Source organism: Amblyomma maculatum, chromosome 1 (genome assembly GCF_055883805.1).
Source record: "Amblyomma maculatum isolate TAMU_Amacu chromosome 1, ASM5588380v1, whole genome shotgun sequence".
NCBI lineage: Eukaryota > Metazoa > Arthropoda > Arachnida > Ixodida > Ixodidae > Amblyomma > Amblyomma maculatum.
The window spans coordinates 404,211,296-404,355,474 of record NC_139344.1 but is presented as its reverse complement, the minus strand read 5'-3'; the positions used below and the strand labels follow the sequence as shown (position 1 = coordinate 404,355,474).

Here is a 144,179-nt window from a genome sequence, read left to right as displayed (position 1 = left end):
AAGTAGGCGTAAAAAGAAATCTCATTCGGCAAGCATTACAGAATAGTCTTAGTGCAGGTGGTTTGGCTGTTCCTTCATACCGCACTGAGTCCACTGAGCTTCCTCAGTATTCTGTTGTATTGGATTTTATGGTGCATAAGTTGCTAAGGCTATATGCGCCAATAACGATGCGTATTATGTTTATGTCATGAATACAAACTACGAACACCAGAGATATTACAATTTGTTTAGAAGCATTGCAACTTCTAAAGAGTTAAAACAACACACATCAGGGACTGCAACACGATTCCTATGTTGCTCAGTCCTCAGCAGAACTTTATTTCCTGTCCTTGTGTTTCAGCTGCTGTTATGTAATGTATTAACTACTAAGGGCTCCTACTAAGGGCTCGACTGCGTTTCTGGAATATAGAGGTGTGATTGCACTGAGGAAATCAGGAAGATTGTGCTTTCGATTATATTTTTCACTGCTACAAATATAGCATAACATTCAGCAGTGAAAAATTTGGAGGACGCTTAAGCTTCGCCTTCAAGAGTGGAACGCGATAGCGTTATTGCACCTCGTTTGCACCGCCCACTCATTCGCTCGGTATGCTCTTGAGTCCCGAAGGGGAGAAGCGGGGGAGCGAAGATAGTGATCTAAAGAAAGGAAAGACGCTTGATTCTACAACCCGTGAGTGTGCAGGGCGAAACGTCAGGGGCGAGTGGCGCGCCACGTGTCGGGGCAGCGCCGCACATTTCGAGGAAGGGTTCTTCTGTGTTTGCCGCAAGATGGCTCTGCATGTGCGCTGAGCGCAGAAGAAATCTAGCGGAAACGTACTTCGCTACTCGTGTAACTGCGACTTCTGTAAGTATCATGCTCATAATTACCGATATACACCGCAGTATAACGTTCTACGGCACGTTTCTAAGGCAACACCGCATTCACTAAAAGCGCTTTTGTACCGCTTTCAAGCACCGAACTCGTGGCTGAGTAACTTCTGTACGTTTACGCGCGAACTGAAGTTACTCAGCCACGAGTTCGATGCTTGAAAGCGGTACAAAAGCGCTTCTGGTGAATGCGGTGTTGCCTTAGAAACGTGCCGTAGAACGTTTCACACACAGGATTTTCGCCGTTTTTGTTTGGGCAGGTAAATGGGAACGCTGCAGCAGGACGAATTTGTTCCGTCGGGTAAAAGACGGCGGTTTGGGACTCGACCATCTGTTTTTACGGCAGGTGGTCAACCGGTTTTTGTTTTTTCGGGATGCTTCGGACCCTTTCTTACGCACCGTCTGCCAAGTTAGGCTACGGCGCCTACTGCCGGAGTTTGTTGTCTCCACCGAAGAAGCTACGGGTGGGATTTTTGGTTATTACACGGAGGTCGTCGCTAGTGTAAGATTTCTTTCAGTGCGTTTTTCTAATGAATATTTGTCCACTGTAAAACGAAAAAAGCTGTATCGCGATTTATGTGACATTGTTTTGCCACAACCCTTGTACAGAACCTTATACAGTGGAGGTCCGGGCAGAGATGTCTTGAAAAGAGTAAAGAAAATGCAGGTGTCGCCAGGAGCTAAGACATTTTTCTTTAAATTACACACCGGAACATTATCAGTAAAGAAGTTTTCGGAGGAAAGGGATTTTTTTTTACCGTGGGGGGCGCACTGTTTAATCTGCAAGCAGCCGGAAACAATAGACCATGTTTTTTTGCATTGTTGGGAAGGGGTTTATTTCTGGGATGTTTTGCAACGTACGATAAAGAAAGAATTTCCACTAGACTCCCACGGCATCCGGTATTTAAGCATTGATAATGATGATGGCGTTCCGTATGATTTAATCATGCTCATGGGCCTCCACTCTATATGGCGCTCCAGAATGGCGGGCTATCACTGCGACAGGGATGCTCGACCCGCTAGAATATACTTTCGAGAAAGTGTGAATTGGTTTATTGCCATACAGAAAGTGGCGGCTGAACCTCCCGAATGGCTCTCAAGGGTAGAGCCTTTGCTGTCGTTGCGGGAGTTTTAATGTACTGAGACGAAGCCAGCCTGCCATTGGCTGATGATGACCTTCCAATATGTACTTTGTTTTGTGTTATTCGTGTTGTGTTCTTGTGAAATTGTATGAACCAAAGCCAGGAAATAAAGAAAAAAAAAGAACTCGTGGCTGAGTGGTAGCGTCTCCGTCTCACACTCCGGAGACCCTGGTTCGATTCCCACCCAGCCCATCTTGGAAGTTGCTTTTTATTTATGAAGTGCATGCCGGGATTTATCGCTCACGGCCAACGCCGCCGACGACACCGGCTTTTCTGCGACACGAGCTCCTTAACGCTACCGCGTTAAAACACGCGCACCAATCTTGTTCTTTTTTCCCATTTAGGTTGCCCTACAGCGCTTCCCACTTGATGTGCCGTCTTAGAACCATCGGTACAGTTCCTGAATATTTATATTACTCCTTCAATGTTATGAAAAAGAACTGAACAAGGGTGAATGGGGTACGCCTCAGTTCGCAGATGAGCCAACGTTTCGACAAGTGGACTTGTCCAAGGACCATCTTCCTTTCGTTCTACCTGAATCCTTCAATGTTAAGAACTCTTGTAACATGTGTTACGTGGAGTGAAGTTGCACACAAAGGGAGATTGTACCAGGGGAGTAATAAACTTGCCTTAAAACAATGTCTGGACGGCTGTCCAGTATTCCCGATTCTACGCACGTTTCCTCAAAATGGAGAGATAAGTCTAATTTACTGTGGCTTATTTTGGAACAGTACTCTGGAGGAACATTTTGTAACCGCGGGGTAGCATATATGTTTTGACAGGGACTGTATTTTAAAGACATACGAGCCTGTAAGCATGGATCTTCTGCTTTCAAGGGAAGCCTCATTTGTTTCAAAGTAGAGGCTGTTTATGAGAGATGTTCGGTAAGCACCAGTTGAGAAAGGCGAGCCTAGGTTATGCACTGGGTCTAATCGTTTCAAGTAGGATGGTATTGCCGCTACATTTACTAGAGAACCATAGTCTAAACAAGACCACATTACGGAGCGTTAAATGTGTTATGTCGGTTCCTCAGCATTTTCGTTGATATGAAGTAGAAGTATGGGCTTTTTGTCAAAAGTTATCCCTAGAAACTTCTGTTCATTTTTGACTGGTAGTTCAGTCTCATAAGTAAGGTTGACCTGTATGCCCTGTTTGACTAAGACAGACTAAGTACATAATAGAATGAGGCATTCAGTTACTGAAATTTTACAATAAAAAGTGCGGGGCTCAAAGTACAGCCTTGAGTGACACCGTTTCCCTGTGTAAAGGTTTTTGACAGGACTGAGCCAAGACGAACTTTAAATGTGTGGTTGGACAACAAATCGCTCAAAACTGTCAGCAGCATCCTTCCAAGTATTAGTAAGCCTCCTAACTCACACAAGAGTTCCGTATCTTCAAGTGGTGTCGTACGCCTTCTCTAAGTCGAGGACAGCAATGCAGTGCCATGCGTGTATGAATGCATCTCTGACTGAAGCTTCAAGTCGAATTAAGTGATCTGTAGTAGCATCATGTTCTTTTAGAAGCGCATTGATGAATATCGAATAATTGGCGAGATTCTAAAATGTAGGTCATTCTGAATTTTAAACCTTTTGAAAACATTTTGTCAGATAGCTAGTGAAAAACTATGCGTCTGTAACTATTATGAGGCTGATCGTTTTCCGGGTTTCAGGAAAGGTAAAAGTTTTCCAGGCTTCTGGCATTTTTCTAAATACCGCCATCTACCTGTTTGTCAATATTTCTTGCAAATCTGTTACAAGGACTACTGAGTGAACACTTACGCGATGCAGTTTTTGAATCGCTTTCATCCGATGCCATCAGGAAACCGCCGAGGGCCTACGGCGATTCCGGAACTGAAGCGTATGGGCTGCCGCAAACAAAAAGTCAATAAGATAAAAAAACGTGCATAGTTCTGTTTTATCAGACGCGTACAAGTCAAAGTTGGCAACTCATTTTACCCCCACTATCTCTATCACTTCTTATAGAGATCCTATCTCGTAGAGTTCCTATGTCGTAGAGATTTCTTCCGCATCAGCAGCATTAGTCCTGGAGCCTTTCAGAGTAAATCCGGTGTAGCTTATCCGGTGTAGACAGGCAACTAGAAAATATTCTTGATAGTGAAATACCCAATTGAATGTTCGGATTTGTAGACTTCTTAGTAGTCCTTGGTAAGAGCCATGGTGATATTTGTACCTCTACAGAGCATCTGTGCACTCTGAAAATAATTCGTCAGTTTCCTGCTGAGGGCGCTATAAGCCGTTTTCATGTGAAGCTAGTTTCTGAGAAGAGCGTTTGCTGTATGCATTGAGGGCCTAGATCTGAGAAGTCCCTCTTACACTTTTTGTCACTACATACAAAGCTAGTCAAGAGAAGAATTGCGAATAAATGTCTTTCAAATGCCATTAGCAGGCCTTGCGCATGCCTGATGAAAATACGTTTTGAAAAGCAGGTTGACCGCGAGCCTGCACCAGCGGGGCGAGGCCGCGAAGAGTGAAACTGGAGGTGAAGGGGGCAAGAAGATAGTGGTGTTGTTGTATCCGCCAGTCTTCACACCCCTACAAAATGATCATCCAAAAGTGGGAGCAAAGGTATGTTTGCACGGGAAAAATATATGCAGGGTTCGGAATAATGGCACAATTCGGACTAGAACTCGCTTTGTGCCATGCCCCACTGAGAGCCTTATATACGTTCTTGCCGCAAGGCGTCCATCGGAGAGTTAGGCCGTTATCTTAATAAGCGCTTACGAGGGCACAACGGGGAAGTTAGGGATGGGGGAACCCGCAATTTGACACGGCCGTGTCGTGTTCATAGAACGTTCACCTAGTTTTTAAGAGCGCCAGAATTTGAAATGCATATAGACTTATCAGGCCTCGTCAATCGAAAAACCCGGACTCAGAAGCTGTGCCCGCTGCCCTTCATTGTCTGCTTGGTTGGTTACAGCATAAAATGTTACAGCATAAAAAATGTTACAGACATAAACTAGCAATATCGCACACCATCGAAACAAATTTTATTTGCTTTAATGTTTGTTTTAACGTTACCGCAATACCCCCTCCCTTACAAGCACAGAACAATAAACATTGTATGATCTTTGTCTGCAGTAGTATTTTGACCGCTATAATTTCCAGACACTATGTTCATGGCTCAAGAATGCGCTACGAGCCACACGCCAGATTTCACCACGCCAGCTGCTACTGAGTGTACGGAGTTTAGAAAGCAATCTATACAGCGCAAAACGAAACCTCGGTGACGGCCGTGCTCATGCCGACAAGCTCTATATGCGAATGTTTCCCGTGAATTCATCAAGTACCTTCTACACAAAATGCGCTGCTACCACCCAGCTTCGAAATTTGCTAGTATTAGAACTGTCTCATCTAGAAGAACTGTATATTTCGAAATTTGAAATGTTCATCGCGCGGTAGCCAATGGCGCATGCAACCTTATCTGAACAACGCTGAAACCAAACACTCCAATGAAGTTGATATATCAAGTCCAGAGTTGCGTGTATACAATCCTTCTCCCCTTCTTCTCTGGATCAGAAGTGTGGAATTTCCAACATGGATCCCCAAAAGCAGCTCTTCGCTCAAACAGAGTTACTGTGCAAGTGTTGACAGCGGTTTTAGATGGTTTTAGATTAGGCCTTTTAGCAAAGCCATAACCAGCGGTCGAAAAATTCCGACTGCGCAACTGATTGCGGAGCACCCCGCTACACTGAGAGAACCCATGGTGAAAAACAGTGCCTCGCGACCAGCTAACCCCCTGGGTAACGCAAATTAACTCTATCATTGCCTAATTTCTACACTTACAGCCATATTGAGAATGTCTGTTTACGGGCTTGTGTAAGTGAGCATCTTTGCTTATTTTGTTGTTGTCCACATATCAAAGAGAAGTTACCAGCGGTGGCCGTCAGCGTGTCGACACGTCGCGTCGCTCATTTTTTTTTCCTTTTCGTTGTGCACGCTCAAATCCTGTTAAGGATTCGGCATCCATCACTTCATGCTACAGTTTGTGTAAGCAGTGGTGCAACTCACGTCATTTGAATGGACATCGATCTTTCATCATTTTCCTAACGTCATACGGACCCGTCTGCCGATAAGATTGGCAGGAACCGTGGCCCCTGTGTGGTGGCCGGGTCGGCAGTATGGTGTCCAAATATAGTAGCATCAGCACCGCGTTCACCCTTTTACGAGTGCAAACTGCATCTGATCGCGAGGGATATGCCCATCTATTTGGTTTAACTAGCTAACAGGCTCGGGTCAATGCTATTCAGGAGAGAAACGAAAGAGTTGAAGTGGACAGAGGTGCTTCCTGCCGAACGACTCTGTGGAAACATTTCCTACACCTACGTGTGCGCTCTTAAATGAAAAGCGGCATCTTATTCTCTACTTCTGACTATTCCTGTCCCCATCTGCGACATCTACCTTATGAGGAAAAGCAATGTTAAAAGTCTCGCAGTGTTCGAGTGTCAAGGGTTTTCAAAACTGCAGGCGAAGCGAACAGCAGCATCTCTACTCAGCCACTGCATCATTCCCCTTGGACTGACAAGTATCTTGCGCTGAGTTGACGATGCCAGTGCTGACAATCTCTGCTTCTCTCAGCTTATCAGCAGAGAAAACGATCGCGCCCGACAATGGCTTCCAAGGAAGACATCTAAAAAGCAGGATAGAAGTAACGGTACTATTGTTGAAAAGCAAATTGTAACACTTGGCCCATTAAGGCTATATTGTACTAAATGGAGACAACGAAACCAGGGCATTGTTGTACGGATTATCGTTTTTCACCAACGATACCGGCATATGGGCTGCAACAGGCGCCAAGGTGGAGGCCCTAAAGATGAATTAAGACACAGTGGGGTTCTCGTTCACATCTACTTCGCGCTACAGCATACGACCTGTTATGCACTTTCGCCTCCTCAAAGCCCAGTCCAACTTTCGGAATTGATTCCGCGACCATTGGACACCGCGTTGATGCCGAAGACACTCAAGCACTGTCGAGGCTCCTGTCCGCTTTAAACCGCTGAGATATATTTATAGCATTTTCTGAGTATGTTGCAGCTCCGAAATTCAAGACTGTTACTCTTACTTTTAGGTGTGAAAATATACTAGGCAAATACGCTCCAGGAGCTGGAATGGAATAAACACAAAGTGTTATAGAAAACATTACAATTTCTGGAAACAGTCAGTACATCATTAAAAAGGCTATTTTTCAGGAAGTTCAGACGCATTTTTTCTTCCCTTGACCGTTTATAAGCGACTTTACTGTACTTTATTATGTTTTTATAGAACGCAATACTGCCATTAGTTTAAAAGTGATGAGAAATTTCGCAGCTCTCCTCTGAGGTGAAAACGTTAGCTTCAAGTGACGTGTATAGTCAATTCATTTAAAGCGGTAGCTGTAATACTGTGCAATTTTGAATTTCACCCCATAATCCTCTCCTACCTTTACGGCACGGTTAGGTTCTCCATCGAGAAGTGAGATTCCTTCCCGCAAAAGCTAACGTTATAAAAATAGTAGCGAAAGAACCCCGAATGGCAATGCGATTTTAATTTCTCTACTGCCTATGCTCGTGGTCAAACAGCGTGCAACTCGGCTGAACCATGGCAAAACACGTTTCACAAACCTTATATATATGCATGTATGCACGTTGGAAAAAAAAAAAAGTCAGACGTGGTCAGATCGACACATCGCATTAAAGTATATTGCTTGCCTGCCGTGTGTCATCTCGTCTACTTGTGTATATGTACAACGCGCCGATCGGCCCGTTCTTTTTCCTTTCGCTTTGCATTTAATCTTCTTTATTCAGTTAATCAACATAAGACTAATTCATATCAAATACCAACAATATAACAACAAAAAAATGCCCAGTGTTTGCCTTGGACTCGTAGACTGTCAGCTCCTTTAAACTAATAGATTATTAATATATATGCTCTGCTGAATGTTCCAGTTCTACACCTATTTTTGTATTCTCACAGCATTGGGAATTCGGCTTTGACCAATGAAAGTAACGTCTATGACAATCAAAACGCTATAAATTCAAATACGAGCTACTTCTACATAAGGCTGTAATGAAACCATCGACCATGAGTATCGCCATCTTGCATATATCATATCACACAAGAACCTTTAAGAGTCTTTATGTTGAGCTCAGCATGAAAACTAGACACCATTGAAAAACTAATTGGATGGACATATAAGGATCTAATTGGCGAGAATTTGGCTTTTCCCTCACGGCAAAAGTCCATCAAGATTATTACGCAAGTTTATTATATATAGTATTGACAGCGCACTCAGCCGAAGTGCAAGCATGGAACTGCAATGCGAGGCCATAAGCATACCGCCGAGGGCCTAGGGAGATCGCGAACTGCAAACGTACTGGCTGGCGCTGTGCCTCATCTTGCCAAGCAAATGAGTACATTATGTCCACCACATGTGGCCGCTTATTGCATGGTCTGATTCTACGTAGTACCGTATAACTTCTAAATAACAGAGATAGCAAAAGGCACGCTTGCAGTGCCTTTGCTGTGCTTTTAACGTGCATGCATGCAGTGTCTTTAACACACGCCCGATGCCAGTCATCTGCCATATATCGCACAGCCCAATGTCACTCGCACTGTCAAATCAGGGTCTGATCAAGTCAACCTGTCTTTACAGAGGTGCAGCCAACGTGTCTTAACTGCAAAGACGCGGCTTTTAAATATCGAGCGCATCCGCCATTTTAGGAGTGGCTAAGGGAGAAAATGAGAACTGGCACGCGTACTGGGTGCACGCGAAAATGAGACACTGGCACGCCTACTTAATGAGCATATCAGAATGGGTGTGGTGCGACATATCAACATTTATAGCACAAGTTTCGAAAACATTGATTTCTGTGCGATAAACGATGTAATCGCAAGGGCTCTGCTGTCCAAAACACTAAGAAATTACATAACTGCTTGTTGCGTGGTTTACAAAGGTGAACTCTCCTAAAACGATTCGAGTAGATCTTATATAGGTCGCAGGTCTGGATAATGTGTCATATCTGCATGTGGCGTTCCGTAACCGCTGGGAACCAGATTGAATACGCACATACTAACACAACAAAATACCGAGTGCCGCAGGTTGCGCTCTTTGCCCGAAAACACCTTGTGAGCAACTTCGCGTTAGGCGACATGCGGAGTACCACAACAGAGCTTTTACGGCCCGCAGCGCAGCGCAAGATGAGAGATGCATTGCAGATGGTTCAGGAACATGCGTTGACTAGAGACACCTAAAAATTACTGCTTCCTCCAGAAGAGGCAGTGAATCCACTACCAGTATACACTTACTTTCGGCTGCTGTCGTCTGCCCCGCCACTGAGATGCATCTACATTTCGGAGCATCGTTACGTCATACACACACACTTAACCTAAGGCTGGGCTGCAAAGCAAACCCGCGACGCCAGCACTCACCAGCCACACAGCAAGCAGCAAACAGTGGCGACAGGCCCATCGTCCCTCGGCAAAAGGTCATGTCGTCCGCCATTGAGAAATCTGCGTGAATGGAGGTGGTGCTTAGCTCAGTCGATTTATTAGAAGCTAGGGCAAAATTTGTGCTATGAGTGCTCGGTGTGCACTGATTCGGAAGCTTTTCGGGACGCACAGATATGGATATGTAGTGACATGAAAATCTTTTGAATGCAATAAAGGTTTCGTAAACACCAAACGTATAAGCACAAGAGCATAGTCGTCGAGGGTTCTTGTAATCGCCGCAGCTAGCTAAGAACTGAAACCCGAAGTTTCTCTACGACAGCAGCTGAATTCTGGAACTCTTAGTGGGATCACTCTGCAATCGGACATTCACCTGCATGTTACGTGTAGCCGCCACCTCGAACACGTGCAAAGCATTGCCGACCATGGTGCGATAAATGAGAGAAGAAAGGTCACGGTGATAAATAATAAAATACATTAGGAATTACGTTCTGTTCGACGTTATAACTTACTGAAGTTTAGTTTCGCGTAGACGCAAATCTTAGAAGTAACACCAGCACCAGCCTCGTGCACAGTGGTGGACGCGAGACATCTCACATCACCGCGAGTGTAACGTAGAACGTTGTCGACAGGAAGAAATGGGGCTGTGTAAGAACACTCACATAGCACCTATGGCTTCAGGACTGCCATACATCCCGCATACATCCCGCATACATCCAAAAATAGGTGCAGGAAGAATCTTTTAGCCGCGGCGGATACAATACGCTACAATATTGTTGTAATTATCTAGTAATTAACAAAATTTTAATAATGAACACTTATTATCCCAGTTGTGCGGCTAGTCGTGATGGTGAGTTTCAGACCTCAGAACAAGAAGATACCATGTCAGTTTTCAAAACAAATATAGGCCCGTTTACTAGTGCGAGGAATCAAGACGTATTTTTTTCGTGAGAAACCGAAGCTGAGCACGTGGGATCACATGGCTCCGCTTACTCCTGCTAAAGCAGGCGCTGACATTTTAAAAACTAAATATCGTGGTTTTCTCTGCAATTTAGCTTTTGGCCAAGTGCGAGTATCAAGCACTTTCATTTTGCGTCGTCATTGTTGTTGCTTTAGTTTATTTAGGCTGTTTACTTCGCCACTTACTTCTCTGAAGATGCAATGGAGTCCAGCGCAACTCCCAATTCTACCCGAAAAATTACCGTAAGAAATTTGATTGCTGACGCTATAGAAAATATAGTGGCATCTTCCCCAGTATACCCACCCAGAGCAAGAAATGTTCGTCAAAAAATGGGGAGGTGTCAAATATCTCACTGGAAACACTGATGCTCGACGCGCAGTAGTACGCGTTGTGATTCGCCTTAGACCACTTTAGCAGTAATTTCAAATCACCGAGAAAGCAAATAATCATGCATATCATCAACCTAATTAGCAAGGGTCAACAAAAGTATGCGGAAAAACACCCACCAGAAGCTCTAGTGGCAGTGATCGCAGTCAGTGTACAATAACAACAAAACTCTTCACAGTTTTTTTTTAATGATTTATTCGCTTCAACTCCGCTTGAAAATTCAAAAATAATTCAAATGGCGCTGCTTCTGCCGACACTGTAAGTGCCCCGCCAATATCACCACCCAAGAGCTCTGTTCCTCTAGCAGAAAAATATGATTACCGAGCAAAGCAGCGATGTAGAAGTGGGGTACGTAATTTTCTCCAATTGATTACCGTGATTTTTTACCGGTTATTTCTGAACAGAGTTCTCACATGTTCACAACAATGCTGCAGAGGTGTGTGACGTGCCGCAGTAGTTCAAACTCGCCTGGCTACGTTTTGGCAACTTCAACAGCCGAATAGAGTTGGTCTAATATCTCAAATATATTTCGACTAGCCTAGATCTAAGTCTATATGCAATAAATGAATTCAGAATTAATGCGCAATGAAACCACCTAGAAAAGCGCCGCACAGCAGTAGTTCAACGCGCGTTATCCCACTTACTCCGTGACGCGGCGCTGCGTTGAGATGGCGCCACGGTATGTTATCGCACCCAATACAGGATAACAAAGCAGTTGCTCCTCACCTCATGTGCAGGGGCCGACCATAGATCACATCAGGTTCGCTGCGCAGATGATCCGCCGACGAGAAGGCTGCCAAGCACATCATTGGCTTCCAAGGAGGGCACACGGGCTGACCAGAAAAAGGGGACATGCTCGTTGAGAAACATGTTGCGTTTGCGGTAGAACACATCGAGCGATGCTAAAGCGGCCGTAGCTCCAAGGCTTCTAGTACCCGAAAAGGAAAATGAACGGCATCCATATTCACTTCGAAAAAACCGAAGGCACAAAAGGTTAGATGCAGAAAAGATAGCCATTGCAATTATACATGTATGAGGCGATTAGCAGGGGGGATATCAAGAGAAAATTTAAAATATATGGGCTTTACATTTGAGACGAAAGAATTACCGCGAATACAATTTTCTCGTCCACTTATATCCGATTCTTTCGCTATATTCCCGTTTTGTCATGTGCCAGATTTGTGTTGCACAAAAGTATTCATTTATGTCCCACCCATTGATTATACAATGGTCTGAAGTTGGATCCAAGCGTTCCTTATATTCACTCTCACAAAATTTTCTTTTCGCACAGGCAGAATTTTCTATAATTTGCAATACCATCCAGGGGGACCGTGTAGAGGCATTGTAAAACGCCGTTACTGTTCTAAATAACGAAGTGGAATATCTCTGAAGCATTGGTGAGTTGTTTCTATATAGGCCCCTAGCGAAAAATACAAATTTGAAAACGTGACCTGACCCGATTTTATGACAGGATGTCAGACATTAGATTATAGCTCAGCGACTCATCTATTGTTTTATTGTCTCGAGAATCCTTGAGAGTCCTTGTTATAGGAGTACAGCGCCGACATCCCTCTAGTTAATAGCAAGAAACTATTCTTTCATAGCTTGTTGCTTACAACCAAATCAACATTTCCATTAGGAAATGCTTTACTCACGCGGAAGGCCCAGACATCAAACTGCTGTTCACCTCACAATTGTGCGTTGCCTCTCGCATCGCTTCTCTTGCGGGTACCAACTAAACAACGGAGCGAACGTTGATTTTTTTTACTTTACTTGAGTGATACGTACCGGCCTACGCATTCGTCTGGCTTCAAAGCGTAGCCAATGTATTGTATGCAGATGACTACACCTAGCATTGACCGCAAGGTTGCGGCCGTCCTTGTCCATTTTTTATCTGTAGCCTGTGACGTGGCTTGAGCAGCTGTTTAGTTAGCGCTGAAGGAGCGCTGAGCGATAGTCAGGAACTCGAAAGAGTTAAAGTGGACAGAGGTTCTGCTTACCAAAACCTAAGGTTTAGATTCGTTGCCCACTCACTTCTTTCTGCACTGCACTGCACTTCTGCTCCCGCTAAGACTAGAATTCAAGCAAATGATAGCGTCAGGCAGTGGCTTGCAAGGAATGCGCTCAAATGGTGGGAAATAAATGAAACACAGGTTGTGAAAAACCAACTAAGAGAAATTTACAATCAGGACAATATATACCAACGGCATCGCAGACATTTAATTCTTGTGGTACGTTGTATTATTGTGTGGTTCACATGCCAAAACTGCATATACCCTACAGTCGGCGTCGTATTCGAGGTGCGCGTATGAACTCGAACATAAAGTTTCTTAATAGGGGTTTCATCCGTACACAACATATGGTCTGTTTTACACTTCTCAATCTAAGGATGACTTTCACACCCAGGATTGACCCATGATCTTGTGACAGAGCATGTTTACCAAAGGCCAAATCATCGCCGAGCCCAAACCAGCATATTTGCATTACGTTTTTTGCATAGAGGCAGAGCAGGAAAATCGGCTATGGTTGACATTTCCCCGCCCACGTATACAATTAATGAGAGCTCAAGTACTCGACGTTGGAGTCTTTCATGGTTATGCAGATAATATTTATGAACACGAAAAGAAATCACTTCGCGCGGAGACTTTTTCGATGAATGCGACGTTTCTTCTAAGATTAGGTAAACATTTTTAAATGATTCAATCTCCTTTACGACACCTAAAGTTTCTGGAACAAGATACTGCCGGTATTTAGAGTTGTAATACAAACGACAGCGCCGTGGTGGCGCACTGGTTACGGCGCTCGACTACTGTTCCCAAGGATGCGGGATCGCGTCCCGGACTCGGCGGCCGCTTTTCGATGCAGACGAAAAGCAACGCGCCCGTGTGCTGTGCGATGTCAGTGCACGTTAAAGAACCCCGTTCCGGAGTCCCCCAATACGGCGTCTCTCATAGCCTGAGTTCAATTCAAAGCTATGAATCGCAGTTGCTGTCACGCTACTAATGCAGAGAAATTCCATTCAAGGGCGTCAGATACACGCACTGCCGGAGTGTGACGTAGACATAACAAAATAATTCAGGTTCACCCTCCTTTCCCGACACCATGCGCACAGTCGCCCGTCAAGTAAGACGTCAACTCCGACACGTCCGTCCCAGTATATACACGGTCTGGCACCTCACATCCCGCTACCCATTGGAATAGAAAGGAGCCCACACGACTTATTCAGTTCACAGTGATCTGCAGAATCTGCAACTTACATGTGCACCCTACCCTCAGCATGGATAGTTCTACCTCAAGAAATGAACAGACCTGTACTACACCTGTGTCCTTGTCCCAACATTTGCGGTAGCCCTTTCGCGTGTTCATGCCCGTGCGGAGGAGGTTGCGCCTAAGAGGTTGCATGTCGTGACTGTTCTCACAGTGCCCTCGACACATATCCCTGCCCGAGTGCACTGTTTGGCAGATATTCGTCAGATGTTATGGATTTCTCCGACACTGAAGTGAACGAGAATTCGGCATCTGGCAGCAGCGGGTCGCGCTCCGAACAATCCCTATTCATAAATTGCTAGGACAAAGGGGTCGTATCGTCTCTCCCTCCTCAACATCATATCGGCCAAAATTCATCATTTAACTCTCGCACCCCTTTAACGCGAAATGTATACAGCTCGTTCGCCAGAAAAGCCATCGTCATAGCCCAAAAGCATAAAAACAGTGTCGGTGCATCAAGCTTGGCGTCTAGTCTCGGCAATGCGTGAGATGCGGCTCCACATCAGGCAAAGTGGCCAACCACAAACGGATCTGAAAGTGGTGCCTTGAATGGCCTGTCACTTGACTATTATGCACGGCGAGGTCTTAAAGCATTGTCTCTCAAAATAGAGCGGCTCCCTGCACGCGTGTTTGCATCACGAGTGGATGACCCGTTACATTGGATCAAGCCGCACGTGAAATTCAGGTGACCGTTCTTTGCCTTTCACTTAAGCCCTTCGCCGAACGCCGCAACACGCTGGAAGTGTTTCGAACGCTTCAGTAGGCACCCTACAAGGCATCCCACCCGACAGCAGAGATGCGCAGTCAGATTCATTCAAATGCGTTTGGCCAGGGTGCATCAGCAGCGTATCCTAACAGATTTTAAATGTTTAAAAAATCAACGGCAGCTGTCGGGAATTCTGGAACACGACGCGATTTCGTGCGCCGTTAGGAATTCATGTTAAATATATAGTCTTCCTCTGAATTCTCATTTCAAGCTACTTTTGTGGTCTGCCTTTCAATGCCGATGTGTTTTGCTTTCCAAGTAATTTTGTTTGAGATGTTCAAGTGCACAAACACATGTATATCACTAGAATGAATACCAAGACTGGCAGTCTCAATTATGCAGCGCGTGAAAAATGGTAATAGAAAAAACATGCTCTGTTTACTTTTGTCCGCACCGGTACGTGCAGGATATAAAAAGATGCATTATGCTTGACATGCAGGAGCAACAGTTTGATAGGCGCTATAAAGTTCCAGGGATAAAACAAACCATTCCAATGCGGCAGTGTTCTTAAATAAAGTGCAACAAAATTTGCCTGCCGTTAGCTTGTCAAGTCAGTTGAACAAAAATTGATAATTTGTTGGTATGACTAGCACACACCACAAGAACGACAACACAGGCGAATTGCTGAGGTTTGAAATGGCTCGTAGGAAGGAACAAGTGAAATTATATGCGAGTCACACGAAAGAGTAATGTTTTCAGTTATTCACGAGCATTTTTATCGTCATTAAGGGACCAAAACAGCATTATTAAGCGCAGCATTATTAAGCGCACCAGCACAGTTAACAATCCTATAAATGACAAGTCGATTTTAGTTCTACAGCTTTGCAAATAAATTTGCTCCAACACAATCGTGCAGTGAAAACATTTTTGGCGATGTTCTCTAGCGCCCAAATTCTACCTAAACGCAGCTGCCGTGCAAGCGCGGTCGCGGCAATACAGTAGCTCCGCAGTCCCCAAGGAAGCGCCCGCGAAGCGGCGCGCTAGTCGGCAGAAAGTGGCCGCGGCCGGGAGCAGCTGAAAATTGCTGTCTATAGAAATCGCATTAGGAACAAACTGTCACGAAAATGCTTCGAGTAGAATGTTTCCTTTGGTCGGCTTTAATTTATCTCTCTTCTCAGCAATGCCGCATTGCGCCACGAGCTTTTAACACAACGGAATATAACGTCGCGACTACAGCTGTTCTTCCATCAGAACACATGCAGAGTTGTGTTGTATCAGGTGCACAACACTAAGTTGACGTTTCTGTACGTCCGCAACGCACGCAAGACGAGGAACGGCGCTCGCCGAAAGCCCCCCCCCCCCCCCCCCCCCCCCCCGTTGGCTCTGAATGCCGCCGGCTCCTTAGTGACGTCACGACGGACGGAGAAGCGAGGTTTCTTTCTCCGCTTTCCTTCTGTGTAGCAGTCGCGCGGACGCGGGAAATGGAATTGTGCGCTTTCAGTCGGCGATTGAGCAGGTGCCTTATGCATAATCGAAAAAGACATGATCAAATAATCATCTACTTCAAACATCTATACACATTTTAATACCGCTGCAGTGTCCCTTTAAGGGTAGATGCAGAGAAGATAGTCACTGCCATTATATAGGTATGAGTCGATTAGTGGGGTAGATACAAAGAAAAAATTTATGGGCAATATATTTGAGACGAAAGAGATACCGCGAATGCATCTTTTTTTTTCGATGTCACATATATCCGATTCTTTCGTTATATGGCTGTTTGTAACTTGTGTTACATCAAAGCCTTCACTTACCTCCCGCCCTTTGATTCTGAACTGATCTGATATATCCAAGCGTTCAATATAGTCAGTCACAAAGAATTTTCATTACCGTGAAAGGCACGGTTCTTATCTCTGCGCAGGCAGAATGTACATTAAGGCGGGCACTACTATAAAGGCTACCGGCAGTTAACAGACTTTTGGTATTGTAAATAAGTAATCATTTGTTTTTTGGACTCTGGGCAAAATATCAGAGTGGAATCCGCGGCCTTCAATACCATAGACGAGGACAGTTTCTAAGTGTTGTAAATATTAACTGTTCGAAATATCGAATGTGGAATTACGTGTGAAGCGTAAAACAGCAGAGCAGCTGACGTGAGGGACTCGGCAGTGAGCACCAAATTAAAAGATTTACAAACATGGCCCGATCCTGTTTTTATGGAAGAATCGCAGATATTCAAGAATATAGCTGAGCTATTCATACGTTGTTTTTAATGTCTAGAGGATGCTTACAGAGCTCTAGGTGGGAGGAGTGCAGCGAAGCCATCTTTCCCTCTAGTCAATAGCAAGAACTTAGATGCTTACATACCTTGTTGCTTACAACCAAATTAAATTCTCAGTTTGGGCACGTTATACTGACGCGAAATGGCCAGGCATCAAACCGCTGTTCATGCCAAAATTGTGCTTTGCATCTCGGCATCGCTTCCCTGGTGGTTATCAACTGAGCAACGGAGCGGATGAAAGCGCGGGTCGCGGCCTCGACTAGTTGCAGCGCCCTCTCTCGCACACGCGGAGCAGACACGTCATTGAACACATACGTATTTTAAGGAATCGGACTCCGACACTCTATTTTACCGATTTACGGTGTGGTGCAACTCTCTTCGTGCGTAGCGACGTCGATTGTTTCTCAATGATACGTACCGGTTTGCCGATTGGCCTGGCAGAGAGCCATAAGCATTGTACGGTAAGCAGTTGAGCACAGCTGGCATCGGCCACAAGGCTGCGGCCGTCCTCTTCCGTGTGCCGATCTGTAGCCTGTGACATGTTTGAGCAGCTGTTTAGTGTAGATACGCCAAAGCAGCGCTAAACGCTAGTCAAGAAAAACTAAGAGTTGGAATAAACAGAGCTTCTGATGACTTCTGGCGCTGCATTGTCCATCACAAACGAAGAGATTACAAGATTCCCACACCCATGATAATGCAGGCAGGTTCGACAGAGATAGTTCTTACCGAAACATAACGTGCAGATTCCATTCGACTACTACTTCTATAGTGCAAATATAAAATATAACATTTGCGTTCTGCCTGTTCCGCGCTCTACTCCTGTCCACATTTGTGTCATCTACCTTACAAGAAAAAAACAAATCTTCACAAATTTACCCAGCCTATCAGAGTACGGGTTTCCAGATAAAAAACGGGCGAATCTGGAAGATAAATGTTCTCACCTTCGGCACCGAATCCGCCTGGGACTCACTGAAGAATCTCGCGCCGAGTTGACGATGCTAGTGCAGACAACGCGCAATCTTCTACTCCAAGCAGATTCAAGCAGATGATATCGTCCGGCATTGGCTTCCAAGGAAGACACCAAGACTGTGGGACAGAAATGAAGCAAAGTTTCTGAAACCCCAACTTAGAGAACTTGACCCTCCGAGCATTATATACCAGCGGCTTCGCGGGCATTACATTCTCGTGTGGTACGTTATATTATCGTGGGATTCGCGTGCCAAAACGGCATTATGCCTTTCATCCGACGTGGTAATGGAGGGGTGCGCGTGAAAGTTTCTTCATAGGGGCCGCGCCATTAGAACACGTATGGCCTGTTTTATAATTGTAAAAGTAGCCTTCATGCCCGGGATTGACCCATGATCTTGGGATAGGGCATGAATACCAAAGACCGAATCATCGCAGAGGCCAAAACCCCACATATTTGCATAACCTTTTTCCTTTTGTGCATCGAGACATAGTTGGGACAGTGTTGATCGTTGACATATCTATGCCTACGTATAAAATTGATGATAGCTGGTTTCATTTGTGGGGTTTAACGTCCCAAAGCGACTCAAGCTATGAGAGACGCCGTAGTGGAGGACTCCGGAAATTTCGACCACCTGGGGTTCTTTAACGTGTACCGACATCGCACAGCACACGGGCGCCTTGCTTTTTGCCTCCACCGAAAAGCGGCCGCCGAGGCCGGGATTCGATCCCGCGTCCTTGGGAACAGTAGTCGAGCGCCGTACCACTGCGTCATCCCGGCGGGGTGATTATATTATTGGAGGCCATATTAATTTGCCTGACATTGCATGGATCGACAACAAACCTGTTATTTGGCCAGAACAGATGCAGAACAGAACAGAAATAAAGGAGCTCTGGATAATGTCTTACGGCAGCAATTGGTTTTCCAGCGTTTCACTGGGAACTGGACAATGAGACATCGAATACCGGTCTTGCACTCCACCGGAAAGAATATTTTTCAAACTTCGTGTAATGCGACGCGCGGGACACGTGCGTGCGTGCGTGTGCGTGTGTGTGGTAGGGGGGGGGGGGGGTGTTTGCGCGCCAATGTTTGTGGGGGTGGGATTAGAACACAGCATGACTTTTAGTCTCCCCATTAGAACTTTTCCATGTCATTTCCGGTTCTTTTTACTGACGAAGGTATTCATGATTCTTAAGTTTTTGATCTCTCCAAACCGAACTATACTCGGGGACAACTTTCTGTGGCAATGTGGTGGAAGCCAACGTTACTAGATACTAGTAACGTTGGTGGAAGCTACGGAGCCGAAACGCACCAGCTCGTTCCGCACAAGAATATAGTGCCTCCAGATATTTCGCAGGTGATGCTCTGGAATGTTATATCATTATTGAGCTATTAACCTTACTATTGTATCAGGCTTATTTATACTATAGTACTCGCCAGTACAGCCGAAGTTTAATACGCAGCGTTCATGTCGATAGCTGCGCGGCCTTTCGACAATCTCCCAAAGCGCAAGCAACGTACGCGGAGTCGGCTGAGATGCGTCTGCCGCTTTTCTCCGTCCTTTTCTGCGCGCGTTCGCAACGCGCGGCTGTTTTTGACAGCGTATACGTCGTACGCGTTGCAGAAACCGCAGCCGAGGCCAGGTACTCGGAAATACATGGCGTAGTAGTAGTAGCATAGTTAGGATAGCCCCGCCCTCGTAGCTTTGGCTTCAGTGTCACAGAAAGTTGTTCCCAAGTATAGCAACTCACCCCGGCAATTCCTAGAACGCCATAGTCACCCATTGCCCAGTCTCCTGCCTGCTTTTTTGCTACCTTGGCATTGACGTCGCCCATTCGTACAGTATACTGCGTTTTCCCTATCCGCATTGCCGATTCTATATCTTTGTAGAGGCTTTCAACTACCTGGTCATCATGACTACATATAGGTGCGTCGGCCTGTACAACAATCAGTTTATATCGCTTGGTAACCTTAATTACGATGCCTGCCACCCTCTCGTTATTGCTTTAGAATTAATATATATACACTTATTAACAAGGAAACCTACTTCTAGTTCTCGCCTCTCCGGTAGAGAGTGCATGCCCGTTCTTTAGTATAGTATATTCCTCACTCGGCATTCTAACCTCACTAAGCCCTATGAGATCCCATTTTATACCCTCTAGTTCATCTAACAGCACTGCTAAACTTGCCTCACTAGCTAGGGTTGTAGCTTTAAATATTGCCAGGATCAGTTTCCAATGGTGGCCTATTCAGCGGAGTTAGATTCTTAGCACCACCCGCTGAGTCACAGGTCTGACCGCAGCTGTGGTCACTTGCTCCACAGCTGCTGGTTACCGGGGGCCGGGGTTTTATAGGGCTAATCTTGGGAAGTTGCGACCAATTACTGCACCAGGGTAGCCAATACTTGTGACTAAATAGTGACGTACATAATGAAGCATAACATGGAGAAAATTAACCATGCTGTAAAGAACCGGGGAAATCTTAAAGCGGTGAAGAAGAAATTGGGCACAGCAAAAAGCAGATGTCTGCTCTAAAGGACAAGACGGGCAATGTCATCACGAATATGGACAAATAATCAAAGTTGCCGAGGAGTTCAATACTGTTCTCTACAGTAGCCAAAGTAGTCAAGGCAATAATGAGATTGGAGTAGGAAAAAGCAGTCAAAGTTCCGCCAGTGACGAAAAACTAGGTTAAGAACGTGTCAGAAGCTATGAAAATGGGGAAAGCAGCTAGAGAGGATCAGTTTACTGTAGATTTGATGAAGGATGGGGGGATATTGTACTAGGAAAAACTGGCACTGCACTGCACTGCATCATGTATATGCAGTGCCTGGTGTCATCGATGGTAACGGAACCATGGAAGAACGCAGACATCATAATTCAAAAGAAAGGGGCCGCTAAAAACATAAAAAATTACAGACCAATCAGATTACTGTCTGTGACGTATAAAGTATTTACGAAGGTAATCGCTATTAGAATGAGGACAACCTTAGACTACAATCAAGCAAAAGATCAAGCAGGTTTTCGGAAAGGGTACTCTACTATCGATCATATATCCATACCATAAACTAGGTTACTTGTGCTGGTTTTGTTGTGTTTGAAATAAAAATTGATTGATTTATCGATCGATCGACAAATACTCGGAATATAACCAGCTATTATACATACCATTCACTTATTACGAAAAAGCATTGTAGAAACCATGGCGGTCATCAAGGCATGCGAAATCAGGATGTAGACGAGACAATTTGAATGTACTGGAAGATATATAGTGGCTCCACAGCAACAATAGTTCTGCAATAAGAAAGTAACAAAATTCCTATAAAGAAAGGTGTTGGCAAGGAGACACGATCTCCCCAGTACTATTCACAGCTTGCTTAGAGGAAGTATTCAGACTTGGAATGGTAGCAATTAGGGATAAGGATAGATGGATAATACCTCAGGAATGTGCGATTTGCTGATGACATTGCCTTGCTAAGTAACTCTGCGGTTAAACTACAAAGAATGATTGATGACCTAGACGGGAAAAGTAGAAAGGCAGGCTTGAAAATCAATATGCAGAAGACTAAGGTAATGTTCAACAGCCTCGGAAAGGAACAGCAGTTTACATTAGGTAGCGAAATACTGGAAGTAGTAGGCGAATATGTCTACTTAGGACAGGTAGTAACCGCAGATCCCGACCATGAAAAGGAAATAACAAGAAGAATAAGATTGGCATGGTGCGCATTTGGCAAGCACTCGCAGATTATGACTAGCAGCTTACCGGTATCGCTCAAGAGGAAAGTATACAACAGTTGCATCTTGCCTGTACATTAGGTAGCGAAGTACTGGAAGTAGTAGGCGAATATGGCTACTTGGTACATGCAGTAACCGTATATCTGCACCATGAAAGATAAATGACAAGGAGAATAAGAAGGCGATGGAACGCATTTGGCAAGCACTCGTAGATTATTACTAGCAGCTTATCGGTACCTCTCAAGAGGAAAGTATACAGCATGTGCATCAATGTGGCTGAAACTTGGAGGCTACGGAGGAGGTTTAGGGACAATGTTATACTTAGGTTAAGGACAATGCAGAGGGCTATGGAAAGAAAAATGATAGGGGTAACGTTAACAGATAGGCCATCACAGTAGGTCACAAAAATAACTCAAGTTCCTAATATTCTAGTGGAAATCAAGAAGAAATGAGCATGGGCAGGACGTTTAATGCGGAGATAGGATAAATGATGGTCGCTTAGGGTAACGAACTGGGTTCCAAGGGAAGAAAGCGTTAGGTTGGCGGATGAGGTCAAGAAGTTCGCAGGGGTCACGTGGATGAAGCTAGTACAGGACCGGATTAATTGGAGGAATGCGCTAAAGGCCCTCGCCCTGCAGAGGGTATAGTCAGGCTAATGATGACATCGCTCAGCACACGGACGCCTCTCCGTTTCGCCTCCGTCGAAACGCAGCCGCCGGCCGGAAGGATCGAACGCGGGTACTCCGGCAGAATATTCAGGCAACTTAACCATTTCACCACCGCGGCGGGGCCCCGAGTAGTTCGGTACTTTAGATTTTGGGGAATGGGAGGCGCAGTATAGGTGGACACCACAAAATCGTGGACACCCACACTTAATTAGGTCAAGGTCACTTGAAGATTAATTTAGTGCCACGCGAAGACTGGCTGTACCGAGCATAGTGCACATTTAGATTCAAGTGTAAATTAGTTTATGAAAATGAAACGCGCAGTATCTGACAAGGTCAATTGAAGGTGAAATCCGGCGTCACGCTAACGACTCGAAAAGCTGGCGTGGTGAAGCTTTCGCTTCCAAAGCCGCATGTGGTTGAAATTATTGAAGCGGAAGCTTCATTACAACAGCCAAATGGAGCCTTCAGCACTTGTGTCGCTGGGTGCCTGAAATACCGCCAGCTCGGGCCTCTCCATATGTGAGAGGGTGACATTAGAATTGGCCTCCCATGAGATTTGAATTCACTGCACTGCAATGCCAAAGGCAGGAGCTGCTAACCCGGGTCACTGCTTTCATATGGGAAGGTCATATCATGATCAGCCTGCCGCAAACCTTTGCATTCACGTTACCAGTTGGACACGCAGGTACGTCAATGGGCTCGGTTGCAGCAGGATTTTATTTGGACTGGTAGAAAGATAGATGGATTTATTGAAATGAAAAGGCAGAGAGGTTGGCCGCTATTATTAAAATCTGGCCTGCTACTCTACACTGGGGAAGGGGAAGGGGAAAAGAAAGAGGATCATGATTGGTGACGATGTGGGAGAAGGCATATAAAAAATATACAGGCCCGGCAGTTTGCTATACGTTCTATCCAGACGCCAAGTCAAGGAACAGGAGGCTTTATTACGAGGTGCAAGCTCGCAGCCTCAAACCAACATGAAGAACGCGCACTCTCTTATACCTGCGTGAGCTGCCGGCGCACGCAACATGACGAACGCGATCAATCATAGCGAGCGTCCTTCTCGTGATGCAACGAACGCTATAACGCTTTACAAGCGCGAATGGAGTCCGGTGGCGCACATAAAGAGGCAAAGAGCCCGCACAGCCTGCAAACCCATCCCCTTGTCTTGCCAAGCGCCCAGCAGCAGTTCCTCCGACAGATATCTCTTGCCCAAACGCTTCAAGAAATCGGCTAGCACATTTCTATCACGCGCATACACTGGGCACACCAATAATATATGGTTCACATTCTCGCGTCATACTCTTAAAGGCTAAGCTTGCGTCTCCATTAATGTAGCGCCCTACACTAATAGGGCGTGACAGGGGAACAATGTAGTAGGCCAAAGAGGTTTCCGCTTCCATCCAGGAATAGCCAGCGCTAAACCACACCTAATCCTTTCTCTAACCCTCCACTATGGCCCCTTTTATTTCACTCGCACCTCTCTCCCTTAAGCTGCGATGCAGGTGTCCACCATGAAGTGTGACAGATAATGCGCCTCACCTTTCTGATGAATAAATTAGCATTTACATTATTTCGAGTCCAACCCGACGACAAATTCAAAGCGAAGAGTATGAAGTGGTTTGGTTTGGTTTGGTTTGTGGGGTTTAACATCTCAAAGCAACTCGGGCTACGAGCTACGCTGTAGTGGAGAACTCCGAAACTTTCGACCACCTGGGGTTTTCTTAACGAGCGGTAACACGGCGCGTCCAACGTGACTCAAACACAGACATGCTATGTCTCACTTTGAACAGAGCATATAAGAATAAGCCACATGAGATAGACGTTCACTTCGTAGTGGGCTGCCAACCGGGGTGGCATCGCACAGTACACCGATGGCGTTTTTTTTTTACAAAGAAGGCAAAAGGCAACGCACCCGTATACTGTACGATGTCAGTGCACGTTAAAGAGCCACGGGTGGTCGAAATCAAGTACTCACTACGGGGTCTCACAATTTGAATCGCGTTGGGACTAAGCTCTAAACCAACCAAACTGATGCACTTAGCGTCGCGCAGCCACAGAGCATGCTATGCAGCTTCGCCGTGTCCAGCACAATTGCAGGGAGTATGCGACACTGGAGAGGAACCAAATTCATCAGGCATGGTACGGCAGTGCCTACGGCGAGACAATGACCGAGACGAGCACTCTTACTCTTCATCATATTGGACATGATATACAAAAATTTAGGTAACTCCTCCGACAGACGGATCCCAGATCGAACAGGTGTTAATAGTCCTATTACCTGATGTTGCGTAGCCACCATGCGTTGTCTAAATCTAGCAGCGCGTCCCGTAAGATTACATATGTCCTCCGAGACGCACAGAGCTCGTGAGGCTCGTTACGCCATTGAGCCTCTCAAATACACATTCGTTTAAACTGACCAATGCGTCATTTCATCGTTTCGAGCATATCGAGATACCGGGCATCTCGATATGCTTTATGTCTCACTGCTCCTAAACCACGCTGTGTCCAACCAACACCCCTTAGATGGTGCTAGTCCGTGCACCTTCGACGCGAGACGCGCCAGATTCTCAAGGTGATAAGGCAAAATCACTGAGACGCGCACTCTGCATCTTTTTGTTTAACGCAATAGGGCTATTTTAACCTATGCCACCTACACTAGTGTAGCAAACCTGATTGGAGTCATTGGAGATTGCTACTCTGGTGTAGCTGGTGTAGATTAAAAAATTTCCCTAACTCTTAAAATAAACATCAGATACGCAGGCGCTGCGTTCAATAAAGCTACCAGCCAAGGGGCACTTGACGCGGCCATCAACGGTCACTCACTACGCGCATTTGAACGCGACGAAGTGTTCCAGGCGATATGAGACGCATGTTGCATTCACGAGGCTCTGTACCGCAGAGCACCAGCTCTCACTAGGGAGTCCACTGCGCCCCATTTTATAATTTCTGAAGCGATATAAAATTCTGTTAAGAGCAGACAAGCGCAGAGTTCGTATGGGGCTCCGTGCCGTGGAGTACCCGGTGTGGGGCCGCCGCTGAGACGCGCTAATGGTGTTCTTGTTCCCAAGTAGAACATGGTTAGAGATGCGACGCTTGGCTCGAAGGAATGTTATTCAGACATGGATTCACTTGTATCTCCTATCTGCTATATCACCTCTGAAAGGTATAACATTTGCTTCAAAATTGCAGCTCGACGCAGAAGGACAGCGCCGCAAAAACTTCTTTCGGACGCTTCTCGAGAACACGCGTTCTAAACCATTCCAAATAAATGTAACGCCTCACTATAGTCAGAATGTCAAACACAAGAATTTGTGGCAAAGATCTCACCTACCTCGCATCTGCAGCTTCCTGGCAGAGGCTCTCAGGCGTCGCAGGGTGGAACTCGCGAATGTCTGGAGGAATGTCAAGGACGCGACGTGATGTAGCGCGGCACGAAACTCCTGTGCTAGTGCGCTTTCTCACGCGCGGTGTTTCCTTTTATGCCGGCAGGGCTGCGTAAGCGCCCTCCTCTCCCAAGCAAAACTAAGAAGAAGAAGATGATGATGATGATTAAGCCTGTTTGTCGAACTCCTGGTGGCAAATTGGAGATTAGTCCAAACCGTTTGGTTCGGTAAATATAAGTTCCAAAGTGATTCAAGCCATGGGTGAGGACTGCAAATAGTTGGAGCACCTGGAGTTCATTAACGTGCACTGACATATCGCTACAGGCTTGTGTTTCGCCTACTTTGAACAGCCAGCGTTCGGACACGGTCAAACCTGAATCCTCAGCCAGTGATACAGCCAGAAGACCAGTTCCGGATAGGACGCTGGGCCATGGAGATCATCGAAGACCAAGAGATTTCGGCCCCCTAGAGCCGCCTTGTGCACCGTCTTCTTTCCCTAACCCCGAGCCCCCTCCTGCTTCACCTTAGCATGCTCTTCAAGTCAATAAAGTTGTTTCTTTCTCTTCGCATGCACAGTAGACGAGAGCTCTAACGGTGGTCGTTGAAATTCTTATTGCGAAATATACATATGGTGGGGGCGAATTGCCTCCATGGCCCTTGGATGCTCCCTCACTCTAAAGACATCTTTGTAATGAAAACATATCTTTTGGAACGCGATCCATCCCTTAGCACTGCTGTAGACCCGGCGCTGGTCTTCAGTTGAAGTGCAGGTCACAGAAGTCCTCCCCAAGTAAGGCTTCGACGTTCGGTGATGGGGTGAAGGAAGGTCGGGCATTTAGGAGGGTCTCTTAGTTGACTCCACTATTCATGAGGAGGAAAATAAGTCTAGGTATCGGACATACAGTAGTATGTGGTATGGATCAATCCTAGTTTGTAGCCGTCGACAGTGTGAGGCCTCGCTCTGGTGAGCTATGGGATTGGAGGAGCGTATTCCCTGCGTTTGTTCCGGTAGTAGGACAGAACATCACGGAAAGGGAGCATGCGCTCCCCGGCCTGTAGAGGGGACCAGACTATCTAGTCAGCAATGCGAGACCTCGGGCTACGGAGTGTTAGATGTGGCTCGAGGCCCCATCGGTACCGTTAGCCTGCGGCTCCGTGGCTCGGCGGAAGGCATCAGCCGTCGCGGCAAAGACGAGGCGTCGACTAGCAAAACAACGTTTAATACAGCTTCAGAAAAGCAAGCCGGGAGACAAAACTGACACGCTCGCGAATCAGGTGTCTGGCGTCAACACTCGAAGTCTCCCTGAAGTCTCTCTTCGCAGCGGTTGTTTTTGTTGTTATGGCTGTAGGAAAACGGAAAAGAATTCTTGAATTGGAAAACATTTATTGCCAGCAATGAGCCCACTCAGTAGCCCGAACTTGCGTTAACGGGTCTGAGCTGGACAGTATAGCCTCCCACCGCTCTAAAAGAGGGACTGGTAGTAGGTCCGCTAGTGGCGGCGCTTTTTTGCAGCTCCATAATATATGATCATATCCTGCTATTTCGCCGCAGTGCTTACAATTTGGATTGTATTGTGCTGGGTACATGTGCGGTAATTTCGATGGGCTGAAGAAGGCACGCGTCTGAAGCCGACGCCACATTACTTCCTGCCTTTTGTCTGGTTTCTGGTCTGGTGGAGGATATATCCGCCTTTCTATTTTGAAGTGAATAGTGCAGTCATGAAATAAGATAAGTGCATATCTCGAGAAATTAAGTGCACGGGCCTGCTACTAGCTCTGTAGCTGAGCCAACTCCGCTGCCTCGTGCGGACAGAAGAGAGAGTAGAGATGAAAGAAAAACTTGGAGGCTTATCACGGTTAAGCTGCAGTGGATGCGAAGCATGTTAAGCAGCTGCCTCAGTGTAGATGGGGCTAAGTAACGGAGACGTGGTTTTAGGTTAATCGTCGTACTTTATTCTTTGCAGCCCGACAAACACACTCTTATGGTCCGTAAATGCATGACTCTTGGTTTGCACTCTTGGCACAGAGACTGACGCGACGGCGGGCGCGCGCCGTTGTTGTTGAAAACCTTTTATTTCCACCGAGAAGAAGCTCCGTTTCGGACTCCCCGGCACGCAGGCCTGATGGAGCCTTACTCAGGAGCCTCGCGAACTAAGGTCTGGTGAAGATACATTGTTGCTTCACGGCCTCAGCCGCCAGGCGGATGGCTTGCTGCTGCTGAGCGGGGTCCTCGCTTCGCAGCAGGGCGTGACGTCACATATCACGTGATGCAGCGATGGTGGCGCCGCCGCCGCGTCGCGCGCGACGGCGCGAACCGAAGCGTGGAGGCCTCCGCCGGGCGACGTCCGACGGCGCGATATGAGGCCCCATCTGCAGCCGGTGTGACGTCATAACGTGACGTCACATCATGTGATCTCCCTTCAAGGTCAATGGTGGCCACCGCCGGCAGGCGACCGACGGCGCGATATGAGGCCCCAACTGCAGCTGGTGTGACGCAATCACGTCACGTCATGTCACGTGACCCCACTTCAGGGTCAATGGTGGTCACCGCCGGGCGTCGAGCGAGGGCCAAAACCTACGTTAATATGCTTCACATAAAAGAAGAGGGAAAGACGCGCGCCGCAACAGCCGTCGTCCACAACCCAAGCGGAGGCGGGTGCAAGGACGGCCTAAAACAGATAGAAATTCGGTGGCTGGCTAGCCCCCGCCGCAAACGGCGCTGACCTGCCATCCCAGCCCCGCAGGGTGCGGAACAGTCACCCTTCACCACCTCCTCTTCGCAGCGTTGTTGTTGCTGTGGCTGTAGGAAGAAGGAAAAGAAAATGCACGGGCCTGCTACTGGCTCGTGCGGACAGAAGAAAAAAAAGAGTAGAAAATGAAGTGCGAGAGAAAGACGCGCGCCCCAACAACAGCCGTCGCACACCACCGAAGCGGTGGCGGGTGCAATGACGGCCTTCAACAGATAGAACTTCGGCGGCTGGCTAGCCTCCACCGCAAGCGGCGTGGACCTACCGTCCCAGCCCCGTAGTTCCAGAGAGAGAAAGAGAGACAACTTTATTTGCCCCAGATGTTGTGAATTAGGGCAGATGGGTCCTGTGTGCCCCCCCCCCCCCCCCGTAGTTCCAGGAGCAGCCCTCTTCACGGCGGAAACAGCCACTGCTTTTTATGTTGTTGTTGTGGCTGTAGAAAGAAGGAAAAGAAAATGCACGGGCCTGCTACTGGCTCTGTAGCTGAGCCACTGATGTCAGGAGTGCCTTGCACCGGAACTGGGTCACTACGTATTCTTACTGATTCCTTTGAAGCTTACAAGGAAATCGCTACTCCGGGTTCACAAGATGCAACAGCTACGGCTATACAGCGCCTCCTTAAACGCCACCAACTCGCGACCAGAACTGTCGCTATTCACTGGACCCCAGGTCACTCGGACGAATCAGGGGGCAATGCGGCGGCACACGCCGCGGCTGCCTTGGCAGGTGGGATGTCCACATTTACTTCCCCACCCCCCTTGCTTCATCCTTATTCGACCTTGGGCGGGCAACTCACCCCTTCTCTTGCCCTTATGCACTATACTCGGACCAGTCTTCGTAGCCTCAGTCAGCATCGCATGCAGGTGGCCACACCAGACCCACCTTTTACGAGAAGAACCCACCTCACCCGAAGTTAAGAAGTATTTTTGAATAAGCTCATAGCCCATGCGGCTTACACGCCACGTATTATGGCTCGCTGGCGTCAGTATAAGGAGAAAATGATTACGTGCCCCCACTGTACGACTCTAACCTGCGGCGGCATATCTCATTTACTTTGGGAATGCCCTGCTTTTTCTACTGGACGCCCCGAGATCGAACCCTACCGCCTGAACTACCGTTCCCTTCTAGAAACTGATGCTAACACACAGATGATATTTGCCAAGTATGGCTCGCTTAGTGGCCTGGTTAGAGCAATGTGATTCGAGTGACGACCTAAACAATGAAGATTATGTCTACTCCCCTTTATCCCCATCCATGGCCATGAGCCTTCCCATTCAATAAAGGACATTCAATCAATCAATTTATAGGAAGGCAAAGACGCGGTAACGGTCTCAATTGTTTTCTGTGGACACCTCAACCGCGCTGTAAGGGAAGGGAGGAAGGTGGGAGTGAAAGTAGAAAGAAAGAGAGAGAGGAGTCGAAGTGGAGGGATACGGAGTAATTTCGAGCACCTGGGGATCTTTAACGTGCGCTGAAATCGCACAGCACACGGACGCCTCTTCGTTTCGCCTCCATCGAAACGGAGCCGCCGAGGTCGGGTTCGAACCCGGGTACTCCGGCACAGTAGTCGGGCGTCTTACCACTGCACCACCCCGGCGGGGCAGCTGAGCCACCTCCTCTGCCTCGTGCGGACAGAAGAGAGAAAGTAGAGAAGAAAGAAAAAGAGAAGGTGGAGAAAGACGCGCGCCGCAACAGCCGTCGTTCACCACCTAAGCGGTGGCAGGTGCAATGACGGCCTACAACAGATAAAAATTCGGTGGCTGGCTAGCCCCACCGCAAGCGGCGTTGACCTACTGTCCCAGACCCGTAGGGCCAGGCTGCTTTTTATGTTGTTGTTGTTGTTGTGGCTGTAGGAAGAAGGAAAAGAAAATGCATGGGCCTGCTACTGGCTCTGTAGCTGAGCTACCCGCTGCCTCGTGCGGACAGACGAAAAAATAGAGAAGAAAGGAAAAAGAAGAGGGAGAGAAAGACGCGCGCCGCAACAACAGTCGTCGTCTACCACCGAAGCAGTGGCGGGTGCAATGACAGCCTACAACAGATAAAATTTGTTGGCTGGCTAGCCCCCGCCGCAAGCGAGGGCTATCCAGCCACCCTGTCCGAGCCCCTTCAGGGCCAGTATCAGCCACCCTTCCTCTTCCCCTCACCAACCCCTTCAACAGCCGCTGTTTTTTATACGCTCGGCAGTTCAGAGGGAAAGGGAGAATAATTCATTTCAGAGAAAGCTCTGCTGACTCAGTCACGGTGGTGCGACAGAAACTACTCCACCTATTGCACTCACATTAGGAAAAGGAATCAAAGTTAGAAAACCCAAACCACCCAAAATCACGGAATGGGAAAGATTTAGGCAAATACGAGAGACCGAGGGAATTGAGAAAATTAACGACATCGACAAGTGGTCAGAAACGCTAAAGAAACACGTGGAGGAAGTAACAGTCTTTCTAGAAGATGAAGATGCACCGCCGAGTATCGATAACAAACTCCTAAACGTGTGGAACAAGAAACAGGACCTAGAGAAAAGCCTAAAAACACAAACATAGAACCGTAATATTAGGAGAGCACTAGCTCGACATAATAAAGAGATGGAGACATACGCCATCAAACTAAACGAACAAAACTGGTGTAGCAGATGTGATGAAATGGAACAAGGCACGAGCCTCTCCAAAACATGGAACATTCTACGACACATGCTCAATCCGGAAAAATATAAAGCACAAGCCAATGTAAATCAAACTAAAGTTAGGCATGCCTTCGAAGGCTCGGACGAAAAATTGATTAGTAAATTAATCGAAATCTACATCTGACAAACGGAAACCGAAACGTTACCAGCTTGAGGGGAAACCTAACCTAGACTTAGACGCCCCCATCACTAGGGCTGAAGTCCGAGTTGAGATTATTGGATTAAAGACAAGATCAGCCCCAGGACCTGACGGTATCACGACCACTATTATCAGAAATCTAGACGACGAGTCAATCACAGCCTTGACAGAATACATGAATAAGGTATGGGAGACTGGACAACTACCGCAGGCATGGAAAAATGCCAGTATAGTCCTCGTACCCAAACCGGGGAAGTCGCCAGAACTAGAAAACCTATGACCCATATCACTGACCTCGTGCGTGGGAAAGCTAATCGAACGCGTTATTCAGGCGAGACTTACCAAATACATGGAGCAAGACAACCTCTGGCCACACGAAATGGTGGGCTTCAGGCCGGGGCTAAGCACACAGGACGTGATGCTCAGACTTAGATACGATATCATAACACATGAATCTTCAGATACAAAGACTATTCTCGGACTTGACCTAACCAAAACCTTCGACAATGTCAAGCATAAGGCAGTGCTCGAAGGTCTCCAAGAAGTTAGGGTTGGAATCAGAAGCTATAACTATATCAAAGATTTTCTCACTAACAGAGAAGTCACCATGAGCTCAAAGTGCCAAATCACCCACAATCACCTTGGGTGATTGTGGGTGTGGGTGACAAGACAGAGCCACAAGGCTCTGTCTTGTCTCCCTTTCTATTTAACATTGCTATGAGGGGGCTACCAGCACAACTAAAGCAAATACCGGACTTAAAATTTAGCATGTACGCAGATGACATGAATCTCTGGATAAATAAAGGTAGCGACGCAGAAATAGAGAAAAAACTCCAGGCTGCCGCAAATAAGGTGGTTGAGTACGCTGCGGAACGCGGTCTATCCTGCTCGCCGCAAAAGTCAAAACTATTCATCTACAACCCCAAATATAAGAAAAATAAAGCAGACATAAAGATAAATGTTGAAAACTACCCGGTTCTAAAAGTAGAGGAAGTTAGAATCTCAGGATTGATCCTTCAAGCAAGAGGGCAAAACACAAACACCATCAAAAAATTGGAGAACTACGCAGCCCTAGTTACGGGCACATTCAGAAGAGTAGCGCTTAGAGGACACGGTATCAAGGAACGTAGTCTACTCAATATGACACAGGCCTACATCATCAGTCGCATATGTTATGCCACACCTTTTCTCAATCTCAAAACGACAGAACGCGAAAAAATCGACTTCATAATTCGAAAATGCGTCAAACGCGCACTAGGCCTCCCTGTCTCCGCATCAACAGAGAAGCTGGAGAAAATGGGGATTCATAATACATGGCAAGAGCTCACCGAAGCTGTCAGAATCTCTCAACTGGAAAGACTAAGTCAGACGGAGACAGGCAGAACCATCCTAGACTGGGTCGGACTCCAATCAGACAGAGGCCCACAGACGAAAACATCTATCCCACCCAACATAAGGGAACACATACTGGTACCACCCTTACCTCGAAACATGTACCCAGACTACAACAAAGAACGCAGAGAATACAGAGCCAAAGCCATCGCTAAAAGAATGAAACGCGAAGCAGTCGATGAAGTTGCTTATGTAGATGCATCACGCGGACGACACGGCGCAGCTGTCTCGGCAGTAGTAAATGGAGAAGGTGCACCTAAAATTGCAGCCTCAACACGCAACGGTGACATTAGTACAGCTGAAGAGGTCGCAATAGCGCTCGCATGCTACGGTACACAGGCCAAAACTATAATCAGCGACAGCAAAACGGCTGTCTGGAATTTTGCAAAAGGACGGATCTCAGAGAAGGCCAAAAAGATTATTCTCACAAATCCCATTACTAGAACCATATCCATCATATGGATACCAGAATCTTACAAATTAGATCGAAAAGTATACCCTCCCCCAGATCGGTCTCTCACTAACAATGAAGCACGCATCTGGAGGCGATTACAAGCCGATAACTACATCTGCCGTGTCTGGGTTTTCTTAACACAGACCGGGGAGGAAGAAGATTCTAAAAGTAAAAATTGCGGTCAAAAAGACACGCTAGATCATATAATATGGTAATGCGCCGATTCCCCAGGCGCCGGCATTAACATTGATAGTAGAGAAGCCTGGGAGGTTTGGCTGCGGAGCAGAGATCCCACCGTTCAGCGGCACGCGACCCGCCTGGCGGCTGAGGCCGTGAAGAGTGCTTGTAACCTCACCTGACCTCAGCCTGCGGGGCCCTCCTGACCCGCTCCCGAAGGGCTCCTTTTCGGTGGAAATAAAGTTTTCATTCATTCATTCATTCATACTGGCGTCGACAAAAGCTGTCCGTGCGAGGGCGGCACCTGATTGGTCGACAAAGAAGTGACGTCACTAGCCTCCACATTCGAAGCGACCAACCAGAAGTCTCAACGGATAATTTACGACTAATAATAAAATAGTTAAACAGATGCCCACAGGAGCCCATGCATTTGGAGCTCATCGTAACTGTCACTAATCATCACGTACTAGTTAAGGGATGCTTATCACTCACCAGACATTAACTAGTACTCAGAAAGTGCAAGTCATGGTTAACTATCACTATCCAATAGTTATGGTTAGACGTTTCGAGACTTCCATAGCCGTCACATGGTGATGTCATCGGCCGTTACGTCATCATGGCGTCGCATCCTGTCATGTACAGTAACCGAAAGAGGTAATGACGTCACATCTGGTCATGTCGTCATGACTGGCGATTACGTCAACAGGAGATTCACGCATATACGAAGCTGACCCGCTGGGCGTTCCATCCCGGCGTCCGTGCGCCGACAGAGGCATCAGCGGCGTTTATAATTGGTTGACAGCAAAGAAAAGGCGTAGTATCTGTCACAATACTAATAAATCACAAACGGTCTCGCAATCAATGCCTAAGCTGCGCGGCGGGGAAGGCTTCCGCCTTGAAGCACTTTAGTGAGCCAAAGTGCCCTTGAATTGTTTTGCACGATTGCCAATAGAGCCGGAATCGAATCGAAAGAAATATTAGTTATCCGCACGTAGAGCTGTTCAGCTGGGTAAACCTTCCCGTATTAGACAGGCGCTAGCATTTTCCACATCTTTCATTTGATCAAAATTTTGTTACAACAAAGACTGCACAACATATACAGTATATAGGTTGGACTGCACACTAAGGCGCAGTCACAATGAATTTTTTTTGAGCGGGCGCAAACCTCGATGACATCCCGTGCCCCAAATTCATGTAGTTCACTTTCACAACATGAAGTACTCTGTAAAACCTACATAGACATGTAAAGATATCAATTACGTATGCTGGAGACCCCAATATTGTATATTAGACCACTATTAGACGGCCACAAGAAGCTAAAGGTGTGGGTTGGAACGCACGTACCGTCCTGCTTGTGGGAAACGGTATCGCGAAGAGATGCCGCATGCCTCAGTCCTACTAGCTGGAACTGTTTTACTTGCTTTAGAACAGCGGAAACGCATGGCAAAACAACGATTGCTTCAAATGCACCGTCTGACATTCAAGTGGTGGCCACAGTATTTCAGCGCAGCCCGACCTCGCACCCAGCACACAACTGCGAAGGAAATGCGCGCGTGAGTAGTCCCGTTTACTTTATCGTTTTTCGTATTTTCGCAGAGCGTGCCATGAGTTGTGTATTTTCAAACAGCTTGCCATTATTACTGTTCCTCGCCTTGAACTGCTGAGCCAGTAGTGGTGAAATGCGAAAGCCTGACCGTTGCTGCTGCAATTGTGATTAGACACTTCTTTTGGACGAGTAGGCCTTCTTTGCATTCTTTTTCATATTTGCTCTCGTTTTAACTCTTTTTCAAGCACGTGACGAGACAATCAGTGAGTGCATAATACTCCCCTTTAGTAATTAGAAGTCATCCTTGTCCTGATTTTTTGTAATGACACTACTGATCTAATTTTTTCCAAGTCATCGTTTTCATGAGACTATGTCGCATGAAATGAGGTTATCAATTACCAAGTGCGACGTAAAATACATACATCGTTAGCTTCATTCTTTTTCTCAATCGCCTCTGATAGCCTGAGTCGCTTTGTGCCGTTAAATACTGTAAACCAAACGAATAATTTTCTAATCACGCCCCTTCTATCCGATTCTTGCGATCACGTAACTGAGACCACTTTTCGTGGACACATATTATGGACAGCTTCAGCAGACATTTTCCAGCCTGAGATTTCGCTTAACGTGAGCCATACAGGGCTTTCACCTTAAAAGTGCATGGACCCCGTCATAACAAAATTCTTAGAACTGCAGTAGCTCCTGACCCCGCGAGGCGCACTACGCCCACGGACTTGAGAAGCCCTTGAGCTCTTTTCACTGATTCCCCATAACTCCAATGTCGTCGGGAGAGGAAGAATATGACAGAACATACACAAAAGTAACAGCCATAGTGACAGCAACAACTTTGTTTGCCACAGGTATCAAGATTTAGGATAGAGGGTCCGTGTGTCCTCAGAAAGGGGGGGGGGGCGACATCTTGGTCCAGCGAAATAAGTTCGAGTGGTCTTGTCTGTCTGGGTGAAGAGTTGATGCAAGCTTTCCCACAAGGGGGCTGACACGTGGGTGGGTGATTTGCGCATCCGAGTAGCGGGTTTTCTTTGTCTAGTTATAGCCTGGAGTGGATAAGAATGAATCTTTCAAGTCATTTATCGTCCAACTAATTGACTGATCTGGTCTCTCACCTCGATGTCAGCACCGTCGTTCAATGGCGCCGCTACATATCAATGGTGTGTGAAATGTACCCTCATTTAACATCCCTAGTTGGCCTTCGAGATACCAATAGACTGCGTCTGCATTCTACAGAGCAGGGTGGTTTGGGCTCAGTCTAGGCCGGGATGGGGAGGCGGGAAACGTTGCCTCGTGTCAATAAAAATGGCTGGCTTTGGCGAAATCTGCGAGGACTTAAGCGTTGACGTTTAGATCCGTGGGGCCGGCGGGTTGCACTCTCAGTCCTCGGGCAACTCGGTCGGTCCCTTCGTTTCCAGAGTTGCTGCGTGGGCGGGTACCCAGATGAGGTTAATTTTGTGACCGGGAGAGCAGCCGCTCAGGATGGGTGCGCCGGAAGGCAAAGGTAGTCTGCCGAGTAAACTGGCTTGCTCGTTGTGGGTCACTGAGGGCTGTATGCACGCGGGTCAGTGTTATCGCTCTATATTTCTTTGCGGTGTGATAGGAGGCGCGCACCGTGGCCGCGGATAGAATAGTAGATTACAGTGATAGAGGTGTGAAATCGACGGTGGCGACCTTTGTCAAGCGCAATGTAGCGGTGACAGACACGATTTTAATTCGAGAGATATCGAGAACGTATTTCTCGAGATATTAACGGAACGAAAGAAGGATCTCAGTCTATTCCTTCTTACCATTTATAGCTCACCCAAGCAAAAGAAAATAAGATTTAGGGCCCTTATGCGCAAAGCCATCAAGGCGGCCGGGAATAATCCCTTGCTGATCGTTGGTGACTTTAACGTCAGACAACAAGAATGGGGCTATTCTATACAGGACACCAAAGGTAGGCAGCTATGGGAGGACACGCACGAGCTAGGTCTCACCCTTCATACGGATCCCGATCATCCAACGAGGACGGGTAACAGCGTATGCGCGGACACATTCCCAGACCTGACATTTTCAAAAAAACTTACAGAGTTTAGACTGGCAAAATTCTGAGCAAAATTTTGGCAGTGACCATTTCATTGTCGTTTCGGTCCTCAAAGAGGGCGTCAAGACGCACAGGGCGTGCCAAGCGGCCGTTACGGAATGGGATCAATTTAGAGAAATCAGGGCAACCGCGCAATTAGAACGGATTGAGAACATTGAGGAATGGACGGAGGCACTCAAACGCCACGTTGGTGAGGCGACAAAGACGCTGGCAGGAGACGATGCTCCTGGTATAGCAGATACCCGACTGCTCCACATGTGGGACGCTAAACAAAGCATGGAACGCAGGCTGAAGAAACAAAAGTGGAACAAGAATCTTAGAAGACGAATCGCGAGGCATAACAAGGAAATTGAAAGCTACGCGATCAGCTAGCTTTCGAAAGCTAGGCCTATGCCCAAGTAGAAACCACAAGATGCACCGCCGAGTATCAATAACAAACTCCTAAACATGTGGAACAAGAAACAGGACCTAGAGAAAGCTTAAAAACACAAAGATAGAACCATCATATTAGGAGAGCACTAGCTCGACATAGTAAAGAGATGGAGATATGCGCCATCAAACTAAATGAACAAAACTGGCTCAGCAGATGCGACGAAATGGAGGAAGGCATGAATCTCTCCAAAACGTGGGGCATGCTCCGGCATCTGCTGGACCCAACAAATTCAAAAGCTCAATCGGGAATAAGATTGGCAAAAGTCAGACACGCCTTTGAAGGAAACGATGCGGCGTTTATGAATAAGTTAGCAAAAATGTATGTTGCAGACAACCAGCGTTCCCCACTCCCGATCTACAGTGGCACGCCCAATGAGGTGCTTGATACCCCCATCACGGAGGCAGAGGTAAGGGCGGAAATTGTAAGACTAAACACTAAATCAGCCCCGGGCCCCGATGGGATCACCAATAAAATGCTAAGGAATCTGGACGCTGACTCTATTAGTCTTCTAACGGAATTCATTGGAAAAGTTTGGGAAACGAGCTAGTTGCCAGATCAGTGGAAAACGGCAAACATAATACTAATACCCAAACAGGGAAAAACCCCGCAATTGGAAAATTTGAGACCGATTTCCCTAACCTCATGCGTAGGGAAGTTGCTGAAGCACGTAATACAGACGAGTTTAACGGGCTTCATGGAGCAAAACAACCTGTGGCCGCACGAAATGGTCGGTTTCCGACCACACTTGTGCACGCAGGACGTAATGCTCCGACTAAAGCATGATATCATAGACTCGCGATCGAGAGACGCCAAAGTGATCCTGGGCCTAGACCTCACCAAGGCCTTCGACAATGTCAGGCACGAGGCTATCCTCGAAGGGCTCGAAGTGCTCGGAGTAGGGGAGAGAACGTACAACTACATAAAAGGCTTCTTATCGGGCAGAAAAGCCTGCATGATATTTCAAAATTTAGAATCTCCTACGATAGAGTTAGGAAGCAAAGGCACATCGCAGGGCTCAGTACTATCGCCTTTCGTATTCAACAGGGCAATGAGAGGCCTCCCGGGTAAACTTAACCAAATCAAGGGGCTAAATTTTAGCATGTATGCGGACGATATTAACCTCTGGATTACCCATGGGAGCGATGCGAGTACATCATTATCGATTACGCTGCTAAAAGGGGACTTTCGTGCTCCCCGCACAAATCTGAGTTGTTCGTTTATAACCCAAAGTACCTCCGCTGCAAGAATAGCGGGAATTTCATATTCAGGTGGAAGGCAAACCGGTGCCAAAAGTAGATCAGATCAGGATTTTGGGGATGGTCATTCAATCCCACGGCCATAACGGAGAGGTCCTGAAAAAATTAGAAAGTTACGCGATGCAAACCCTCGGGCTCCTCAGGAGGGTCGCCACTAAAGGAAGAGGCCTCAAGGAGAGAAATTTACTAAAACTAATCCAGGCATACGTAATAAGCAGAATCAGTTACGCCACGCCCTACCTGGACATCAAGGCCGGCGAAAAAGAGAAGTTAGACTGCCTGATTCGAAGATGCGTTAAGAAGGCGCTAGGACTGCCCATGGGTACCTCGAGCGAACGACTGCTCGAACTCGGGGTGCATAACACGTGGGCAGAATTGGCGGAGGCAGTGCGAGTCTCCCAATTAGAGAGACTAAGCATTACCGAGACGGGCAGGGTAATCCTTGCAAAAGTAGGCCTCAACCCAGACAGAGGAGTTGAAAAAAAGTCACGATTAATAGTGAAATCAGGAATGCCTTGGCAGTCCCCCCTTCCCTAGGAATATGCATCCAGAATTTAATGTCGAAAGAAGGGCCAAATGAGCTGAATTTCTAGAGCGACGGTTCAAGAACATGGGAGCCAATGAAGTAGTCTATATTGATGCGGCAAGTGGCAGAACAGGTGCGGCGGTAGCTTCGGTAGTCGATGGCCGAGGGGCACCGGTATCCGCGGCAGCCATCAGAGGCCGCAACATAGAGACTGCGGAGGAAGTTGCGATAGCGCTAGCTTGCGTAGGAACAGAAGCAAAGTTCATAATTAGCGACAGCAAAACTGCCATTCAAAATTTTGGGAAGGGGAGGATATCGCCGGAGGCGGCCAAAATCCCCACCCAAAGAACGATAAATGGGAAAATTCAGTTAATTTGGACACCCGCTCAAGCTGCCGTCCCTGGTAACGAGGCGGCTCACGAGCTAGCTCGAGCTCTCTACTTCTGGGTAGCCGTCGAGCCCCCTGAACCCTGGGCATACGACGAGCGTCTGCAAAATTACGGGGAAATCATCGACCATTATAAATTGGGACGTAGACTGGTACCCCCGCCAGATGTAACACTAAATAATAGAGAAGCTGTCGCGTGTAGGCGGCTACAAACTAATACGTTCATGAACCCGGTCTGGGCGTTTCACGCGCTACCAGACCTTAGGGACAATGATCACTGCAAACAATGTGGGGCGAGAGGGACCCTCGATCACATGATTTGGGAGTGCCCACAATCTCCACGGACAGAGCAAAACATTACAAGTAGACAAGCCTGGGATACCCTGCTGCGAAGCGCGGACCCTGCGATCCAGCACCGCCCCGTCCATCTGGCGGAAGATGCCGCAACAAGCCAAGGACTACCTGCCAGCCTCTAATCCGCGGGCGCACGACTCCCCGTTCCCGATGGAATTAAAAGTTGTACACCCAACCAATCAACTGCGTGGTTGCACATACCACGTAGGTTGTTGCATCTTGCCTTGCCGCGTCCGCTTAGGCTTTTGTTCGTCGGCACGATAGATGTCATCAAGTGCTCGGGATTTGTCCTGACGGTGCACGTTGTGTTGACCAAGCAGCATATTCTTTGGTAGTGCTTCGACAACAAGGAAGGTGTGTATGCCTGTTGGGAGGGGAGCTGTGGGATGGGGATTATCTATTTGGTTGACGTATCGCCAGTTCATGTTGAAACGACCGGGCTTGGTTCTGGAGAGGCGATGAATTTAGGCTGTCTCGTGTGCCCCTAAGTTCTGTAATGATTTTGTAAATGTCCAGTTGCAGAAGCCACTATGTGCTGGTGTATTGTGGCGACCCTATGGTAGCCTCGTGGACCGATTATGTCGTGAGCTGTGGCGCGGAGGTGCTGTACTGCTCCCGAATTCTCTGTATTGTTCTGTACTAGTTTGCCCAGGTGCCGAAAAGCCTGGATAGATGGTGGGGCTTGTGTCCATGTCGAGTGTGATGAGCTCGCGTACTCGGAGGCGGGTTTGCGCATCCTGCTGTCACGGTGGAAACAGGATATTAGGAGAGCCCCTATGCCGACACCTTTGCCTTACCCCGCCTGGTGTAGTCAGTTTTGAGACCTGGGAACGTTTTAGAACTCCTTCCAGAGAACATACGCCATATTTATTAGAAGAATCTGCAGGGTGCTATGAACATCGCCTGGTAATATAATATCCCGCATAGCACACGGACAGATTGGCATCTAGACTGACCTACTCCAGGAATAACAGGACACACAACATCCTCCCTTAAAATTTAAAACGCGCTTATCCACGAAACATCTTTTCTTGGCTAACTTGATAGTGCAGGGCGATTGGCTACGTGTGAGGCAATCATCAGTCACCTAAATGTATGAATTCATGCAACAAGACAAATTGAAGCTCGTCTAGAACAGAGTATCTACAGAAATTGCGAAATTATGTTCTATATGCTGACTTTAGTACCGCAAATAGTGTTTAGTGCTGCAAACTTTGGCATAAGGCGGAGAGAAAAATAGTTTTGAAGAGGGGGCATTTGCATAAAATGTCATTGCTATAACATGGCACGATATTTACTCAAATAATCAGTAATATATATATTTACAATTGTACACATTATCCACATGTACAAAGACTATATTTACATTTTGCTCATATTTTCCACATTTAAAACAGAAGGAAGCAGTTTTGTATATATCACACTTTTTCTGTGTTGAAAGAATAAATATCCCTTTTACGAAATAAATTATGCAGCTCATTTCACTGAGAAGCCGCCGCGGCCATAGTCGGCTGTCGGAAAAAAATAGGGTGGGCACTGAAAATAGTTTGGGCACTTATGCTCCATCTTTAAGTCTTATATGGAAATGCATTAATCGGTCCCGTTTGCCGGCTCCCTATTCGGACCCTCGTTCGCGTAAATGCGCTTTCCTTCAAAATGAGGTGACGCTTCAAAATGAGGTGGGCGTGCTATAGACTACAAGCCGAACAAGCTTAAGCATTGTCGTATTTGTTGCGTCGGCTGAGGCGGCACTCGAGAAGCGGAGACGGAGCTCACGCGTCATGAGTAAGGATGGAGATGACGGGAGGTGGTGAAGGGTGGCGATTCCTGGCACTGCGGGGCTGGGACGGTGGGTCGGCGCCGCTTGCGGCGGGGGCTAGCCAGCCACCAAATTTTTGTCTGTTGTGGGTCGTCATTGCGACCACCACCGCTTCGGTGGTGGTGGACGGCGGCTGTTGTTGCGGCGCGTGTCTTTCTCTCCCTCTTCTTTTTTCTTCTGAATTTTCTCTCCTGTCCGCACGAGGCAGCGGAGGTGGCTCAGCTACAGAGCCAGTAGCAGGCCCGTGCATTTTCTTTTCCATCTCCCTACAGCCACAACAACAACGTGTCATGAGTCCGTGTTGAAAAGCACGTCGCTCGTTATTCATACAGGTCGGTCTACGTCACCGATGACACAATGCAAAGACGAAGTCAAAAGTAGAACACTATCTATAGAAACCGAATCTAGAACAGAATAGAAGACACGATATGACACTACTATTTTACAGAAAAACTATAGGTTTACACAAATAAGCACATGTTTAAACACAGGAACTCAACTTTCAAATCGGATGTGTATTTAACCAGATCGCCTTTTTGATTTCACTTTTTGCGCAAGTGAAAAAGTTCATGTTTCAGTAGGCGTATTCGAGCCTTTTGCACGAAAGGTTTCTTGACAAGGTCTTTGACTCCCATCTCAGCAGCGGCAAGTATCTAAGATGACTATCAGCTATAAGCCGTCATAATCCTTTTAACTAATAATTTATTGCTCTTGTTACAGCTTTTACAGCTTACGCTCGGCATAACAAAATGCACTTCTGACCTCAGCAGCAGTAAAGATAGAGGTCAGTCTGTTTGCCATCTGTTAAGAGTTGACTTCGAATTGAAAGCCCGCTAGAACCTGTCGATTTCACTTGATTACCAACTAGGAGCTACCGACTGCAAGCTGGTAGGAATCTTGAACCATTTATTCATAGCTGAGTACAAACTGGGACCAGCTGAAAACAACTAAAACCAACTACAACCATTAGGATGGTTCATCTATGCTGGCTTTGAGATTAAGGGTACGATCCAATAGCTTCTGAAGCATTTGACAATTAAAATACATAAGCTCTAAATTTTAGTCATAAAAATATGGAAAAAGTGCGAGTATTTTTCGAGGTAAACATCTAAATGTGCCATTTTTCAGATTACGGGGGTCCCCGAGAACGGGGGCCCGGGCCATTTGAACATCCTGGATGATACAGCATTAGGCGGACAAGCAGTTCCTTTATTAGGGAGTATGTGAGGGCGTTCGCCTGTACGAAGGTGTGGAGGGTGTCGGTGGCTTTCTGGAAGGAGCCCTCGGCCAGAGTTGGTCCAGAAAGCGATTTCGTCGGCGTGTACGGCGCGACATTAGGTATGAAATTCAAATCTGGAGGAATGATCCTCATGGTGACGTAATACGGGAATGGAAAAGGAGAGCGCCTAGAAGGGTCCTTCTGGTATTTACGGGGATCTTGCCACTATGGAGCTCTCCAATGTGGAGTTTTTTCGGCGCGATTGTGTTAGGAACCTTGCGACGCAAGTTTAATCCCGGCTGTCTTGATCCACCTCAGCGAGATTTGGCAAAATGGATGCGTGAGATACACGGTGAAAAGCCCTGCCAATGCCGAGACCGAATGGGGCCTTGGTCGACTATGGCGTGCTGGTTATTCCACTTGACGTCTTGGGTAGAGAGTCCGGCTCTGAATTCGATCCTAGTCGGTGGGAGGAGGTCTCCTTTGTCCCCGTGGACTGAAATCTGCTGAGGCTGGCGTGCTCCATGACCTTACAGGACAATATATAAGGAAGATGAGTCGGACATTGTCGAGCTCATCTTTTTTGCCTGGTTTGGTTGGTTGGTTGGTTTGTGGGGTTTAACGTCCCAAAGCAACTCAGGCTATGAGAGACGCCGTAGTGGAGGACTCCGGAAGTTTCGACCACCTGGGGTTCTTTAACGTGCACTGACATCGCACAGCACACGGGTGCCTTGCTTTTCGCCTCCATCGAAAAGCTGCCGCCGAGGCCGGGATTTGATCCCGCGTCCTTGGGAACAGTAGTCGAGCGCCGTAACCACTGCGCCACCCAGGCACGAAGATCATTTGGCACATATGCCACAGGCTTTTTGTTTTGTTTAATGTTTTAGCCTACAAAGAATCTTTAACGTTTTTTGTGATTAAATGCAAATTAGAAGTGCTATTTGGCTCCATCCGCAATGAGAGCCATACCTCTATGCTTACTGCAGTTTTTAAGCCAACATTTTGGCAGCCACATTTGCTTGAGATTACCATGAATGTATTCATATTCCTTCCTCCTCACTGAGCCGCTGGGCCTCGGAGATACCCAAGCGTAGGTGTTGTAAAGCTGGACATCCCTATATGTATCGCTGAAAAGGCTTTAGGCTTGCCGATGCAGCGTATTTAGCCAACAAAATTGGAAGGGGTGTGGTCTTGTATTCAGAAAGACTGGAATTCTGTATGTCTAGACAGCTAGAGGGGACGAAATATGGTAGTTAGGGGTAAAATTTGGATTCAAAGGGAAGGAAAACGTAGCAGGGGGTGGCTTAAAGTTAGATGTGCGGTTGAGGTTGAGAAGCACGCAGGGGTCTAGTGGATGCAGTTAAATGGAGGAATATGGGAGAGGCCTTCGCCTTGCAATGTTTTTAGCCCGGCTGATGATGAGACTGCGAGCGGGATATCAAGCGTCACTTCAAGCTTTTAGATATTGCGTGGCAAAATGTTGTGCGTTTTCATGTTTTCCAACCTAATATTGCCCATTAGGGTCCAGCTGCTAACACTTTGTTTCCATGCAAATCGGCTTAGCTCTTCGTGTTCCTAAGGTGTGCAAGGTCATCATATGTGAAACTTCGAAGCGATGTGATTCTTATTCTAATTCTCAACTCCCCGTGTTCATGTTTGACCATTAAGGGTCTTTCTAGAGTTATTCATCGTCTCCTTCTAGAGTTTTTTGACACTGGGTTCTGTCTGGGCACTGGGCGAAGCGTGATGGGGTCCAGTTCCGCTCCAATTGAAGCTTCGTGAATGTGAGCATCCTACGGACCTACGAACGCGGAGAAGCACTTTGAGCCTGGAGACACCTGCACCGTGAACGTAGGTGGATACTCCGAGATCCACGTTAAGGTGCAGATCTAGCGTTATGCTTGCAATCTCTCATTCGCACAAGCGCATTTAAAACCGTTTCTCGTGTTTGCTGTTCTCAGTGAGGCTCGTTAATGATGCTAAGGCTGTGTGTGTGCCTTGGTGCATGGCATGGATCGGCCCTCCAGAGTTTGCCAACACGCTCTGTATTGTAAGCATAACGCGTTCTCAGTCTGATTCACAGGAAAGTATGCTGTTACTTTTAAGTTCGTAGCTTAGTAGGCAGCACGCATGTGCGTGTACCTAATTGGTCTTCTCTTGATCCCGCAGACAGCTTCACATATTCGCAGGCAGTAGCGAAGGAATAGCGCGCTGAAATCAGTCATTCAGCAGCGTTTCCTTGAAGTCCGTAGACAGCCATGGCCGAGTTAAGCCCAAACCGTGTCTGACCATGCTTAATCAACCTTCCACTCTGGAAGCTCAGCTCAGCTCTGTTAAATCCCAGCAATTTGTGTGCAAGTTTGCAATTACCCTGAGTTACTACTAAGGCCACTTAAACGATACGTCCCACAAGAAAAGGAGACGCCTTCACCTGCGACAGGCTTTGTACCGTATCAGAAAGCCACGATTAGTGCACTATGGCTGAAAAACAGTGAGTTAGAGCACGGACGGACGTGCTTGCACATGCGTCGCAGCCGATATGTCTTTAATGACACAAATCAATGGATATTTATTCAAAATAACGGTGCTCATATTCAGAACGCCCAAATAAATTGAAGAGACGTGTAGTAGAGCTTTTCTTGCGTCGGTGTGTCATTCGCCGTGCCTTGAGCATTGGGATGAAGTGTTTCTCCAAAAGCATCGCAGCACCAAAAACTGTAGTTGAGGTTCATGCTGTCAACATTACCCTGCAAAAAAAGCAAAGGAAGCACTTATTTACAATATTTCTTGGTTTCGATTGCAATAGAAAATCTGTATGCATTTATATCGAGTTCTCTGGCATTTTTATTTATTATTTAGAAACCCGCTTCACGCCTTCGGACAAAAGGAATCATGGTTTCGGGTAATCTAGCTTGTACTTATGTGCCGACTTCAAAGTATCTACAGATGGTGACAGACGAAGTGAATATATATCAAACCTATCAACCTTCACTTCCGGTTTTAAAAACTCTGTGGCCGATGGAGTATTCTGAAGAGAGTGCTTCACTACCCCACCTTGGCCAAGATTAGCAACGGCTAACATTTGATCAATGAGCGAGTGTACAATGTGTCGCTGTAAGCATAGACCATGTACCGCCAATACGGTCTCACCCCTTCTTTGGCCTCCTCTGATTAGGATGGACTCGTGAGAAACAGATCGTAATTCCCCTCGTCTAGCGTGAAGATGACAGTAGCGATGACAATGATATCGAAGTATTTGGTGATGATAGCGGCGATGTCAATGACTCAACAGTCTGTTTTAGGGGGGCTAATGTCCCAAAGCGACTCAGGCTATGCGAGACGGCGTAGTGGAGGGATGTGGAGATTTCGACCACCTGGGGTTCTTCATCGTGCACTAACATCACAGAGCATACGGGCACCTAGCGGCCGCCGCTGTCGAATTAGTGTCATAATATTGATTGTGTAAAGAAGAAGTTCAGATTAGGTGGGCATATCGCCGAGAAAGAGGAAGAGGAAGTGATTTTGCGTACCAGCTGACTGCAAGCTAGGCCACCCCCGCTCCGGTCCTGCTCGCTACCAGTGCCTGGATCCCCGCTTAACACTTGGCGGAGGTGCGGAATTTCTCTTCTATTTCCTCGCCCTGGAGCTTCGCAGCCGCCGAATTCCTACCTGAATGACAGACTCCAGCACTAACACCACCGGCCCCGCTACCTCGGCCCCTTCTATTCCATGCTCCGGGGTGCTTCGCCAGCGGGACCCGCCGGTCTTCAGCGGTACCGACGACCAGGACGTCGAGGACTGGCTTTCGTCGTATGAACGCGGAAGCACCCACAATAAGTGGGATGAAAACTTGAAGCTTAACAACGTGATATTCTACCTCACGCAAGTCGCAAAGTTGTTCACAAATCACGAGGCTGACATTCCAACTTGGGCCTCGTTCAAATCTCGCTTTGTGGATGTCTTCGGTCGCCCTGCGGTCCGCAAGCTTCGCGCGGAACACCGTTTACGCGAGCGGGTGCAGCAGACAGGCGAAACCTTCACAAGCTACATCGAAGACGTTTTAGATTTGTGCCATTGTGTAAATGCATCGATGACTGAAGCTCAGAAGATTCGCCACATCATGATGGGCATCCATGAAGGCGTATTCAACATCCTCATGGCCAAAGAGCCCCGCACTGTAAGTGATGTTGTCATGATGTGTCAAAGCTACGACGAACTTCGTCGCCAACGCATCGTCCCTCGACAACCTGAAGGCACGATCGCGGCTATGTCTGATGGCACTGTCAGCTCTGCACTTCGTACGGGAAGAAGTTGCCCGGCAATTATCATTAATTTCAAACGTATCGCAATCCAGCTCACACCTCGTTTCGAACATACGCCAGGTTATTCAGGAACAAGTTGCCGAAGCATTTCCGCCCCCTCTACAACCACCTCTTCATGCCGCTCCACTCACAGCTCCGCTCATTCATGCCGACGCTGTCCCGACGCCCGGACCCAGTCCACTGTCTTATGCTGCGGTTGCCGCAAGACCACCCCCTCCTGCGCCTTTTCCATCGTACGGTTCGCCTCAGCGGGCATTTTTCACTCAGCATCGTGCGCCACCTATTCTACACCCTTGGCGCACAGCTGACAATCGGCCGATTTGCTTTGCATGGGGCCTCACTGGCCATGTTGCACGCCTGTGCCGCCGTCGCTCGGCACCGCACGCTTTCGATCAGAGCCCGGTCAACTACGCGCAGCCGCCATCCCCTCTCCGTGCGCCCCCTCAGCCCTCGTCTCACTTTGACCACTTCTCGTATGACAACCGCTCAACCTCTCCGCACCGTCGTTCTCTGTCGCCGATGCGCCGCCGTTCTACCTCGCCAATGCCGGAAAACCACTAGACGCAGTTCCGCAGGCAAGAACTGCGCTTTCGTCGAACAGTGAAAGTCCTGCTTCGTCACCGAACAATTTAATGGAAGTTACCATTGAAAATGTTTGTACTCTTGCGCTTGTAGATACTGGTGCTGCTGTGTCGGTTATTGACGTTAGACTGTGCCGCTTGTTACGAAAAGTTGTTCTGCCGTATTCTGGGGTTTCTTTGCGCACCGCCACTGCTGAGCACATCAAACCGCTCCGTACCTGCACGGCTCGAGTCACCATTCAGGACGTTCTCGACGTCATCAGTTTTATCGTTCTTCGTGACTGCTCTTATGACATTATTTTAGGGTGGGACTTCTTGTGTCACAATCGCGCCGTAATGTATTGCGCTCGTGCCGAAGTAGAGCTTTCTCCGCTGTACACCGCGCCGACCACCGTTAACGTTGTTGGGGAAGCCAAATGCCACGTTGCGGATGCTACTGATATCCCGCCTTTATCTGCCGCTATTGTGCTTATAAACTGTGCCTCTCTTCAAGACTGTACAGTGCTATTCACCCCATCTTCCCTTTTCGTCTCACGACGCTGTCTTCCCCTCCCCTTCGCCGTCCTTAGTGCACGAAGCAGCCGCACCGAACTAGCCATTACTAATGATTCGTTCTACCCACTCACGTTGCAATGTGGCGAGTGCATGGGGCATGCCGACCCTGTTCGATCAGAAAATTTTGTTACCGTCCCGCCGCTTCTCTCCGCCTGTGCCGACACAATCTCCGACAGCATAAGTGCCCTTAGCCCACCTCGTTCCTCGTCACCTCCATCGCCTCTTGCTGCCTTTGACAAAGCCATCGACAGTGCTCTCGCTCCAGATCAACGCGCCAAGCTCTTCGACTTGCTGAACCGATTCCGAACTTCCTTCGACATCCAGCGGCCATCCTTGGGTCGGACATCAACTGTTACCCACCACATCTATACTGGTACGCACGCCCTGTTACACCAACGTCCTTATCGTGTATCAGCCTCAGAGCGACGCATTATTGATGAACAAGTCAATGAGATGCTCCGTAGAGGTGTTATTAAGCCTTCCAGTAGCGTCCCCGGTCGTTTTAATCAAGAAGAAAGACGGGTCTTTTCGATTCTGTGTGGACTACCGCCGACTTAATGCGATCACACGAAAGGACGTCTATCCGCTGCCACGCATAGACGACGCACTGGACACTTTGCATGGAGCGGAATTTTTCTCTTCAATCGATTTACGATCTGGCTACTGGCTAGTTCTAATGGCTGAAGACGATCGCCCCAAGACAGCTTTTGTCACTCCCGACGGGCTCTATGAGTTCAACGTCATGCCGTTTGGCCTGTGTAATGCGCCCGCCACCTTTGAACACATGATGGACAATATTCTCCGCGGTTTGAAGTGGCACACATGTCTCTGCTACTTGGATGACATCGTCGTATTTTCACCCGACTTCGCGACCCACCTAACTCGCCTTGAAACTGTCTTGCAATGTCTTAGCGACACTTGTCTGCAGCTCAATCTGAAAAAGTGCCATTTCGCCGCTCGCCAACTTACTATTTTAGGGCATTCAGTGTCCAAGGATGGGATCCTTCCTGATCCATCTAAACTCCGCGCTGTCGCTGAGTTCCCGAAGCCAACATCTATCAAGCAACTGCGCAGCTTCATAGGCTTATGCTCCTAATTTAGGCGTTTCGTTCGGAACTTTGCGACCATCATTGCTCCTCTGACGCGACTTCTCAGCGCCCACAAAGATCTTTCTGCCTGGTCGCCGGCTTGCGATACTGCTTTTACGAAATTGCGCACGATACTTACCTCACCCCCCGTATTGCGCCATTTTGATCCGGCTGCTCCTACCGAAGTGCACACCGATGCCAGCGACGCTGGCCACGGCGCTGTTCTTGCCCAACGAAAACCCGGTGTTGATGAATACGTTGTGGCGTACGCAAGTCGAACGCTGACCAAGGCCGAGACCAGCTACTCGTTGACAGAAAATAAATGCTTGGAAATTGTTTGGGCGCTTCAGAAATTTCGGCCATACTTGTATGGGCGCGCATTTAATGTTGTTACGGACCACCACGCTTTATGTTGGTTGTCTTCACTAAAAGACCCCACCGGCCGTCTCGCCCGCTGGTCGCTTAGACTACAAGGGTATGATATCCGAGTCATCTATCGTACAGGGCGTAAGCATTCTGACGCAGACGGTTTATCTCGCTCGCCAGTGTCGTCTGACGCTCCGTTGTCCCCAGCCTCCAGCTCCGCCTTGGCTTCCTTGTCCATCGACGACATGCCATCAGAACAGCGCAAGGATCCGTGGCTTACATCACTAATCGATCTTCTAACGAGCTCGTCACTTTCACCGGCTCCTCGCGCCCTTCGTCGTCAAGCGCAGCATTTCGCCCTTCGTGACCGTCTTCTCTATCGACGCAACTATATGCCAGATGGCCGTAAGTGGCTGCTCGTCGTACCTCGCCACCTCTGAAGTGATATCTGCGCATCTTACCAGAACGATCCGCAGTGTGGCCATGTGGGTGTATTTAAGACTTACGAACGGTTGCGACAGCGCTTTTACTGGTGCGGTATGTATACCTTCGTCAGTAAGTATGTGCGTTCGTGCATAGGTTGCCAACGTCGCAAGCCGCCTCCTCTCCATCAGCCGGCTCCACGACAGCACCTTCCGTGCCCATACCGACCATTCGATCGTGTTGGCATCGATTTGTATGGACCTCTGCCGTACACACCTGCAGGAAATCGTTGGATAATCGTGGCCGTCGATCACCTCCCTCGCTATGCGGAGACAGCAGCACTTCAGGATGCCACCGGATCCACTATCGCGTCCTTTCTTCTTCATAATTTCATTCTGCGGCACTCTGCAGCCATTCTGTCCACCAATTTTCTCCCGGTGCTCACGTGTGGCTCTGGGTGCCATCGACACCACCCGGTCTGACCAGCAAGTTTATTTCCAAATACTACGGACCCTATCTAGTGCTCCAACAGACTTCTCCCGTGAATTACCTAGTTAAACCGCTAGCCGCATCCACCGACCTTCGCCGCCGTGGGCGTGACATTGTTCACGTCGACCGTTTGAAGCCTTACTACGATCCCGCATTCCTTTCGTCTCCTTGAGTCGCCAGGATGGCTCCTCTTTTCTGCGGGGGCTAGATTGTAAAGAAGAAGTTCAGATTAGGTGGGCATATCGCCGAGAAAGAGAAAGAGGAAGTGATTTTGCGTACCAGCTGACTGCAAGCTGGGCCACCCCCGCTCCGGTCCCTCTCGCTACCAGTGCCCGCTACCAGTGCCTGGGTCCCCGCTTAACAATTGCAATAGTGGTGACAATGAAGGTGCATTTAGTTGATAAATACTGTAGTAGCGATAGTGATGACCGTAAGTAAAGCGCTTAACTTGGTAAGTAAAAGTTAGTTGCACTGTACAGGAGTCAATACTCTGATCAGAATGTTTTTTTGTCACCTAAAAGGTTTGCGTAGGAGCTGCATATTTTTTGTAGCCCTATGGCAGCGGTTATTAAAAGGGGCTCAGTACCGGAGGTTGCCACCCTTCGCGTATTGGGCCCGCCTATGGAGGCCGATGTTAAAAGCGCTACCACCCTCAAGAAAATCAAGCAGGCTACACGCTCAATACTGAACGATTTCGGGCTACCCAAAGGGCACGTAGGACAGCGACGTTTGTTGCCTTATCCATGTATTTCGATACTCATAGCCTGCAACTATTCAAACGCGACATAGGCTTTGGATATGCCTTGATGCGCAGGGCAAAGGTTCATTTCACCTTTTCCTCTACACATCCAAAATTAGATTACTCTACCTGGGCCTACAACAACAAATTTGGGGAGCTCGTAGAGGCCCATTGACAGCCACAATACATCGACGCACACAAACCTCAACTGGTCGGCGTATGCTAGGTATTCGTGAAATCAGGACAAAGGCTAACGAACCAAATTTTCTTGTCTTTCCTCAACACATTCACCGAGAAGTGTTCATAAAGCCAATCCCGCGAAAATAAGCACACATGCTACCATTACCAGTGCTGCAGAGCCCATGGAAAGGCATTCCACCTAAGACCTGAGGACCGTGCGGCGCTCAGGGGACGCGGACGTACAGACCAGGAGCGAGTTCAGGGAAGGAATGGGCCCCGATGCGCTTGAGGCCATGTATTTTGATACAAAATAAGAAGAAAAAGGGTTTGAGGTTCCACAGTCCGCTAGCTAGTCCTTTCGTAGGAATTTTGGCAAGTGGACTGAGGATCCGCGTAGATGACAGTGATAAACACGTTCATATTGGCCACGGGGCAGATAGAAGACCCATCTTCGAGATCCTAAACACTGATAACGATATTACTTGCGGCGCTTACAGATCTGCTATTCCGATCATACACATAACTGTAATGGCTAAAAAATTATTTATCCAATGTACCAGTCAACATGTTCCACGTGGTTTCGGATGCCCGCCAACGCTAGGTTTGCAAATGTCACCCGTTCCCGTCCAGAGCTTTTTACGGGTGCGTGACGAAAAATGAGACGCATACTATGGGAGCTAGAAATATTCTTTGTCGCAAACTACTGAAAACCGTACTTATTGCTGGCAACAGCCATCGGGATATGGCCTTGCTTTTGACGCGCAGAACAATATAGATAATTCCGCGAAGAGTTGTGTTGCTTGGTAGTTCACAATCAGTGTCGCTTAAACGTGTCTTTAGCACACTTTGGAGCGCAAGATGCGCTGCTATTTGGCTCGAATGATTGCAGCCATGCGCCTCTATTTCCACATTGTTCCAAATGGTTCTAGGTGCCTTTAGTGGTTTCCCGTTTCCTTCCTCGTTTTCAATTTCAGTGCTGCCGAGTGGAGCCTCTGTTCGTTTTTGAGACGCCCACTAGGCACGCTTACCTCTATCGCGGCTGCCAATTTATATAGTTCTTTTGTGGACGGAAGTTAGCCCAATAAAGAGTTGCAATAAAGGCACAAGCGCCGATAAGTCGCTGACCAACCGTTCAACTCTTCTTTCCCCGCATCAACGCGCATGGCGAGCGCTTCCTTTTTCACGCCGTAACATGTTTTCACCGGGGAGAGGGGAAGTCCTGAGTTCATTTAAAGTGTCAAAGTGGAAGGTGGCTGGTAGGCATGTAGGTGTCACGTAATGCCGTCCCATGGCAACGGCCGCTCAATGAAGTACAGCTGGGCGTAGCCATTGCGAGCAGGGCGCCCCATCTTGCTGGCGTCCAGCTTACCCAGCAGCATCTGCATGTCCCAGTGCTACAACGCGGTGGCCGTGAAGGCGTACTCAGATTCCATCTTCACGTATTGCTCCCACCAGTGTGGAAAGTTGATGAGCAGGTAGCGCATGTTGTTTACAACCGTGTCAAAGTTGGACGAGTTCAACTTGAAGACGTTTAGCTGGGCGATGATCCCCATGTCCGTAATTTCCACTTCGGTCAATCTGGACGCCGTGTCTCGCTCGAACCTTGGCTTTTTTAGCTGGTACTCATCCTCCTTTTTATCCTCTTTGTTCGACGAGCTGTCGCCAATCTTGGTCTCTACATTGGCGGACTCACCCTCGCCGCTGATGCCCTCATTAGTCTCCGCCGGATCAGTCTGTTTTTTGAGGGTTATTCTTGCTCAGGCGAAAGCTTGGACTTGTGTACGTTCAAAGTTGGTTCGGTCTGCCCGGCGTATCCGGTTGGCGTCTGGTCTATATCTTCGCATGAGGCCTTCCATGCAACATCATCATCATCACCACCAGCCTGACTATACCCACTGTAGGGCGAAGACCTCTTCCATATTTCTCCAATTAATCCGGTTCTGTGCTAGCTGCATTTACTTGAACCATGCGAACGTCTTAACCTCATCCGCCAACCTAACTTTCTGGCGCCCCTTGATATTTTGCTTCCCTTGAAATCCAGTTCGTTACCCTAAGCGACCATCGCTTATCCTCTTAGGCCATATTGGTGTTTTCTGGCTGTTTTTGTTGGTTCTACAAGCGTATTTATTTATTTATACTGCACGACATAAATTAGCCTAAAAAGGAGGGGAAATACAATACACATATGACAATGCCGAACAAAGCAGATGTCATGAAACGTATGGAGAATGTAGCAGCGTTACTAAAACAATGAAGTCTCAGATTAGCACATAACTAACAAAATAATAATAAAGAACCGCATATGGGAATTAAAAAAAAAATGGTGGAAAAATTGCTGTGCTAACCAGCAAAGTGAAAAAAAAAAAATCCCAGTATACTTGAATTGGAATACACACAATAACGTGGTTACAAAAACTGTCCTATTTGAATGGTTTATCTGAGATAAATGTTTCGAAGTTTTCTACAAAGTTGTGTGGGGTTAATATCTTCATAGGGATGAATTTTCATTCGTTTATTGTACGCGTTTATTTTCGTTCCTTTATTGTGAAAATATTCATGTGGGATTTTGTTTTGCAAAACATCGGCGTAAGGGACAGGTTATGTTTTTGCCGTATCTCGCTTGTGTTCAGGGGTTTTACGTAATCAGGTGGCTGAAGCCAGAATTTTTTATTTTATTTTAGGTCTCTGCATTAGTGTACGGATATGCTAAATTATGCTCATTTCTGTAAGGGCACATTATTGTAGGTGCACGGCTTCGGTGATGTCAAGGTGGCGAATATGGGAAGAATTCACGCGGTGTATTAATACAGTTGTCGAGTCTGCTGTTTCTAGGCGAGCAGTTCGGCAGACTGTGTGACCTGTCATGAATGCGTAGTTTAAGAAAGGGTGGCTGCAGGACCTAGCCTTCGAACCTGGGCACGGAAAATTTCAAAGCGAACACTATTTGTGTAGTTTAAGAGTCGTATATGCCCCTTATGAAAAAACACTGAACTAAGGCATAGGGGCGAGGGGGGGGGGGGAGGTGGCTTCAGTTTGCAAGTCGAACCAACGTTTCCAGAAGAGGGCTTGATTTCGTCTGGGCAGCGCGATCCTCCCTAGCAGGGGTTAAATACGCTTTTGCTTCTTAAGAAGAAAAGCTAGGGTGGGGCTGAAGAAATGTTTTTTCGGTATGTATCTTCCAGCCTGGAAGCAGTGATGCACCCCCCCTCCCCCCCCGTGCATTGAAAAAGAAAATAAAACGCGCCAACAGCAGGAAAGCCTAATGCGGTGTGGATGATTGTTCAGTACCTACAGCAGGTTTGAAGCTGACACACATGCTGCCGTCTGCCCCGTCAGGGAGATGAACGGATGAACTTTCACTTCGGAGCTTAGCCACGTCATCCACACGGACTTAACGTAGGGCTCGGCAGGAAAGAACAGCTGGGGCGCTAGCACTCACCAACCACGCGGCAAACAGCTACGGTAGGCCCATCCTCCCGCAGCTGGTTGTTTTGTTGTCCGCAGGTTGCAATCTGCGTGAACGGAGGTGGTCCTCAGATAAGTCGATGTGCCAGAAGCAGGGTCAAAATATGCACCTGTTATCCGGGCTCAATATCCTTTATTTGTAAATCTTTTGGGGAGGGGGGGGGGGGGCTGCAGACATGGGCAGGTCGTTGCATATAAATCTTTTAAACGACAATTCTTTTAAATGACTATATGGCGGCGTAGCCACATGCCGCCACCTCCCAAGACATCGAGTCTACGAACGATTTTGCTACAGACGCCACAATGCGCTAAAGTTAATAAAAAGGATACGCATTGCCGCAGCTCGACGACGACATCCTATGGCGCAGAGTCATTTGCGAAAAAAATAATAAAAATACCCTAACAGTATATTCAACTGCGCTGTCCCAAGCAGACAAATGACGGCGAGGGCTCGGAGCAAATGGTGTCATCCACAGAGACTCGCCCCCAACAAAACACAGCAGAATGAAATTACGCAAGGAAAACACATAAAACAATGCGTAATTTCAACATATTTACATTTAAATCCAAAGCAGGGAAACTTATTATTTCGCAGTTAACACTAACCAAAAAAAGTTCATAGAGCACTGAAGAATCTGAACTGGAGAAATGCAGAACCCCGAACGTCGCTGCTGCACATTGTATATAACGCGCTCTTTTGCCGAACAAAACCAGGGTTCCGCTGAACGCATCAAAGTTCACCGGCATTCTGTAATTGGTTTACAGGAAAGGAAAGGGGCAGTATATGTCACTCGAGGAACCCCGCTGACACATCTCGCTGACAAAGTTCCCTGACGCGTGATTTTCACAGTGAGCCCAGGAATGCTTTCGCAAAAAAAAAAAACAAAAAACAATAAAAGCATATATGCGCAGGTGGCTACACAATGTCGTCAACTACGCAGCTGCTATTATAATTTCCGCTGTGTGAAATCGCTACAAGGGGCGCGCGATATACCGTAGACAGCAGCAACGCTCAGGCTAGCGCATATTGCCAGTTCTGATTCTACAGTGCACTCAGAAAGTTATTGCCGATAAGCTGGGGTGTTTGGTGTCAGTCACCCGCCGTGTTAAAAACACGTGGATATTAGCGGAGTACTAACACCTCACCATCGACGCACGAAGATGTGCGCATGCGCCTTTTCTTCTCGCAAGCATTCACACCTATGCGTCAAGCCATGTATATGGCGCACACACGAACATTCTCCTCCGCGCCATGTTTGCGGCTGCAGTGGTCACGCTGAGAATTCGTCCTAAGGGTAGTGCGCGGCATAGAAGATTGAAAGCGGTTTCTCCTCACCTTGCGTGCACCGGGCAGCCATAGATCACACCAGATACTCTGTCCAGATCATTCGCCGACCAGGTGCTAAGGGAACTCGATCGAAGGCACATTTGGCTTCTAAGATGGGCACCCTCGACTGTGCTCGAGAAGGGGGAGAGGGTCGGTGAGAAGTTTGGGGCGGAAGAACACAGCTAGGGATGCTAGAGGGGCCACAGCTCAAAGGGGTAATGTATTAAAAGGGAGAAGAACGACATTTATATTCAATTGGAATAAAACGAAGAAACCCAGAAAACGTTTGGTACCGAAAAGCTAATAACTGATATTATAGGTATGATGAAAAAAAAAGCAGGGCGCATATGAGGTGTACAAATTAAACTGATGGCCGACCAATTTCAGACGGACAAGATACCGACAATACGCCCTTTCGGCTTCTCCTCATAGGAACTAACACTGCACAAAGCACGCTTTACAGGGTAGAGTGCCTGCACGTCAGTCATGCTCATAATCCTGATCTAGAAACTAAACATGGGCCTATGCGATTCACATCTAGTGCGTAATTTAGGAACTAATTCTAATTTTTTGATTGCTTATATCCGAATATTTCATATGCCATATTTACGGTACATTGTATTAAAACGGAAGTTTGGGCTAGTTAATTATGCATTTCCTATAAAACAGCACATTGACACAGGGCTGGGAGAGAGGACACACATAGCGGTGTACTTGCAACTGCGTGTATTGGAAAATCCACGCTGTCTAATAAAGGTAGGCATCAAGCATGCTCGAATGCGCCTGATCAGAAATGCACTTGTCATGTAATTAGAAATGTCCTACATCCGTACGTATGATCGTCGACGTTCACCATCATGTCCATTTCGTTAGAAGATAAGGTTACTGATTGCTACAGCACTGTAAAAACTCCACCGTTGTTTTTATGGTAAAAGTACTGACAGCTGATGCTGCGAAACGTTTACCGTAAAAAAAAAAAAAAACTGTGGTCCGTATTTCAAGTATACAGTAATCAAGTCGTTTATATAATGTTTACCTGTAGAAAAAAATTATGGCCCGTATTTCAAATATACGGTACTAACGCTGTATTTATAATGTTTACCTCTAGAAAGAGTTGTGGCCCGTATTTTAGGTATAAAGTACTTACGCTGTTTACATAATGTGTACCTTTAGAAACATTATAGAACGTTTAGAACGACGCTGCGAAAGAACATATGTACAGATGCCAAAGCGGTCACAGGTCAAAAGCGTAGAGCATCATAACGAAGAATAAAGCGAGGAAATGTGAGAGAATGGGCATTGCGACTTCGCTTATGAAAGGCTTTTTTATATGAAAGTCTTTGTCACATCATAGGCTTTTATTAGATTGACTTTTCTTATGACCGACATTTTCATTATAGTCTAGTCTGGAATTGAACGGCGGCGCAACACGGAAACGGACACAGACAAGAAGGGGACACCACAGGGGACACCACATGCAGTCTGGCCTTATATACAAAGGTTCCATTACATATAAGACGTAATGGTTAATGTTTAGAATGCTAAATGGTAGCACACTGCTTTCTGTGCACTCCTGATGCTTAAACTAACGCGGAATTTTACAGAAGATGCTTTAAGGAAAGCCCGACGAAGCGAATCACCCCGCGAGGGCAACTGTGATAAGCAAACATGGCAAACGACGAGACATGCCTTCGCGTGAAGCCTTTTGGAGGTTTACGTAGTTTCGCAATACGGTTTTGCAGCCGCAAAAAATTACACGAACAATCCTTTGGTCATTTCCTGCTTGTCACATAATTACCCCCCACCCCCCTCTTCTTTCTTACACTTTAGATCTGTCTTCGAATAAAAACACGAGTCATCTTGGTTATCGCCTCTGCTGTCACACAGCTGCTGTAGAAAATTTTTATTATATCTGGCTGAGTAAGTTATAGTGAGGCTGAAAGAGAAGAACCTCTCTGTGCCACTTTCGTATAAACTGGAGGCAACCCCACAGAGTTAAAGGTCTACTTGTCGGTAGCAGAGGGTTACCGATATTGGGAGCAGGATGTGAGTGACTGAGCTACGGGTCGAGAAGGGCGCCTAGACACTCTATTGAAGCTCTGCCCCAAGTGCCTCAGCGCTCCAGCTACGTGTGCAGAATTACTCGAAGCGCAAAATCGAATTCGCACACATCGCGCCTCTTACAGTTACACAGAAGGAATGCTAGCGCCAACACATATGCGTCGTCTTTCAAAGATCCACTTGAATTGGATCGAAGCATGTGCATTTTAAGAATCTCGAGGCGTCATGCTACCCACAGCAGAGCTATAAATGCTACCACAGAATATTGTCAAACGTACGGGGCTTTAGAATCACAAATTTTCTAACATATTATGATGCCCCTATATTGCGATAAACGAGCAAAAAAATATTTCAGATGGAAATAAATGCGATCAGAAGGAGAGACGGCCTTTTCATTTAGTGGCAAAATATAGAGCACCATTGAAACCAAGCTTGTTTCCTTAACAGGCATCGTTTATTAACAACTTTGCTTTATTGTTATCGTGTAGGCATACTGCAAACTCTTATTCCGATAGAACTGCGAAAAAGAACTTTCCATTGCTACTGCTGCTGCTTTCGCCGCTGTAATGTTCCAGCACTATGTTCACGTCTCCAGAGGTCGCTGTACGCGCAAAGCACCGGATCTGAGCACGCCGTCATTAAGCGTACGTACTTCGTAAAGCAAAATATAAAGCGTGAAAGTAAACTTCTCGTAAAGGAAGTGACGGCTTCATTTATGTCGACAAGCGCAGCAAGCGAACATTTCCTGTGATATTCCTGCGTGAACACCATCCGCTCGCGATATTTGCAGGTGAAAGAACTGTCGCGTCGCACCTCGCAGCACCTTGAATTCTAAAAATAAAATAATCATGCCCGTATAGCCAATGGCGCATGGAACCGTTTCCAACTCCGGATGGAATCAAATACTCCAATGAAAATCGAGAAATCAATCACACAATTTACAATATGAATCCCAAGAGATCGGCTTCTCACTCGAACGGTACTGTGCAAGAACGAAGAAGCAGCGGATTAAGAATGGACCCTTTCAGTAGTGCCATAACCATGTCGTAGAAAAATTGTGACAGCCGCGTAGAAGGCACCACTTCATGACACCGATAGAACCCATGGCAACAGCAATGCTGTACCGCCAGTCTGCCCTCCCTGAAACCCGCGGCCAGTTCAAAGGTGTTAGTTAACGGGTATATTGAGCCTTAGTCATACGTACCACGGTTGGGCCTGGGAACGGTTGGTGGTGATGGTGTTTAAAGAGCACAGCTGGCATTGGCCACGAGTCAACTGCAGCAGTCCTCTTCTTTGTGCTGAACACTAGCCGGAGACGAGGAATGCCCAGATGTTTAGTGTAACCATGCACAATGCGCAGATAAACGCTAGTCAGGGAATAAATGCTGAAGAGTTGGATTACATAGGGATTACATAGGGGGAAAACGGATTTTCACCATTATTAACAGCCTAGAAGTGTTGGTTTTGCCAGTAAAACAGTGGACGGAGCGAAGAGCTGCATGATCCTAGAAGTGTTGGTTTTGCCAGAAAAACAGTGGACGGAGCGAAGAGCTGCATGATCCTTACCTCCTGGGTTGCGGGTCCCGTGGTTTTGCTGAAGTAGCTTGCACTGAGTTGATGATGCCAGTGCAGGCAAAGCATAGCCTTCTACTCCGCTTAATAGGAGAGCAGATGATTGCATCCAACGTTGACTTCCCAGGAAGACACTCAGACTGCAGAGGACAAAAATGACAGCATGGTTGTGAAAAGCAGCTTGCAAGACATGACAATAAATGATATTACAAAAAGGCTGGTGACCTTGCACACATCACATTCTTGTGTGGTACGGTACACTGCCGAAGTGTTCACGTGCGATACCATCATACGAACTGCTACAGGTGTCGACTTCGAGAGTGCTGCGGATGAATGTGACAGCGTACGTACGGTTCTTGAATACAAGGTGTTTTACAGTTCTCTTCCACCTAAGTGCGGTCTTGTTGTCCCGGATTCAACCCGGGACATTGGAGATATCACATTGATGCCGAAGACACTAAAGCACCGGGTAAACGCAAGTCCGCTTTGAGGTTCTTCAGTATTGTCGCATCATTTTTTTTTCAAGGGGGGGGGGGAAGCGTAAGTATAGTTACTTTTCATGTTCGCCGATTCTCTCGGTCTGTTACCGGCTCCACATTCAAGGTGTTGGACCACCGTGGGGGAGCCATTTGGTTCGGAATAGGGTTGAATCGGTGGTCACCCGAGGTTCAGAGCGGCGTTAAACAGTTCGTTAAGTTAATGGAGACAGAACTGCTATTCGGCTCGGGTGAGGGAGTCGTACCGACGACCTCTGATTATCGAAACCGTAACGGGGGTATCAGGGGCTGTGGCGATAAATTGTTTGATTGGATTAGAGGAAAGGAAATGCGCATGTATCTTTCACACGTCTGGGTGGACACCCGCACCGCGCCGTAAGCAAGGGAGTCAGGTGGGAGTCGAATACGAAAGAAGGAGCCGTAGTGGAGTGCTTCGGAATAATTTAGCCACATGGGGATCTTTAACTAGCATTGACAACGCACAGCACACGGCCGCCTTTGCGTTTCGCCTCCATCAAAATGCGGCCACCGCGGTCGGGATCATACCCGGATCCTCTGGTTCAGCATCCGAGCATCTGAACCACTGAACAGCTTACGCTCTTGCATTTCAACGCGTATCGGAAGGGGGAGGTGAGTAACTGCTTCTGGCCCTACGGCACTCGGACTGGTATAGGTCACCGCCGCTTCCGGCGGTGCCTAGCCTGCCACTGGATTTGTATCTGCTGTAGGCCCTCATTGCACCCGCCACTGCCTCGGCGGTGGACCACAGCTGTTGCCGACGCGCGTCTTTCTCTCCCTCTTCATTCTATTTTTTTTCTCTATTTCCTCATCTGTCCGCATGAGGCAGCGGAGTTTTCTCAGCTATAGAGAGAGTAGCAGGCCCGTGCGTTTTGTTTTCCGTCTTCCTACAGTCGCAAAAACAGCATCACCGCGTAACGGCGCTGGATGCGTTTCTTTTATCGCTTTGTGCGTCGAGGTGCAACGCCAAAATTGATGACGGTTGGCTTTATGTTTTGGCACAAAGGTATCAGAAGTAAAATACCAGCAGGAACTGGACTTGCATAATCTCAAGTTGACATTTAATTATCACAACTGATAAACATAAGCTAAACACAACTTAAAGGACTATTTTTAGAAAGTTGAGATGCCGTTCTGTTTTGTCTGTAACCACTGATATAGCGGCTGTTATCGGCATTGTAACACCTGTTAAAGGTTTGGAAAACACAAACTACCAGTATATTTAGAACGATACTGCACTTCGCGGTGGTACTAAAATTAAAACTGTTAGCTTGCAACTGTGACAAATAGCATCAATCCTTTAGGGCGTAAGTTCTACTAGTCGGGGTGCGACTTCGGATGTCGCCCTAATTAATCCTTTGAGTTTGTCATTAGAGCCAAAATCCAACATTCACCCAAACAACCAGACCTAATCAAGCGAATAGCCAACAAGAGGAGGCGCATGGAAAAACGCGATACCTGTCGACTCATTCAGGATTTCGTCATCACCAGGCTATTCTACACCCTGGCCTATCTGCACCTTTACCAAGACGAAAAGCAAAAGGTTGAGTATCTTATCCGGCAAGCTTACAAGACAGCTCTAAGACTGTCGACAAACACCTCAACCTATAAGGCTTCTAGCTTTTGGGATGCACAACACAATGATCTCAAGGAAGCGCCTTTATTATCTCTGTACTCCAGACTGGCACGCACCAAAGCCGGGAGGCTTGTCTTGCTGAGGCTAGGCATCAGTGCCGAACACATGGCGGACGATCCCAGGCACTTACTTACAGCAATCAGGAAGGAGCTTGTTATCAAGACCCTCCCTAAGAATATGTAAGTCATTCACCACGAAAGCAGGCGACTAGCACGCGCACGTTCATTACTCACCAAATACAAAGGAAACCAGTCGGTTGCTTACGTAGATGCGGCCGAATATGAAGAGACGGAGCGACGTTTCGCGATTTGTGCGGTGACATGGGGCTCGTGCGTCCGCGCCTCCCAAAATCAGCTTCAGCTACTGTATGCACCGGAACCTCCGAGGCTGCAGAGGAAGCAGCAATTGCGCTGGCCGTCGCATCTACCGAAGCAGGTGTTAGTGACTCCAAAACAGCCGTACGGAATTTCGGGAGGAGCCGTCTGGCGGCTGCCGCCAGGAACATCCTTAATAGCTATCGTCCAGTCCCTGGTAGGAAGATAGGACTGGTATGGGTTCCGGTTCACTCGGGCCATCCCAGGAACGAGAAGGCTCACGAATATGCCCGAGGTTTCGGCGGCCGGGAGGTGAGTACCTCGTTTCCCGCGGGCTCGAGGGAGGGCTTACTCTCGTTCAATGACACAACTAGCCTTTTTAGCATCGGAAGGTGCACCTTTCCTCCCCCACATAATTAATTAGGCAAGGCCCAGGGGTAATCTGGCGTCAGCTGCAAACCAGGTCCTTCCGCTGCCCCAAAGTATATTCATATATATTCAAAGAGCAGGTTGACCCTAAACGCAAAGCGTGAAGCGTCGACGCTCTTTAGACCACATTACTTGGGGGTGCGCGGCCTATCCGCCACCCGCCGATTTGCTGCCATCTCCATCTCTGGAGGAGTGGAAGGCTGTGCTGCGCTGCTCGGACCCGGCCATCCAGGATTCAATCACTGAGTGGGTCGAAGAGATTGCCGACACGACGCAACTGGCGGCCATCTGGTGCGGCCAACAACCAAACTGAACACTCACCTCTTAAAGCCGATGATAAGTGTTTTCCCATACATCCATTACCTTATTGCTACGAAGATGACGAAGCGAGCAGTGGCGCAGGGCGGAGAGCTCACGCCAGGCCCGCTGGCCATTAACGCATATTTCATCGTCATGTCATCAGGTCGTTCTGCTTGTGTTGTATCGCCGTGTTCCATCGCTTCGTCATGCCATTACGTAACATTTGGTTGGAGGTGCGGTTCATCCCCATCCTTGCGTTGCACTGTCGAAGCCAACCGGACGCCGGGTCCATCTGCCGAAAGCCCGTAGAGACCGCCGCTCAGTTCTGCCCTTGCCCTTTTTGCTCAGACTCAACCAGCCGCTGTTCCCAGCCTCGTCCCCAGCCCTGACCACAACACACGACGACCAGGAAGAGCCCAAAGCCGACCTTACCGACACTACCGACTCCACGACGAAGCGACCTCACGACCACTCCAGCGAAGACAGCACCCCCCCCCCCCCCCAGCCGTTCGGTGTGTCCATGAGCCTTGGCCTTCTGCAAACGGTGAAGATTGGACTTGGTGCTCCGGTGCAAGCATTCTTTCCATCTTCGAATTCATTCTGGTGTCCAGCGTTTCATGTCCCAATCCTGTGTCTGTGTTCATCGTCACGTCATGCATTGAATTTCTAGCAATCGATCGGGACGCATCGCTCGGTGGCTCCGGGTAATGCTACGAAAATGACGAAGCGGGGAGTGGCGCAGGGCGGAGCGCTCGCGCCAGCCTGCTGGCCATTAAAGCATATTTCATCGTCATGTCATCAAGTCGTTTTTTTCTGTTGTATCGCTGTGTTCCATCGTTTCGTCCTGCCGTTACGTAACATTACGTAACTGAAGGAGTCGAAAGGATAGCGGGATCGTAATAAGGCTTCAAACGGTAGACGTGAAAACCTCATGCCCAAGGCAGAGAAGGTCGATGGAAGCGGCTAGCGGTTCAACTAGGTAACTGACGGGAGAAATCTGGTGGAGCACTATATAGGCTCCGTGGTACTTGGAAGTAAACTTGCTGGGCAGACCTGGTGGTGGTGTCGATGGGACCCAGAGCCACACGTGAGCAACGGGAAAAAATTGGTGGACACAGTGGCTGCTGTCGTTGTGCGTTTTCTTCTGGGCTTGTTCGTCTGAAGTAAGCTAGCGAGCCAGCTTGCGACATTCTTCAGCGTGCCTGGCAGCTGCTGAAAGCAACATATACTCAGATATCAGGATGGTAGGGAAGGATGGTGTCGAGTGGACACGAAGGTTCACACCCGTAAATCAGAAAAAATGGCGAGAATTTGTTAGTTGCTTGAACGGCATTGTTGTAAACATAGGTTACAAATGGGAGAATCTTGCCCCAATCGGAGTGATCGGAGGCGATTTACTTAGACTTCATGTCTCCCAGTGTGCGATTGGAGTGCTCTGTCAGCCCGTTGGTTTGAGGGTGGTACGCGCTGGCTGTCCGGTGGATGGTTTGACATTGGCATAAAAGCGCTTCAACAACCTCGGGGCACCCCGTGCCGCAGAATGAAATGAAGAAGAAAGGACGAGATAGTGCTGCTCTCTCCGCATAACGAGTAAGGTTATCGACGGCCACAATGATCCAACGATTCCCTGCATGTGTGCACGGCAGAGGGCCATACAAATCGATGCCAACACAATCGAATGGTCGGTATGGGTACGAAAGATGCTGTAGTGGATCCGGCTGATGGAGAGGAGGCGGCTTGCGACGCTGGCAATCGATGCACGAACGCACATACTTACTGACGAAGGTATACATACCGCGCCAGTTAAAGCGCTGTCGCAACCGTTCTTAAGTATTAAATATACCCACATGGCTACGCTGCGGATTGTTATGGCAAGATGCACAGATATCACTACGAAGGTAGGGAGGTACGAAGAGCAGCCATTTACGGCCATCTGGCATATAGTTGCGTCAATAGAGGAGATGGTCACGAAGGGCGAAATGCTGCGCTTGACCGCGAAGGGCGCGATGAGCCGGTGAAAGTGGCGAGTTCGTAAGAAAATCGAGCAGTGATGTTAGCAACGGACCCTTGCGCTGTTCTGATCGCATGTCGTCGATGGACAGGGAAGTTAAGTCGGAACTGGAGGCAGGGGAGAATGGATGGAGCGTCAGGCGGCACCGGCGAACGAGTTAAAGCGTCTGCGCCGGAGTGCTTGTGCCCTGTACGATAGATGTCTCGGATATCATACTCTTGTAGTCTAAGCGACCAGCGGGCGAGACAGCCGATGGGGTCTTTTAGTGAAGACAACCAGCACTTAGCGTGGTGGTCCGTAACAACATCGAACGGGCACCCGTACAAGTATGGCCGAAATTTCTGAAGTACCCAAACAATGGCCAAGCATTCCTTTTCTGTCACCGACTAGTTCGTCTCGGCCTTTGTCAACGTTGAGCTTGCGTACTCCACAACGCATTCTACGACACCGGGTTTTCATTGGGCCAGCGCCGAGGCCGGTGTCGGTGGGATCGTTGTTCACTTCGTTAGGGGCAGCCGGGTCAAAATGTCGCAATACGGGGGGTGAAGTATCGTGTGCAATTTCGTAAAAGCAGTATCGCAAGGCGGCGATCAGGCAGAAAGATCTTTGTGAGCGCTGAGAAGTCGCGTCAGAGGGACAATGGTGACCGCAAAGTTCCGAATGAAACGCCTAAAATAGGAGCATAAGCCTATAGAGCTGCTCAGTTGATTGATAGATGTTGGATTCGGGATCTCAGTGACCACGCGGAGTTTAGATTGATCAGGAAGGATGCCATCCTTAGACACCAAATGCCCTAAAATAATGATTGGCGAGCGGCGAAATGGTACTTTGTAGATTTAGCTACAGACCAGCGTTGCTAAGATATTGCAAGGTAGTTTCAAGGCGAGTTAGGTGGGTCGCGAAGTCGGATGAATATACGACAATATTATTCAAGTAGCAGATATATGTGTGCCACGTCAAACCGTGGAGAATATTGTCCATCATGCGTTCAAAGGTGGCGGGCGCGTTACACAGGCCAATCGGCATGACGTTGAACTCACAGAGCCAGTCGGGTGACAAAAGTTGTTGTGGGAGATCGTCCTCAGCCATTGGAACTTGGCAGTAGCCAGATCATTATTCGACTGAAGAGAAAAAATCCACCTCATGCAAAGTATCCAGCGCATCGCTTATGCGTGGTAGCGGATAGACGCCCTTTCGTGTGATCGCATTACGCGGCGGTAGTCCACACAGAATCAAATAGACCCGTCTTTCTGCTTGACTAAAACGACCGGTGACCCCCAAGGACTACTTGAAAGCTGAATGACACCTGTACTGAGCATCTTGACGTGCTCATCAATAATGCGGCGCTCTGAGGCTGATACAGGATAAGGACGTTGACGTAATGGGGCGTTCGTACCTGTATAGATGTGGTGGGAAACTGTTGATGGCGGACCAAAGGATGGCTGCTGGATGTCAAAGGAAGCTCAGAATCTGTTCAGCAAGTCGCGGAGCTTTTGATCTGGCGTGAGGGCATGGTCGATGGCGTTGTCAAGCCCGCATCTCCCATAAGTGTCAAGCGGGGATCAAGAAACTGGCAGCGGGCGCTAGTAGCGAGCAAGACCTTAGCGGAGGAGGCTTGACTTGTAGCCACTAGTTCTCAAAACCGCTTCCTCATTCTTGGCGATCTGCCCGCTCAATCGGGACTTCTTTACAACATTTTACAACATAGTTTGGTTTGAGTTTGGGGTTTGAAGTCTCAAAGCGACGGGCACGCTATGAGAGACGAAGTAGTGGAGGGCTCCGAAACTTTCTACCACCTGGGGTTCTTCAACCTGCACTGCCATCGCTCAGCACACGGGCGCCTAGCTTTTCGCGTCTATCGAAAAGCGGCCACCAAGGCCGTGTATTATATATATATATATATATATATATATATATATATATATATATATATATATATATATATATATATATATATATATATATATATATATATATATGTATATGGGAGTAATTACTGATTGACATCCACTCAAGCGCAGCCTTACGGCTACAAAGGAAAGCTATACAACTTTCTCAGAAACTTCGTAGTTACAGAAAAATTCTTCCTGGTCAGGGGATCGAACCTGGGACCACCGCCTTTCCTAGGCAGTCGCTCCACCAACTGAGCTAACCAGGACGATTAGCAGAACAGATGATAGGGAAAGGGCGAATGGATCAACAACTCGAAGTGGGAATGGTGGTGGTCGAATATTTTGGGGAACGCCCTAAAGTGGAGTAGATTTGTGATAAGGGAGTAATTACTCACTGACATCCACCCAAGCGCAGCCATATGCCCCCCTCCGCCCCCCCCCCCCCCCCCCCCCCAACACACACTATATGGGAAAGTCCCAGAAAGACACGACGGTGATGCGCTATTGCGTCTACTCTTACCCCATGTTGCAGATTCTGGCGGGAATCTGCAATCAGGACAAAGGAGGAAGAAGAGGTTTGGGACAGAGCAAGCGCGGGTTGGAGAGACTCGGCGCCATCTCTCTCCACGGAGCGTTGGCCTTTCAGCGACCTCCTAGTTAACACCATTAAACCATGTACAACCTTGCTAATCCATGGAAATCCATGGTTAACAGAGCATTCGCTCGTATAAATACGTTCAGGCAAAGCTTAAACCAACAACTTTTTTTTTCAACTGATGCGGAAGAATTCAAGCCAAAATGGAGGATGCTTCGTTTGTAAAAAAACTAAGCTTTAATCTACGGTTCCAGGGGGGTGATATCGAAAGTTGTATGATGATTATCGGAATGATACATGGTATATATCACACATAAAATTTCACAGCTCCTCTGCTGCTTCCAGTTAGAAAGTAGACACCAAGGGGAGAGAACTCATTGTAGCTCCCTGGTGAAGATTTTGATGTCCATTCAGTCTAAAAGTGCACAGCGTTCCTGACAGCGACTACTGACAGCGCACTCACGCGAGTCAGTGGAGGAATCACTGCCATCGTTTCTAGAAGGGAAGAAGGCAATAAGATGTATAGGTATTGCCACGTCTACTGCTTTTATTTCAAGCGTACAAAGAAAAAAAAATTTCTGACCACCTAATTATTTTTATTTCAAGCCGATGACATCACAGACTATATATAGAGCGGCATCTGGCCAAACCTACGAGCATGTTTTGATCGCCACGCGTGCACGGCTGAGTTATATGTTTTGCCACCACGTACACAGTGCAATACAGTATGAAAGGCGAAGTCGGTATAATAATAAAGAACACAAACCATACATTACGCAAGAATATGACAAACAAAAATTATTGCTTTTCGGTTACAATAAAATAATGGGAAATTCAAGGGATTCAAAATTATAGCTGATGTGCGCTTTTTAAATTTCCGTAATCGACATTATGGTTGAAGGTATTGTCGCCAAAATATGCGCTCAGAGTGAACCTACAGCGCAGTTAGTGGACGCAAATCGGCGGAATTGGTGTGAGGATGAGCGCATGAAGATGTGCGCATGCGCCTTTCCTTCTCGCAGGCATTCACTCCTATGCGTCAAGCCATGCATGGCGCACACACGAACACTCTCCTTCGCGCCATCTAAGCGGCTGCAGTGGTCACGCCGAGAATTCGTCCTAAGGTAGTGCGCGGCATAACAGATTGAAAGCGGTTCTCCTCACCTTGGGTGCACCGGACAGCAATAGATCACACCAGATCATCTGTCCAGATCATTCGGAGACGAGGTGCTGAGGGAACTCGATCGAAGGCACATTTGGCTTCCAAGGTGGGCACCTTCGACTGGGCTGGAGAAGGGAGAGAGGGTCGGTGAGAAGGTTATGGCGGAAAAACACAGCTTGGGATGCTAGAGTGGCCATAGTTAAAGGGGTAATGCATCAAAAGGGAGAAGAACGACATTTATATTCAATTGCAATAAAACGAAGAAAACCAGAAAACGTTTGGTACCGAAAAGCTAATAACTGATATTATAGGTATGATAAAAAAAAGCAGGGCGCATATGAGGTCAAAAAATTTAACTGATGGCCGACCAATTTTAGACGAACAAGATACCGACAATACGCATTTTCGGCTTCTCCTCATAGGAACTAACACTGCACAAAGCACGCATTACAGGGTAGAGTGCCTGCACGTTTGTCATGGTCATAATCCATATCTAGAAACTAAACATGGGCCTATGCGATTCACATCTAGTGCGTAATTTAAGGAACTAATTCTAATTTTTTCATTGTTTATATCCAATTATTTTCTAACATGTACGTTTTCTCATATGCCAGATTTACGTTACATTATATTAAAACGGAAGTTTGGGCTAGTTGATTATGCATTTCCTATAAAACAGCACATAGACACAGGCTAAGAGAGAGGACACGCATAGCTGTTTACTTTCATCTGCTTGTATTGGATAAAGGTAGGCATCAAGCATGCTCGAATGCGCCTGGTCAGAAATACACTTGTCATGTAATTAGAAACGTCCGACATCCGTACGTATGATCGTCGACGTTCACCCCTGTTTATCATGTCCATTTCGTTAGAAGATAAAGTTAAGCTGACACAGTGGTTTCTCTTGCTCACAATATGATATGCCTCTCCTACTTCCCTTGCTCTACGATCGTTATGAATGAACAAGAGTTGACGCAGTGCACAGACACTCTAGAGGGTGATTAGCTAAATTTGATGAGGGAAGCAGCCGAGGCGTATTGTACTGCGGGAGAGAGAGAAAGCAAACGGACGTTTCTTCTTTTCGCTTCCATCGAAACGCAGCAGCTGGCGGTCGTGATTCACCCTGCGTTCTCCGGCCCAGTATTCGGACTGGTTAACCACTGCGCCCACGCGGCGTTGCTCAACACTGGACATTTCTAATGTTTTCGCATTTCAACTATCACTTTGCCGGACGCGATTGTTGAGACGCTGCTATTTTATTCAGCCATTCAATTTGCCCGTGAATGTTTGAAATTCCTTCTGCATGTGCTCCGTGGTCATAGTGGTCGAGTCATTTACTCGCGATGCGCACTGAGAAAGCAAGGTCAAAATGCAACATTTAAAGGCATCACTAAATAAAAATTACTTCCTGGCCCATAATGATGACGGACATGCCACATTGGCTGTAGATGATACTAACCCCAATCGTGAAATCGTTTTAGTGTGTGTGTGGTGTAAATATTTTTGACCATTAAAAACGTGGGGGGGGGGGGGTGGAGGCAGAGCGCGCGCATGGCATATGGGATGGTCCCGCGCTGCAGGTCCTCTCTTACAAGTGGTGTGGCACAAGTTTTCTTCCAACTTGCAGCGTGCTGAGTGCCGTCTCTAGGCTTTTTGTGTTGCATCAAAAGCGATCGGCTGCAAGTGTAGGGCATTAGGTAAGCATTTGCGGTCCTTGGCAGCTTTGCCACCTATGTGAGCCGTGATACCATCAGGCGTTCTCGGCGAGCAGTCTTCGGCTTGAGGCGTGTTTGCTCCCCTCAATACACTTTCTGCCTCTCCTTTCATCACGGTCTAGTGGCGTTGGCAGCCCGAGTGTGCGGGTGCCATCTTTGGAGAGGATGCGGAAGAATGAGATAGATCCCGTCTCGCCTACAACAGGAGCTAAAAGCCTTTCATTCTTAAAACAACCAGACAGTTCAGAAGTCAAAGACAGCACATAATCACCAATTGGGATGTATGTTCAGCTCCGCGACCCTGCCAAATAGCACTGTGGAATGCATTATGTCAATTTGAGGGCAACACTGGGGGAACGCGGATGAGTTCAGCGAGGGTACGATAAAAACAGGAGCCCAAAATAGTTCACCTGCTCTTTTTGTCAGCCCGCTCCCGGAGAGTCGGTGGGGCTGTCAGCTGGCGGTCATGTGCGGAGCCAGAACTGGAGGCCGATAAGTTATGACAGCAATGTGGTGTCCTCGTCGCTGCTGGATCAATACACGCGTCCCCAGGGCCACTGCATTGAGCAAATACACGGGGTGCTGTATCGGTAAAACCCATCCTCTCAATTGCGGAGTAAAACAGCGTAGCAGGGTGTCACAGCAGCCTTACTTCATATGTTTAAAAAAAATGGGGCATTGCCGCTTGTGCCTTAAGTGCCCAAAATAAACATCCTGAATGCAAGATCAAGCTTTGGAGAGTAATATTATCAAGTGTGCTGCAGTACCAAATTTTACAGCTATGCAACGTGCTCTTTTCAATGATCACGTTATGCCTTCCTTGTATCTATCTGTTGAAGCTTTCTTTCTTTGTCACCGCCTGTTAAGCGCACACTTGTTTCGAAAACTGCGAGCTATCTAGCCCCACAAATAGTCGTATGTGTTGACGGGGCATGAACAGCACATCAGATAAATAAGACGTGTATTCCTGATTTCAAGATATTGATGAGAAACATCTCTAGTTTCATACGCTGCTTGGTCACAAAATTATTTCTTCACGCTCTTTGCCCTTTGTCCTCGAAGCATGCAACTACGCGACACTGCTGTTGCCACTATCCGGTAGCCCTCGCTGCTTTCGTTAGGGAATTGAATACGTGAGACAACTCGGTATACTGTAGCCGACCTGACTAGCAGGTACCTTCTGGTACAATTTGAAGCACGGAGATCCAGTCTGGCAAGGGAGAGAAGTTTGCGCCCGCCCTGTTTTCGTGTGGGGAAGAATCAAAGGTGATGAAGGCCACCAAACGGAGAAACCATTCCTGGTAAGGTATTCTGGGAGTATGGCATGGTATACAGGTGTTCAACTTCCAAAGCGACTAGTTACTACGAGCCGTAGTAGAGGTTCACAGAACTCGTTTAGATCCAAAGGTAATGTGCTCTGAGATCACTTAGTCCTCGTCAACATAAAGTAAAAAAATCCGAGAGCACTGCAGAATCTGCAGTGGAGAAGTGCGAAAACATAAGCAATGCTGCTGCACACGGTAGATCGTGCGCCCCCTGTCGAACTCGACCAGCGTCCCGTTGAACGTATCAATGTTTGCTGGCGTACTTTAGTTCGTTTACAGCAAAGAAAAGACGTACTACATCGCGGAATATCGCGGAAAATACAGCAATGCTCATGCTTACGCATTTTTCCAGCGCAGAGTTTGCAGTGATCTCGGAACGTTTTTAACTATCTTCCTCACGGCCGACAAAGTGAGCTGTAATGTGCGTTTAACGATCCCGGGCCTCATGACCGATGACGTCACCAGGTGATGACGTCACAATCTTACGGTGTCTCGTTGAACCTCGCGAGGAAGTATGACACTTTTTGTGTAAGTACTGACAGGGTCATGCATGCAATGAAGGATTGCATGCATTGGTACCGCATCGTACCCTCTTCGTGCGAAAATCGAGGCACGTGTCGGTCTTTTCGGAGCATCATTGCATCCGACGCGACCGCACATGAATCAATGTGGCGCAGGCACAAAGGAATCTGAAAGTGTACGGAATGGAGCTGTGAGGAGAGCGACGCCGTGCGCCACTGAACTGAGCCGCATGTGCGATTCTGCCTTCCGTTCTTCGGCTTTCACTTGGCCCTTCACCGAATGCGGCAGCACGATGTGTTTCGAACTCTTTGGCAGGTCGCCTACAAAGCATCCCACCAGACAGCACAGATGTGCAAAGAACGTCTGATTCGTTCAAACCTGTTTGAGAGGGTACAACGGCAGAGTGTCCGACTAGGAAAATCGTTTAGGGAATCAACAAGAGCAATAGGGAATTCAGGCGCAGGACACGATTTCGTGAGTCGATAGGATCACATTGGCTTCCATATATACGCTTCCTTTCAATTCTAATTTCTATCATTTTTTTACGATCAGCGTTTCGGTGTGACTGTTTTTTTGCTTTCCAAGCAATTTTCTATGCGACGTTCAAACGCACAAATACGTTTTGATCTCTAGAATGACATCACGAAAAACGTAAGAGACATCACCACGACGCGTAGCGAAGATTTTCAATGTGATGACATTAAGCGACGCGGTATGTGTTCTTTGGCTGCCGTAGTTGTCGACGGTGAAGTTTGAACTCAACCGACAGTCGACGTTTGCAGCCATGGGCGAACACTTCGAGCATCGGAAAGCTAGGTCGCATGACAATGCCTACCTGCTGCGCCGGTTGCCAGAGAATACCCAACCTCTTGAAGCATGCGGTCACAAGCAAAAACGGTCGTACGCATTGCTGTGGGATGACACTATAAGACGAGAGGATGTCGCTTTACACTTATATGCACGGGCTCTCGTCTTCTCTGGTGTCGCCGTCAGGATTCGCTAGTTTCGGCATATTGGCTTCAATGTAATACAGAATGTCAGAACAATCCAGGTAATATAGGCACCAGCCAACACCCAGCTCCAACAAAATGAGGGACCTCAAGAGCTCGTCCACGGTTTCACCTTCCGGATAGGCTGTGGCCGTCAGTTTGGGACACTTTGGGCAGGGGAAGGCTAGTAAGCTATACAGAATTACTCAGCATTATTGCCTAAACAGGATAAACAACCCCCCGGTAGGTACGACATCAGCGCCAAGAAAGCGCTTGAGGCGGTTACAAATAAGAACTTTTGCTAATCCAGCTAAACATAGCCAGTGGTACCAGGAACAAATATGAGTGATGAAAATCATATCAGGCAGTACGAATCTGGTATATATGGTAATGACGTCTTCGGAAATCTGATATTGATCAAGAGACAAACAAACGGATCTTGGGAGACTAGTGTAAAACACATCCTGGGATTCAGCTAGGTTTAATCCGACCAGCCGAACACGACGCCTGGCTGGAAGGATTCCTGGCCGCCGTCAGGGCGGATAGGTTGACGCCTACACTGCACGTGTTCGATAATAAGGTTTTAGCACTGGAGCAAAGACGTAGCTGTTCGTGCGTGCACAGTTAGTTGAGCGCCTTCAAGAGGTATTGAAAAACTTGTACAACGAAAGAAAGTGCTCTTTTTACTGCGCCAAATAAAGTACTATGCCTGAGTTATTCGTCATAACCCGTGCAGTGGACTTTTTATGATTATGAAGCTTTTTTTTTATGATCTGCTTTTTTCGGGCAACCTTCTCTCGCTCTCAGCTCCTAATGACAGCAGCCTTAGAATTTCGCTTGCTTCCTTGCTGCATCTGTACAATCATGACTATATACAATATACTGCCAAAAAATAAAAACGGCAGAAGTGGCAATTATCGACCTGCATTGTGATCTTACCATTGGCCATATATAAATACAATAAAAATAAAGCTTGGGGCATAGAGGCATCTGCAATCTTGTCCTGTTATAGCCAGCTGAATGACCACAGCAGTCCGCCTAGCTCTGAATAAATTAGGCGACAGAAACCACGGCCTCGATATCAAGGAGCAGTTACTAGGAAACGAAAACATTCTACGAAAAACATTTCCAAATAATTCCTGCCTTACCCGTAGTCGAGAGTAGATGTAAACATGCAATGGGGGGGGGGGGGGGGGGCAGTGGTTGTCGGTTGTACAATAACCACGATCTTCAAATGGGTATAGTGCACAGCACACCACGAGCTTTCCTTCTGCCGGCAAAGCAGTGCACTAAGAAGTTCTTGTCGGTTTTCTTCTCCGTTTATGCCTTGATGGTTGGTTTGTTGGTTTGTGGGGCTTAACGTCCCAAAGCGACTCAGGTTATGAGAAACTCGTTTATGCCTTGAGGGAATAAACATCGTTATCAGAAAAAAAAAACGTGGGTGTTGTTATTCGTTCTTCGCTGTCTTAACAGCAAGTGGCAAAGGTGTGAAACATTTAACGAGTGCCTATCGCTCTGTATTGAAATGCCGTCTCCACAGTTTTGAAGGGTCACAGAAGTATTCTCATTTGTGTTATTTTAACCCTCCAGTGGCTGCACAAAGAAGTCGTGCCATCACGCAGCACAGTATAAAAGACGTCAATTCGGTTTCTGCTCACCTTTTGTCCTCCCTCCAAATATAGATCATACAAGATTCGCTCTCTGGAGTCTTGTCAACGCGAAGAAGTCGCTGCAGGCTATCTCGCTGCTGGTCTCTCGCTGCTGGTCGAAGATGCTTAGGGAAGGCAGCCTGGCGCACCTTTGGCTTCCAGGAAGGGCACAGGGCCTGAGCTGGAGAATCCAGAAGGGATTATTTGGCATTTAGAACGACGCTGCCGAAGATCATATCTAATTATGATAAAGCGACCATAGCTAAAAGGCATAATCCACGATTGCCAAGAAACAACGGAGGTAATGCGAGAGCTTACAATTTTTTGATGTCGCTTATTTACAACGCTTTCTTTATATGAATTTCATCACATAAAAACTTTTATGAATCACAATCATATGCTACACCGTTGCCCGGCGTTATGAGTAAGCATTTCATTGTATTCAAGACTTACAGGCTTTTTTTTTAACATGGTAAAGGTAGGACACTTCTTTCTGTCGAATCATGATGCTTGAATTAAAGCTTAATGTGATAGCAGATGCTGTGAGGGAAAACGCATGAAGGGATCCTGTACATCCTGAGTGCATAGAAGAATAACAGAGTCTACGACGATTAAAGGCTGATCTCCATCTACGTGAAAGCTCCGCGAACGCGGAGGTGACAGTGGTAAGCGATGGCGGCGAGCTAAAGCGTCAAACTACTAGCCGCATCGTCGCGTGTTAGCAGTTTTTGAGGTTTACCTAGCTTCGTTGCTCGGTTCTGCAGCCGCCAAATATTTCAGCACTAAGACCTTCACTGACCGCTTCCTGCCTGTCGCATAAATCCCTTCCGAGATCTGTCTCGCTTAAACAGACCAGTCGTATCTTTCATGGGTGCTAGGGCACCACCGACGCCGTAGAGTTTTAGCATTAGCTATAAGTAAGCAAGCTGTGTGTTGTGTTGTGTTTTGTGGCACATAAGCAGCTAAGGCCATCATGCGCCAAACTCGGGGTTTACGTATCTGTTTGGTGAAAGGAAGTGAGCGATTATGCATATGAGCCGCACAATAAGAACACGAGTTCCTCTGCCTGTACCACGTTCGCAAAACAAATCAGAAGCCCACATATGTTCCACCTAAAAAAAACATCTGCTTGTCAGTAAGAGTGCTGCCGTGATGCGCTCTCAGCCGCGTTGCAAATGCAAAGTTCATCATCGTTCTTCGCATCACCCGAGTGTCGAGCTGTATCCTGTGATGAAGAGTGCCGATATGTACCCATGGAGTAGGCGCACCTATCGCATATCTGGGAAACAAACGCTAAACAGTTGCAGAGGAAAGACGTGCTTTCTATCGCCTCACGTGCGGAATTCGTTCTCATAAAACTCGCGTGCACTTCCAATAGAAAAAAGATTTGTTTTCCTCTGCTTTGCTTTCTATTCCCGCCGACATCTGCGTGTCCTACCTTAAAATAAAAGACGTTTTCGTTAATTTTAAGTCTCGCACTGTTCGCGTTTCTCGGTAAAAGCGGTGGGCGAAGCGAAGAGCTGATCTCTATTCATCCCTTGTACCGCACTCGCCTTGGACTCGCTAAGAAGCTCGCGCTGAGTTGACGATCGTAGTTCAGCCAGTGCACATTTGTTCACAGCCATTAGTTTAAAAGCATGGCAGACGATTGCGGTAACATAGCCTTCCAATGAAGGACAGGACAGAAATAGCGGCAAGGTTGTGAGAGAACAATTGCAAGCACTGGCCATTAAGGCCAAAAGCCTGGCGACAATGTAGGCGCAACATTTTGTAATGGATAGCATAATATTACGGTGCTGATTTGCGATGCCCTCATGATGGCTTCGAAAAGCGCCAAAGAGTGGGCTGCGGATGGATTCAGACAGCGTAAAATTCTTGATCGGAACCTATCATACAAGCTTTTTTCTTTCATAAATGTGCAGTCGTGTTGTCCAGGGTCGATCCCGCTACCTTGTGATACCACATAATGCCACATAATGCTGAGATTGAAACCGCATAGGTTAGCCAACATTGCGATCTGTATATGTGGATCAGAGTTTTTCACTTCCTGCACCGAGTTTGACCTCCGAAATACAGGACAGGTGACGCCATTTTTCGGTGCTACGTTTTCCAAGAGCTGACATGCGATAATCTCAAGGTGGGAGAAATAGTACAAGTTAAGAACCCAGACTGAACAAAATTTAAAGGGCGATTGTTTTAGAACGTTTGGCCGAATTTGCTTCCTGTCCGTAGCTGCCTATTCAGTGCCTTTAGTTTATGTTGCTACACCTACGAAAAGTTTTAGACTGCTATTAAGCTCAGAATAGCGGTATGATTCTCAGTGCTGCTTATGCTAAAGACTAGAGCATAATCTGCAGTATTCGGGGTAGAACTCCGTATTTCTCTTCGGTTTGTCTCTTTGACCTTTACGTTTGATCGTAAAACCTTCACTACTCTTACAGTGCAGTCAGGTGCCCTTAGGAGAGTGAGGCAGCTAATGTAGATTTCTTTCAGCAAAAGCCAACGTAAAACAAATGTAGCAAAATATCGTGGAATCACAAGGAGGCGTTACGTTCGGACCACGTATACTCTTACAGCACAGCCTGAGCATCTACCTATATTCGAACCCCCAAGCCTTGTAAATCATAGCAAAACTAAATAAAATCATAACAAACCTTTCGGTCGTATGTTTAAGACATACTTAAACCCCAGCCACTTATTTCTGCACCGAGGAGAGAGAAGTTAAGGCGATATGGCGGAAGCTTGTCTCCCAAATGATATTCAGCTTTAACGTACGATACTCATGAGGCCTCTTTGGTGTGGTTCTCGAACTTATTGCAGGTCAGGCAAAGGTCAATGATATCAGAATTCAAGGCACAAAATCTCGTCTGCAGGATAGTGACGTCCGCGTATTACAAAATCCAAATTTAATATTTTCCCTACACTACATTATTTTATAATAACATGTATTTACGTGATGTTACTCAACATGAAAATGTTTGCTTTGCGCAAAAAAATATACAATATGCAAATCACTGCGCCATCAATTAGGAGCCCCTTATACACCTGGCTGTATGATTGATTGATTGATTGAAAACTTTATTGAGTGCATGGGAGTTCTCAGAGTTGTGGGTGGTGCGCCTATTCCGGCAGGCCAGTGGCCGGCGTGCCGGTGGGCGGCGTCATTCCCTCCTGTGTGTTCCGTGTGTTCCGGAAACCATGTTGAGGCCCTATTAGGAGGGTGTTTTCCTAATAGTGTCAGACATGATTGATGGATGAGTCCGCTGGTAATATTCCTGCACGAATTTTGGGATTCGGTGAGTACAATAGCGCTTAGGTTGGTAGCCAGCGCTAGTGCAATGGCTGCCTCCTCAGCGTGAGTGGGGTTGGATGTGCGGACTGATGCGCACTTGACTAATTTGACTAATGTAGCCTGAGCTGTAGCATGTCAGCCAATACGAGAAGCTGTCGCCATTGTAAGAAGTAGCCAGTGGGTAACTTTTTTGTCAAACATACATCTGTTTTTACGTGCGCGTTTATCGAGGCACATTAAAAATTGATTGGCTTCACGTACTTTACCACACTTTTTCTTCAAAATATGCGGCGACATCAGCCATCTGTCATATTTAGTGGGGCGCTACGAGATCGGATAATTTTGGTAAGTTCTCTGCATGTGAAATTTCAGTTGTGCTTCCGACTTGTGCCCCCACATCTATCGCGTATCCAAGTTAGAATGGGAGAAAGAGGATGGTTGCACAGAATGAGCATTGAGCAAGGGTTGAGGCAGAGCCTCAGTTTGCAACCTGAGCCATAGCCTCGTCTATTTTTTCATGCCCGCGCAATGGCGCCGCGGAGACCGTCCGTTGCCCTCTCGTTTCCTCCTCGATTTACGCCTCGGCTCTCCGCGAGAGGCGCTCGCACCCCATACCCCGTTTACCCCGCACCCCGTTCGCACACCAGACACAGCTACGCGTTGATGGCCATCGAAGCACCCAAAACGATCCGTAAAGCAAGAGTTCTGTCCTTTTCCTCGTGTTGGTTGCAGGTAAGAGTGTGCGTTTTGCGACAGCAGCATGTTTATATTTTTTTCTTCAAATATCAGGGATGCATGACCGAATTGTGAGCAGTGTCAAATGAAGCGACCGTTTGTTTACTAGATTTTCGGGACCACGTGTTAGTTGTTGGCGTCGTTGCAACGTATACTGCTTTACTACTATAAAGTCAGTGATTTACGATGCACAGTTCTTATCGTTTCTTTGTGTTACTTTCTTTCTGTACCCAATCTGTTCTCTGTCTGCATGCAGTGTGGAATCGGTGGTGGTGCCCTGCGCCCGACAAGATGCCGTACTGCTGTGTGCCACGCTGCAACCCATCCAGTAAACAACGGACACCGGGCATATCGTTTCACGAAATACCAAGCGATCCAGAATAACGACGTCGCGCTATTCGACTGTATGCAGCCGACACTTCAGCCCCTCTGACTTCAAGGAAGGTTGCAAAATTCGAAAACTCAAGAACGACGCTATCCCCAGCATTTTTGAAGAGTATCCGGCGTACTTGCAGCCTCCTAGAAAAAGAGAGAGAAGCAACGCGTCAGTGAAAAAGCGCGAGGCTGCTGCGCTAGCCGACCCACCACCGCCGAAGCGACGAGCAGTCATTGATGACAAACAAACGGAGTCGAGTCTGCGTCCGCTCGACGAATTGCCGGCTGTCGACGTCGCCTTTGAAGATTTGTCACATGTGGACTGCACCGCTACCGAACCATTCCCACCCGTGAGAAATGGCGCTAGCGGTCGCAGCATCACCGCGACTGTGCAGATGGATAGAGCAGTGCAGGTGTCCTCACAATTCTCGGTTTCGGCAGTGGAGAAACGAAAGTGGCGACGCAAAGAACGAGATCTAAACGCGCGTATTCAGCGGCTCAAGAACACCGTCGCCAATTGCAAAAAAGAAATGCAAATGCTCAGGGAAAAGTGCTTTGTTCATGCATTCCTCCAAGTTGTGGAGAAATCGCAGGAGAAAGACTTGGCTGCATGAGTATTGGTGAAACAAGTTAAGAATTTCGGGAAAACGAAACCAACGTGGTCTGACCTGACAGTGCGTCATGCTGTGGTTCTACGGAACATCTCGACTCGCGCATACGAGCATATAAGGAGTACAGGCATTCTCCAGCTGCCCAGTCGAAGTATGGGCTGGCAGCACGATCTGGTGGCGAGCGCATGAACTAGGCGGTACGGACGGCGCGCTTTGTTCCTCCCCTCAGTGAGCGGGCATGAAAAAATAGAGGAGGCTATGCCTGAGTCAACTTCTCGGCAAAGGGAGTTGTCTTTGTGAGTGGCAAGACGAAGACAAGTGCCTTTGTGGAAACTCTTGCTCGGCTTGCAAGCTGAGGCTCCCCTCAAACCTTGTTCAGTGCTCCTTCATACGTATCGCAGTCCTTTATAAATACTAAGTTTCTGTAATGAGGTTTCATAATTGCACATTGCACTGAGTCACATCATAGGCGCACTGTGAAATCGGTAAACTATTTCGATTCCTTTTAGTTCCATGTATTCTATGGTCGCTAAACCTAATTTTCAGCTGCAGTCTGTCCAGCCTTGTTGCAGCAACGCCACCACAACTTGCTTACGTTATAGTGATCTATATGGCCTGCCGGGTGCTTACATCACCGGTAGGTTCGGATGCCGCGTTTTGATATTTGGTACATCCCAGTGCACGTTCAGCAGAACGCGCTGTTTCTTACGTTTCTTATTTTGCACCAGCAAGGATTTGCTCTTCATTCTCAGCATGTAACCCCTTTATTCCTTTTAAAATCTTTATTTTTACTGCGAAAGCAATACTACGTCAGGTCTAAGCGCTCGTCACTGTGTGCCGTGTCCGTAGAAGAAGAAGAAGAAGAAGAAAGAACGCTCGGCCACCCGCAGCTAATGCTTTCGCTCAATATTCGGTTCAGCAGCGTTGAACAACACTATTTTCATTATTTACCAATTTATTTATCAATTTAAGGTCTAAATATTTTCAAAAAGCATTTTTCCTTTTTTTGACTCTTTCAATTGCAGCAAATCACCCATCCTTCATCGAATATATCTGAAATAGCTTCACTAGCACTGTCTTTTCATTCCGACTGTTCTTATTCATTAATTCAGTTAATTAAAATGGTTTCATTACTCGTCATCGCATTCCACACAACAATCAACTAACGATCACTAGAACCCTGAATATCCATGATACGATTTTTAATCACTGATTATTTCCGACAAGCTGCGTCGACGACACAACGACGCCGACGGCTTTTCGATCGAAGGTGCTGTATAAGCTATCAACATGCGGCAAAGATCGGAGTATTGATACCCCACCTCCAACGCACCAAGAGGTCCGCATGCGCCTTACGTTCTCTATTCGCTTGTACACGTCCGCCATGCATGGTGCGCACACAAGCATTTTCATGCTAGCCATGTTTGTGGCTTCGTCACACGGAGAATTCGCACAAATGCGGTGCGTGGCATACAAGATATCAAAGAGGTTTCTTACCTTGTGTGCACCGGCCGGCCATAGATCGCAGCAGATCCTCTCTCTGGATCATCCACCGATGTGATGCTGCGGGAACTCGATCGAGAGAACCTTTGACTTTCATGAAGGACTGCAGAAGGGAAGAGGGTCGTTGAGAAGGCCGTTGCGGAAGAACATATTTAGGGATGCTATAAGAGCCATATGACTTAAAGGCGTCATGTATCCTAAAAGGGAAAAGGAACGCTGTTTATATTTACTTAGAAGAAAAGTAAGGAAGCGCGAAAATATTGGAGGTTAGAAAAATAATCACTGATATTCTAGGCATGAGTAACAATAGCAGGGTGGTTTTCGAGAGCAGAACTGATACTAAAAGGCTACCTCTTTCATGCCGACGAGATGCCGAGAATGCGCCATTTCTACTCCGCTTATACCAGATTGTTCGGTCACAAGTACTTTCTCAAATGCCAGACGTGCTTTTCTCAAATGCTAGACGTGCGTTTCGGCCTTTGGTTTAACCTTAGTCTGGCGATGTATCCAAGCCTTCCACTATAGGCACTCTGCTTACTTAACTCCGGAGCGATATGCCCGCCACTCGCGGCGGCGAGCGCGTCGTAGTCATGAAGGCAAGAGCAGACGACGACGCGCGTAGTGTTGTGCCGTGCTGAGCGCATCGTCACTAATAATCTCTGCGCCTCTTTCTCGATCTCAAATGCCGCATAAAACAGCCGGATACACTGCTGTGTTGTAGGCTGCAGTAATACTTACGGGAAACAGTTTTCGGCTTCCCAAAGACGCATTCAGAGACTGAACAACGGAAGCATTTGTTGAAGTCTTAAAATGTCCAAAAGGGACGTGTCATGGCATCCGCCGTAAATTCTGCGCATACAAGACGTTGGATAAAGGTGCCGTAGATCATTCAGTGCATGCGCGTAGCAGAGTATGTTGCCTATTTGCGTTTCCCGTCAGCAGCGAAGATGACATGGATTGGGTGCCTCCGGCGAAACCCGAGATATGCAGCAGATATTTCCTGGGAAGACATGCTGGAATCATAGTAGGCGCAAGGTACATAAACATGTACCCAAAACCCCTCTATGTCCCCCCCCCCTTCCCCCTCATGTTTTGTTACATCCACGGGCTACGCTCTGTGACCCGATGGATGACTAAACACGGGATCAAAAATAAAAACGATAAGCTACAACTCACCCGCATCCTGCCCCTTTTCTTTCCGCCATCCGCACCTCGGGTGCGGATATTACAGGCCAGTCGCTGCGGCCGGCAACATTCCTTTGGATCCCCTGGTTATTCAAAATTCTTACAATGCTTAACCAATTCCGATCCTCCGGCCAGTTATTGAACAGCCTTACGATGCTCTCTTATGCGGTCCTTCACGCACCTTCCACTTTGGCCAATATATACTTTGCCACAGGCAAGCCGAATTGTGTACATGACTCCTGTCACTGGCCGGAGGATCGGAATTATTGATGAGTTGCGAAGAACGTTGCTGAGTATATGATGCTACGCTCGTGACCCATGCATGGGCTCAGAAAAAAAGCGAAATTCTTGAAGCATTTAAAATTGACATAGCGGGCGACATGTGTGTTAGCACTCTTCCCTTGCATTGGCAGGAAATAAATTACTTATCGTCGTAATCGCAAGCCACGCAGGAATGACGGTGGGGGGGGGGGGGGGGGGGGGGGAGAGGGTGAAACCATGTGTGAATGACGAGCCACCAGCGTGTGCTCCTTGAAGCTCATATATATATATATATATATATATACATATATACATATATGTGTGTCCTTAATATGTACAGTAAAAACTAGTTGCAGTCTAGCGGGTGTCCCTTGTGTGTCGTTTCGCTTTCTTTGTGTCCACGTGTTTTTACCGCTAACAAAATAATTCCTACAAGGAATTGCCTACTAAACCAACTTGAGCCCCGCCGGGGTGGCGCAGTGGTTACGGCGCTCGACTACTGTTCCCAAGGACGCGGGATCGAATCCCAACCTCGGCGGTCGCTTTTCGATGGAGGCGAAAAGCAAGGCGCCCGTGTGCTGTGCGATATCAGCGCAGGGTAAAAAACCCCAGGTGGTTTAAAATATCCGGTGTCCTCCACTACGGCGTCTCGCATAGCCTGAGCCGTTTTGGGAAGTTAAACCCCACAAACCAAACCTAAACCAACTTGAAGTTTTAACGAAACACAACTTTGACCTTTGCAGAGACCAGCTGTGTCAAAATTTTTAAAAGTGCGTAGGTATTTTCTGCGACACGAACGAATGTAATAGCTACTAGATAGAACAATAACGAAACATTGTTAAAGGCATCTGACTTTTCTCGGCCACACTCATGATCACTCAAGGGGTATTGCTTTAGGACGTCTTTCATAGCCGGATTCCTTTGGGGCTTAAACCCTACAAACTAATCTAAACCTGTATCCAACTAGACACCCACGCGCTGCTTCGCACTTTGGATATCAAACGCGCGTCCACAAGGCATGAAACTGGGCTACTCCTCCACGGACTTCTTGCCTGGTTCGCAGTGTAGGCTTGCTTTGTGCGCATATTTCCATGTTAGGCATTTGGAGCTATGCTGCCCATTTAACAAGTCAACACATTTTAAAACGTGCCCTATATGCTGCCCATTTAACAATTCAACATATTTTAAAACGGTGCCCTATCATGTTTTATGGCTAAATCGGAAATATTCATAATCATGGGCGAACATTTCACATGTGATTTCAAATATCACAGGTGTTTGAAGCTGGGATGGCTTCAGCGTCGCCTTATTTCCCTCTAATTAATAGTAAAGAACTCGATGCTTTCATAGTTTGTTGCTTACAACCAGATCAACCTGTCAGTTTACGCGCATTGTTATTCAGCCAAAGTACACAGTCCCGAAACTTCTATGCACGTCATGTGGTGTCTGGGCTTAGCTTGCCTGGTGGTTGCGCACAAAGCGACCGAGCGGACAATGGCGGTCGTCGATACCTCGTCACTTCGCTCATTCCTACGCATACACCCTTTCGCGTGTTTAGCGTACATGAAGCCCACTCTTTACAGGGCACATTCATCATCATCAGCCGCACTATACCCACTGCAGAACTAAGGCCTTTGCAGTTAAACCGGCAATGTTTTAGCTGTATGCACTTAACTCTTGCAAACATATTAACCCCATCCAGCCGCCTAATGTTCTGCCATTCTCTTCCTTCTCTTTCCTTTTCAGGAGTTCAGTTTGTTACCATTAAAAACTATCGTCTTCATTTCGCATTACGTATTCCGCATATGGCCATTTCTTCCCGATTTCGAATACAATGACATTAATTCGAGGTAGTTCCATGACCATTCTACAGGCCTCATATCGCTCAACTCTACAACTGCCATTTTCCGCTCCATAGCTCTCTGGTACTATGCAGTAAACAAAGTTGTCAGTACAATAATAAACTAGCCAGCAGAGAACACCAATCAGAGTCCACCACTAACAAAACAACGATGTTAAGGCAGGTTTAGAAGCTGTGAAAAGCGGGAAAGCAGCTCAAAAGGATAAAGTTACTGCAGGTTTATCGAAAGATGGAGGCTTAAAATGAAAAAAAAAAAAAAACCGACCACCCTGTAAACGCAATGCCTGATTACAACGAAGGTATCGGTATCTTGGAATAACGCTAACATTACATTAGTCAATAGGGAAGGTGAAGGTACGGATCCGAAAAATTAGACCTCTCAGCTTACAACCAGTTACGTACAAGGTATATCTTAGCAACCACTAATAGAATCAGGGAGACCTTAAACCCAATGAACTAAAGCAAGAAGAGAGTTTTAAAAAAAAGCACACTACCATTAGTCGTATCCATGCTATCAAAAAGAAGATAGAACAATGATCGCTGTAGAAACGGCCCATATTTTGTGCTTGGTTTGAAGTGGGTTTAACGTCCCAAATCGACTAAGGCTATAAAAGAAAAAGTAGTGCAAAACTGAGAAAATTCTGACCACCTGAGGCTCTTTAACGCGCATTGACATCGCAAAGCACACAGATGCCACTCCGTTTCGCCTCCGCAGAAACGCAGCCGTCGGCAGTAGGGTTGAAATCCGGGTACCCCGGCACAGTAGTCGGGCATCTTAACCACAGCGGCACCACTGCGGGGCCACCTATGTGCATTCATTAAGAAAAATACATTAGGAAAAATAATTAGCAGAAACCGCAGCACTCATGAAGGCGCTGCGAAACACTAGCGTAAATGAACCATATGGGAAAGTACTGGAAGACATCTATAGTGGCTGTACAGCAACCATAGTTTCCATAAAGCTGTTGTTGTTGTGTTGTTTTTTTTTGGCACATAGGCAACTAAGGCCATAATGCGCCAAACACTAGGTTGCTAAGCTTCTATATGAGTGAAAATGAAAAGTGTTTAGAAAATTACAGCTGATTTTGAATCCCTAATTCTTTAAGAAAAATAAAAACAGATGAAATTTCAACAACTGGGTTGTCTCCTAAAAGTAAACAGGGGCCGAAATTGGCGGTTTGCCAGGCTTCAAAAATGGTACAACAAGAGCTTTTTTCCACGCCTCCTGTATCTATTCCACTACCCGTATCTTGTTGAAAAACTTTAGAAGGGCTTCTACAGATGGCTCAGAGAGGTGGGACAGCATGTCGTAATGTATCTCGTCGGGGCCTGGGGCAGTCTTTTTGCAAGCAGAACACTCTGCAGATATGCGCAGTGTATATCTGAGCATATGGCCTGAGCCATGGCCTGAGCATATGGCCTGAGCCATCTGAGCCATGGCCTGCTCCTCCAAGCTAGTTTGCACGCCTGGAGGTGTTAGGAGAGAGACTGTGTAGGGGGAGTAGCTACTATCTAGTTTGCGAACCTGTTCCCATACCTTTTTGGATGTGATGGAACTGTTTATAGATGAAACATAGTTTTTCCAAAATGTTTTCTCTGCGCTGCGACGAATATATCTTGCTTTTGCTCTTGCTTTCTTAACGTTTATTGGGTTTTCGTGCGTTGGGCACCTGCGAAAGACATCCTAGGCTTTATTTTGTTGGCTTTTTGCTTCCTTACATTCCTGTGTGTACCACAGTTTGATTTGGTTGTATTACGCCCGCGGACTGGGGGATAGCAAGGTGAGCAGCAGGAAGGATACGGGTCGTGAAAAGCTCATTTTAGTCTTCCACACTGAGGCTGTCTGGAAAAATGTTAGGTCAAAATAGGTAAATGCATTAGGTCAGACTAGGTGTTCCGTTATGAAGTGCACCAGCAAGCGTTACATTTGCTGCTAGTCTGTTCCAAGTTGTTGCTAATGTCAGCCTGTGTTATACCGGCTGTCCCAGCTAACTTGAACCAGGGGTTACCAAATAATATATTTGAGGTAGGTCAGTGAAACCAGTTGCATACAACTGCCAGCCTCCTTATGCACCACAGGCAATTGTTTGCAATTACTTAATTAGCTAATTACATTAATTTTTTAACTTCCTAAATATTCACCTTAGACCAAAATGAATTGGAAAGTTGTAGAGCACCTTCAGAAATCCCAATTCCATTAACTGCGATAAAGAAAGTCTCACATGTCTTTTTTTCGAGGCTCAAAATGAAGCCCACGAAATACAAATATTACCACGTGACTAGGGCATTTGAGCGCCATGATTGTGGTGCTCTCAGTCGTGGTTTGAGCAAACGAAATCAGCTGCGGCCGCTACCCGATGGACCCGTTGCAACGGCAGGCTGAAATGTTGGCGATGGTTGGAGCGAGCTCGAGCTCGCCCGTCACCACCGAGTTCTTGGCAAGGCCTGCGCACCCCAGCAGCTTACGTCATGACAGGCGGATGACGATAAGTACCAGTAAATAAGGTGCAAGTGCGAATCTGAGTCGGGTCACATGATGTCATCTCGCCCCTTTACCCTGTTTACCTCTGCCTACGTTGTCAAATGACACGTAGCCGCGGGCATTGCTTGCCAGGTAGGCAACAATTGCTGCACGGGAAACGCCAAAATCGGAGGTCTCTAACAGGGTCCCAGTTTCCTCTGCGTATACCTCCAGAAGCTCATCCACTGTCATGCCAAGTGCACCGCCTGACCTGCAGTGAAAAATAAAGTTGGCACACATTAACTACCAGCATCTTCATTTCATATCCACAAAGCCATTGGCTACAATTTCAAAGTACTGTCTGTTGCTTAGGCCCACACTTCCATTTTCTGCACTGCATAAAATTTAAAAACTACTGCAGCTGACTGACCATGTAGTGCTCTTCTTGAAAGTACCCTTCATGGCAACAAGACACAGATAACGCTACTGGCTACCGATATCTGCGTGTCAAAAGTAGCCATGGTGCCAGAATGGAGAGAAAACACAAGCTGAACCAAAGGGTGAACCTAAATGAACTTTGGCACAACTTTCTGTCTGCCCCCTGGGGTTTATGTGCTGCGCTACCCCCATGAAATTAAGAGACGCCTGCTTTTGCGAAAGAGCCATGGCTAGCCTTGACCGCCTAGTAAAGAGCAGAGACATCAGACTGCCAACCAAGATCCGTATAACTCGTGCTATGGTCTTTCCAGTTGTGATGTATGGATGCAAGTTTTTTTATTTACCGAGAATCGGCGCATAACTTGTGCAATTTTGGACTTGTCTGGAAGAGCTAGTGTTGACAGCAAATTTCTTAACGTAAAATTTCTCTTCATTTTACATATCTGCTGTGCTGAACCTGGAAATGTTTAATGCTGGACACCTATCCATTGAGTCTAGTCTAGCACTGCTATCTGAGGAAATAATGGGCATTAAATGGGATATCATAGGGCTTGTTGAGGTTAGGAGGTGAATGAGGCATATACTGTACTAAAGAATGGGCATGTACTGCGCTGTTAAGGTTTATTACAGCTACTCGGTGTAGGGTTTCTTGTTAAGAAACATAGCTATTTATTTAGATGAGTCCTATAGTATTCATGAGAGGGTGGTATGCATCATATACGTGACATATCAAGTGCCTGTGTTAAAGTTGACTCCAGGAGACGCCGTAGTGCCTGCGAAAGAATTTATTCGCCGCTCCATGAGTGCTTTATTCCCGCGCATGGATCAAACCTTCCCGACAGTCTAACTCGCCGTAAGGAGGTGGCGCTGAGAAGAATTCGCGTGAGTGCTGCGTTAACGCCTGCTGTAAATCCTCCTGGAACACCAAGACTAATCCCGATATGGAGGCGACTCTACACCATTTCCTTACAACTTGCCCTTGTTTCACTGGATCCTCAAGGTACGTCTTAGAAGCCACGCTTACCACCCTACCAGACCGCCTCACCCAAGAGTATGGACACATGGGCCTCACCACCGAGAGCTGTTGGCATTCACTGGGGCCACAGGCCTGCATCAATGTATTTAGACCCTTATGTCGCAGGGAATATTTTTTCTAAATTGGCTTCTAATTTGAACAATGACCAGTCGGCTAGGTGGAGCTTCCAGCGACGTGGTTTATAAGGAATGATTGATGGAGAAGATAAAAGCTCAATAACAACAGGTAGATGATCACTTTCATACGGGTTGTCTACAACGTCCCATTTAAAATAAGTAAAAATTGATGGCTAGCAGAGGGATAAATCTAAACAGCTCATTTTTCGAGAGCTTGGTGGGCAGTATGTTTTCTTTCCGGTGTTCAGCAAACAAATGTTGTTACATAATATAAAATCTTCTAAAATGAGGCCTCTAGTGTCCGTTAATTCACTGCCCCAAAAAGTTGTTGAATGGGCATTAAAATCACCACTATCAGATAAGGCTTTGGTAGCTGGTCTAAAAGCTCCCTAAAGTCATGGAGGTTTACTGGTAAATGTGGTTTATGCAGCATATCGTTATCATTTTAAAGAGCAAAGTAGTAACAGCTACGGCTTCGCATTTAGTTTTGAGGTTGATTTGTCTGGTTCTAACACAACTCTGGATAACAATAGCAACACCTCCTGATAGTCTATGAGACTGCTCCCGGTCCTGTGTGAGGCATTGCCTGGACAGGAGCCAGATTAAAGCGTGGCGTCTCGCCCCCAGCGCCACCTTGGAGTAGTCTGCCTTCGCTGTAAAAACGAATGGGTTTTTGTTTTTCACTTTTTCGCACGCTTCTTGAAGCTGATGTTTTCTGTTTTTATGGCTATGATTTCCTTTTCATTTTTCCAAGTTCGGCATGATCTTGAGTAGGCAGGGTGCTCCCCATCGCAGTTGGCGCAATGTAGTACAGCTGCACAGTTTTCAGAGGTGTGACCATTTCCAGCACATCTTGCACATTTTGGACGGCCACGGCAGCTCTGTGAGCTTTGACCGAAGCGTTGACAGTTGAAACAGCGTCTGGGATTGGGGATATAATGTCAAACAGTCACTTTGATATATCCTACTTCGATAGATTCGGGGAGTGTGGAGGTGGCAAAAGTTAGGACAAGGTGCTTAGTAGGTATTTCTTTGTCATCTTTTCTTTTTATTCTGTGGACGTTAGTTACATGCTATTCTTTAAGACCCTCAAGCATTTCTTTTTCTGTGAGGTTCAAGACGTCGCTCACAGATATTACGCCACGGACAGTATTTAATGATCTGTGCAACAAACACTACAATTGGGATGTCGCCAAACGACTAATTGAGTTTTGCCTTTGATTTCAAGCAGGAGGTCCCCACTGCCCAGCCTGGATACTTTGTATCCTGGACCCAGGGCTTGTGTAGAGACTTGGACACGAGGAATGGAGACACCATGCGGGCTGGCTTTTCTGGTTTTTCACTGTGGATAACGCGGAATTTGGGGAACACTTCTAGTTTTTCATTAAAGAATTGAGAGGTTACTTCGGTCCGCCTTTTCTTTGTTTGGCGATCATTTTGTCTTGAAGAAGAAATGAAGCAAGTATGCTGTTCGGTCACAGTGCTAGCCACCCACCATCCAGCCCAACAAGGGGACGGGGCAAGATGTAAATAAGTCCTACTCACGCCAGCTGTACACAGTAACTATAACCTAATATGGGTAACTTAGGGTAGTTACACCACACACGATTAACCCTAGCTGCTTGGAAGAAGGAAAAATCCAAGAAGAGAGAAGAAGACAAGACAGCTGTAGGATAGAAGATAGGAAAGTGAAAAATGGAGGGGAGGACAGGAAAAGGCGACTGCCGATTTCCCCCCGTCGGGTCAGGCCGGAGGTGCCGTCTATGGGAAGCATGGGCCAAAGTGGTGTGTTGCCTCCGCCGAGGGGCGTTTAAGGTCCAAACACTCGGCATCGGCTCAACCACCAAGATCCCCTTTTCCCCAGACACGGCGATGCCACGCACGGCTAAACATGTTGCTCGGGTTCTGTGGTGTCGCACAAAACACACAAACACCTGCTTTAACAGGTGCCCCCTGCGGGGAGTTTTCCATAAAGCAAGTGAAAAAAATTCCCACGAAGCTGGTAGGCAATAACACGATTTCCCCGGTACTTTTTACGGCTTGCTCTTTAAGGCGCCATTAAGAGGCTTTGAATGGAAGTAGTTAGGGATAAGTGTTGATAGAGAGTACCTCAGTAATTTACGAGTCACCTTGCTAAGTAACGCAGGGGACGAAATGCGAAGAATAAATACTGACCTAAGGAAAAAACAGAAATGTAGGTCCAAAGTAAAGTACGGAATAGGAGTTGAAGTGGACAGAGGTTCTCACTGCTGAAGCATAACGCGCGGAAACCTTTCCCGATCATATCTCTGCACTGCAATTATAAAATGTGATATTTGCTTTCTGTCTGCTTCCCGCTCTATCCTGTTCACATGTGGGGTATTCGCCTTAGAAGAAAAGGACAAGTTTTCACCAATTTAAACAGTCTGTCAGTTGTCGCCGTTTCAAGGCAAGACAGCAGGCGAAGCTGGAAGCTGCATGTTCTCCTCACCTCCAAAACCACAGCAGCCTGGGACCCGTTGACGAAGCTTGCGCTGAGTTGACGATGCTAGTACAGGCGAAGCGTACTCGTCTCCCGGCATTAGGCTAGCAATTGAGGCAGGTGATCGCGTCCAGCATTGGCTTCCAAGGAAGACACCCAGACTGAGGGACATAAATCAAACCAGTATGGTGAAAAAAGAACTTACAAGAGTTTCACCATTACAGTGTTATGTGTGATCGCAACATCGCAGGAATTACATTCCTGTGAGATAAGGTGCATTATCAAGTGTTTTACGTGCGAAAATGGAATGAGCACTGCAACGGCGGCGTAGTGGAAATCTGCGCATGAATACGGGAACGTAGTGTTTCTTCATCTCTGTTACGTCCCACCGCAATACACAACCCGTTAGATTTCACCTTTACACACATAGCAGAGAGCATGCCACTACACTTAGGCGCCTACAAAGAAACACGTACCCAAACAGAGCTCTGTACCACAAGATATGGTCAACACAATAGGAAAGCGAATTCGTCTTGTGCGGAGACACTGCTACACTTCACCACACAACATGGGGATGCAGGGCTAGCCACAGAATGCCTAAAATAGATATCCCTACTCCTGAGCAGGGGAAGGACCTTCTAGCCGAGAGCTGTAGTGTTTGTCATGGCAATCTTTCAAGCTCATGTAGAAATAACAATATTTATGAATACAAAACAAATTCATTGAGGGGTCCTTTTTTTAAAAAAAATCTTGAGGCGGAGTTCCTTCTGAGACCTTCCTTCCTGACCAATTCAGGTGTTTTAAACTGCTTTAGTGTACCGCATAAAATTTCTGAATAGAGATATATTACAGCTCTTCAAAGTAGTGGTACACATGGTGGCGGTGCTCCGATTAAAACAATTCCTGAAGAGCAGTGACCGGTCTCTCTTCACTTATAGGAAATATGCTTAACTGATAAGGGGCTTAACTGATTAACCGGCTTTTACACATTTAGGTATGATTTCCTTCTAACCTATACATCCTGAATAATTCATGCTACTTAGGCAAAACTCCTGTTTTTGTGTGTGAGACGCACGAGCACTGGATGAGTGTGACGTATTCATAACAAAGCAGTCACGTTCCAAACACACTACAGCATTTTCCAGCTCTAGAGCAAGGAAACTATTTGCTTGGGTATAAGAAGTGTGGAATGGCGTAATAGATAAGCACATTATTGGATTATTGAACCAGATGCAAGTAACTACTATGCTGCATTGTATTAAAAACTTTCGCTGTAATGACCGCAACAAAATATGACGAATAACATTTCGAACGAGCAGCACATACCATGGCCAGAAAATGTCAGCATTCGGCTGGTGATGGCTGCAAGAAAGTAGACAACAGACAGAAAACATTATTTGGCTGACAAAGGATAATCATCCTGGTTCAGCGTTTGGTGTTCCTTAAGTCCAAAATTGCGCCGGGCTCCTTTAATATATAGCTCTACAACAAGGTCCAGTGAATGCGCTCTTTTGCTATGCAGTGAACAAATCACTGCCATCCGAGGCCATCTGGAAATCACCCAGGCCCTACTGTGATTGTGGAACTTACGCGTTTGGGCGGCCGACAGCAGGAAGATGACAATAAGATTGGAAACATCCAGGCTTCTGTTTTTATCTTGTATCTTGTAATTTACGAGCGCGGTTCTGCAACCGTACCTAATGTGCCAAGAGTCATTTCACCGCATAAAGGGCACTTAGTGGGATCGTCTGAATGCCGTCTGTCGATTTGTTGAGTAGCCATGGCAACCATCTCTTGCTTTCCCATGTTAACACCAATCTTGGCACTTGAATAGAATTGCTCAGCTAAATCCACTAGATGAGCTGATGCAGCAGCGATGTGATACTGGTAGCCCTAATGTTGTTCTTCAGTACTGACTATGGTTATGCTACGTCGCACATTACAGGCCTGCCCCTCCAGCCCTGTTCCGTACCAGCCTTACCAAGAACCACGACCGTTTGCAGGAGAAGAAGGTGAGGACGTTGAGAAGTGGCTACTTCATTATCAACGAGTTAGTCGGTACAACCGGTGCGACTCTGTCACCATGCTAACAAATGTCGTTTTTTTTCTAACTCACACGGCGAAGACATGGTTAGAGAATAATGAGGACAATTTGACGACTTGGAAACGGTTTGTCACCGAGTTAAAATACCGTTTTGGTGACTCTGTTCCAAGCAAAAAGCGGACGGAGCAGACCCTTGCTCAAAGAGCGCAATTGCCACTTATACAGAAGAGATCCTAAGATTATGCAGGCGTGTCAATTCGAACATGCCCGAGGAAGAGAGTAGGCCACATTTTGAAGGGCATTGCAACTGACGTCTACAACTTCCTAATCGCCAAATACAGCCTTGACATTGTCTCCGATGTCAGAAATATCCGTGCGTTTCAAGCTCTCAAAATACGTCGTATTGCTCGTGCGGGAAGAACTTCTACGGCTCAACCCACTTCCCCGGCATGAATCTGCTGAAGTCTCTGCCCAGAGGGTCTCTAGACGGCCGGCTCCACCACCAAAAGCGGTTGCAGTGCAGATTGTCTTCCAAGCTCCTGAAGTTGCAGCTTAATTCAATTGACTACCCGCCTATGCATCTTGCCAACCCGAATACGTCAGTGCTCCCCAAGGTATGACTTTGCTGCAAGTACACCTAGATCCATTCGATCTACCAGGATTCCTGAGCAATACGTGCATTCAGCCAGACCTACGACGCGTCCAGTTGTTCCTGGCTTTTATCCACAACAGCATTTACTACCTTCCCCACCAATATGCTACCGCTGCGACGTCGAAGGTCACATTGCCAGGTGCGGCCGCAGTAGGTTCCCCCTACAGGTTCCCGCCAATAGTACGCAATAATCGGCAATACAGCAGGTTTGTGAGCAATCAAATACTCCGCGTTTGTATTACCGCAACATCCAGAACGAGAACCTCCGCGACTATTCCCCTGCATCTGATCAAGTCTTACTCCTCCACCCGCTTTCCGTGCGCGTCATTTTCCACCGCGGCGGCGCTCCATGTCGCCCCGTCAGGAAAACTAACCAGCGCGACCAATGGGGGTGAGGCCGCTGAAAATGTTGTGTGCCAACATCCCTCCAACTATAATCCTCAGAAACAAAATTCGTGTGTTAATTGATGGTGTGTGTACATTAGCTTTGGTGGGTACGGGTGCGATTGTGTCTGTGTTGAGTAATCAGTTTCGGCGCTTGTTGGGACCCAAAGTGATGGTTGAATGTGACCTTGCACCAATGTTATGTGATGGGAGGGGAGAGGCGTTGCGGCTTCTGGGTGTGTGCAGTGCCAACAACTGTTATTCGCAACGTGTAGTTTTGCCTGTGCATATGAAGATTGGGACGTGCAGCAAAGAAGACGCTCTATCGATGGCTTTGGTTACTGATGCACCTGGCGTAGTTGCTGCCGCTCCATCCCCTGACTCAACTGCATCGGACAATCAGCCGCTCTCTAACCAGTGAACAACGTGACGCTTTGGAGGCATTATACTGGTCACGTATTCTTTCAGCTTTGATTTTTTGGAACGCAGCGGTTCACGGTGCATTCCCGTGACACGTACCCGGCATCGCATTGACACAAGCTACTGTTAGGTTTGGGGTCGCGAGTGCCTGAATAGCGTACCGCTGCCACCAATTATTACGTTTGTGGCCCGCGTGCTCAGCTCACCGCTGACGCCAGTGGTTACATGCGGCGCGCGGCCCCTCCGTAGCGTTGGCCTGGCGGCTCCGTGGACGGCGGAAAGCATCAAAGGTGCCAGCAAAGACGAGGCGTCTTCTAACGAAACAAGCGTTACTGCAACATCATGAAGACACTCCCACACAGCTGGTGTCTAGCGTCGTGCCAACGGCGCGTCAAAGTATACTCAGCGGAGTCGGCCGCTGCTTTTTATAGGCTTTCCAGTTCACAGGGAAAGGGCATGATCAGACACGGCGATGACTCAATCGCAGGTGGTCCGAACGCATCTCCTCCACCTCCTGTAGACGGGCGAGGGCGGCGCACTCTCTCACGAGCTCCAGGCTTGGCCGGCGTTTGCACACACACGCACGCACACACATTTGGCGCGTGGCTCACGTTTAGACTTGTTGGCGGGAGGAAGCGTTGCGCGGCCGATGAACGGCGCCGAAATGGCCAATCCGCTCGCGGTTCTGCCTGTTGCTATGCGCTGGCCGCGTCAGCTGTCCCACTTCTCGGTGGAGAAACGTAAGAGACTGCCCCGCCGGGGGAGGGAGATCCCGAAGGGCAGGGGACTGCATCCGCTGTCCGGAGGGATCGGGATGTGGCTGCTAGCCGGAGTCGTCCGACTGCTTCTCTTGAGCCAGTCAGCCTGAAGAAGTCCTTGGCAAGTCCGGTTTCCAAGCAACTCTGCAACTTGTCTTCAGGAGAGATTTCTGACAACCCACAACGTCACAACCACGCTAAAAACTCAACTGGTCAGCCAGCAAGCACGGCACAAACTTCACTAAGCTTTGCCAGACTATTTCCCTCTTATCAGTTCAGTTCAGTCGTTCAGTCGTGTCCGACTCTTCGTGACCCTATGGACCATGTCACGCCACGCTTTCTGGTCTCTCACTATCTTCCTAACATCCCATAACTTCATCATTTCCCTCTTGTGCCCCCATCTATATTAAAGGGCAGCTTAGCAGCACTTGGATCGCGTCCACAAATTTGAAAAACGCATTTTCAAAACAGCACTTCAAACAAAGATAATACAATACAAATGTTCAAAATCCTTTGCCAGGACGAAAAACACCAACAAGTTAAAACTGAGGCTTCTTCTCACGTTATCGGCTCCGACGCAAGCCATCGGCATTACCGTTGAGATCACCCTTTTCACTAATGCTCCGGTTGTCCGTTTCACGGAGCAACCTTGCCTTCCTGTTTCTATGCAAAGAAACACATGAGCGCGAGTCGCTCACCTTTCTAAACAACCTATCCTTTTCCTTACGCTTGCGCACCAGTCACGCATTTTCTCGGCACGGGCGCATTTGTGCGTTTGTGATAGTCTCTTTCTTTTTCGCGATAGCTTCCACTTGCTCCATTCTTTCTCGCACCGGCTTTTCCACCTTTTTCTACGGCAGCAAGGGAACACACGCTTTCTGCCTTCTTTCTGCAACCGTATAAGTTTGCTCTCCTTACGATGGTAGCATTCTTTCTCGCTCCTGCCCTTCCGCGTTTTTCGTCGGCAGCACTGGAATACTAGCCTTCAGACAAGTCCGAAGAACAACTGCTCATGCCAGCCACCAAGTTAGGCATCTCCTCTGGCGGCGCCGCTGCTGCATCGCATGACTCACTTTCAGTCAAATCCGAACAATAACCGCTCATGTCAGTCGCGTCAGTCCCACTTCTAGGCATTTGCTCTGGCGGCTCGCCACTCAGTACGTCGCCCCCCTCAGAGCTAACCGGCGCACCATCAAGCTCCTTCGACAGCGGGGCAGCTTGGGATTGCGTGAGGGCCATGTGTGCCACGTCCGCGTTCGCACTGGGGTTGCTTTCGCGAATACAACCTAGCGTGGTATCGGGGCACGAACGATTCTGACTTTGGTCTGGTCGTTCACTGTCGCCTTCGCAAGTCTCGCTCTCTACAGCGGACGCGCACTCCTCGTCGGTCTGCCCTGGCTGATCACAACTCGCGGGCTGCGCAGTTTCCCTGATCGGCACTTCGTTTTTCTGCGTGCCCTGCTCTACGACACAGCTGATTTCGAAAACCGAAATTTTCTCATTTCCAAGCTGGCTTCCTTCTCCGCCACGCTCTACACAAGCTTCTGCTTTCAACTCGTTAGGCGGTTCAGTTAATACCAGTTCCCCACTCTCAATTGATGGAACGGTATCTCCTACAGCTACTTCGGTCGGCGTGCAGTTCACCTCGCTTAACGGCGTCACTTCGGATTTCTCGCCGATCAAGCCTGAGCTAACCGTCTCAGCTAGTGGCTCGACCAAGTTAACACGATGCTCTTCTGTTCGAGAATCGGCCGGCTCACTATTGCGGTCACGTTGCTCGGCCGCTTCCCCAAGCTGTGTCTCACACTCCGGTGCAAGTTCGATTTGCTCCGGAATTTCCGCACTGTCTAGCCATTCGCTTACAGCGGCTTTCAACTGATAGGCCAAATCAAAGTACGACTCGGCACAATGTTTCTCGCTCTCATACCTCTTCCGAAGATCATGAGGCGTTATCTGATATCGTATCAGCAATGACTCTTTTATTTCATCGTAATTTTTCAAGCGGTCGCCAACCAAGCGCTTGATTTCTTCCGACGCTTCAGCGGAGAGAAGACTACAAACTTCTGCGAACAACTATCTCGCTATAAGCGTTTACGTCTACAGACACTCTCGAAGTCTGCCAAATAATCTGGCATATCCTCGGCGATGAGGAACGGTGGTGGACCATCTCGCGGTATTGAACCGTTACAATTATTCTTTTCCACGCTCATTCCATGTGCTGAAATCTTCAGCTGCATCAGTTTCCTTACTCGGGCGTCCTCTTTCTCGTGACGTTCCCTACGCTCACGATCCTCTTTTTCGTGACGTTCACGTTCATCTTTCTCGTGACGTTCACGTTCCTCTTTCTCGTGACGTTCGTCAATGGTCTCAAGGCATTCCAAAAGCTCGTCACCTTCAGCTTCCAACGCAAGAATAGCCTTTAACACTTCCGGTTTTCTGAGTTTGTCTGACAAATTCAGACCCAACTCCTCCGCAAGCTCCAGCAATTTCGGTTTTGCAACCACTTCAAATCCAAATCCATGGCTGTTCCGAATGCTGCCTTCACTACTGCCCACTATTGCCTTGCTGCACTTAACCCAGCAACAATGACAACACAATTACCAGCTCTGTTCTCTGCTTAACAAAAAAAAAAAGCCCGGCAAAACTCCCGCACTCACCCAACCTCGCAGCCAAGAATCCAACGCAGTCATTCCGCTGCAGGCAACCAGTCATCACACAGGGCTCGTTGCACTGCTCCCGACTATCCACTGAGCTGCTTTGATTCACGGGTCACCTCTGGGACATCTCCATTCTTCCCACCAGATGTTGCACCTCGGTCAGGCCTGGCTCGTTTCACCGACCACGGTCACTGCTTGGTCGTCCTCGTACCTCCGCTGTTCACGTTGGACGACGGTATGACGGTATCGCCTGGCTCCTCCGACCACGGTTACGGCTTGGTCGTCGTCGTCCCACCGCTGTTCACCAGTTGTTAAGTTTGGGGTCGCGAGTGCCTGAGTAGCGTACCGCTGCCAGCAGTTATTACGTTTGTGGCCCGCGTGCTCAGCTCACCGCTGACGCCAGTGGTTACATGCGGCGCGCGGCCCCTCGGTAGCGTTGGCCTGGCGGCTCCGTGGACGGCGGACAGCATCAAACGTGCCAGCAAAGACGAGGCGCCTTGTAACGAAACAACCTTTACTGCAACATCATGAAGAAACGGGCAGTGAAGCTGACCCGGAGAGATTACAGACACTCTCACACAGCTGGTGTCTAGCGTCGTGCCAACGGCGCGTCAAAGTAGTCTCAGCGGAGTCGGCCGCTGCTTTTTATAGGCTTTCCAGTTCACAGGGAAAGGGCATAATCAAACACGGCGATGACTCAATCGCAGGTGGTCCGAACGCATCTCCTCTACCTCCTGCAGACGGGCGAGGGCGGCGCACTCTCTCACGAGCTCCAGGCTTGGCCAGCATTTGCACACACACGCACGCACACACATTTGGCGCGTGGCAGGATCGCGTTGAGACTTGTCGGCGGGAGGAAGCGTTGCGCGGCCGATGAACGGCGCCGAAATGGCCGATCCGCTCGCGGTTCTGCCTGTTGCTATGCGGTGGCCGCGTCAGCTGCCCCACTTCTCGGTGGAGAAACGTAACACTACTTACACCCAATTCGACAGAAGCCGTACAAATTGTCGCAAACAGAACCCCTGGTCATCAATGAGCAGGATAAGGATATGCTGGAAAAGGGTATTATTCAAGTCATGCAGACCCTGGGTCGCCCCTGTGTCAAGAAGAAAGATGACATGTGGCGCTTTTTCATCGACTATCGCCGCCAGAATGCTGCAACAAAGAAAGACGTGTATCCCTTTCCCCAGATCGATGACATTATAGATTGTCTGTTCCCCGCATCATACTTTGCATCCGTCGGTCTGCGATCGGGATATTGGCAGATCCCTATGGACCCTGACGACAAAGACAAAACGGCTTTTATCACACTAGATGGCCTGTTTGAATTTAGTGTAATGCCTTTAGGGCTCTGCAATGCTGCTGTAGCGTTCGAGAGATTTATGGACGCGATCCTAAGTGGGCTAAAATGGCAAATATGTATGTGCTACCTTGATGATGTTGTTTGTGGCCGAACATTCAATGAGCACAATTAACGCCTCGTTCTCTTGCTGCACTTCTTCAAAACGCCGGCCTAGTACTTAATCAGAAGAAGTGTCGCTTCGTTGAGCGTCAGACTTTGGTGCTGGGACATCTCGTCGATCGTGAAGGCGTCAGACCTGACCCTCAAAAGACCGCGGCCGTTTCATCGGTGCATAGCGCTAAAAAGACAAGGACACAGCGAGACACACAGGACGGGCGCTTTGTCTTTTTAGCGCTATGCACCAATCGAACCATCACCAACTCGCCCACGCTTCCACTCTTGCCGTTTCATCGTTTCAAACACCTCAGAACGTGAAAGAACTTCAGTTTCCTATAGATTGTGCTCGTGTTTTCGCCGCTTCATCCTCCGTTTTGCTGACATCGCTAACCCGCTCACGTGCATGCTTCACAAAGACGCTCCTTCGAGTGGACATCAAAGTGTGACTAGTCTTTTCTCCAGGTCGAGTTTTTACTAACATCACATCCGATTATCCGGCATTTCAACCCTTCCCTTCTGCTGCAACGGAACTGCACACAGACGCCAGTGGTCTTGGCATTGATGCTGTGCTTATTCAGTGTTACGGCGGTAAGGAACATGTTATTGCTTACGCCAGTCATTCCTTAAGCAAACCTGAACGTAAGTACACAATTACTGAACAGAAATGCTTCGCTGTAGTTTTCACCTTCCAACGGTTTCGCTGTTGACCCTTCAAAGTGGTTACTGATCATCAATCCCTTTGATGGCGGATAAACCCCCGTGACCCATTTGGCCGTCTTGCACGGTGGGCAATTCGCTAACAAGAGTTCAATTACACATTTCCGTACAAAAGTGTACGCCGGCACGCTGACGCGGACTGTCTCTCGTTTGCCGCTTCCCACGACGGAATGTGACGCCGCCAAGTTTGATCATTACATCGTTGCGGGTTTACCTCCATTCTCCGATACCCGTACGTTCCGCACGAGCAGAGGAATGACAAGAATCTCCAACTACTCTTTACCGCTGCAGGGGACCCTACAGCTTCCAGTCCCTATAGTATACGGGGTGGTATTTTGTACAAAAAGGACTATTCTGCCACTGGTTTCCGCTACCTTTCGGGGTTCCCGTCAGCCTACGCTAATCTGTTTTGCGCGTTATGCACAACGATCACACTTTGAGACACCTGGGATCTGCGCGGACGCTCTATCGCATCCAAAAACGGTGCTACTGGCCGCGGATGCGTCAAAGCACTGAGAAGTATGTGGCTAGCTGTGCTCAGTGTGCGAGTCACAAAGGCACCACCGGCACTCCTCCTGGTCTCCATCCTGTGACGACTCCAAGATCTCCTTTTGAGAAGATCGGGGTAGACCTCTTGGGACCCTTTCCAAAGTCTCATTCTTTCAACCGCTGGATCGTCATCTGCACTGATTACCACACACGTTACTGTGAGACGGCAGCCCATCCATCGGCTACTGCACACCAAGTCTCCCTCTCCCTGCTGCACTCTGTTATACTGCGCCATGGGCCTCCCCGGGTGTTCACCAGCGACCTAGGTCGTCAGTTCACCGCTGATGTTATCGAAGAACGCCTTTGTTTGTGCCAAACGCATTTCAGACATTCTACCCGTTATCATCCGCAAAAAATGGGTTGACCAAACGAACCAACCGGACACTCACCAACATACTTTCAATGTACGTCGCCACCGACCACAAGGACTGGGACTCTGTGCTGCCATTTATAACATACGCATAATATATCGTCCAAGAGGAAACAACAAATTTCTCCTCTACGCCCGGTCTCCTCGACACACCCTGGACATCATCCTCCCGTTCTCCACAAAAGACGATACTGGGATTGCTGAGATCCTCTGCCGGGCTGAAGAAGCCCGCCGGATAGCCCGCCTGACAACTCTCGCCTTACAAAAGCGCTCGAAATACCCTTGCGACGACCATTATCCCCACATCACTTACCTACCTGGCGAGATGGTCTGGCTTTAGCGTCCACTAAGGAAGCGTGGCTTAAATCAGAAACTGCTCGTGCACCATATCGGTCCCTATGTTATCCTCGAGAAAATTAGTGACCTCTCCTATCGGATTGCGCGCCTCACCAAAAGTGGCCGACGTTCTTCACGAACTGAGCTTGCTCACGTCGCGCGTCTGAAACCCTGGCATCTCTTGCTGGCGATTGAGTCGCTCGGAGGGCTTCGCCTGCGACGGGGGAGGTGTTACGAACTAGGTCTCAAGCAGAGCACGAAGGAGAGACGAAGGAAGAGGAAGAACCGTTGCTTTCTGGGGCTAGCAGGCATCACCTGCCTGGCTGCCACAGCACTGTAAATAAACACCCTCTTGCTTATTTTACCGTAACAATAATCGCCATTGCGTTCTTCCCTGCATGAATTTTGTCCTCCTGAACGGCATGCAACCTACTAATCTTCGCCGACTGACCATATCATATGAGGAATCGTTCCATTGCGAGTGAATAATTGAAAAAAATACCGACCGGCCACCGGTTCGATGACTGCATACGTAAATGCTAGCATTAAGGGCTGTAAGAATACAACAGCAGTTTATTGACCCTGTAACCCTAAAGTTGCATGAGTAGGTTTCAATTCGCCTAACCTCCTCTTTCCTTCTGTGCTCCGTTGGTTGCATTTCAAGACGCGTTTCGCTTTGTAGCGGCGGCTACCTTGCTTTCTACAGCCCTCACTGTCATCCGCACAGTCGCCCATCAATCAACACCACTTCTCCGACACGTCCGTCCTGGGCGAAAAAGGTTCCAGTACATTCATTATCTAGCACTTCGCATCCTGCTACACATTCGTATTGAGTGGGTGCCACGACAGTTCACAATGCACCGCAGATTCTTCCACTCACCTGGGCAGCCACCCTATCCTGTACGCATGGATTTCTAATTCTTCCCTCAAGAAAGGAACAAACCTCCGGTCCTTGCGTCTTCGTTCTTAAGTTTGCGGTAACTCTTTGTAACTCTTTCCCGCGCTCATGCCCATGCCGTGCTTGGCCTCACTCCTGCTGAAATTCCGTAGTGGCCTCGATGCATATCCTCGCCCAGAGTGGCCTGTTTGAAACTCTTAAAATACCGAGAAAGATATTCTCCAGATGTTTACCCGACGCTGAAGCGAACCAGAATTCGACATCTGGCGGCAATGGGTCTCCCTCCGAACAACCCGTCCTCATAAATTGCTTAAACACAGGGGCCGCACCTTCGCTTCCTCCTCGAGGTCATCAGATCGGCCCAAATAATTTGATTCACTTATCGCCCAGATTCATTTTATACGTATAGTATACAGCTCGTTCCGCTGAGAAGCCGTCGCCATAGTCCAAAATCAATGAAACCTGTAGGACGAACTAACGCCATTGTTTCTGATAAAACGTGTCTAGCAGCAGTACTCGACGCAGTTTTTACGGTGGCGTCATACCATTTCGGTTCCCATTTGGTATGAGTCGTGCAGTAAGTTGCAGGCTACGCATCTCTGAGATGTCTAGGTGTCCACCGTGGTTGGCGCGTGCTCGTACGTCACAGCTTCACGTCCACGTAAATGTCCCATTAACTGAGAAAGAAAATTCATACTAAAGTAAATTATAACCACATTTAGCTAGCAGAGAATCCTCGACCAGGCGTGCTTAGTTCATCCAGAAACTCGCACACACTTCGGCTCCTTACGCGAACAAAGTGAATTTAAGACCTAGCGAACGTTTTATGAATATCTCACCTCGGAACTTTCCAGTTTCGCTGCCTTAAGCTTCCTCTGGCACTCACGTGGTGACAGCACTTCGCACGCCTTCAATGCCTGCTGCCTTCGCACTGAGGATCTCATTATCCGCAAGGCTTTGCTGCTGACTGAAGATGAAAGGGAAATGGAAGTATGATTGGCCAACCTATCATCGCGACTTCAAAGAGGAAGGCGAAATAATCTAAACACGAGAAAGAAGCGAAACTGGCAGCACTATTTCGCCTTCTGGTGGCGCAGCACAATGCTGTCACTGGTCTCTCTGTCCTCCTGAATAGCCTCAAGCTGCCTAGGATACACGATATTGCATGCATACTTGTAAAATAGGCTTACACACGCTTCAAACACAAAGAGGTTTAAGTTTCGACTGGGAAAATGTTCATCAAAAAGTTACACGAATTTTCTCACGCGCGTAATAATAGTATCTGGAAAATAATGAGTGATCTTATAGTATTGTTATATATATTATATATATAAATTATAGACACACAATCGTACGAAGAAAAATACACAAACACGTGCGCTCCATACGCGTGAAAGTTTAATGTTCGCTCCATGGAATGGTTGATGGAATCAGGCCTCTGGTTCAAACTGACTTTCGGAGAGGAGCCCCTCACTGGTGTGGAAACAATGCCGCACAGACTGCGGTTGTGGGCGTACTGAATGCTGTCCACGAGCTCTGAAAGCAGAATATGCAGCTCTACAAGCCCGGAGGAATTTAAAGGCGTGAAAAGAGGCTGCTTTCTCGATAATCAGGTCCCGATTCACGCACAGACCGCCTCTGCGCGTACGTACGTCCCATCAAAATCAATTACCCCGCCACGTGTGAACAAAGCGTGCAGTGTTAAAACAATACATGCAACAGTGTTTGACAGGTGAAGAAAAACGGAGAAAAGTCACATTAATAGCAGGGAGAATAATTAAGATGGAGAAAAGGGGCTCGGCAGGAGAAAATGGTATAAGTGTGGAATCCTGCACCTGTTAGCCGAATTAAGGCTCTAGAACATGTTCAAAATAATTCCTCTCGCTTTAATATTTATGATTACTACCGAAAAGCTACTATGTCAGCCTTCTCATCACTCAGCCGTAAAATTCAAGCTTGATACTCAGGTTTTATTACCATCCTAACGTATTTATTACCGAATCACTGTATACTGCTTTCATCGCGTTGATCACATAAGAAAATTCTACATCGATCATTGAAACACATTTTTATTACGTGCATTATTTCTTTTACCTCTCCTGAATGAAACGCCTTTGCGCTGAAGTTGTGTTAATCATAACCAAGTATTTTGCAATCTTTCAGCTACATTTGTATAATTAAATTATTCATCTCTGTAAACTGCAATACTACGGCTTTACTGTTAATTTCTACTAACTTGTACCACTCCCCTCTAATTGCCCTAGACCCGAGATAAGTAAATTGTAATAAGCAAGAGCAATGGATTGAAAAGAAAAATGCTCTGGAGTTTTTTGTTACATATGACTTAAGAAACTGATTACTTAGTATTCGAGATTATTCTTTTAGTCAAGAAATTAATCTTCTATGGTTCTCATTCAGTCCAGAGAAAGCCATATTGAATTTATAGTATGATTCTCATTTTTTGTGGTGTGGGCGTTGAATAAAATACAGTATACAGTGTACCGGAATTCAGATATGATTTGGAACAATGTGCTAAGGCGTCAAAACTGTCCCAAGAGCAAATGCCAAAGTGTATTAACATCGTGTTGAGCTTTGGGTTGTGTTGTATTGGGGACGATGGCCCCAAGAGCGAGGTTGTTTGTCTTTACTTTCTGTAAAAGACTAATCCATTTTTAAATGCTTATAGCTTGCTAAGGAGCATTGCTTTCTATATGAACCCAAAAATGTTAGAAATGACAACCTGTGCATCCTTTCCCAAACTCAGGCTGGGGTGAAAAGGGATCTGTTCATTGTAAAATGGTGCAAAATATTTTTAAATTTCTCTAGCTTTGTGCATGACAGTAAAACACGATTTATTGTTACTTCACTTTCGCAGCCTTCACATAAAGGTTTCTTTTATAAGAGTTAAGCCTTGTGTTAGGTGCGTGTGTCAGGTGCGAAGCCAACATAAAATTACGACTGCAACAAAGCCTTTTGTTGGCTGCACGATGCCCATTCTTGTTATTGTTTATTAAGGCGAAAGCCTTTAATGGCTCATGCTGTCGTGGACCAAATGTGTCCCGCTTTCGTGGGGTTCTGATTGGCCTAGCGGGATGACGTCATAGAGGTCTCGGCCAACCACAGAGCACCACCACAATATGCTCGAATGCGTGCCATATATAGACCTATGTGAGTGATCAATTACTAATTATTGAATGAAATAAATGATTACCAATTGACTAAGTAAGTACACGTAAATATATAATGATTACTTAACTACGTACTGAACGGCTAATTATTTAATTACTAATTAAAAGCCAGTTGCGTAGCAGAATGCGGCACTCAGCCTTTCAATTTTCACTAGCATAGTTGCTAAAGTCCCTCGTAATGTTTTTCATTGTTCCATGAAGTTTGCTATTTCGATCTCAGTTTTCCCTTTACGATTTTCGTAACATTTCATCATTACGGGCTGCTGTGTCACGTTTGTCAGCTCTCTCGTTGCCGCGGATTCCAACATGTCTTAATATCCATCAGTAACTAATTGACTGTCCCTTTTCTCTGCATATATTATATATTAACTGGGCGGCAAGCCGATGATTACAAAGAACACAGAACATGCAGATGATGTCCGATGATCGTGAGATGAATTTAATGATTATCCCGGGGGCGTAGCGCGAACGCTCCTGCTCACGCCGTACCCCGTTTCTTTCTCTTCCGCAACATTACCCGGGGCATTGGAGCGATTGTCCCGATCGTGTACGAGGAAGTTTGTCGATGTCGATGAGATCAATGGCATGATGACGGGTGTTACTGGATGGCTGAAGAGGCTAGAGGAACCAGGAAGACGATAACGGCTTACCGCCACGATGATTCTCGGATGAAGCCTGGCCCAGGACGCTTTTGGCCACAGGTTGCCCGAATCCGCTGGGTGAGGCCCAGGCACGCACCACATGGCATTTGTGAGATCTCACCGCGGACTTTATATAGTTACCTATGGTGGGAGATGGACACTTGAACGTCCCGAAATGTCGATGTTCGCATGTTTGGGCACTTAGTGTTTGTCATTTAGCTCTAACACCATGTCACTGCTAACGAGTTCCGTAGCCTTTTTTAACAGGGGCCAGGACTTCTTTGAGGCACTTGGCAATAATGAATAAAAAAATTTTGCTGGCTGATTCTGCTTGCATTTCACTATAAATAATGTGGCATTTCGGAAGTATTTTTTTTTTGTTTTTGAGGGCGATCATGCTCGTTCAGAGAGCGATCATGCTCGGAAAATAAAGGAACCATAAAAAGTTTCTGTTCGGCCACGGTGACAGCCACCCACCACGGAGTCCAACTAGGCGGCGCGACAAGAACTTCGATATGAGTCATGATTACGACAGCCATACACTGAGACTATAACCATATGACAGAACTAGGGGTAGTTGGCACACAAGGTCAGCCCTTTTCCCCTGGAAAGAAAGAAACCACGAAAAAAGAAGACAGGACAGTTTTAGGAAGGAGAAAGGAAAGTGAAAGATGGAAGGGAGAATAGGAAAAGGAGTCTGCCGATTTACCCCGGGTGGGTCAGCGCGGAGGTGCCGTCTATGAGAAACGTGGGCCACAGCAGTAACAAAGGTTGTCAAAGCACTTTAGTGCCTATCGCTGTGTACTGAAATGCCGTCTCCACAGCGTCGAAACGTCACGGAATCACTTTCATCGCGATAGATATATTTTGAGCCTCGACTGACCGCAACAAGAAGTGTGCCATCGCGCTACGCAGCACAGAATGCTTCAAAGTAGTCTCTCCTCACCTTGTGTCCGCCTTTAGACCATAGATCACAGCAGATTCGCTCTGTAGAGTCGTGAGATGCTGCTGCAGGGCAACTCGCTGCTGATGGAAGATGCTTAGAGAAAGCGCTCTAGCGCACCTTTGACAGAGCGTCTGAGCTGGAGAATCAAGAAGGCAATGATTCACGTTCAGAACAACACTGCTGAATAACATATGCAAAGATGCTAAAACGGCCGCAGTTCCAATGGCGTAATGCATTAATACGAAGAAACAGCGGAGTAATGTGAGAGCACGTTTTTGTTCTCCGCTTAGTACAATTAATTCATTATGTCAAAGCTTTAGGGCCGTCGAAGAATTTCATTAAATTAAAACTTTTCCTATACTCGAACCTTCTGTTATCGCCTGACCTGGAGTTGTATACAAGTGTTCAATTATATTCAAGACTTGCAGGTTTTTTTACCATGCTGAACGGTAGGGCACGGTTTGCTGTGCAGTCGTAATGCTAAAATTAACGTTAAACGAGAATCAAATAGTGCAAAGAAAGACGGATGAATAGAAATATCCTAAACTCTGCAAAAGATAATTTAGAAAGAGTCTGCGAAGAATAAAGGCTGAGTTCAGTCTACGTGACAGCAACACAAATGCTAAAGTTACAGCGGTAAGAACGGCGGCAAGCCAAGGCGACAAACGTCAAGATGCGCCGTCGCGTGTTAGCGTTTTCGAGGTTTAGGCAGCTTTTCCGCTCGCTTCAGCAGCCGCAAAGTGTTTTGGCACTAAAAGCCTCACTGACCGCTTCATGCCTGTCGCGTAACACTGTCTCTCCTCAGCAAACGAGCTGTATTTTCTATGGGTTTTGCTGCACCCCCCATGTGTTAAATGTTTTGCAACAAAAATTCCTCTGTATGATCTACTTTCGCAAAAAAATCCACACCTCACACATTTTCAGTGAAAAGCAAGATCTGCTTGTCGGTAGCAGAGGGCTCCCGATATAGGGGCAGGAAACGAGTGTCCGCGCTACAGATCAAGATGCGCTCCCAGCCACGTGTACAGGAAATCAATCTCCAGTTGCATTTGGATGCAGCTGCAGGTGCATAATGGGAGGCGAATGGAAGGCGAAGTTCTGGAGGCGAATGCGCAGTACGCGGGCAAAAATGCTCGCGCACTAACTACCTTATTATGCTGCACCATTAATTGCTGCGTATGTGCGGGCGTGTGGGTGTGTGTTTTGGCAGTGGAGTAATTCAATGGCTTGGGAGAGATACAACGGAGTCAGCCGACTGCGCTCATTAAGTAGAGAGCTAGCTCCATTTGACTGTTCTTTACTAAATGGACACTTTACTGTCCCTTCATTACGAGGAACTGATGACTGCTATTTATCTAGGAATAGCTATATATAGTACGTGTCGCTTTGGTGTCTACTCTATTCATGCCTCTAGCATAGGCTGGTTTCTTATAAAAGTTTAAATCAATCAGACAAGCAATACTTGAGCTTTGGTCGTGTGCGTAGCCTTCTAGAATAATAACTGAAGTTGTCTGATATGCAACTAGACTTATACCTCTGTCACACGAGCAAATTTAATGTCATTCGAATCGAATGACATTCGATGCATCGAATGTCATTCGTTTTCATTTGGTGCTACACGGTGAAAAATAATGTCATTCGGAAATGATGGCAATGACGATCAAGAACTCTAAAACTGTGCAGTTTAAAAAATTAGGTGCGCTATAAAATCGTTTAAAAACTTTCTTAGTATTTTTTAAAGGAAGGAAAAAATATTTATTGAAGTTAACCGTCAAAAACCCACATCAGTTCGATGATTAAGCCAAGCTTTGACTAAAGCCAACCATGAGCCAACTACAGATCCTACAGATCCGATAAATGTCAACAACCAACATGGCTGACATGGCGCTGTGCGAAGGAAGTGCGGTCGACGCGGTTGATATGCAGAAAGTGAAAACTCTAGTCGCCTCTTACTTGTATTTCCGAGTTAAACGGAAACACGAAGAGGAGGTGCTACAATTAGCAATAGAAGCCCAGTCTAAAATCAACGAAAGCGTGGCAATGAGGCTGGTGAATAATTATTGTGCCATTGCTGGAATAGTAGCTGCCGACCGTGTAGTTCACCGTGAACGGTGGGCATTTCAACGGAATGAACGCTGGTTCGAGGACACTTTGCCGCACCTTGGAGAAAACCACTTTAAGCAAGCGTTTCGTGTGTCGCCAACGACATTCCGATATATTGTGGAGTCTTGCAAGGTCGACTTAGAGCGCGAAACCACAAATATGAGGCAGCCCTTGTCTGTGGAGAAAAGGGTGGCCGTTGGGCTATATCGGCTTTGTTCAAGCTCCGAAGACCGTACGATTGCCCATCTCTTCGGAATTGGCCGCTCAACTGTGAACGTCGTGTTCCGAGAGGTGTGCAGCGCCATCATCAATCTACTTGAGGCAAAGTGGCTCCATATGGTCCGGCACCACGAATTGAAGGAACATGTCAAGGAATTCTTCTCCTTCACTGGCTTTCCACAGGGAATCGGCGCTCTCGACGGTTGCCATTTCCCGATATCCCCGCCCAAAGACAACGCCATTGATTACCATAACTACAAAGGGTGGTAGGTACCTTGCAGACTTCTTATGTGGCCGCGAAATTTTAGTGAATTGACATTTTATTCTCGTTGTATCGTGATATATAATTCATAGCTAATCGTTACTGAACAAGCTTTACAAATAGTAGCTGTGAAATGCAGACGTTTCTGCAGAAATTTTTTTTTTGTTCCTGCGGGAAGTGTAATATGGTGTATTTTCTGCGATTTCCTATGCTAGAATTTCATAATTACTGTTGTCCACTGTCTGTGTACCGTCACTGTATAAGTACGCATCGGCCTCAAAAAGTCGAGATATTTTGCCGAATTAGCAGTTGCTTCCAAGCAACGTCCTGCTGTACAGTGGTAGTAGGAAGAGACTATTGCCAACACCAGCATGTGCTACTTTTGCCCCCACGTTGCCTAATTCCCCCCCACCTTTGTTTATTTTTTTTTGTCCCCAGCAACATAGAAATATTGTGATTCGCGATGGAGAGGTCAAGGCTAAAGATGTTGCAGCAGCATGCCAGTCTGTGCACATAGCCTACATGCAGTGGAGTGCAGGATCCTGTGCCCATAGCATTCCCTTAAAGAAAAAACAAGCATGCATGCATAAGACCTCAGCTTACATGCTGTGTGGCCTGCACCTGTTGCTGAACTAAACAGCTCTTTGAGAAGGACGTTTTTTCAGCATGGCTGTTTTTGGCAGTTGGGCACATCACAAATAGGACTATCCGCTGTTGCATATGAGCGAACAATCAATTGTTTCTATCGTTTCTTCTGTGTAGGTACAGTATAATACTGCTGGCCTTGGTAGACCATCACTACCGTTTCCGGTACATCAATATTGGAGCCCCCGGCCGATGCCATGATGCCAACGTGTATGGACGCTCCAAGCTGTGTACACTTATCGATGATGGACACTTTGAATCGCCTGTGGCCACAATCGAAGGTGTTGCTGTGACACCGGTTATACTCTGCGATCAGGCTTTCCCCTTGACTTCAACATTGCTGAAACCATTTCCGAGTACATCATCACCTGGCACCTGCGAAGCCGCCTACAACTACAACCTCTCTAGAACAAGACGCATAGTGGAGAATGCATTTGGAAGACTTAAAGCTCGCTTTCGTTTTGTGATGAAGCGGATGGAATGCAAGGTGTCCAATGCGAAGCAAGCCATCAGGGCCGCATGTGTTCTTCACAACATATGTGAAGCATTCAGAGACACTGTGGATTCGCAGTGGGAGCGAGACGTGCCTGCCTTTGATGCACTCTTCCAGCAGCCATCGCACACCACTACTCTGTCACGTGGAAATGGACATGATGTCCGAGCTGCTCTTGCTCAGTACTTCTGGAGGCGTGCTCAGCAGGCTACATGACCAGCAGCTTTGCACAACAGAACCAGAAGTGTTGTAGCCGTCACAATTATTTTTCCTCGTTTTATTGCTGCATTTTGTGTAAAAGTGTTTGCCTTTTAATGTAAACTGCTTTAATATTTTAACTAGTCCAGAATGATATATTTGCATCCAAATTTTATTCTAGTAACCACTTCGAAATGAAGTATTTGATATTTGCACACACTTATAATGTTCAGCTCTTTGAATAAATTAGGAAAACGGTAGGCTTTCATATTGTGCAGCTGGTAGAGGAGAGCCAGTGATTCCTTCACGAGTCGGTTCGAAGCTACACTGCCTTCTATATAGCTTTATCAGAAACGGCAATATGTTTGTATTATGATGTTTTCAGTTTAACTGAATAATTATTTCGCATTGAATAATCTTTTATGCTGTCCATTATTATTGGTCACTGCTTTCCTGTCACTTCAGTGGTCAAGGAATACAATGAGAAGTCTGGAAACTTGAAAAGTAGCTTGAAAGGCACCCCGGTGGTGAATTCAAGAGTAATCATGCTACTTGACAGACAAGGCAGAAGTGGTTTTTTATGCAAGGAATATTTATTTTTTTAATATTTCCTTCAAGCATGAAAGAAATTGTTCTTCACGCTGCGCACCTTGCTCTTGCAGGCGAATTTGTTTTTCTTGAAATTCCTGTGTCTTCTTCATTCCTGTCTCAAGAAGTAGTCGCAGCTGCCGCTGCTCCTGAATAAGTTGTCCTAGCGCGTTTGCTTGCGACGGTCGTTTTGCCCTCTTTTCTTGCGGCTCCGTTGAGGTCAGGTGGCAGATGTTTGATTCCGCTGGCTCAACTGCTGTAGCAGACTGTTCAAATGCTTCACACGCATCATTCTCTACAGAGCAGGGTGCGTCCTCATACTGGCTGGCGGGTGCCGCATCATCTTCTTGGGTGCTGTACCCAGTCTCCATTTGGTGGATGAGCTAGAAAGCAATGGCAATGAGATACTAATAATATCCGAAGCATTTTGAAGCATTCTTCAGTGCAAGCAAATAATATGAATCTACAGGCTATTGAAAATGGCAAGATGTAGTATTACATAGCACTAGGAAATTGTGCTGACATGTACCTGCAGCATATTAAGCACTGCTCAGTGCTGCAAATAGGACGAAAGGTTTTCTTATAAGTAAATTTTGTACCACCTTACATATCTTGCATTTTATAATGCCACTGTTAACAAATATACCTATACACAACAGGCAGATATGTGAACAAGGGAACTGTAACATTCCCAAAATGTCATTTATTTTTTATTACCAGTGAACATCTGCAGCAAAATGCTTTCAAGATGTGCACGTCTTACCTCCTCCACAGTGTAGCACTGGCTTTCTTCCATCTCGCTCTGGTTGTTCATTGGCAACGTATTGAGGAATTTATGTATATCCCAGTAATAGGGCCAAGTTATTCGTCCTTGCCCTGTCCCTTTTTTTTTTGTTGATGTCTCTGCAACAATAAAAAAAAATTAGCGCTTTGCTAATACATTTTCAGCACGTATACAACTCTCTGCAATGTCCTTTGGCCCCGAAACAATAAATAATGTATATCAAGTATGCATTGTGTTGGCTGCATGATATAGTGCACGACACGCAGCTGATAAAGACGACTAAAGGTGAAAAACTGATTAAAATTTAGTGCAGTGCTTCTCAATCGGCCTGCACCGCTGAATGTATCGTACAATATACGACAAGCTATATCGTAGTGGAGCGGAAGCTTCGACCGCATGATGACTGCTTTCCGACATCGGCAGCTGGCTGTGCAGCTACGTGAAAACTTGTCAGCTGCCCCATTGATCCAGGATCGCACAAGGAATTTCATAATCCTCTAGTGAAAATTACTAAATTACCGTACTTTATACCGCGGCGGCTGCGTTTTCAAGCGAATTGTGCTGCGCGACGTCGGGGCACATTAAAGCGCAAGTGATATAATAATCATCCAAGGCTTTCCACAACGGCGTCCCTCGGAGCCTGCGTGTAGCGTCTCGACGTTAAACAGCACGTACTATATCATTAGACGTAAGCCATATCTGATAAGCTACCCGCGGCAATGTTTACAAAACAATGACACGTGCACGCGATACAGCTGTTTTCTCTTTGCACGAAGTCATGCTTCAATATTTAACAAAATACGCTTACCTGTACTTGTTTGCCAGGTTCTCAATTTTTGTCTTTGTTTCTCGCAAAGACTTGTTGATGCCAGCCTCGCGCAGCTTTTCAACGATCAACTTGTATACCTTGGAGTTGCGCTTCGCTCTCCTCAAGTCATGAAGGTGATCTTCCCATAATTTGATGAGAGCAAATGTTTCCTCCGTGCTTCAATGTGCTCTTTCTCTTGATCCTGCAGCAGCTGTAGCCGTAGCCATCGCACCACACAGTTGACACGGGTACACCGTAAACCACAAACCACACACGCCACCACCACTACCTCTGCCGCTTGAAATAATGGCCGCGGCCATGCCACGGCAGGCTAGTAGGGGCTTTAGTCCGGGCACTACTGATATCGAGAGTAATAGCGCATGAGACAAGGCAGCGGCGCAGATTTCTCAGCACAAATAACTATTCTTTTTATGGCGCTTAAAAAACAAAAAAGTCTTAGCTTCGCTAGTACGCATATTATTTTTTCACTTTGCTTGCTCTCGTCACTCACCTGGGGTAAAGAGTATACATTCGGTTCGAGATCGAATGCGAATGAGTTCCTCGAACTCATTCGATGAAAAATGTCATTCGAACCTAATGCCATTAAATTTTCTCGTGTAGCAGGTGAATAATGACATTACATGCTAATGTCATTCGATTCGAATGACATTAAATTTGCTCGTGTGACAGGGGTATTATTTTAGTGGTCTGTGGCCCTTCAGCCATCGAAATATTCCGGTCAAGTTGAGACACTCTCAAAACAATTGCGTTTTAATATCAGGCCTATCCAGGAAAAAAATGAAATGAGAAAAGTCAAATATAAAGAAAACGAGCTTGAAGGCCGATAAGGGAGGGTGGGGGAGGGGCACCTTGGCAGAGTTCTCACAGAGCGGCGAACGAGGTAAGGCCGGCCCTGGCCATAACCATACGCTAGTTAAGTAACATACAATAATAGTTGCAATTGACACAGGTACTGCCGATCGGCAAGAGGTAACGTTTCCCGCCTACGTGTGCGCTCCCAATTAAAAATGCGGTGTTTGCTTCTTGTACACTTCTGACTGTCAACATCTGCGACATTCTACCCTTCGAGAAATGAACAATGTCAACAGCCTCACAGTGTTCGAGTTTCTATGGAAAATTGCGGGCCAAGCGGCGAGAAGCATCTCTACTCACCCTCGGCACCGCAGCCGCCTTTGACTCGCTAAGAATCTTGCGCTGTGTTGACGAGGCCAATGCAGACAGTCTACTGTCTTCTACTTCGCTTAGCAGACTCCCGTCCAACATTGGCTTCCAAGGAAGACACCCAGACTGCAGGATAGAAATAACGGCACGATTGTTAAAGAGCAACCAGCAAGGTTTAGCCGTTAAGGCTATATTACAGAAAATAATGGCGACATAAAGGCACGAAATTCTTGTTTGGTGAGAATCACTATCTTGTATTTAGGAGAAATACCGGCATGTGTGCTGCAAATGGCGCCAAAGTGGAACACTGCAGATGAATTGTGGCACCGTGGAGTTCTTGATAGGAGCTGCTTCGCGCCATAGCATACAATCTGTTCTACTTTTTTTCCTCCGCCTAAGCACTGTATTGCTTGCGTCATTGATCTCGCGACCGCTGGAAACCACATGGATATTAAACACATTCAAGCACCGCTGACGCTGCTGCCCGCTTTGAGCTGACGACGTACAAGGGATTTTTTTTTTCTTTGTGCGTCGAGTTGACCCCGAAACTGAACACGGCTGACGTTATTTTTCGGCGCGAACATGCCCAAGGTAAAATATTGCTCCAGAAGAAGTCATGACACTATATAGAAATAAATAGAATTCAATTCAGAGGTATATTTTTTAGGAAGTTGAGAGGCGTTTTCTTCTGCCTGTAACCGCTTAGTTAGCGGTTTTAATGTACAGTTGCAACGGAAAAAGATTAGCACAAGTTACTCACGACCAGGGCGGGAAAATTGCGAGACGCGGCGCTATTGTAGTCGTATGCGCAGATAGCAAGAGTGCCAGACACATTCCGTTTTTCAAAGTGACAGAAAGCAGACAGACAGGCTGACAGAAAGCAGCCTATCTGAAAGCTTGCATTTTAAATGATAGCCTGTGTGCTGCTTATCGGCAGAATCATGCGTCAACGTTAGGGTGCATGACTCCATTTATTTATTTTTTCAGCTGGCGTGTTCAGCAGTGGTATTTTTTTTAATCGAAGTTTTTCCTCAAAGCCCACAGTTTCTGGACGATAGACTTGTCAATGGCTGTCAGCGCTGGCGAACATCAATGGCATCATAAATGAACATTTCGCCTTCCAGAGATGAGCTTCCTTTTTGGGGATAAGTGAACGCAGCTGTTCGAACTCGCAAGTTTCTCTTTACTGATCAACTTTCTCAACATTCTAACACAGCACATGAAATAACGAAAAGCCTAAAATTAGTTGACAACTGTAAACAAATTAGTCAACAAACAACAAACTGCTCCCAAGCGAGCACCCAACTTCCGCAGCAACACTCCTTGTCCGACCTGCTTGAACAAGGGTTAATATTTGGACTCTTGAAGCCTCGTTTATTCGCGGCATCCTTATGTTGTTGCAAATTTCACAGCAACTACACCTGCTTTTAAACTTTTTCTTTCGTGTGACGTAGGCAGTGCACACGTTACTTTTGACAATGCATCCCCAACAAGAATTTAAAGGGAAATTGTGATAAAGACACCGTTGCTCGCAACGCCAGCGCAAAAAAATAATAAAAAATAAAACGAGATTATGTATTTAGCCAACTTGGCGTATGGTTTAGCCCGCAGACGTTCCTTTAAGACGTTGCATTTCTGATGGGCCAATGTCAGGATATGCTGTTTTCTGCCGGCCACCCCCGCTTTCGGAAATTGAATGTTCCTGGCACTCTCGCTATCGGCGTACTCGGCAACAATAGGGAACCCGCACTGCATAGGTGGTGCTGCATTTGTTCCGCAGCGTGACTCAAAAATGCTGCCGTTAGCCGCTTGGTTCGCGATAAATGACCGAGCATATTCAGCAGATACAGATACAGGTACAGGTATAGATACGCGTTGACACATAACGTCCTTGCCCAGGCGCTCTCTACATAGCCCAGTTATCTGACGCCATGCAAAGCTTCGACAGAGCGTGCAATCTTATTCCTGTAAGCTCAAGCAGGGGGCCTGAAAACGCCCTAAAAAACCCCCTCAGAAGTGTTTGCACTTCTCGCTAGGATATGTGTTACGGCGCTGCGATCGACACAGCAAACTTCATTGCAGGTTGCCTATAGCGCCGCGTATCGCGATTTTTTCGCTCTGGTCACGATTCACTTGTGCCCTTTTTTTCCGTTGCAGCTGTACTTTATTCCACTCCCTAAATGTTATAGAGTGACTTATGTACAGATCGACGAGATAACTCGCAGCGCTGCTCCGATTTAACCAGCTAAAAGCATTTGCTGTGACAGGCATGATCAGTATTACAGCGTAAGGTGTACTGCTCTGATATCAGCCCCTTAGACACCTAAACGTGTATGTCGGATAGTGACGTATGCGTGTCTCAAGGTTCAATTTTAAAGTACTCTGTTCCGAACAATTTTCCATCTCTACACCAATTTTTTTTATGTTCATGCGACAATGAAACTTTGGCTTTGCGCAAACAAAATATAGACTATGCAAGTTACAGCGCTCTCAATTGAAATTTCAGCCACTTCTACAATGAGATGTATTTAACCTTCGACCATGATAATCGTAATAATACCTGATAAATCATAGGACGCAAACTTTTGAGCGCGTCACTGTTAATCCCCGCCAGAAGGTAGACACCAGTAAGAAAAACTAATTTGGCGGGCATATAAGAATCTGCCTTTTACGGGTTTTGCAGCTCCTTGATGGCGAAAGTGCATTGAGCTTCTTTATGATGCGGCTGTACTACGAGGAGTATTGACAGTGCACTCACGCGAGTCAGAAGTATGCCACTGCAGTGCGAGGCCATCAGGAAACAGGCGTGAGCCTGGGATGATCCCGGAACCGCAGGCGTATTGGCTGGCTGTATAGGGAAGAAATCAGTGAGATAAATCGCGTTAGGAATTTTTCATTTGTGTGAGGCCTACAAGCCACAGCACTATATTGATCACCCATTTTAACCTTTTTCAATCGAGTGACTAGATTGTAGTTGGTAATCTCGCGACGCATATCAGCATCTTTTGACGCTCACATATGGCCGTTTATTTCGTAGTCTGGCTTCGCGTTCTGCCGTATAACTTCTCAATGAACGCTCCTGACAGCGTGCAGTGCGTCTATCACGCGCCTGGTGCCAGTCATCCGCCCTACATTGCACTGCCCAATGTCACATGCACTGTCACAGCATGGCCTGTTCATGTGACGTCGTCTTTCCACAGGTGCAGTCAACGTGTTGCATCTGCGAATACGCGGCTTTTCAATATCGAACGCATGTTTCCGCATAAATACCACCAAAATTCGCGGAGTGTGTAACAGAGAAAAGGTGACATCTGGCACGCGTATTGCAAGTGTTCACTGAATTAGCTTATCAGGATGAGCGTGTTACACAAGCTAAGAATATATACCGCAAGTTTCGAAAAGATCCAGCTTTGTGCAATAACTATTGACGACATCGCAAGCGCCTCTTCTGTCCAAAACACTGCAAGATAAAATATGGATAAAGTGCCTGTTTTTTGGTCCACGAAGATTTATTGTCCCATGTCGATTGCGGCTGCAGGGGACAGCGTATAAAGGTGGGAAAGCTGAACCAAAATTTTAAACTATTAAGGGGAGAGACCTTATAGCCTCATAGTTGTCGACAGAAGAATGTCCGGATAATGAGTCGCATCTGCATGTGGAATTCCATCTAATCACTGGGGACCGAATTAGATACACACAACTAACGACTGAGTGCTGGCTGCGCTCACCTAGTAATCAACTGCAGGAGCAAGCGGAGTACCGCAGCAGAGCTCTACCGACCTTCAGAGAAGCACGGGACGAGCAAAAATCGCAGATGTTGCAGGAGCATGCGTTCACTAGAGAGAGAGAGAGAGAGAGAGAGAGAGAGAGAGAGAGAGAGAGAGAGAGAGAGAGAGAGAGAGCACTTTATTTGCACCCTTTTACCGTCTATCTCCCCCCTAGACGTCGGCCGGAATCAGTTGACTTCCGGCGGGGGCCTGGCCTTGGCGGATGACTTGTCTGTGGATTTTTTCTTCCTAGCTATGAAGGGAGGTTTGCCATGACTCTCTATTTCCATGTATCCCGTTTAGTGCTGGACAAGCCCAGAGCTTGCAATGTAGGGTAGCTATGCCTTCACAGTTTTTGTAGCCATTCGGCTACAAAGAAAAGCTATAGAGCTTTCGATGCCGGATTCGGTTCCGCGTTAAGAACACGCGACAAAGAGCGTAGTACTGACACCCCACCAACCGCGCACGAAGAAGTGCGCATGCGCCTTTCTTTCCCGTAGGCACTCGCACCTATGCGTCAAACAGTGCATGGCGCGCACACGACCAGTCTCCTCCGCGCTATGTTAGCGGCGCCAGTGGTCACGCCGATAATTCGTGCCAAGGTAGTCCATGGCATGACAGATTGAAAGTGGTTTCTCCTCACCTTGCATGCACCGGGCAGCCATAGATCACACCAGATCCGTCCAGATCATTCGCCGACGAAATGCTGAGCGAACTCGATTGAAGGCATATTTGGCTTCCAAGATGGGCACCCACGACTGGGCTGGAGAAGGGAGAGAGGGTCGTAGAGAAGGTTGTTGCGAAAAAAACACATCTAGGGATGCTAAAGAGCCATAGCTCAAAGGGGTAATGTATTAAAAGGGAGAAGAACGGCATTTATCAATAAAATAAAATAAAGAAAACCAGAAAATGTTTGGTACCGAAAAGATAACCACTGATATAATAGCCACGATTAACGACAGCAGGGCGCATATCAAGTGAACAAAATATACTGATGGGCGACCTATTTTAGACACCGAGATGCCGAGAATATACTCTTTCTACTCTGTTTATATCTCATTTTGTTACATGTACTTTTCGTCATATGCTAGATGTGCGTTACATTATAGTAAATTGGAAGTTTGGGAGAGTTGGTTATATATATTTGTTTATTTAGGATTACTGTCAACTCTCATTTGAGGGTCCTTACAGGGGGGGGGGGGCATATATACACAGAAATAAACAAATAACTTCTAACATATAATACAAGAGAGCATAAAAACGTACCGCATCACCACTGTTCAGTCAGCTGCTATACTAAATATATATACACATGTTATATACACGTAAATAGACAGGAACCTAATCAACGCTACCTAGTGCATTCAAAAATGCAGCTACACCCGCACACTCAACAACATGAGCGGGCAGTTTGTTCCAGCGCTTAACAACATTTGGAAAGGATGAATAGCAAAAGTCGTTAGAGTTGGTTATATGTAAGGCCGAATTGCTTTGTGATGATTAAGGCGGGAGCTTAATCTAGCCGGAGGCTGGAGATATGTATTTATGTTCTTTTTCTCGGTGGTTGATTTTTTATGAAACAGCGCATGGACGCGCGACTGAGAGAGAAACGATACACGGCGCTGCACTCGCAAGCGCGTGGATTGGAAGGAACGCACTGTCTTATGACGGCAAGCATTAAGCACGTTCGAATGAGCCTCGATAGAAATGCATAGTTATGTAATTAAAAATGTCCGACATGCGTACGTGAGGTCGACGTTCATTCCTGTTGAAGAACATGTCCATTTCCTTGTAAGATAAGGTTACTGATTGTTGGTTGACACAATGGTTACCCTTTCTCACGATATGATAAGTTTCTACTACTTCCCTTGTGGTAGGATCACCACGAATAAACGAGACTTCGGCATCGACGAACCATGGAGTGCACTGACACTTTAGACAATGCTTAGCCAAATTTGTTGAGGGAAGCAACCGAGGCATATCATGTCGTGAGGAAACCGTTGTGTCAGCCTGCAATCAGCGCTTTCATCTTCTAAGGAAATGGACATGTAAATAGAGGTGAACGTCAATAATCACACGTGCGGATGTAGGACATCTTGAAGCGATAGCTTTACTACGCCAGGTAAAAACAAAGGTCACCGTGTGTTTCCGATGACCTTCAAATAACTTCGAGGTCAAGGTAGAACTTGGGCCACAACCAGTTTCGGTAGCTATGCTTCCTCCACAGGTCAAGGTCAAATGTCTTATGACGTGGGAAGTAGCGTAACGAGTGAGCAGCTACTTGGCGAGGCACATAGCCGCTGACAGCAATCTCGAACATACGTAGAGGCGTGCCGCGAGCCTCGGCGGGATCCGCGCCATTGACTCGCAGGAAGAGCAACTGAGCATGAAGCGATAAAGGAGCGACAGCGCTCTAAAGTGGTATATACACGTGTGCCTCAAAGCGGTCGCTTGAAGAGCGTTAGCTCTTAATGCTTACATTTGCCAGTTTTTCTGTCGCTCTCAGATTTAAGATGGCGGCCAAGTCACGCGATCATAGCTACAGAATTGCAAATTTCTTGCTACAAATACAATGAAGTCCACCACCTGGTCTACCATGTGTGATGTCCACGCAACCGACCCCCCCCCCCCTCCTCCAGCCCCCTCAGCTGCATTACCTGCTATACCATACCATACCATACCATACCAACCCATACCATACCATACCATACAATACAATACCATACCATACCATACCATACCCACGGCCGCTCAATGGAGGCGCACTTGGTGCGGCCCGTCGCGTCGCGCCGCAATGGCTGGGGAAGCGCGTATTGGGAGAAGTTACAGTTTCCGCCGTCATTCTCCGCGGGGGCGCCACCACTCCGGGACGAGGCGCCGCCGGCTACCGCCGGCACGGACGGCCAGACGACGCGGAAAGGACTTCGCTCGCTGTTTTGGCGCGTGTTTTAGTTGTTGCTGCTCAGCATGCCTGCGCGGTTCTGCTAGTTCTGCGTGCATGTCATCGGTGCCCGTGTCAACAGCGTCCTAAACGCATGCGTCACTATGCCACGCAACTGCTGTGTGCCGCTGTGCACCACGAACTCAAGGAAAGATCCGAAGATCGGTTACCACGAGTTCCCGTGCGATTTACAACGTCGAGCAGCATGGCTGAAAAACATATCTCGGGATGGCTCGGCCGGAAAAGAAAGCCAGTGGGAGCCGAATGACAGGTCACTGGTATGCTCACTGCACTTCACAGACGACGACTACAGGAAGAACACAAAACTGAAGATCCTGCTTCCATCAGCCGTCTCCTCCGTATTCGCGAACTACCCACATTACATGCAACCAACAAGTTCGCAAAGAACAAAGAGACCTCGAGTTGACCGGTCTGCTGATGGCACAGTTCGGAGAACTCCAGCTGAGCGTGATGGTTCCAGAGAGGATCCAAATGTGAGTGGGTCTCGTCTTCCTGATTGCTACCACGATGTTGCTCCTGAAGTAAGCACGCAAGTGAACATCAAAAGTAACGTGTTGGTGGAGGATGCATGCCAGTCTGCGTTGGAAATCTGTAGCAAAAATGCTCTGCTGGTTGATGAGGCTTGTCAGACTGCATTCGATCTCGCGAGCGTGTTGGACGGTGCAAAAAAGGCCGAGAACAGGCTGAAATCAAAAATCGCTCACCAAGCAAAAGCGCTGCAAAAACTGCAAGCCGAGCACGACAAATTGAAAGAGCGCTTGCAAGGTTATGAAGAAAATAAGGCGGTTCAGGACTTCATGAAGTTACTAAAATCAGCCGAAGCAGGTGAAAAAACAGCTCTCTTCATCAGAAATCAAGTGACCAACTGTTGCATGAAAAAAACTGCGTACAGTGAGCATGTTCTGAGAGAGTGCATACTTTGGAAAGCATGCTCAAGCAAAGGCTACGAGCACGTCCGATCAAGAGGTCTTTTTAAGCTGCCGTGCCGTACCACTCTGCAGAAATATGTTGGTCAGTCAACAGGAGAAGTTGGTGTGACATCTCTCATCAAAGAACGCCTTCGTGTGGAATACGAAAACTTGAGTGTGCCGCAAGAGGCCTACTGTTCATTAATTGTTGATGAGATGGCTATAGCTCAAAAGGTCATATATGACCGGCAAGTCGACAAAGTGTTCGGCCTCGTAGACATCGGCTCTGCAGAGCTCTCAACAACAATCCCTCAGGTGGCAAACCGTCTGTTGTGTTTTGTTTTGAGAGGCTTATCAACATCTTACATCATACCAGTGGGTTATTTTTTCACCCGCTGCCTTAAGAATGATAAGCTTCATTCAATGGCCGTGGAAGTCATGCAGTCAGTCGAAGAGGTTGGCTTTCGCATCGCAAGAATTGTTGCGGACAACCATCAAACTAACGTTGCCTTTTTCAAGAGCCTTTCAGAGGAAGGTGCACTTGTACATGCGGTACCTCACCCTTTCAGAAGTGACCCCCTTTTTTTGGCGTTTGACCCAAACCACTTGATAAAAAATCTCCGCACGAACTTTCTGGAAAGAGAAATGATGGATGAGGGGCAGGCCATTCGAGGTAGATATTACATACAATCCCAACTTCTAGTTAAACCTGTAAAGTTCCTCACGCGGGCTCATGTTGAGCCAAGCAACCTTGAAAAAATGAAGGTGCGCAGGGCAGTAGATATATTTTCCCCACCTGTGATAGCCACACTTCAGTTCCTCCAGAGCAACCCTCAGTGCTATATCGAAGACATTCAGGTCCAAGGAGGCACGTCGAAGCAAAGACTAACCAAGGAAACGTACGAAGCAACAATCATGACAACTAGATCAACAGTGGCGCTAATTGAGTACCTGCTTGATCACGTCAAGTAAGTATCTTTACAATAATCTCTTCTGTGCGCCTTACTAGTGCATTGCATCTGACCGAGTCTCCTATTTTCAGCTTCCGATACGTCCTAACGCAGGCCCTGAACAGCGATCCTGTAGAATCGCTTTTTAGCAGCCTAAGGCAATTCAATGGCGGGAACGACAGAGTTGACGCAAGGGCTGCAGTTTTCACTTCAGAGAAAATACTGAAGGTACCATTAGCGACAAACGAAAATCAACGGAGATAATACAAATTTTGCCATGCTTTGTGCAGGTTGGCATCTTGCAAGCATCAAAGTCCGCAAATGCACCTATTAACTCTGAGGCGAAGGCAGCTATAAAATTTGGCATTAAAGATTACGAAAGTCGTACCTTGCCCGCTGCCATCACCTCTGCTGCGAGAGAGTTTTCGAGAGAGCTTGGATACATTCATGTGTGGTGTGAACCAGCAGCAGACATAGAGTCAGCACCGATCGCATACTTGGCTGGTTACCTTGCACGTGCATGTGAAGAGAAGGTATGAACATTTTTACAAAATTGCATGAAACATTCTTTTTTAATTTGGTTGTTGTTTTCAGTGCTTGCCCTGGGGGGAGGGGGTCTTTATTATTTATATTTAACAAATGTTTAAAAGTATTCGAGTGCTTACTTTAGAGTGTCATTATTTTTTTATTTGTCCCAATCCTTTGATAAAGGTTTGTGCTCGTTTTCAGGTGCCTTGTGATTCCTGCAAAACCCTGCTGCAGGTAGCAAAGCCAACTGAAGCAATTTATAGAATTATCAAGAATCTTGACGATGGACACCTAAGGTATCCAAAAATGGAGGTAGTTGCCTTGTGCAAGCTTACATGCACCTTTGTTAGCAAAGTGATGAAGTGCCCAGAGGTCAGAAGAAGCAGCAAGTTATGCAACATGTTGGTTTTATCCCTTCTCCCCTATTTTGTGCACTGTCCGGAGTTGATTTGCGAGAGAGGAGACCGCAGTCACACCAAGGACCTCTGCAAAACGTTTTTAACGAAACTAATGCGACCCCTGCTGACCAACTGGGCAGGAAATATAAACCTGACAGTGGAAAAAATAATACTTGCACATAAACCTCTTTCTAGGAAAGTTCTTCGTTTGTAATAGGCTTGGGTGTCCTCTGTGCGTCATGTGGCTTCAAAATAAAAAGAAAAAAATTGCCTAACCTTCGGGCGTCTGGTTGAACTGGTTGTCTCGTGTTGTTTCTTTTGTAAGTTTGTGTTAGCTAGTATATTCAGGTGGTGCTTCTCACTTCAATATTATTTCCAGCGAAAATGGAGGAACACGCTGAACAATAATGCTGAACGCTACGTCCTGAATTGTGAGTTTCCACAAAGTGCACGCTGAATAAATGGCCCCAAACTTTGTCATGAGTTCAAGATTGTAATATGTTATATTTTATTACAGCGGTTTAAACGCCCGTAACTAAATGGGTGCCCACTCGGCGAGGCGCACTGCTTCTTCGATTCTCGTTGTAAACGGGTCCACGTCTAACTTGGAAAAGCGCTTTCATGGTGACATGCCGCTATCACCTTATCAATAACAAATTTGCACGTGGCATCACCATAATGTGTGAAACGCAGCTCATAAATCCTAAAATGATCCAGCGCCGCTCGCACGGACGCCTAAACGAAAGCACAGGCACGGCCGCTGCGCGCAGCTCTCCGCCTGGACTTGTCCCGGAGCGGTGGCGCCGCGGCGGTGGCGATGAGAACTAGGCGCAATACGGCTCTTTCGGGAGACGCGACGGGCCGCACCCAAGTGCGCCTCCCCATTGAGCGGCCGTGCCATACCATACCATACCATACCATACCATACCATACCATACCATACCATACCATACCATACCATACTATACTATACTATACTATACTATACTATACTATACTATACTATACTATACTATACTATACTATACTATACTATACTATACTATACTATACTATACTATACTATACTATACTATACTATACTATACTATACTATACTATACTATACTATACTATACTATACTATACCATACCATACCATACCATACCATACCATACCATACCATACCATACCATACCATACCATACCATACCATACCATACTATACTATACTATACTATACTATACTATACTATACTATACTATACTATACTATACTATACTATACTACGCTATGCTATGCTATGCTATGCTATGCTATGCTATGCTATACTATGCTATGCTATGCTATGCAATGCTATGCTATACTATACTATACTATACTATACAAATAAAATGAAAGCAATGTTTTTTACTCAGCACCGACAAAAGCACACTGTGCTTATAACAATATAAAATAAAAGACGGGCATGGAGGTTAACTACAGAAATTCCAAATTCTTGAAAACCTAGGCTATATCAAGCCAGGAAGGCTGCGGGTTCTTTCAAAATTGCCAGAGAACGTCAGGTGGTCGCTTACCATCTTGAGTGGTCCACCGTAAAAGTACGGGCGGAACATAAGTGGTCTAGATGATAACAATGCACTCGTTATCGGTCATCGAGTAACTGGTTTCGGCTTTTAAGAGGAATCTGCTAACGTACGCGCTTTCTCCTGTCCGACACTGCTCTGAATGAGAATGGCACTTAGCCGCACACTGCTTATGTCGATGTGAAATTCAGTCTCGGCGTTTTCATTAAAGAGAGCTATGTAACAGAAGCCGACTGAAGGCGGCGCTTACCTAAGTTCATCGAAGGGTTTTGCTTGCGGAGTTTTTCATTTAAAAGTACATCAGCCACTGTCAGTTGCGTGAACGGTTCGACGATGCGCGAGATCTCGACAAATCGGCGATAGAACGTGCACAGTCAAAGAAATCGGAACACAGCATTGTTATTACGCTGTCTAAATTGGGGCTATCGCCGCCGTTTGCCCCTGGTCTGAGTGAACTCCTTTCTTGCTGACGATATGACCGAGGAACAGCTACAAGAAGAAGCCGTCTAGTGTATGAACATGGTCTGTTCGCGGTCTTTTTCGTCGACTTCAGTTTGCCAGTATTCGCTCTTCAGGTCCATCGACAAGAAGTACTTAGCGTTGCAGAGCCAGTCCAGTCTGTTGTCGGTGCAAGGAAGGAGGCAGACATCCTTCTTCGTTATGCTATTCAAGGGACGGTAATCAACACAGAACGAAGTGTTGAGTCTTTTTCACCTGAACAACGGGAGCCGCCCATGGCCGGCTCGATGGCTGGTGATCGCCCCGAAGCATTTCATCGGCTTGCCCGCGGATGACTTGGCATAAAACGCGGTGACACATGATATGCACTTTGGCGAAGAGGTCGGGCGTATTTGTCGCTGAAAAAGCGGTGATTTGTCAACGGAGTTTGTCGCACTTGCGATGCCGACGAAACGCACTCGCTGTAGCTTTCAAAAAGGGTGCAAATTTCATCTCCTCCGGGGTAGTGCTTTGTAATATCCAACGTGAGCAGATCTCGGGTGAATCGATTGCGGGTTCACCAGGAGGGCAACAACTTTATGGGTGTCTGATAGCGCACCGAAGAAAGCGATCCTCGTGCGCCTGCTAAGATGCCGGTATTCTTCGATGAAGTCCGTCACCAGCACATGATCTTGTCCGCCTCGCATAAGGGCGATACCTGTTGTGATGTCGAGCCGTTGTTCCAAAACCAACTGGGTGTTTCCTTCGACGACGCCTTCGGCGGTTTTGATGTCTGCGTAGCCCACACAGGCGACGACGCTTGATCGGGACAGCACAGTCCTCGCAGTAGATAGTGTTTAGCTGAAAAGCTTGATGAGCTTTCGGCGCAGGTGATGATCGCGGGATGTTCACTGAAAAATCCAAACCCAGAGTGCAAATTCGTCATCTCCTCCGGGGTAGGGCTTTGTTCAAATCCAACGTAAGCAGATCTCGGGTGGTTGAATAGATTGCGGGCTCGTCAGGAGGGCAACAACTTTTTGGGTGTCTGATAGCGGACCGAAGAAAGCGATCATCGAGCCCCTGTTGAGATGCCGGTATTCTTCGATGAAGTCCGTCACCAACACCTGATCCTGTCCTCCTTCTTGTCCTTCGGCGGTTTTAATGTCTGCGTAGCCCACGCAGGCGACGACGCTTGATCGGGACAGCACAGTCCTCGCAGTAGATAGTGTTTAGCTGAAAAGCTTGATGAGCTTTCGGCGCAGGTGATGATCGCGGGATGTTCACTGAAAAATCCAAACCCAGAGTAGCGTTTTGGAGAAGCTCTGAAGAGGACCACGAAGCTCGTACGATAAGTAAGCCCATTCACTTACCCTTGCAGTGCATCAGCCGAACGGCGTAATAAGGGGACCACCAGCAATGCTGATTAGCGCGCCATCCCATGTTGGTCGCCACTTCCTTGAGCTGGGTGCCGAAGGCTCCACTGATCACACAATACTCGGCTCCGTTGTCTGCTAAGGCGGTAACCATGCCAACATCGACAGCAATATCGAGGTTGCCGTTCATGTCATGCGCACCGTTGCGATCTCGATGGGCGGCCATGTCACATTTAGTCTGGACGCATGATCATGCGTGGCGGCGGAGGTGCTTCGTTTCTTCGCCGTGTAGCAACCTCAACTCCAAAGGTTGCATTTTCAGTTTCCCCTACAGGGGCTAGCGGACCTTACTGACGCACCTCCATTGTAAGTTATTTTTTTTTACTTATCACCATACCCACACCGCGATTGCTGGCGTACCTGAACCGGCGGCATGGTGGCACAAACTCTGGTGCGCATATGTCAATTTCTTGAGGTCATCTCCCGATGCAGGGTCGCGGGGCGTCGATTTAAAAACCACGGAGGCCGATTGATCGGTACTTGCCTTGGCGAAGCATGTGTCCAGACACATCACAGCGGAAGCACATTGGGTGGTTGTTCGATGTCCTCCAGGCTTCGCACTTTCTGAGCCGGGAGGGTCATTCGTAAGCGTTGCCACGAGGCGGCGTTCAAGATGAGATTGCCCGCGTCGAGGGGGGCTTGTAGCGGCTCCTCGGAGCACAGGACGGCTCAACGCGGCGGCGTAGTTCATCGCTATGTACTGCGTGAGAGCCGTCGCTGTATGAACGCCCAATGCCTAATGACCTTTCAAGTGGGACGCCTGTTGTGACTACGGTAGCAAGCGACGCAGTTTTACCCGAAAAACCTCGAAAGGTATCTCAGCCTGTATCCGCTTGCAAATAAATTGAAGGGGCTTGCGCACATACCTTCAAGTGGTTGGTTGCACTGTCGCACGCGGGCATTCATAGGCATCTCTATAGGTCACGCTCGCCTTGCAAAACTTGCCACATTTGACGGATTGCTAAAAGGGGCTGAAAAAAGCGATTCTTTCACGCCTCGCATTAGGTCTTCAAAGAAGGCACATTTCCGGATAACGAAGTACACATGCGCCAGCTTCGCTTCGTTCTTCCACATCTCTAGTCCACACACAGTCTTCCACAGTCTTCCACATCTTCCACAGTCCAGTCTTCCACATCTCCGTGTGGTCATCCTTGCAAGGTGAGGGGCTCGCAGGGTTGAGAGCCACAGGTGGCTTCCGCTCTGCGAGTGCCATCTTCGGTGGTATATCACGCTGACAAAGTTGTGCACTTCGGGCAGCCTGGAGTTAGCACCTCCGTCACGTAGTGGTGACAAAGTCGTTGGCGACAAAAGAAGAGGCCTAAAATTCAATGGAATAAACTCTCTAATGGGCTGACGCGCACGCAAAATCACTAAGCAATCGGCGACTGTGATAGCAGCAAGCGTACTTGGCGGTGATTTTTTTCTGCCTTGTAAAGATATAGTCAGCGGAGGCGCAGAAAAAGTCATATACAGCTTGACAAAACTGCAGCCTTCTTTCGCTTGGCAGAGACTTGCTACAAGGCTTATAAAACAAAGGCATTAACCAAGGCTGCGTAATTAACAGACATATAATTGTGATAAGGTGTAGAAAAAACGGAATAACAATATGCAAAATTAAGACAATACCACAATGGGCAAATGTATATGCGGCTCACTTGCATAAATTGAGGGGTGGGCACCACCCAAGTCTCGGCTTGTCTTGTGTAGCTTTATTCTCGGGCATGCGGTTTTGCAATATTACGTACATAGTTTACATTTCGACGGGTTTTCAGTTTACTACAGACATTGAGACAATATGTACGTTGTGGAACTTTAGCACGGCACTTTCTAGAAAGGAACCTGTGTCTGTTGAGCGCCAGGCGACATTATGAACTGGACGAGGTAGGTGTTCCTGAAGGATAAAGGTAAGTTGACAACAGGTAATGGGGGTTGAGCCCCACACTAAGCGGCAATAGGTTTTACCTAGAAGAGTTGTGTTGTGTTGTGTTTTATGGCGCATAAGCAACTCAGGCTATCATGCGCTAAGCATAAAGTATATTATGTATATATATTTTTTTGAGAAGGAATGAAGTGTTAAGATATCATAGCTTGTTCAGGAAAGATGTTTCTTCTAAGAAACTAAAAACACATGAAATGTCTACAATTGCATTCTCTCCTAGGAGAAGTGATGGATGGAATGGTATCTGTTCGGTGTAAAATTGAGTGAAATGCTTTTTCCGTAGCTTTTCGAGTTTTTTACATGAAATTAAAATGTGGTTTATCATCAGTCCATGTCCACAGTCTTCACACATGAGTTCATCTTCTTTTTTGAGAATGAAACTATGAGTAAGATGCGTGTGTCCTATTCGAAGGCGACATAATATTACCTCCATGAAGCGTTTCTGGTGACTGCATGACTTCCATTCTTCGAAAACTGGTTTCACGACGTGTAGTTTGTTGTTTATCTCATTTTTCCATGAGACTTGCCATTTTTCCCTGAGCTTTTTTTGTATGAATTTCAAAACATCTTTGCGTGGTACATTTACTTTTTCTATTTTTGCTTTTCGGGCAGCTGCTGCACATTCGTCAGCTGTCTCGTTACCTACGATTCCGACATGGCTAGGTACCCAGCAGAATTTAATTTTGTAACCTCGTGTTTCGGCTGATGTTATACAATGTATCATTTTTCCCACTAAAGGTTCTGTTGCATTTTTAGAGTGTAATGCTGTGATTAAGCTGAGGGAGTCAGTGTAGATTATACTCTTTTCAATATTGCATTTTATTATTTTTTCCACAGCTATGGATATGGCATAACTTTCTGCAGTGAACACTGATGCACAATTGGGCAACCTAACTGTTTTCTGGCGATTGTTTTCTACGACACCACTACCAACATATGAGGTCGTTTTAGAACCATCGGTATAAAATGTATTGTGGTCTTTGTATTTTTCCTCTAATGTCAGGAATTCTTGTAATATGTGTTCGTGTGGAGTTTGTCGTTTGTCAAACTGTGTTAAAGTAAGGTCGCATACACAGGGAAATTTATACCAAGGGGGTAATGTATCAGGGCATTGTGCAATGTCGGGGAGTGTATCGAGTATTTTTATTTCTTCGCACATCTGTTCAAAGCGGAGGAGGAGGGGTCTGACTGCTTGCGGTTTGTTGTTAAACAGGGTTCTGGACAGGCACTTTGTTACTATGGGGTAGCAGAGGTGTGTTGGTAGCGAATGGATCTTAAGAATGTATGAACACGTTAGCATGGTTCTTCTGTCCTCAAGAGATGGTTCGTTGGTTTCTACATACAGACTTCGCACAGGCGACGTCCTGTATGCCCCGGTCGAAAGACGCAGACCTAGGTTGTGGACTGGGTCTAGTTGTTTTAGGTATGAGGGTCTTGCGGAACCGTAAACTATGCAACCGTAGTCCAAGCTCGAACGTACAACTGAACGATAAATCTGCAGAAGGCATGTCCTGTCGGATCCCCAGCGTTTACGTGACAGCACTTTAAGTATATTTAAAGATTGGGAGACTTTCTTTTTAAGGGTGTTTATGTGGGGGAGGAAAGTAAGCTTTCTGTCGAAAGTAATGCCTAGAAAATTATGTTTGTGTTTTACTGGGAGAGCAATGTCATTGAGGTAAACTGTAGGGTCCACTTGCAAACCTCGTCTAAGTGAGAATAAAACGGCTATTGATTTCTCTGCAGAGAACCTGAAACCATTTCTACCTGCCCATTTCGCTAGTTTATTCACTGTTAATTGAATTTGTCTCTCACACGTTGATATATTAGAGGATGTACATGCTATTTGTAGGTCATCGACATAGACTGCATGATGGTCGTTGGGATTATTTTTACTATAAACCGCGTGGCACTCAAGATGCACCCCTGAGGGACACCATTCTCTTGAGTGAAACGCTTTGACAGAGTAGCACCGAGACGAACTTGGAAAGAACGGTCGGACAAAAACTCTTTCAAGCATTTCAACATTTTGCCGCGGATGCCAAGGTCTCCCAGGTCACGTAGGATTCCATACCTCCACGTCGTGTCATAAGCTTTTTCTAAATCAAAAAATACGGCAAGGCAGTGTTGTCTGCGTATATATGCTTCTCGTACCGTATTTTCCAAGCGCACAAGATGATCAGTTGTCGAACATCCTTTTCTAAATCCACATTGACGGGTGTCGAGAAGTTTGCGAGATTCAAGTGTAAACATGAGCCTGATATTTAGAACACTTTCAAACGATTTAGCGATACAACTCGTTAGTGCTATGAGCCTATAATTGCTTGGGATGTTGGTGGCTTTCCATGTTTCAGTAACGGAACAATAATGGCTTTCTTCCAAGCCTGCGGTATTTCTCCTGACTTCCATACCTTGTTAAAAAATTTTAAGAGTGCTTCAACTGAGGATTCAGAAAGATGGGCTAGCATTTGATAGTGTATTTCATCTGGGCCTGGTGCTGTACGTTTGCCGGAAGAAAGAACTGTGTTTATTTCTTGTAGTGTAAGGGGTCTGTTGTATGATTCGTGAACGCTGCCAGTAGTAGGTAATTTCTGTCTTTCTGCTTGGCTTTTATACTTTAAAAATGATTCTGAATAATGTGATGAGCTAGATACCATGAAAAAATGTTCACCTAAAATGTCCGCTTGCTCTTGAATGCTTGTCTGGGTATTTGGGTCTGTAAGGAGAGTACTTGCCATTTAATTTATTTACTTGTGCCCACATATGCTTGGATGTTATATGACTGTTTATAGAAGAGATGTAATGCTGCCATGAAACTTTTTCAGCAGTACGACGTACATAGCGCGCTTTAGCTCTAGCCTTTTCGAAAATTAGGAGATTTTCTTGTGTGGGGTACCTGCGGAAAATACTCCACGCCTCATTTTGTTTTTTCTCTGCCTCCCTGCAGTCTTTTGTCCACCACACTTTACAGTTCTGTCTCACAACTCCAGATGATTGAGGGATGGCTTGGCGTCCGGCGGCTAAAATACAAGAGGTAAATCTTTCATTTAACTCGTCGACATTAAAATCTTCGGCAAATAGTTTTCCTAAGTCGGCTTTCTCTTTAAAAGCTTCCAGTCTGCTAAATGCAGCTTCCAACATCTTGGTTTGGTTTGAATTATAGATGGTGATGATGTTAGACTGATTGTTGTAGGTAGGTGATCACTTCCATGCGGATTATCTAAGACATCCTATTTAAAATCGCTAAAAACCGATGATGAGCAGAAAGATAAATCAATAAAACTCATTTTACCGGAGCTCGGGGAGCAGTAAGTGGGTTTTCCGGTGTTAAGTAAGCAGATATTATTGCACAAAATAAAGTCTTCTAAAATTTGGCCCCTCGTGTCAGTTTTTTCACTGCCCCAGAAAGAAGAGTGGGCGTTAAAATCGCCAACTACTACGCATGGATCTGGCAGTTGGCTGAAAAGGTCTTCGATATCATGGAGTGTTATTTTTAAGTGTGGGTAGGTAGGCACGCTTCAGAGCTTAAGGAAAAGACGTGAAAACACATGATTCACACTGCTAAGATATATTTAATGAATAATGTGAGCACCCACACCGAACTGCAGGCTAACATGTGCAGTAATCGAGAATTCCCACACAGACAGAGAAAAGCATCATATTTCGATGTAGTTTGCGTATATACTGCTAGTTTCATAGTTCGGATCTTAAGCTGATCGTCCCTTGGCTTTCAAGGAAGGCCTGGACCGGATCTTGCCCGCCCTCATTTTCCTTTAAAACATATACTGCTATAAATTCAATGAGACACTTGATAACTTTGGCAACGGCGTTTTTCAAGTCAGTCTACGATATTTGCGAAGGTTCGTTCTCCTCGTCTGGAGCTTGTGTCATTAGTATCAGTGCCGAATCAGCCGTGCTCTCACAAAGATGTTTTTGTTGTTGTTGCTGTGTTGGGTTTAATGGCACATAGGCAACTAAGGCCATCATGCGCCAACCTCCAGGTAAAGCAGTTCTTCTTCAAAATAACTCAGAGTTTGTTTAGTAGTTTTACGTCTTTAAAAAAATCAAAAATAGAATAAATTTCGACACTGGCATTTTCTCCTAGCAAAAGGCTTGGATGAAATGAGATGTGTTTATTATATAAATACATAAAATGTTTCCTCCTGATATCCTTATATTTCGTGCACAATATTAAATTGTGGTTTACTGTCAGTCGTTCATTTCATGTCTCACATGTAGGTTTTTCTTGTCCGAGAAGATGAAGTTCTGTGTAAGATGTGTATGTGCAATGCGGAGGCGACACGTGATCACTTCAAAAAAGCGCTCATTATGACTCGATAACTTCCATTGTTGAACTATCGGCTTTACTAAGTGTAGCTTGTTATTTGTTTCATTATCACATGAAGCCTATCATTTAGCTCTTAGTTCAGTCATTATAAATTTTGTGCTGTCTTTACGGGGTATGTTGACGTTATTTATTTCAGTGTTATGTGCGCGTGATGCACATTCGTTCGCTTTTTCATTCCCCCTGATCCCCACGCGACTGGGGACCCAGCACATTTTTATAAACTGTCCTTTTTATTGCCTTTTACGACATTGTGGATGATATCTCCAATTAAGGGCTCCGTTGCATTTTTGTGGTGCAGTGCAGTAATTATACTTAAAGAGTCAGAGTCAGAGTAACAGTACTGGAGCAGAGACGTGGCTAGTCTTGTGCGCCGATGGTACTGGTTAGTTAAAACTTGTCCAACGGAAGAAAATGCTTGACTGCACCTTTATTTGTCACACCTGCACTCAATCAACGTTTTCTTGGGTTCTTATTTTTGTTGAGCGTCAATCTCTCACGCTAAGGTCCTGTAGGCAGCAGCCTTAATATTTTCGACGCTTCCTTAAGATACAGCTGTACAATCATGACAGTACAATACACTACTGGAATAAAACGGCACAGGCAGGAATGACGATATTTCAGCCTGCCTTGCGACGTGACTTCCTAATACCGACCTTATGGGAATGCATTAGCGTTACAGCTTGCGGCAAGCCTAAGAGTTCAAAATGCAGCAGATTAGTCGAAAATAGTTTGATCCGCAAACTTAACCTTTTATAGCCACCTGCCTCGAGTAGCCTCGTAGAAATACCAAAACATTCTGCGAAAAGCATTTGCAAAGAATTCCTGCCTTTACCGTAGTCGAGAGCAGTTGTAAACATGCAACGGGTACGGGAATCGTAGCTGGTACTACACCCACGATCTTCAAATGGGTCTAAATGCAAATCACATCACGAGCTTTTCTTCGGCCAACAATGCAGCGCGCAGAGTCATGCTCGTACGGTTTCATCCTCAACAGCAAGTTGGAAAATTTGTCAAGCATTTGATGAGTGCATAGCGCTCTGTACTGAAACGCCGTCTCCACAGCGTCGGATGGTCACAGAACAAGTCTCATGGATGATATACTAGAGCCTGAGCTGGCCACATCAAGCATTCGCGCCATGGCGCTGCGGAGCATAAAGACTCCAAAGCGGTTTCTCCTCACCATGTGTCCTCCCTCGGACAATAGATCACGCCAGATGCCTCCTTGGAGTGGTGTTCACGCGAAGAAGTCGCTGCACGCAGCAACAATTTCGCTCCCTCTGCAAAATGCCTAGCGAAGGCGATCTAGCGCACCTTTCGCTTCCAAGAAGGACACTTGGTCTGGCTGAAAATCCAAAAAGGAATGACTGACGTTTAGAACAACGTTGTTGAAAAACATATGTAATGTATAATGCGCCCGTAGTTACAAGGCGCAATGCATTAATACAATGAAACAACGGAGGTAATGTCAGCCAATACGTTTACTGACATCACGTATATGCAATTCGTTTGTTTATACAAGCTCACATCGAGGAATTTCATTACGTGAAAATTTTATTAACACTATTTTATAGTCTGTCCTAGTATTATTGGCGTATGTTTCATTATATCTAAAAACTACAGTGTTTTCTTTTACATGCTATTGTAAGCTATTGCTATGAGAAAAACGCATAAAGTGAAAGATCTCGTACTGTGCAAAGATAATTTAAGAGTGTGGAACAAATAAAGTCTAAGCGCGAACTGCGTGCAAGCGCCACAAACGCGGAGGTGACAGTGGTAATCGATCGCGGTAAGACAACACGCCAAACTACCACCCGCGCCTTCGCGTGTTAGCGTTTTAGAGGTTTGGCTAGCTTCGTCGCTCAGTTCAGCAACCGCAAAATATTTCAGCACTAGGACCCTCACTCCCCGCTTCCTGTCTGTCACATAACACGCCTCCCACATACGAGATCTATGTCTTCTCAACAAGCGAGTTGTCTTTTTCGTGCACTCAGCTGCACCCCCGGTGCCGTGTAGGATTTCGCACTAGCTGAAAGTATAGTGAGGCTCAAAGGAATAACAAGTGATCATCAGCCTGAACCATGTTCGCTAAACAGGAGAAAAGTCTACATATTTTCAGTAGCAGGAAGTTTCTGCTTGTCGGTAATAGAGGGCTGGCGACATGTGCTCCAAGAAACGTGCACGGGAGCTCTATCTACAGTGCCTCAGGTCTGCAGCTGCAGGTAGACAATTAATCATCCTCTTTAGCTGGGATATAACCACCAATGGGTGATGCCGGATGCCATATTTAAACAAATAACCTTATCCTGTGCTAGCTGCATCCAGCTGACCCAGCAAAAGTACTTACCTCGACCCCCTCCCCCCCTTTTTTTTTCTGCCGTCTCATCCTTTGAAAGCGTGCCGTATAAAATAGACGGCCTTGTCGCCTAGCAACAATTATGGGACACTGCTGAAACTAGCCTTACTTCATAACAGGCAACCATGCCTAGAAAGTTTCCTTTAGAATTACATGACCTGTCCCTTGCATGCGCTTGTTCGCTTGCCTGGTGTAAGAAACTCCTTTCATGTTGTCTAAAGTTGTTCTCCGCGCTACAAGTTTTATGCACTATGTTCAGGCCTCGAGAAGTCGCTGTGGGCGCGGAGTGTCCGTTCTTACCATGTCAAATGTCACTAGCGTGCAGATTTTAAGTCGAAAGCCTTTATAGGCTCCTGCAATGAAATCCCGTGCTCCATAATTGTGAGCGAGATCTGTCATATTCCGCTAGATGTGTTACCCTTTTTTAGCGTTCTTTCCATCTCCCATCCCACACTCGAACGTGCGCCAGGGCACGCCACGCGACGTGAGCGATGGTGTACAGTCGAAACTCACACTTGCCGGAGAAAGTGTGACCGATGCTGCGCATTTCCTTTTCTGTAAACCAATTATAATTACATGTAGCACTGCAACGAACGCCGATGAGAGGCAAATAATAAAAGAAGGATATGCTTTCGCCATTCTATTAGGATGCATCAAAGAGGCCCTCTATTTTTAAAACAGCAATCTCTACCGAGCCTAACGAAACCATGTCCAAAGAAAGTGGGGCCGTGTTCATGCTGACAAAAGCACCTTGCCAGCACTTCCCTTCATTAAATCCATAAGTGGATTTCGCATGCAATACCGGCCACCGTCCGGGTTCGAAATTTATGGGTAAGAGAACTCACTCGTCTCTAAGTAGCTTGTACCTATGCTAAAATTGAAATGTTGGAGTGGCGGTAGCCAATTAACAGGTAGCCGCTTCTGGTTCAGGAGTAAATAAAAGATCCCACTGAGAGCCAAGAAATCAAGAAGCTGCGTGCACAATCCTCCTTCCCTTCCTCTTTTAACCAGTGCTGGTGTTTCGAACATGGATCTTCAGTTATTCTCGCTGAAACGATATGACTGGACACGAACGAAGACACAGCCGTTTGAGAATTTTCAGCAATGCCCTACCACGCGGTCGAAAACGTCTTGCTTTCACGCACCAAGTACCGCGCCGTCTCCCGACAGATGGAGAGTCCGTGATGTAAGGAGGGCCGCTGCACCGCCAACTTTCCCTCAGGGTAAAAGAAAGAAACAGAATGCTTGCACATTTTCCCAAATTACAATCAGGTCAAACGTGATAGTCTACGCGCACGTTTAAGTCATGGTGCGCGCCTTCGCTTGCTTCGGTGTTGCCACTAATTGGCGGAACCCTGCGGCGGCCCTCCCCGCCTCGACACGTCACGTCAATAATTTTCTACAATCAAGAAACCACTCTTCTTGGGACTTACTCCAGCCATGTCATACGTCATACGTACCTTGCTGCCGATAACCGTAGCCTGGAAGCACTGCCCCTCTATGGTAATCTGCTGGCCAGTCGCTAGTCCACAGAGCACAGCTGGCACCAGCCACGCGGTTCTCGCCCTGTTCCCAGCTGTATCCTGTGATGACAAATGCCCAGCTTTTTGGAGGAGATAGTTGGGGAACAAACGTTGAAAAGTTGAGGTCGGAAGCAGTGCTATCTTTCTCCCGTTTTCTTGTGCACTCCGAATAGAAAAAATGATATTTGCTTTTTGTCTACTTCACCCCATTCCGGCCGACATATGCGTGTTCCTCCTCAAAATAAAAGAACAAGTTTTTGCTAATTTTAGGTCTCGCAATGTTCGCGTTTTGAGTTAGAACAGCGAGCGATGCGAAGACATTCATGTCCACAAACCCCCTGCTCCGCAGTCGTTTTGGACTCGCTGAAGAAGCTCGCGCCGGGTTGATGATACTAGTGCTGCCAGTGAACACTCGGCTGCTGCCCTTAGCTTGAAATTAGAGCAGATGGTAGCATCGAACATTGCCTTCCAAGTAAGCCATCAACACAACACGAGAGAAATAATGGAAAGGCTGCGAACTCATTTGCAATACTTGAGGCAAATTCCTGGCGACAGTGTAGGCGCAACGTTTTTTCGTGTAGTATATGGTATAATATCATGTGTACACATGCGCCACCGGCACGATGGCTGTAGCAGGGGCTAATGAGGAGGGCTGCGGATGATTAAGGTAGTGTAAGGGCTAAAGGCAGCCTACGAGGTTTTCTTCTGTATCTAAGTGCAGTCTTGTTTCCCAGTACTGAACCCACTACCACTACCACACGAATGCAAAACTGACTATATGTCTGTATCAGTTTTATTTGCTTCCTCCGTCGGGTTCGAGCACCGAAACAGGAGAAAGTTAACGTGATGTTTTGGCGTGGCGTGAAGGTTTTTCAAGACAAAAGATATCCAAAAGCCCATAGATATTGTACGAAGTTCGGAAAAAAGAATAAGCAGAATATATTCTAAAAAATTCGGCTGCCTTTTCTTCTTGCCCGTAACCGCTTATTACGCGGGTTTATTCTACGTTATTACACCTACTAAATGCTTTACACGTAAAGTGTGATGTTATGTTCAGAACGCGGCACAATTCTCAGGGCTCCTATAAGCTAAGAACGTTTGCTGACAACAGTCCACACATCATCACGTTTTAGAAGGGAATTTGTTGCACTCGAGGTGCGCCTTCAGAATTCGCTTCGTTTAGTCAATTTGACCTTAACATTTGACCACAAAGTCACAACGTGCCCTCACGGTGTGGTCACGTGCCTTTCAAATAGAGACAGCTGATTAGCATTTAGTTCCTTAAAAATGAACGTAATAATTCCAGGAAAGAATCGAGGAATGACAAGGGGCTTTACATTCTTAAGGCAAAGCTTGAGCGCCCTCTAATTCAAACCGTCAAACCTCGCAAAACCTTGCAAAACCATTGATAACAGAACTTTCTGTCAATTAACTAGGTTCCAGCTCTTATTAAACACACGTGATTATTTCTTAAATGAGGCGAAGGAAATTAACGTGATATGGCAGAAGAGCGCCTGCAACATACGTTTTTAGCGTTAACGTACAGTTCTCATGAAACGTCTTCCCCGCTGTTGTGAAGCTTACTGCGGCTCAGGCAAAGGTTGATCGTATCAGGAATGACATACGCGCATCACAAAGTCCAAGTTTAAAATGCTCTGTGGCATTTTCCAGTTCTACACAAACATTTTTTTGTTTACATGGCATAAGGAGTTTGCCGTTCGGCGAAGAAAATATACACACTGAAAATTACTGCGCTATCAATTCAAATACGATCCACTTCTGTTCCGGGCCTAATGAAACCTACGATGATGACCGTAACGATACACAATAAAACGTATCACACAATTTTCAGGATTTTCTCACTGATCCCAGTAAGAAAGTAGACCACCAATAGGAAAACTCCTTTGGGAGGTAGGGAGGATCTTCCTGGTGTAGATAGGGCTGTTTCTTAAACTAAAAGCCAACTGAGCCTCATTATTATGCAGCTGCAAACACTACTGACTGCACACTCATGCGTTGCAGTAGTTCGTCACTGGCATCCGAAGCCATCAGGAAATCGCCAAGGGGGGGGGGGGGGGGGGGGTAATCCCGGAACCGCAAGTGCACGCAGTGGCGAAATATGAAATAAATGAGCGAGACGGCTAATGTCAGGCATATTTTCTTTATGGGTCGCGTTGAAGCCACGGGAATGAATAGACAACCAATTTTGTCACTTTTCAACGCAGTGCGGAATAATACGCAAACAGTTGAGCTCGCCTGCTGTCATTCCGGACTAATCTAAGAGTATCCCGCGCTACAAAGGAAGTCATAAAGGCGCATTTCGCGATATCTACAAAAAGAGTCAATTCTGCCGCTGCCATATTGATTGTGACAAGGTCGGATGCCGGCAGCTGTTAAAAAAATTCACAGTGGCTTAGCTGTAGTTAAGCCTAGGAGATGGTGAAAGCAAGAGAGGCGAAGTGTCTCCAATGGAAGACGACACCCCCTGTTAAGGTGCTGCGAGGGCGTGCGCATCCAGGCACCCTACCCCTGTTAGACATCAGCGCAGCTAGTGGGAAAAGCGCGAAACGCCCGGCGTGGCTATGAGCCACGCTACACTGAAAAGCCGATTTCGTAGCCAATCTCCTCGCTTATGACGTCACACCGCCTGTTAGACTACAGCGGACCTAGTGGGAGAAGCGCGAAACGCCCGGCGTGGCTACGAGCCATGCTACGCTGAAGAGCCGACTTGGTAGCCCAGCTCTCGCACCTGTGTTACGTCACTTGTCACGTGGTGTAAAGCGTAACTACCAGACCACGCTACGTTCAAGGCTAGAAACCTGGCGTAGTATTGCTTTCGCAATGAAACAACAAATAAATGTTTGCGGCGATACTACCGACCGGCATTATATACTCCACCAGAAGTGGGTGTGTGTTAGGGTAGCCACTTACGATCACCATTGCTGGTAAATTATGGTCCACCCGTTTGGAGTACTGGATTCTGATAGGAGCAACAAATCAGCACCATGTGGTGCACAGAACTGTTCGAGTCCAATCCTAAGAAGAGCGAGGGATCCGCGCTGAGGACCTCCGGAAGCCATGCCGGCAACTGGAACTGACTGCCACCTCAGCTACTAAATAGCATCGACTCGATTGACCTAATTGAGTCTTGACTACCTTGACTAACCTGTTATTATGTCAACCTGTTATTATGTTGCTGCTCTAAATATTTATGTGTTTTAAATAACAAAATTTTTTTTTCCCCTTGTACTGCCGATTTCACTGACCTTTTTCTTTGATTATTGTACAAAATGTTCGATTTTTCTACCCCTGGCTGCTATGATTATTGTGTTCTAGCTGTGTATAATTTTTTTTTATATATATTGCAATAATATTATTGTTGCCACTCCTGCTTGGGCCCACCAAAGGGCCTGCAGTATATCGTAAATAAATAAATAAATAAATAAATAAATAAACCAGTGGTCGTAGAAAGGTGCGCGTGGTACCAAACGAATCGCTGTTTCGTGATATACAGAATGAGTTAAGGCATAAATTCTGCATAACTCGAGATAACGCGCTTCGCGTAGAGCCGTGGCGATCAACCTTTTTGGTTGGTGCTCGTAGCATGCCGCACTGACACGCCATAGTCACACAGACTTCGGTTTGTCGGCTAGTTGGTGGAATGCAGCCGGCGGAGCCGCAATTGCTGCATGCTAGCAAACTGTAAACACTTCCCGTGAAGGAGGCTGCCAGGCAAGGAGAAACGGCCTCCCAGGTTCTTTTCACGGCTCGCTGAAAGGGCGGATGAGCATTCAGAGGCTTTTAACTGAACCAGTTAGAGATAAGGGTTGATGGAGCGTACATCAGTTATCTGCGATTTGTTCATGGCATTGTCGTGCTGGTGACTCATGGTTTGCAATATACTGACCTATGCAGGAAAAGCAGAAAAGTAGAAGACTAAGGTGATAGTAAACAGCCTCGGAAGAGAACAGCAATTTACACCATGTTATGGTGCAGTCGTAGTAGTAGCCGAATATGTGTATTTAGGAGAGGTAGTAACCTATTTCGTGGAATACAAAAGGGAAATGGATATAGACTAAGAGTAGGATAGAGCGCATTTGGCAAGTCTTCGCAGATTATAAGTAACAGCTTACCGGTGTAACTCAAAAGGTAGCTATGGTTGACATCTCGGCACTGGCGCCTTGCCTTCACCTTCACCGAAAAGCGGCCGTCGGAGCAGGGATTTGATCGCGCATTCTCAGCCACTGTGATCGAACGCCCAAACTATTGCGCCACAAACAAAGCCAGGGGTCGCTCAAAAGAAGAAATATGATTCTTGCATCTTGCTGGTACTCATCTATGGACTTGAAACGAGGAGACGTACGAAACGGATGCACTGAGAGCAATAACGCATTCGTAAGGTCTTGGGCTCCACCAAATCATGTAACCGATTAATTGGCGCCTAGTGAAACTGTCGACGAACTTCCTCCGCTTCCTAAAATCATACGTACCGGTCTTTCGATGACCTTGAGAGGAAAGTGCCCTCGCTGCATAGTGGTTGGTTGGGGAGCAGGGTAGTTTACACAAATACACAGCTGACATCAGCCACAAGGCAGCGGCAGTCGCCTTCTTCTCTGAGCCGAAGTGTTGTCTGTGAGGAGGATGAAAACGTTGAGCAGCTGTTTAATGTAATCGCGTAGAAAAAACCGCTTAGGTTTAGGCGGCAAAACATGTCTGCACGCCGTCAATCGAGAGGCGATGAGAACAATCATTTGGATTCTCTGCGTCACACCAATCGTGGCACTTCATAAAGAAGGCTCAGCACAACACACTATTTCGGATGGTACCGCAGTGACCTGAGGCTCATAGCCTTAACGTCTGTACCTGTCACTTTGTTCGGCAAGTGTGACTGTTTGGACGGTACATCATCGCTTCTGTCGTGTGGCATTGCTTGGCTAGCGTTCAAGTGTGTCATTGCAGATGGCAGGAACGCTAGACAGAACACATATCGCGGAGTGTGAGATGTCGCGCACAGATCTCGAACGCTATATCAAAGTCTATATCAAAAGTCTGAATTTTGATTTTAAAGCGAAGGCCTTTAATGGCTCATACTGTCGTCCACAGAAGGCGTCACACTTTGTGGAAACCTAAAGTGTGCCGTAGAAAGAGAGAGAGAGGAAAGTCAGAGGGAGGGGGAAGGAGTGTGTGGGAGGCAGTTGGTGGCAGATAAGATGGCCGTCACTCAAAGAGCTTTGTGATATCAAGTTTAACAGGAGCTGCGAACTCTAGCATCTCTCATACGGGAGGGTGGTATGAGATTCAGCCTGCCATGGACCCTTGCGTTCCACTTATCCCTAAGCCACGAAAGAACGTTCATTCGGCTCCGCTAAAGTGGGGCTTTTTGTGTTGGCTGCTAGCTTACCCTATTGCGACATCGCGAAGGTGGGAGTGAAAAGAGAAAGATGCCGTAGTGGAGGGCTTTGGACATCTGCGTGATAGAGGCTTTTGCCTCATCGCACTTTTTAGTGGTGCAAATTACGGTCGCATCATTGTAACGTCAGTGTCTTCTTAATCATTCAGAATTTTATTGGCCACCGCCTATTGCAGCTCCTCTTTGTCGGAACGAGCTTATAATTTGTCTCGCTAAAATGTGTCATAGAGTGCGTTAGACACTGGCAAGTTAGGAACATTTAAGGCCAACGTCCCCGAAGCGGTGCCAGTGTGCGTGCACCGCTTTTTTTTAATGTCGTGTCGTGACAGGAAAGGCACTTCTTTCTGTACGGACAGCTCGTAGATAATATTATTGCACACGTTACGGAAAGAAAAGACAGTTTAATCTTTTTATTTCAGGTTTGGCGGAAGGATATCAAGAGGGAGGAATCAAAGCTTTCATAATCATAAGCTCTTTTGATTTTATCAACACGTTCTTGGAGACTCACAAAAAACGCGCCGTCTAGTCGGTACTGCACCTGATTACTCCACTGTAGGAATGAAATCGTTCGGTGCAATGTTTTCATCTCATCTACATAAAAGGCACTATGCATAGTAGACTTGTTTGTTTGTTTTGGGGGTTTAGCGTCCCAAAGCCACTCAGGCTATGAGAGACGCCGTAGTGGAGGACTCCGGAAATTTTGACCACCTGGGGTTCTTTAAGGTGCACTGACATCGCACAGTACACGGGCGCCTTGCTTTTCGCCTCCATCAAAA

The 144,179-nt window shown here is 46.9% G+C and overlaps 2 protein-coding genes and 1 pseudogene across 2 annotated transcripts; 2 read left to right on the top strand and 1 right to left on the bottom strand.

The window, feature by feature from the left end:
• Positions 1-62,943: 62,943 nt before the first annotated feature.
• Positions 62,944-80,448, top strand: LOC146208724 (uncharacterized; annotated as a pseudogene).
• A 29,029-nt stretch (positions 80,449-109,477) lies between these two features.
• LOC146208723 (uncharacterized) lies at positions 109,478-111,602 on the top strand. The gene is made up of 2 exons (XM_084587316.1): positions 109,478-110,188; positions 110,947-111,602. Exons 1-2 carry the CDS (start codon positions 109,482-109,484, stop codon positions 111,536-111,538), a joined length of 1,299 nt encoding a protein of 432 aa, XP_084443442.1. The 5' UTR covers positions 109,478-109,481; the 3' UTR covers positions 111,539-111,602.
• Positions 111,603-111,962: 360 nt separating this feature from the next.
• Positions 111,963-114,063, bottom strand: LOC146208722 (uncharacterized). Its single transcript, XM_084579278.1, has 4 exons — positions 113,701-114,063; positions 112,872-113,011; positions 112,170-112,491; positions 111,963-111,979 (listed from the first exon to the last, which is right to left on the bottom strand). The coding sequence occupies exons 2-4, from the start codon at positions 112,920-112,922 to the stop codon at positions 111,963-111,965; spliced, it is 390 nt and encodes a 129-aa protein (XP_084435404.1). The 5' UTR covers positions 112,923-113,011; positions 113,701-114,063.
• Positions 114,064-144,179: the final 30,116 nt, after the last annotated feature.

What these genes read in the sequence shown, in the direction of transcription:
- LOC146208723 (XM_084587316.1), top strand. Translation starts at nt 109,482, where the DNA reads ATGGCGCTGTGCGAAGGAAGTGCGGTCGACGCGGTTGATATGCAGAAA. An exon ending in TACCATAACTACAAAGGGTG is followed by an intron (nt 110,189 to 110,946) that starts GTAGGTACCTTG and finishes TCTTCTGTGTAG; the next exon opens with GTACAGTATAATACTGCTGG.
- LOC146208722 (XM_084579278.1), bottom strand. Translation starts at nt 112,922, where the DNA reads ATGAACAACCAGAGCGAGATGGAAGAAAGCCAGTGCTACACTGTGGAG. An exon ending in AGTGCTACACTGTGGAGGAG is followed by an intron (nt 112,492 to 112,871) that starts GTAAGACGTGCA and finishes ATTGCTTTCTAG; the next exon opens with CTCATCCACCAAATGGAGAC.